The 121896-nt window shown below is 42.2% G+C and overlaps 6 protein-coding genes across 15 annotated transcripts in view; 2 read left to right on the top strand and 4 right to left on the bottom strand.

Annotated features, from left to right (window-relative positions):
• The first annotated feature begins 445 nt into the window (after positions 1–445).
• Positions 446–53130, top strand: LOC133513645 (formin-1-like). Of its 3 annotated transcripts, none has more exons than XM_061844598.1 (19): positions 446–514; positions 1074–1758; positions 1831–2658; positions 7396–7562; positions 11973–12093; positions 13388–13449; positions 14599–15269; positions 17528–17666; positions 23690–23777; positions 26992–27053; positions 27238–27326; positions 28756–28885; positions 28967–29113; positions 29191–29440; positions 35986–36078; positions 42897–42948; positions 46845–46994; positions 50245–50326; positions 50403–53130. In XM_061844598.1, the coding sequence occupies exons 2-19, from the start codon at positions 1152–1154 to the stop codon at positions 50445–50447; spliced, it is 3783 nt and encodes a 1260-aa protein (XP_061700582.1). In that variant the 5' UTR covers positions 446–514; positions 1074–1151; the 3' UTR covers positions 50448–53130. The 3 variants fall into 3 exon arrangements, with proteins under 3 accessions (XP_061700582.1, XP_061700581.1, XP_061700580.1); XM_061844597.1 differs by having other exon boundaries at positions 1074–2658; positions 29191–29250; positions 29320–29440; XM_061844596.1 differs by having other exon boundaries at positions 1074–2658.
• A 594-nt stretch (positions 53131–53724) lies between these two features.
• On the bottom strand, positions 53725–56330 carry LOC133512936 (gremlin-1-like). The gene is made up of 2 exons (XM_061843038.1): positions 55681–56330; positions 53725–55405 (listed from the first exon to the last, which is right to left on the bottom strand). The coding sequence occupies exon 2, from the start codon at positions 55402–55404 to the stop codon at positions 54850–54852; it is 555 nt and encodes a 184-aa protein (XP_061699022.1). The 5' UTR covers position 55405; positions 55681–56330; the 3' UTR covers positions 53725–54849.
• A 118-nt stretch (positions 56331–56448) lies between these two features.
• On the bottom strand, positions 56449–67332 carry LOC133512928 (rho GTPase-activating protein 11A-like). The gene is made up of 11 exons (XM_061843018.1): positions 66678–67332; positions 65883–65950; positions 65205–65301; positions 64859–65115; positions 63938–64101; positions 63710–63850; positions 60345–60515; positions 60144–60273; positions 59082–59190; positions 58352–58466; positions 56449–58256 (listed from the first exon to the last, which is right to left on the bottom strand). The coding sequence occupies exons 1-11, from the start codon at positions 66807–66809 to the stop codon at positions 56866–56868; spliced, it is 2775 nt and encodes a 924-aa protein (XP_061699002.1). The 5' UTR covers positions 66810–67332; the 3' UTR covers positions 56449–56865.
• An 898-nt stretch (positions 67333–68230) lies between these two features.
• LOC133512933 (serine protease HTRA2, mitochondrial-like) lies at positions 68231–75888 on the top strand. 2 transcript variants are annotated; one of them, XM_061843033.1, is made up of 8 exons: positions 68236–68851; positions 69846–70050; positions 73456–73650; positions 73750–73782; positions 74262–74370; positions 74452–74521; positions 74613–74708; positions 75266–75877. In XM_061843033.1, exons 1-8 carry the CDS (start codon positions 68409–68411, stop codon positions 75429–75431), a joined length of 1317 nt encoding a protein of 438 aa, XP_061699017.1. In that variant the 5' UTR covers positions 68236–68408; the 3' UTR covers positions 75432–75877. The 2 variants fall into 2 exon arrangements, with proteins under 2 accessions (XP_061699016.1, XP_061699017.1); XM_061843032.1 differs by having other exon boundaries at positions 68231–68851; positions 73456–73782; positions 75266–75888.
• A 326-nt stretch (positions 75889–76214) lies between these two features.
• Positions 76215–96946, bottom strand: hif1aa (hypoxia inducible factor 1 subunit alpha a). 2 transcript variants are annotated; one of them, XM_061843020.1, is made up of 15 exons: positions 96553–96946; positions 86150–86340; positions 84585–84736; positions 83855–83939; positions 83274–83383; positions 81401–81603; positions 81136–81242; positions 80856–81003; positions 79038–79354; positions 78747–78946; positions 78315–78434; positions 77969–78225; positions 77769–77868; positions 77388–77475; positions 76215–77303 (listed from the first exon to the last, which is right to left on the bottom strand). In XM_061843020.1, the coding sequence occupies exons 1-15, from the start codon at positions 96582–96584 to the stop codon at positions 77140–77142; spliced, it is 2274 nt and encodes a 757-aa protein (XP_061699004.1). In that variant the 5' UTR covers positions 96585–96946; the 3' UTR covers positions 76215–77139. The 2 variants fall into 2 exon arrangements, with proteins under 2 accessions (XP_061699004.1, XP_061699003.1); XM_061843019.1 differs by having other exon boundaries at positions 86150–86343; positions 96553–96945.
• Positions 96947–101947: 5001 nt separating this feature from the next.
• The window catches only part of prkcha (protein kinase C, eta, a), a 38122-nt gene continuing 18173 nt past the window's right edge, over positions 101948–121896 (bottom strand). For all 6 annotated transcript variants that reach the window (XM_061843021.1, XM_061843027.1, XM_061843024.1 and 3 more), the window contains 13 exons: positions 121130–121193; positions 120139–120292; positions 120029–120063; positions 119885–119958; positions 119514–119643; positions 119261–119397; positions 119029–119157; positions 118755–118928; positions 114807–114961; positions 112225–112363; positions 110493–110681; positions 102744–102890; positions 101948–102650 (listed from right to left, as the gene is read on the bottom strand). In XM_061843021.1, the coding sequence (XP_061699005.1) occupies positions 102501–102650; positions 102744–102890; positions 110493–110681; positions 112225–112363; positions 114807–114961; positions 118755–118928; positions 119029–119157; positions 119261–119397; positions 119514–119643; positions 119885–119958; positions 120029–120063; positions 120139–120292; positions 121130–121193 (1677 nt within the window). In that variant the 3' untranslated portion in view covers positions 101948–102500. The remainder of the gene's footprint in view (positions 102651–102743; positions 102891–110492; positions 110682–112224; positions 112364–114806; positions 114962–118754; positions 118929–119028; positions 119158–119260; positions 119398–119513; positions 119644–119884; positions 119959–120028; positions 120064–120138; positions 120293–121129; positions 121194–121896) is intronic.

Raw genomic sequence — 121896 nt, 5'->3', positions numbered from 1 at the left:
TTAACAGGTCATATACATTTAATCTATACTAGATTAAACAAATGAACCACAGAAATCATTTTAATGTATTTGTAATTTAACGTCCAAATGGACATGAACAGTTCAACACTAGATTGCCCACTAAGTGTCACTGTTTTGCTTTAGGGCTTTAGAATATTTTTATTTATTTATTTATTTTATGCGGGGCAAAGGGGTTGATCCATTCACCTATTTTATGGAGGTGTACTCCTCAACTTGTGAAAAAAAGACTGAAGGCTCGCACCATCCGAGCTGGATCCATCATCGGGAGCCATGGATCTACCTTGGCCTACCTGCCAGTCGCAGCAACATATTGTGGGCCGGCTTCATTGAAGATGAGCCAATCACATCCAAGCTGGGCAGTGCAATGTCCGCCCATTGGATACAAGTCTTGTCAATCATGGACGAGGAGCCCTGCAAAACCCCGCTCAGTCGTCCCGGCTGCCTGGCTGTAACACTGCCATGACCAAAAATATTTATCGTGCAAGTGAATCGGGTAAGTAAATATCTGTTTTGTTTTCATCAGATGTCCCGATTTAACCGTCTGCTGCAGGTGCACTTGCATATTGCGCAATTTGCTTTTCTAATGTAACCCAGGACCGCAAGTGAAGCTGATGTAAATCTCATAGAACATCGAACAGTGTTCCGATTGCGTTTCACTGTTAATATAGCTCAGTGTCTATCGACTTTGCTTTGCAGTTTTGGGAGCAGCGCCACAAATAATTTTCAGAGGATGATAATATTGTGAAGGACCACACGGGTTCTGCTTTATTGCAAGGTGACATCCATCCCATGGGATTATGATGCAAACAGTAGAGAAGCAATTTTTCGAAGTGTTAAAAGTTGTTCATTGCCGATAAAAAATTGAAAAAACGTGAATATATATATTTTTTCCACTCAGTCCAGCTGGCTGCCTACAATGAAAAAAATGTATTGAATGTACAGCTGATGATGTCATAGTCTACAAATGATTGTTCATAAACATCACCAGTATTTGTGTCTTTATGTATGATGAATGTATTTCGTCAAATGTTTGGCTGTGTACTCTCCAACAGAATCAGGATGGACCGTCGCATGAGACGTGAAGTCCATCTTGAGGTGGATCGCCTCCTGAGAGATCTTTGGTGAGGAGCATGTCGTCCGTTATGGAGGGCACACACACTGTTTTGCTTCTGTACGTGCCCATCCGTGAGCTCAGCAACATCAGCCTATATTTCCCGAAGCAGCCAGTCCCGAGACTCAAGTATAAGAGCCGCACCCCTCCTTCAGCCCAGACCGGTAATGACCATGACTGTGGAAAGGAGGATCTCCCTGTGTCCAAACAAAGAAGCCAGTCTTCCAACTCCTCCAGCAAACCCTTCGGCTACCAGCGGGCCACAAAGGCGGCTGTTGCAGAACTCTGCTTGCTGGCTTCCGAGCACCACCAATTGCTGGCAGACCTCTTATCCCTGTGCAGGGATTGTGCCAATAAAGTCAAGATGGGCGACCAGATTGGAAAAATGCAGGATTTCAACAAGGCCGACCCGGGAGGTGAGGATGACTGCAGCAAAAACTCAAGTTCGCGAGGGAGTACAGCAACAAAGAGTAGAAAGATGAAGATGAAGGGAGGCAAGAGGCTTGATAGTGCAAAGTATTCCCCACGCAGTCAGATGAAGTCGGAAATTACAAATGGAACTTCATCCTTTGATCTTCCTGCGAGAAAGAGTGCAACTGCAGTCTCAACAATGGAGGAGACTCCAGGTACATCACTACCCGTCTACGTGTCACACGGTCCTTTTGTTGACACAGTCAGTAATCCTCTCCTGCCTATAGCCGAACCCTTCCAGATCACACGAGAGGTCTGGGACTTTGTGGAGGACAACCGGACTTTCGACTCAGATGTAGATTTCTGCAATGACTTCTCAGAGTGTGACAGTGAGCAGGGTTTTGCGTCAGCCTCTTGCAGCCTGATGGACGGCCTGGCCCGAAGGGAAAGTGGGAGTAACCTTCGGCCTATAAAGAAGTTTCCAACAGAGAATGCAACAGTCAAGTCCACTCATCAGTTGCTCTGTGAAAACAGCCAGAAAGATAATGGGGTCCGGTTGGTGGCTAGAGTGCAGGACTTAGAGGGCAAAGTGCAACGTGTCAGTCCTATAAGCCCAAATGGGTCAGGGTCTTCTGATTCTTACACAGGAACTAGCACACACCCAAAGGAGTTTGGACAATTGAGAGAATCAAACAGAGACACAAGTGTTATGGTTAGTCGTGAAAAGACTGGTCCAAAGCTTGCTGAGGGCCTACAGCTCCCCCTTTCCTATACCCATGAACTCCAGAACTTAGCCAAACCTCATACGAAGAGCCCCACTTCACCATTTCTGGCTGGCATCTTCAACACATCCTTCCCTAGCTCAAAAAGTCTTCAGAGCACGTCAGCAGCCTCGTCACCGAGTCCGAAGATCCACCATCGGATTGTGCTGCTTCCAGATCATGATGTAGACCCCGAGCGAGACAGCTCCAGCAACACCGTTGAGCCCAAACCCTTCACCGAGGTCGCTCACAAGAACGGCCACAGACGAACAGCCGCACATCTGGATTTGGAGCTCAGCAAACGGCCGAGCCACTCCGGAAAGTGGAATTCTTCCGGCAACTCCACAACAACAGGTGAGCAAATTGAAATCCCCTGTAAAAACAAACACACATATTCCCCTGATGTAGCCTCGATTTTAAGGTTGACAGTGGTTGTTTAATCTTCAAAGCTCTTCACACGGCTCTTATAACTGTTCCCGCACTTTCAGTTGTTGACTGAGATTATTCTGACAGGTCCTCATCTTCACTCAGAGTTTTTACTTTGTCACTCCAGCTTTCCTCCACAAACTGTTGTAGTCTCCGTAAGTTTTCGTTCCAGCGATGATGTGTGACATCCAATACAAATTAAAAGCTATCCAACAGAGTTGTACAAAGAGCAAGCGGCCTCTGAGGATAATTTACTAGATGATCCCTTTTTAACTCTCTAGGCACTGCAGCCAAGTCGGAGATTAGAACCTCTGATCAAAGGCTTAGACGCAAACTTCGACCCGACCGAGGTTCTCATGATCAGTGTGTTAACTGAAGCATTGCCAATTTGCTGGCTTCTGATTTCACAACCTCCGACCCCGCCAAACACCAAAGGGGAAACTCACAAAGGGTCACCAGCAGGTTTGAAAAATGAACATTTTATCGGGCAGACCAATTCTATAGGTTGTTGAAAATGTAAATGATAACAAAATAGAATGATTTGCAGATCCTTTTTTTTTTTGCACATATTCACTCATTTTAAATTTGATGGCTGCAACACATTCCCAAAAAAGATGGAGCATTTTATTTTCATTGAATCAGTTCATTTCATGTCATTACATTTTCATAGTCTTTCTTCATTGTTCAAATTTGTATTCTAGCACTCAACCTACTATACCAGTAGTATTTGAATGAGTACCCCGAGTTTAAGTAAAAAAAAAATACGAAACTAAACCTATGCCGCTTTTGGAGGGTTCTAGAATATGGACGCTGACAATTTTCACCTTAAAGTTGTGTGAACTGCATATTTGAACATTTAATAAAAATGTATTAATGAGCTTTAGAGGAGACCACAGATGAAGAAATAAACTTGTCTTTAAATACTCTTAAATGGCTGAATAGTCGCCTTCCATTTAAATTACAAAACACCGCAGCTACCGACCTCTAAGACCGGTCCTGACCTCTAGGTTAGGTCAAGTTACTTAGTTACTTTCACCTAACTTGCCAGACTAATCTGCAATGGGTGTCTCTCGCTTTAGTCCTCCAACGTAATACCTTACATATTTATTATCTGACGTACGGCAGGGGACTTTCTAATCAGATTACCGCATGCGTTCCAGCAACGTCATATGAAGCCGAAAAGCGCAAGAGCTCCTTTCTCTTTGCAAGCTGTCATTCAACATAATGTGCGCTGGCTTGGGAACATTGTTCGGAAACTGAGCGCAAGGGTCAGCTGTTTTCAGGTAATGAAGTGGAATTTCCAGCACAAACTAAGACCTGGCAGAGAAATACAGCCCAATCTCTCCGTAGACCCATCTTGGTAGATCTTCATTACATCCACTTTTATTAGGCTTCTGCTCTGCTTTAAATATTCATTCACCACTAGAGTGAAGATGAATTAACCTATTTTTGAACCCAAGTTGGTGGTCTATCAGTTCCAATAAAGACACTCCTTAATATGCTTCTCATTTGCTACCAGATTTGTATTTCAAATGAATAATGATGTGCGGGAACTTTTATTAAAGTTATTCTGCCTTTCTCCCCCGGTTCTCCGATGAGCACTGCGCTTGTCTCTGAGGTCCAAATGTTCTCAAACAGAGCAATGAATCCATCTTTCACAGCAAATGTGCGGCGAAACAGCAGCGATGGTCACAAGACCAGCTCAGTGATTTATAATAAGCCATGTATTTCTTGTGGTTTATACAAAAATGGATGATCCGCCATCGTGGCTAAAAGCAGCGAAGGATAGTGGAAGTTGCCACAAGCTCTCAACATTATGGGCTGCTTGCGTGACATTGACTGATTGCGTTATGGATTTTATTGGACCAAATGGGGCATAATTGGCGAATCTGTTTGAGGGTCTTAAATGAATATGACAACTGTTTAATCTTTCCCTACCCATCAAAGGTTATTTACAATCATTCGCCTCCGATATGCTTGGTATTGTATCATAATCAGATCATTTGTTTTAATTTGTGTTTTCACTATGTCACGGGCCAAGTCATTGGAAACAGCTCTCAGTATATTAATACTATAATTGATGTGAATTATCTCGACATTCTCACAAGTCAGTTCACTTTTAGCAAGCATTCACTTCACTTTGCAGCATTCATAAAGCATCCCGTGACAACTGAGAAAGACAAATAGTGACCAGTGAGAGTGGCAAGTGGGTTTATCCATCCTCCTTGAGAATGCCACACTGTCACTCTCTGACATTCGAAGGTTCCCGAGCAACACAAACTACAGACATATTTTCTGAGAGTATGACATGGCAAGACCCGTGTGGCGCGGCAGTTGCTCATTTTCACATTTTCATTGCTTCACTGTCATTTATCAGGTTTGCACGTGGACAGCACATACTGTGATATCAAATAAACGGACTAAGTGTTCATATGGATGATTATGATGCAGTTTTAGTGTGATGCTGTTCATGTCATACTTAACTGTGTCATCTGAGAGCAACCTCCCATCTGTACTGCATGTTGCCATTTATCAACAATATGAGTCTCCCCCAGCAGCAAGGCCGATTAAATACCTATAAACTTACATTTCCTGCAGGATCAGGCAAACGAGTGCGTGCACGTGCATGATGAAGCCTAATGAATAACCCATCAAATAGTACTCATTTATTTTAAATAATCATTTTTGTTGGCCTGTTGCAAAATGGACCGACATAGTTTCCAAAGCATACAATCATTACAGTTGTTGCAGTGGTGTGTGTGGTCACTTCAGAGTCAGACTGCGGTTTTTGAGTGACGACATTGAGATTATCCCCTCTCTGACCAGATGGAGGCAGTGTAGGTAGTCTTATGCACATTGAATTGTGTTTTACATGTCATAGATATTTGTATTTTTAGTACTGTGTATATACATCTGTGAATTTTAGTTATTTGAAGTATTGTGTGGGAATATTCAATTTACAGTGGCCCAGCAGCTTTCAAACGCTCCAGAGCTGTTACTTTGGAGTGAGCTCAACAGTATTTGGACCGGTCCCAGGGTCAGCACACATTCAGCAGTTTTCACTGTGGGACCATGCAGCATTTTTCGTATGAAACGTTATTAATCTAATGCTCCATTTTTCCCCCCTTCTATCTATGTGTCAGAGGACTGCAGCCACTGCTGCTCATAATGGCTGCTTGTGGTGGATACTTTTCCATTATCCAGCAAAGGTTTGCACTTGGTCGTGTGTGTGAATGCGTACGTTTATAAGATTTGGGGGGTGAGGACTGAATTGAAGGCATTTGGCCAAGGCTCAAATTCCAGGGTTCTATTCAAAGGCGCTGCCAATCCCTTAGAAACAACCGATGGGCAACTGTGCAGTCACACTGCAGTTAACAGATTTAATTTCAATGATAAATTATACAAAAAGATGGTAAAGCTTTGGCCTTGCAGTTCTAATGTCCCGGGTTCAATCCTGGATCCACCTGTGTGGAGTTTGCATGTTCTCCCCATCCCTGCGTAGGTTTTCTCCAGGCACTCCGGTTTCCTCCCACATCCCAAAAATATGCAACATTAATCACACACTCTACATTCCCCCTAGGTGTGATTGTTAGTGCGGCTGTATGTCTCTATGTGCCCTGCGATTGGCTGGCAACCAGTTCAGGGTGTACCCCGCCTCCTGCCCGAAGACAGCTGGGATAGGCTCCAGCACCCTTGTGAGGATATGCGGCTAAGAAAATGGATGGATGGATGGATGGATGGATGGATGGATGGATGGATGGATGGATGGATGGATGGATGGATGGAAGTTGTAAGATACTCTCTTGACCGGTACGTGATCTTATTCTTGTTCAAACAAGTCTACGTGTTGTCCTATACCTACAGGAATATGAAGTCACTAATATGTTTAGGCTTTGCCTTTTCAGTCTCTCTTTTGTTTTGTCATTTTATAATCTCATTCCATGGCCACACCCATTAACTAGTCCCCTCCTTTCACTTTGTGTATGAATGACACAAGCAAAATAAGCAAAAGTAAGTATTTTCTATGATTGTGATTTGTCACTTCCAGCAGCTAACATTGCTTTGACATGTGTTGCATAGCACGCACAAGGTTGCCACTGACCTGTTGAATAAAAAACACACTACATTTAGAATGGCATTGTTGTCAACTACTTGTAGTAGACTAATCATGAATCTGGAATCAGAAAACTACATCCTCCCACTGACAGGAGAGAGGAGGCTCGCTGAATTTACACCTCACCTTTCTGGGTTTATAGGGTTGCAATTTGAATCATTTTATGATTTTACAGTAAACACGCAAGTTGACATCATACTGTTACTAATTACGATATTATATTGTACTCTATTCTAATCCAGATTATATAAGGGCAAGGTGTTCTGGTGATTGTCCCAGATCACTATAGCTTGCTGCTGGTGTGGCCAGCAAGAAGAGGGCTGACTAAGTGGAGATAAAAATAGCTCCATGCCCCGAGGCTCGCAGAAAAACAGGACTTTTCCTACATGTTTGATGCTAAAAGATTGCGAAGCCTCCTTTAAAGCCATTAGTGTTATGCACACAGAGTACACACCACAAGTGGAACTTTACTTGCTCCTCAGCTCCTCTGCATGCATAACACAATGCTAATTACGCTGGGGTTGTGTGTGTTTGTGTATTCCCTCCACTAGAGGACTCCCTCCTGCGTCATGAAGATATTTGGATGCTGGATGGCGATGACCCTCAGGAACCCGTGTCCCCTGTTCCCCGCCCCGATCACCTGGATTTCCTACGCATTACACCACCTGAGGATGACATCATTGGGAATACGCCTTATTATCCCAAACTGGAGCGCACGGTAAGGGCCCCCGAAACTTGAACAACACCCGACATTCGCTACTTTGCCACGGCAAAGTTCCCAGTCAGCCATCCAAGCACATGATCACAAATTCTTCAAATGGATTAACAGGTCACAGTTTCTAATCTGTAGACAGATCCGGAGCCAAAACTGGCTCAGATAATTCCTTGTTATAAGAAGTAATGATAAAATCATAATTTCCCTTCTTACCATTCAAATTTGGATGACCATTTCAGTAATTATAGAAGTTGTCACACATCCAGTCTTTTTCAAACCAATGCAAGCTTCTAACATAATAATTTCAAAAACACATATGACGATGTTAATGTTCTCCCCAAGATAATGATTATAAAATGGCTTTTGCAACGAGGCCTCTCCTAGTTTTTGAGACAGCATCTAACTGAGGCCTTCATTCCTGTGGCTGATGAGTTGGATTGCTCAGATGTACACGTGTGGTTTCACATGGTGTAAACGATGCACTGCTCTCCCCGGGAAAAGTACCCATAGTGGCTTCTTTTTTTTTTTTTTTTGTTCCAATTATCAGTCAACGTACTAAGCAAAGCAAATTTATTTATACAGCATATTTCATACACTGGGTTACTCAAAGTGCTTTACCTGATTGAAAGATTGCATCTAAAAACAAAAATGAAACACCTTTAAAACAAAAAAAGATAGATAGATAGATAGATAGATAGATAGATAGATAGATAGATAGATAGATAGATAGATAGATAGATAGATAGATAGATAGATAGATAGATAGATAGATAGATAGATAGATAGATAGATAGATAGATAGATAGATAGATAGATAGATAGATAGATAGATAGATAGATAGATAGATAGATAGATAGATACTAATGCAAGGCTGAACACTTCGTGAGTCACTCTTTACTTTTAGTCAAATCACAGTCCTGTCACATAGACCTTACCTGCATATTGTCTTTGCTGACATTTTGTTGTGGAGTAACAAAGTGAGAGACCAAAATAAAATACATTTTTATGATTTTCTTTATTTTTTAAGTAATTACTGCCTGCAGCTGATCTCAGGGTTTATATCAGTCCCTAAAATGTAAATATTATAACTACAACCATTTGCAATCAATGTTGTTGGTAATGCAGAGCCTCTCAGGGGATTTAGTCTTTGTGTGTGTGTGTTGTGTGTGTGTGTGTGTGTGTGTGTGTGTGTGTGCGTGTGCGTGTGTGTGCGCGTGGGTGTGCACACCCGTGTGTGTGTGTGCGTGTGTTGCATACCACTGTGATTACATAACAAAATCCCTCAGAAGCACTCATTCTATGTGAAGCGTTATTTTTCATATGAATGTATTATAATCACTAGAATGTCCCAAAAGGCACCTATAAATAATCAAAATTATTATATTATTGTACCAAATATATACACTTTTACTTTCATTCAATTTGTAAATGATGGAAAATAAATGGCATTGATGTGGAGAAACGATAATATTATGCTCTGTTAGTTTAGAAAAAAAGATGACTATAAAGTTTTGACACATTTGTACGAATACTTCACTTTCGTGAACAGAATTACAACACTCACATCAAAGCATTTGTTTGTGTTATGCACATTCTTCCATGGATGCAGATTAGTTGTTCAATCAAGCAGGCGGTGCAAGGCATTCTGAAAGCGATGACCTTTTGTTGCTAAGGGCAACGGGAGGAATGCAAGTTCTCCCTGAAACTAAGAATACTGGCAAGATTTTGAGCTGCTGGGAATCATAAGTAAACTGAAAATAATGCGTTTTATAGTGAAGTTACAACTAATGGCAGCCGGACTGAGTCCCACTTTATTGCTGAGTACTCTGAATCTGTACTTCATATGTGGCTTTTCACCACGTTCGTCAGTGTTTGCTTGCCAGCTCTCCATGTGTGCGACCACACAAGCTAAAGCTCACGTCACACTTGCCAGTTGATGCAAAGCAACTTTACTGGACCTGTTTGCTTCTCCAGCCGATCACACTCCGCCCTTCCATGTTGACTACTTTGCTACGCTGCCATTTTCTGAGCGTGAGGTAATCAGACACCTGTGGCTGGTGCTTCTGGTTTCCTCCCTGAAAGGGAGGGACATGGAGGAAGGCGTCCACAGACTGGGTAGACCAGTGAGACACTTTTTTTCCCTCCCAACCTGCAGGGTTTTTCTTTTTTCTTTTTTTTCCCCCCTCATACAACAGTCGGCGGGACTTTTACTTCATGCTAAGACAGCTAAGACAGACGTGAACCAGAAGGAAAAGCTCAGTCATGGACCACAGACTTTATGGCAACACCAAGAGACGGATAATCCACATCATCAGCACGGAACATACAGCTCACCTTGTGGGAATTGTCGGAAATGCTTTGTGAAAGTTGAACTCTGCTCTGCTCTCTCATGGAGGTTAAAACCGGACATAGATCCAGCTATAGAACAGATTGACTTGACACAGCCAACTCTTATTGACCGTTTACTACTACTACTACTACTACTACTACACACACGTCGTCGCAGTCTTTGTCCTAACCAACACTTTTTATTTATCACCTGCTTCTGTGTCACACATTATTAATTGTACCCTCTTGGAGAAGGTAAGGGGAGATTTGTCCATACAAAGACCTTTTGTGTTCTGTCAATCTTGAAGGTGGAGCAGCGTAACTCGGACACTTTGCTAAAACTGCCACATATTTGTTTTTTTTTTCCTCTCACGCTATGTCAAAGTGACATTTGAATGAGAATGGACGATTCAACTAATGTCTCTGATCCGCAAGGGACAAAGCCCACCACGTCTTTGTTCAATGTATTTAACAATCTACTCACTAGGGAGAGGTCAGCATCAGACGTGCCGACCGCTGTGCTGACCTCTTTTAAGGAACTGTCAGATGTTGAAGAATGCCAAACTCCTATCAGCCAAAATGTGCTCAAAGAGAGTGAGGACCTCTCTCATGTAGATGTAGCTGGGTCCTCTTCCAGAGAACGAGATGTTGACAAATGGGAAACTCACAAGGAGTCTGGCAGTCCAGTTAAAGAAGACCTGACACGCTCAGTGGGCCAAGATGCAGTTGATAGTGAAACTGAAAATGAAGAGGCGTGGGCGGGGCTTAAAAGCCTGTCAAAGAAGCTGGTAATTCTCAGGAAGCCCACCCCACCTGAGGATAGTGAGGATTCGATGCACCAGAGTGATGGAGATGCCACTGAGGCGGAGATCCATGTTCCAGAGTTCCGAACTCACAGGCTTAAGACATCACCTCTAGAATCATTGTTCCCTGCAGACACATCCAGCCGAAGCACTGCCTATCAGACGGTCCCTACCCTCCCAGGTTCCAGAGAGACCACCACTACTGCATTTAACCAAGTAGAAGTATCAACCACAGAAGACGCCGGGTGTAAACAGACGAAAGAGCGTGACAACTATGAAGGAATAGATTGTTCTTTGCCTGTTCCCTCCATTATCCTTGGTCGTAATACAGCAGTATCTCCAACATTACACAGATCTAGAATACATGGGCAAAACTATGAGGATCCATATTCCAGCCAAGTCGACACCCCTCCAAGCCTTAAGGAGCAGTCAGAAAATGTAGATAAAAAGAAACCAGTATTTCTGTCCTCTGGGAATCTCCAACCGAGTGGGAAAACTTCACCCCAGCATTCAGTTCCTCCAAAGACTCCAGCTCTGTCCTCATCCGTCTCACCCCAGTCCAAGGACACGACACTCTCGTCGGCCCATTCTTTTCAGATGCCAGCTCTCTTTAGTGGTCTGCGAGTGCTCAAGAAAGGTGCAGTGGGAGACGAGAGAGAGACGGTGTCCGAGATCAAACAGAGTGAGAAAGACGCTGACCTGGCTTTGCTCAGTTTAAAGAAAACGGTGAATAAAACCAAGCTCCTACCTGAGCAGAAGACATCTGCTCCAACCAAAAAACAGTATGAGCCTAAACCTCTCACGGGACATCTGAGAAACACTCAAAACCTTAACGTGGATAAGAACACTGAGGCCAAAACTGAAGGACAGGATGCTGATCCACAACCGAACAGAAATAAGGAGTCTGTGACTGGAGATGAAACGACAGGAGAGAAACCTGCACATCCAGAAATCAGGAAAACCTCGGACTTAGCATATGATACTTTTAGGAGCATTTTTGGCCCAAAATCCGTCAAAAAGGAAAAAAACGAACCTGTGGATCTGGAGGCGGTGAGAAAGAGGATCAAGAATGACAAAGAAAGTCTCCGATCTATATTCGAGAGGAGCTCCAAAACTCCCAGCAGGGAACTTAAAGCTCCCTTAGAAGCTAACGTATGTTACCACCTCTCTCCATTGTATTATTCACGCAACCACATTGTGATGACCATAAAAAAATTTATATACTGTACCACTTTTTGCGGGAATACATTAGTGTGTTTACATTTTTTGTTGACGTCACAGACGGAGTCTACGTCACCTGCAGACAGTGAGGACCGGACTCCGGGTCGTCTCCAGGCTGTGTGGCCACCTCCCAAATCCAAAGATGAGGAAGAAAAGGTCGGGCTCAAGTACACGGAGGCAGGTAAGAAGCTGATCTTTATCAACCTCGCGACCGTCCTTGACGTCTGTGAGCTGAGAGAATCCGATGGCTCCGGCACCAGGAAATGACCAAAACATGTCTGAAAATGGCATCTTTTGCCAGGAAATTGTTATACACAAGTAAACTCTTCAGTCAACTTTGACTCTAATATGAGGCATCTTCAAAAGCAATGTGCAATTTGACAGTAAAGTGAGTCAGAAATTACTGTCAGTCAATTATGTCTTATATTTGAATTGCTTAATCATTAAATATTAGTGTGGTGACAAAAAATAATGATTATATTGCTAAATTTTCAAAGTTTCTAGTGGTCGTAATACTGCATTTGCTAATATGATTATTACTGTGGTCATTATGCAACACAAATTGTAATTACATTTCCACCATATGAAATTATCCAGATTAGACTGCATGATGTTAAAAGGTTTCCTATGCAAGTATGGAAATATATTAATGTTTCCAAGGCTGTTATAGCAACTCTATTTTCTATCTGAAATTATATTAATTGGTGATAACCTCCCCTTTTGTTGACTGGGATGTTTCTGAGGAATTGCTGGAAAAACAAAAAGGCAGTAGCTGCAGAAGGCGTTAACTCAGTCACTCGCGGACGAGAATGATAAAACGAATGTGAAGAAAACAACAAAATAGGCGATTGACGCGCAAAAACAACTCCTGCCACAGAAACTGACAAATTCAAACTTTTGATTTGTACCCTTGTGGGAATTTTATGCAGCGGGGCAGTCATCGAGGGCTGACTAAGTACAGCATTGCCAGCCTGAGTGCTCGAGTCAACCGTCACTCATAAATATATCAAATATGTGTCATAATAAAAATGGATTTCATTATCATGCATGTGGTTGTTAATGATTGCTGCCAAATTGGGAAATCTATTTGGTGGAAAGCAAATTGAAAGTTGTACGATCAGAATATTAAATTCATCCTGCTTTGTTTCTGACTTATTAGGATACAAAAAAAATCTTTGACTTGACACAATGTTTTATTTCGGAAAGCGCTTTGCCACTCGCATGATTACGAACCGGTTGGTTAAGTTTCAAAGCCCGTCCTCGCGTGAAGAATGACCCAACCCTCTACAGAAGGCTATCTGTTTTGTTTTAACAAACAAGTGCACAACACTGCCGTAAAGCCAGAAATTCGACATGCCCCATGTTCAAATAGTCATTATCCCTGCAAAAGAGAAAAGACAACAACAATAACGAAAAATGTACCTGTTATGTCACCGCCATATCGTCCAGCTGAATTGTGTCCCGCCCCCTTTCAGAGCACCAGGCTGCCCTCCTGCAGCTGAAGAGGGAATGCAAGGAAGACTTGGAGCGAATGCACGTGAGTTACGTCACAGTGGCACACCACCTTCAACATTGAGTATGGCAGAAGCAGAAGGACTATGATGGAGATACACAGTTCAAAAAAATCTACATCTATGGGCAGTACAGCAGGGGAACTCTTATCAGCTGCAGTTCACGTTTGCGGACGCAGGATGGCGCCAAGTAAGCGTGGAATGTTCACTCGCAGGAGCAGAGCACTGGAATCCATCTCGATTGCACACGATATGACACAATTACAGAATTCTTAATACTTCACTGATTGACCTGCTGATAGTCAGCGTGTCCATCAGTCATTTTGAAAACGGAGCTTTGAAATGTGTTCAGTTTTTGTAATTTGTGGCCGGCAAAACTGGCCCAAGATTGTGATTTAGTGTAAAGATTAAACTAACGTAGTTGGAATGAGTGTCTGAGTTTGATGTGGGCCGCGTGGGTTCACTTCCCACTCGGTGACGGTGGGAACTGTTGTCCATGTCTATGTATGCCCTGAGATTGGCTGGTGACCAGTTCAGGGTGTACCCTGCCTCTCCCCCAAAGGTACCTGGGATAGGCTCTACCACCCTAGTGAGGATAAGCAACATGGAAAATGAAGGAAATGCATTTTATTTTAATTACACCCATCAAATTAAAGACACATGAAGAATGAGCTGTCAATCCTAAAAACTGGGCTAATGACAATTGTGTAATGTCATTGTTCCCTAATTTTGTTGCTCCATCACATAAAGTTAGACAGTTACGAATTGTTTCAGTGGAGATTTTCAAAATCTCACCTCAGGAAGGTTATCTCAGTCTTTATGATACATATCTTTAATTGAGCCTCCTTCATAGACCGATGCAGAGACTTGAGAAAAGTGTAGCACAGTCAGCCCACAACAAAGACTGGGAACGTGCCTCCTGCTGTTTCGAAGCGAAACAAGTTAATAAGGAACATATGTAAGCTTCATTGCTCAACAATTTCCTAGTTGTTTCCAATCAATACTTTGCCTTAGTTGTTTTTTTTTCTTATTGTTTGAAATGTCTCTCGAAAAGTAGGCTGCTAGATCTTGTAGGAGTAACTCCTTTTTACTCTATAGTACACAGAAAAGATGAGTCGATAACATGTTGTATACAGTCCTAAATGACTATAACGTCCTTTATTGTGCTTTTACAGTCAGATTTTGAGCTTCAGATCTTCCAACTTCGAGGCGAGCATGCTGTTTCAATATCAAAACTTGAAGATGTCATCACCAAGATTCAAAAAGACAAGAGCTACAATGTGGCGCGCGGAGAGACCCGAGACGTGGCCGTGTCGACTGCGGATGACCCGACAACCAAAACGTGCCGCACCGTGGGGATCCAGACAGACAGGGAGACCTTCATCAAGAGCCCAGAGGTCGAGGCGGGGGGTCTCGTTCAAGCGGCCAACCAGAATGCGCCCAAAAAACTTAATTTGGACTCTATCGGACTCAATCTAGGGCTTAAAACAGCTTCAGGGCCCGCCGGACCAGTTCCGCCTCCGCCACCCCTGCCAGGCCCCTCAGGACCACCGCCACCCCCTCCACCTCCGCTGCCAGGCATTATGGGAGCACCGCCGCCACCGCCACCACCTTTGCTCGCCGGGGGTTGCCCTCCGCCACCCCCGCCCCCTCCCCCTCCTGGTCTACCTGGAGCAGGCCCTCCGCCCCCTCCCCCTCCTCCAGGCTCCAACCCCCCACCACCTCCAGCCATGGGGGGGTTCAGTTTAACTCATATGTTAGAAAAGCCCCCTCGGAAGCCCGCTATTGAACCCGCCAGTCCCATGAAGCCTTTGTACTGGACCCGGATACAAATACATGACGATAAGTATGTATAACTTATTAATGTGTTTAACCACAAACTGGATGCATTTTTGCCCACATTCATGATAAAACTGTTTACATGTAAATTTGACTTGTTTGACAAATTTAAAATGGATGCCACAGACCTCATTATTAAGCAGTATAATCATGTAATTTCTCTGTTGCTAAAGAAAGCCGTGGAATTCATTTTAAAAAGATGCAAAAGTATAAAGTGTAAGGAAAGCATAAAATACTGGCAAATAGTTATTCTAAATATAGTGAAAATCATTACTACGTGTAATCAAATGCTAAATCTGTATATCTGATTCAAAAAATATAACAACAATTGAAAAACTTTACATACCAACATTTTAACTGGATTAAACATGCAAAGCCATATTACAAATACTGTATGTGGTTTTACAAAGTTGCATTTTACCAGCTCCACAAAACGCTGGTGATAATGATGTCAATATTGGTAATTCTCCAATCGTGAAACAAAAATGATAACCATATAAAGGCTTTAAGCTTCCATCGCCCCTTTTTTTAAATAGTTAAAATTCAAATGAGTGAATTAAAGTGTGTTAAACCTGGCCAAGATGGGTCCATCCGCCACAGAGAATTGTCCAACTCAGCGCCGTTCCCTTCCAGTCCATGGACTGCCTATTTAGCTGTTTGCTGTGGTTGTGGTACTGCCTAGTGTGTGCCAGTCGTTCAACTTCTGAGCTTGTTTTTCCATGTCTGGACGAGTAGGTGGGAGGTGCGTTTTGACTCGTGCACCCTTACCGGTCGTGGCACAACAGTAACAGCTATACATTTAGAGATTGGCGATGAGAAGATTTAGCTCTTGTCATCTTTGTTCCCTTAAAACAATTTCAGCTATGTCAAAATCTCATTTTTTTTCTTTATGCTGGACACAACTATTTAAATGTTCTAGCCTCCTTTGAATGAAATGGATTAATGCCATTTTCATCAACTAACACAAGAGAGCCACGGTCGCTGACCAACTGCGTTGTGTCCGAAACGTTCCAGGACTGGTGTCACGAAAGACAAATTTCAAGCCCAAACAACTCATTTTACTATTCAACTTCATTGTGGTCCACACCATCAACCGGCACGTCTACAAAGAGATTCCACGGGCTTTGCTTTGCTCAGCGCACGGGAAGAGACGAGACTTGTGGCACAGGAACTCTTGGTTGCTTCACCATGACAACGTACCTGGTCACAAGGTTCGAGGATCTGACAATTCCAGGAAGGACACCGCTTTGCTGGAGAAACTTCCCTACTCATCCCACCAAGCTCAGTGAGCTATTTTCCTCTTTCCCAATGTCATCATCATTAAAGGGGCCCGTTTTGAAGACGTGAATGACATCAAGTTGGCTGCGTCAACAGAGCTGTGGAGGATCACGAAAGAATCCTTCCAGGAATGCGTGGAGGTGCAGTAGAGTAGGCTGAGAAAGTGCCTTAGACCACAAGGGATTACAGTTCCTCAAAGGAGAAATCTTGTGCTTTGAATTGGAAATATATATTTTTCATGACACAAGTCCTGAAATTTTCCTGACACGTCTCTCATGCACAAACGCATGCTTCTTACAACTCCGCATTGTTTAAAAGGGAATGCCTTTTCAGTGCTATAAGGTGGAACGGTAAAAAGGTTTTTTTTTTTTTTTTTTTTTTAACCAGATACATCATTGACCAACGACAAATTCACAAACGTCTTAGTGAAACTTTAACTTGCCCGACCAATTCACACCATGCAAAAAAACACAATAGAGAAGAACAGCACTGCAATGTCACATTTTAAGTCATTTTTTGGACTTGAAATCCCCTTTCTTGATTTGATTACCAGGATTTAGGAGGGCGAGCGCAGACGATTGATGTGTTGGGAAGAGCAGAATGTTAAACATCCCCTTGACTTTAAACAGTTCGTGTTCTAGTTTCTGCATCTGTTTGTTTTTATTATCCATGTTACTCAGCAACTTGTGAATTCATGCTCGTCCATTCGTTGGAAATGTCCACCAGGACACAAACAAGCTTTCTTCAATGTTTGGTTTGTATTTACCACCTAAGCGCATAAACAATGGTTTTTAAGGGACAGAGTCCACCCCGGGTTCTGAGGTTTTAATCCATGTTTTTAGTCGGACAGTGACAAATGGATGGAATGCAAAAATAGCGGCAGATTCAGTAAAGATCATGTAATCTTCCGCAAATACAACACATAATTCCTTCACAGGAAGTGGACTGAACCTTCATCTTGTGAATCTTGTGTTCTGTTCTATTCAGCAACAACACATTGTGGGGATCCCTGGAGGAGCCAGACATCGATCCAAAAGAGTTTGAAGATCTGTTCTCCAAGGCCACAACTCAGCCACTGAAGAAACCTTTGTCAGACACGTATGAGAAGAAAGCCAAAACAAAAAAGGTACATTTCATTCATATGCGCTTTCCTTTTTAGTCTTACTTATTTCTGGAAATGACATTTACGAATCTGTTTCAGTGTAGCAGCCTCAAGTGTTTTTTTTTTTTTTTTTTTTTGCTTGCTCTCTTATCTTACATTGTTTAAACTTGCCCCCCGTCCTCTGTCACCTTTGGTCATAAATAAAAGATAGAAACAACACAATGTGGAAAATGGAAAAAAAAAACGGCCATCCTCCAGACTGCTGTTTGCGTTTGTTAGTTAAAGCAGTGGGCAAACACACAATTCAGGTTTATGAGTTCACCCCTTTGTTTATTCCTCGTGGTACACCGTAAAATACAGTGTTGCTTTTTCCCTATGGGATAACATTTGGAATGAAAACTTGGAAATGAACTTTATGGTGGAAGCTCCAAGGTGGAATAAAATCTGTCCCAGGGCACTTTCCACAGATAATAATAGAAAGAGGAAAAAAAAAAATTCTGGATCAAGAAGCCCATCATAAAACCTTTATTTAATGTACGGGCGTTGTTTTAAGTTAGTGCTTCTCAAATGTTTCACACCAAGTACTAACTTCAAAACATCTTCAGTAGCGCAACGTTAAAATACAGCCATACTATTTTTGGTTTTTAAAAAAGTTGTTTTGTATTATTTTAAATATCGTAACATTATGCATGGTTGAAACATTAACACTGCGCTTAAATATGGGTTGGGGGCCTCTGCTTAATCTAATGATTCAATTGAAAAGTAATGCAGATAAAAATGAAAAATGTCTGAAAGCACAGTTTTTAAAGATAAGATGCAAACGTATTGTACATAAAAGTTAAATACAACTGAACTATAAAAAATATGCCGGAGTAGAAAACACCTTAAGAGCAACTTTTTCTGACTAAATCTGCTGTTGTCGCGTTTTCCTTCTCCAACAGTAACTTCTTTTCTGCTTCCGTTGTGCTGCTTCCATGTTATCCGTGTAGCTCATTGGTGAGCTCGGCTAAACACAGCCGAGAGCTTTTTTTTTTTTTTTTTTTTTTTAAACGAACTTTAGGAAGGTCTCGTCGAAATACAATTCGTACTTTCACAGAAGCAATGCGCCTTAAGTCAAAAATGGTGGCATCAGTGGGCAGCATTCAGTGCTTATCAGAATAAAGTAAAACTATTCTATTCTTTGACTCGCTTTGATTCAAATCTGAATATCCTGATTCCAGATTTTTTTTTTGGTTTGGATTCACAAGTAAATCCCACTCACCAGTAATTGTTTGGTAGCGCTAGTTGGTAGGTAAGTAGATCGACATATTGGTGCCTTAAGATAAGAGTACATTGACTTAGTTTTTTTGAGGAACGATCTGTTACTAGGCTGTTTTTTGTCCTGAGATACGACTGTGCTTCAGACCCCCACCGCTAGATGGCGGCTGGAAAAGTAAAAATATATGGCCGCCATCAATTGACATTGGTTTCCTCGTAATAGACGATGTTATCAGTTGTTGGTAGTCATGCATAGTGCGTTACCACCAACATTTTGTAAGTTTGCAGGTTTTGTGTGGTATACAGAACTACACTCTTGAGCGCAATACATTTTCAAAATGAATGTAGGTGTTTTTGTGAGATCTGGAATAGAATAATTGTTTCCTATCATTTCAATGAATGAGATTATTGATGAGAGTAATATGAGATATGTGCGTGGTCACAGGACGAATTACACTAGTATCTCAAGGCACCACTGTACTTGTCTATTTCCACAAACATCTGATGGAATTTGAAATTGTACAATACTTGGCATTAGAAGGTCCACTGTATTTACCTTTCACCTCACCACTTAATGTTTTAAACAGCTTGTCAGATGTTGCAGTACCGAACATCTGCTGCAGCCATTGCCCCGTCAGCATGTTGGCCGCCTTGTGGTCCTGACTGTGGCCCCCGAGCAGACTGTCCCTTCTAAATCTATACACATTGCTCATTCTGATCAATTTGTGAAGACTCCGCATGAGTCCACAGGGCCACAATGTGCTTGTGTGTGCATGCACCAGTATGTGTGTGTGTGTGTGTGTGTGTGTGTGTGTGTGTGTTGTGTGTGTGTGTGTGTATGCTTGGTCTCATCCTCACATCACCCCATTCAGTCTGGTCACTATAAAGTAGCAAAAGCATTTGATCCAACAAAGACATTAACAACCAGACACTAACGCTTCCAACTGTCTCGCGGCGGGGCTGACATCAGCTTAGAAGAAGCCTAACCCGACTAGTGGAAACTTTGCTGGCACAGCAATCTAAAAGCTTTCTGTAAAAAAAAAAAAAACACATTGACTTAAAGAGGAGCCACAATGCTCATTTTCAGCTCCATATGTTTTCTCCTCCTCCAACTACAGCTTTTTGACTGGCATTTCCAAATAAAGTGTGTTTTGCGGTACTGGCCTTACACATTGCTCTTCAGTTCCTATGCTGAGAAATCTAGAAAAGCTGTTAAACTCTTCCATTTTCAAAAAAGCAACTTTCAAAAGTCTTTCAAAGGGCAGCGTCAGCATACTTTTGATATGACTCAGCTTTACTTGTCGTAAATAACGAGGCAATGAAGTGACAAGCTGACGAACAACAGGAAAAACAAGTGTTCATGTCAGGCCCACACCTTAGCATTTTCGCTCAAAGGGATGAATGTCTCATCAGAATTTGGCCACAAACCAATATGTCATCAAAATCATTTGCTGTTTGAGTCAGAAACAGGGAAAGAGTTCACGGTTTAAACATCACCTTATTTTTCACAATTCTTGCATTGATTGAATCTGTGGAAGGTTCTTGATTTTCTTAACAGGACGTCAAAATAAAGATGGTGTTGGTGCGTGAACTCCCTTCCAAACTTTTAGATCTTTTGCGTGACGATGCTCCAAGTGAATCATATTTCGGAAAACATTGAATTGTCATTTGTCAATGAAAAAAATCATTTTCCGGTACATCGAAATGTCTGATTCGGCAAATTTGTGCGAACCTTGCTTCGGTTCAATCATGCTAGACTAGAAAAGGATCCGCCCCAAATGATTCCCACAAAGTTAGAAGCAGAGAATGGCCCAGAATGGCTTGTTTCCAGAGGAACTAATTAATTTGTTAAATCATTAATGTGTGTGTGTGTGTGTGTGTGTGTGTGTGTGTGTGTGTGTGTGCGAGTATCTATGTATTTGTGTGTGTGTGTGTGTGTGCGCGTGTATCTGTGTGTGTGTGTGTGTGTGTGTGTGTGTGTGTGCGTGTATCTGTGTGTGTGTGTGTATGTGTGTGTGTGTGTGTGTGTGCATGTATCTGTGTATCTGTGTGTGTGTGTGTTGTGTGTGTGTGTGTGGTGTGTGTGTGTGTGGTGTGTGTGTGTGTGTGTGTGTGTGTGCGTGCGTGTGTGTGTGTGCGTGCGTGCGTGCGCGCAATGCATGTCCTTGGGCATTTTATGCACTTGCAAAAAGTGTTGCCAGATCAGGTTATCCCCTCAGCTGGGGGGCCTCAATACAGTCAGAGGAGTCAAGTGGGAGGGACTGGAATGTATTCGTCCATTATGCATATGATCCACTTCCCTGATCTCTTACAGCTCCACACACACACACACACCATAGGTTTAATGTTGGGGGTGTAGCTGATGACTCCATGAGTGATTTAATTTTTATCATGTGTGCCACAGAAAAAAAATCAAAGTTCTTGTTTACTCTGGAGCCTTTTTCTCTGCACCGATTAGCATATCAAAGCAGAAAAGCTGACGCGGGCGAGAGTTTTTTTTGGCCAGAGCGGACGGGGGCTGACTGTAATTGCAGGCATGTGGCTTCACTCGACTAGCATTGCACCTATAGGATTTGGAAAAGGGGCCGAGCAAACAGTTTTCAAGTCAGTACGGTTTTGACTGAACGACGACAACGGGAGAGAGTGAGAGGGAGCGAGAGCGAGGGAGCGAGAGCCAAGTCAGTCAAAAAAGCAAAAACGACAATTTCCTCCACCCTTATAAATCAAACTCGTATCAACTTTTGAGATTACGCCCCCCCCTCCCTACACAAGAGCAAAATGCTTTCGTGCAATGAGTTATGCACAGTCATGATGCGTTTATTGCTCACATGTTTGAGAGCGGACGTAAGATGAACACCAGCGGGTGAGACTAGGATTTGTTGAGTTTATCAAGATGGATATTGATGAGATAATGGTTACTGCCGCCTGGGTGGGTGATGACAGACAGATTTTCAGGCAAACGGTCACCAGTGCTGCTCGCCTGTACAAACTGAACCCGCTTGATTCCTCCCACTGTCAGTAGCGTCAGCCACCTGTTTCCATTCTCACTTTCTTTGAGCATTATATCCGCCAAGGAAGTTCTTCTCCTTTGACATCACCTTTTTGGGGCATTCTTCCAGGGGTGTTTCCATTACATTTTGGAGAGAATTTAAACATCAACATGATCAATCAACGACTCATCTCACTTCATGGTAACAGTTAAAATGCGAGTTACTTTATGCTTCCCATTCGTGCCACCTTCTATTTATTTACAATTATTTTTTGAATGATGCTTGTGATTTTTTTTTTCCTGAGAAGTCAACTCAATCTTCAATTGAAGTTCTTGAACCATAAAATGTATCATTGAAATTATAATGAGAATAAATTGTAAAATAAAATGAGTCCAATATGATCTAATATGATTTAAACTCGTGGGTTTTTTGGGGGGAGGATTGAAAACTAACTTCAACGGGAAAATAACATGGCCCTGGATGCACATATCTGTCAAATCCTTTCAATTCGGTTGTAATTCATTTGTTGTGCTCGTTTAGGATCCCACTCGGTAGCAAACAGTATGTCACAAAATGTCAGGAGCGCCCATAAAGCTGTTCGCTCATTGATTTCACATGGCGACAGAAGCCTCAGCCAGGGTCTTGTTTCTTTGGAAAAGCTCCTGAGCCTTCTCTCTTCAAATTTAATTGGCTTTCTACCAGCACCCGCCCTGCAAGATCAACAGTTCCTTTGTGTTCCACAGGAGGGAGCCGTCTGCTATTACTCTCGACCTTTCTCAGCATCAGCATCGGACTCTCACTAGCCTTATCCCCAAAGCCGAGCCTCTACGAGTGAGAGCAAACATTCAGCATCACTTGTCTTTCCTCATTAACTTAACTGTTTGGGCTAATTGGCAAGTTTCTGCGGCCACAGCGAGAGGGAACGGCTCCCGGGCCGCTTTAAGTGTGGCCCGTCCAAAGTGCTTAATTAGAGGTGTTGAGGAAAGCCTGGTCCTCGTGTCCCCAGAGTAGGAGATCCCCAGTGATCCAGGTAATGGAGCTGGAAGCAGCATGGCACCCACTAACGCCCTGTAATGCAATACCCACTTCTAAGGCTTCTGCACGCCAGCTCCCACTGGATAGCCCAGTAGCCGACAACACCATAATACCTAATGAAGAAGCCTGACACATTAACTTTTAGAGCAGGGCCTTACCTTGCCAAAACTCTCGTTGGCTTTGCGGCTAATTCACTCATAAGTAATTGTGTCCATGTGTAGGCACAAATAAAAATCCTGTGAATTTATAGTTTGTTATAAAATAGCCTGCTTCTCGCTGCCTTGCTCTTCTAGACTGTCCTTTTATGGTGCCACTGATGCCTTTGTACTTTCACTTCAACTTGATTTTTTTTTTTTTTTTTTGATGATATATCACATATGGTCTCTTGTTGCTTTTCCCATTTAGAGCTGATATCATTTTGTTACCCTATTCGCATTTCCCAGCGGCTTGCGTCACAGAAATGGGTGGTGACACTTTTTGGATCGATGCAGATGATTCCCAGGCACCCGACCAATTTATGCTCTGTCATCAACTAGTGGCAAAGGGATATTTAATGCAACCACCCGCCGCAGACCTTTTGGTTATTAATTGTTCTCTGAAACGTTGTTTTGGGTTATAGCTACATTACAGTACATCAACTACATTACTAATAAACCACCATTTTCCTGTCATCCCAAAGAAATACGAATGTTACACAAGTATCTGTGTTTCATAGCAATGCCCCGTTCTATCTAACAATAGCAAGGAATTTTGGTTTCTCGCCAGATAATCAAGCTGCTGGATGGGAAGCGCTCACAAGCTGTCGGCATCCTTATATCAAGCCTGCATCTGGAAATGAAAGACATTCAGCAAGGTAAAAAAAATAAATAAATGAAAATTTCCGCTATCAGCTTTTCTGGAATTATTTTCATCACCTGAGGCAAAGAGCTCACATTTAGATGCCGTGTTCTGAATCAGTAACAAGACTTTCCATTGAGCAATAAATTGTGAAGGGCTCCTGTTGGCATGCAGGAGAAGTATTTTTAGTGATAAAGTGGGAACTCAGCAGCGGAGAATAATTTCCTACATTTTTGACAGCTTTTAATTTGTAACTAGAGAGCCGTTTTAGTATTTGTTTCCCTTTCAAGTGGAATGTGGATGATTTTTCCAGTTTCCACGACGGGAAAGAAAATGCCTCGATTTGTCAAAATGGGAGACAGCAGCACTGGCATGAAAGCAGACATCCCAGTCGAGCTATGATCCCTTCTGCGCTGTTTATAATCAAAACGCCGTCAGCCTAATGTGAAGAACTGCACGCTTCTGTGGCTCGTTTGTGGAAAATGCAGGCATGCAAGTAAACACGTGAAATAGTGCGTTCAGGACAGCGTTCGATGGGTCCTGTCCAGGGACTGTGGCGGAGAGCGCTTGCCGCCTGCTTGTCTGAGCACGCGGCCAGCAGATCTGTTTATTGTAGCCAGTGACGGTTTCCACAAGCCTAATGGGACTGACACCCTGCTAATGATCTAAGCATGAACAAAGCCACCTTCACCAGTTAGCAGAAACCGAGCTACCACATAAAACGTCCTTACTGACTCCCTTCTCATTGTGATTTGCTTAAAAAGGAGCTTGAGCCTGTTGTATTTGTCATTCAAGTGAAGCTCAAGGTCAAATGGACAATTCGAAGATACAGTAAAAGTGCCTTCATTGGCAAACCGCGAAATGTTCAAGCAACAGATAATTTCATTAGACAACGCTCTGCTATCTTAATGCTAACACATAATGTGAAATGCTATAGATGGGGTAATGGAAATGATCATATATGTTACAATAATTATTCAACTTTAAACAGTGTATAGCACATACGGAGCAGCAATACATACAAAAAGGGCATACAACAATACTCACAGGCATACAGTACATTCTCTATAATCTATGGAAACACTGACGGTTACTTGTCTTGACCTTTGTTAGGGACCTCCTCTGTTTCTTCTTATTGTTCTTGATTACAATGCCTCTCTTCCAATATGCCTGGCATAGTGCAGCACACAACATAGTACTACACGGATGCACACAGCTCGCAACACATATGCTTGCCTGTAGAGTATACTGTAATAAAAAAAAAAGAAAAGAAAAAAGAAACAACAGTTACTTGAAAAATATGGCATGAAATTGCTGCGGGGGCACTTCTCTAACCCTCTAGTTAAGAGATGAACTAAACTACAAAAAGTCAGAGTGACTGAGGGACCTCAAGGGTCACCGTGGTTCAAGAGCAATAGGAGGGTCTCCCCTATGCAACACCTGAGCCCCCTGTACACACACACACGCACCCACACGCACACACACACACCTTCTCACCTAAGCCGATGAGTGAAAAGTGGAAGGAGAGGGTGTGAGGTGTTTGGCAAGCAAGCTTTGATCTGTTTGGCGTGGAGAGATATCCGGCTCCCCTCGGATCAGAGCCCCGCACACACCAGACCAGGCCCCCCCACCTTTGGTGTGTGATTGACGGCTGCATGGCTGAGGGACTGAATAATCCACTCTAATAAGATGTAGGAAATGGACCTCCAGTACTCCCTCTGAACCAGACATGGGGACCACGTTGACAGCTTCACTGCAAGGGCAGCAGCTGGGAACCAGAATGCAAAGCACTACCTTGTTAGCTGGGAGCAGTGCAAGATTGAAAAGAGGAGGTCTGTGTAGTGTTAATGGGGAAGCATTTGGAGCAACCTTTTCCAGTCTGTATTCAAGCCTGTGGTGTTTTTACGATAGAAAAAAAAAAAACGAAATCCCTAGTTCTCTTCCGATGACAGCCTTGACAGCAGAAAATAGACGTGATTGATTTCTACAAATAATAACAGAAATAAATATATATTACTGTAATTAGTTTTCCTAGTCACTAGCCTGCATAGCTACTTGTTATTAGCCTGAATGCAATCATTTCAACCAAATTGGTGACAGACAGAGAAAGAGACAAAAAAAAACATTTTTCTCTCATTCATTCATTCTCTCATTCATTGTCCATAGCTCTTATCCTCACAAAGGTCGCAAGCATGCCGGAACCTATCCCACCTATCTTAGGCCGCACTTTTCTCTCATGAATGTAAAATAGAGCGTGCATAGACTGTTGATAGAGCAGAAACATAATAGGACAACTCACAACAGAAACCGCGGTTATCAGATTTTAAATTGATAAGTAGAAGCTTTAATTGAGATCCTGAGTTTCTTGTGTGCGGCCCTCAGCTTTTAGCACGCAGTGGCATAGTAGTTGAATGATTCTACAAACATCGTATTTGTATGTTATATTAAAAACACGAAAAGTGAAATTATGCACCTGATTGTAAGTTCTGTACTATATACACATATCAACTCCAATATCAATATTCTGAGCCAATGTATTGAGAATGGTACGTTAATATTTGCACCATTTGTAAGCAAATGGTAAATTTGCAACAATGCCAAAATACTGAAGCGTAGTACTGGCCAGGAAATGGTCAATTGGTGATTGATTGACTTTCACACTGGGTTGAAAGTTGCTGTGCTCGGCCAACACCGACCAGACGTGTCAGATGATCCGTCAGTGAACGGAGTCATCCCCCTCGTGCCCCAACCTCCCCCGCAAAGCCATAAACCTGTGACACCTCTCAGACACAGAGCAGAAGTTATTTTCCCTTTTCATCGCTGTCACCTAATATTTACATGAAACACGTCATGAAGACGGCGCAAAACTCGTCATTGGACACGAATACAGAAAGTACACAGTACACTATGATTCAAATACATTGTAATGAAAAAATGTGTTTTGGATGTTGCCGCAGGCCTAGTTGCTACACCTCTAAATTGGGGCCAACAATTTTTTCAAACATTGGATCACCAAATCCACATTGACTGGAAGTCATATATCATCGTGTAGTTTACTACCAATAAATATTTAATTTTAAAATGCCGTTAGTAGTCAGAAAAACAAGTTTGCTCATCTTGTCGATGCACTGGCAAAGCTTAAAAGGCAGAAAACTTGCGCCAAGATTTTCTCTCATTCTCCTATTTATTAGACTCACTGTTTATAATTAATGCTGCATTTATTGTTTCAGCTGTTCTTAATGTGGATAACTCGGTGGTGGATTTGGAAACCATTGAGGCTTTATATGAAAACGTAAGTATGTTTATTTAAAGTTTTTATAAAAAGTGATTATATAACTTTTATGGCAGAACTGTTTGTATTGCTGCTAAAAAAAAAAAAGATTTTGCAAGACTTATTAGCATATGCAGACTTTTGCATGACTAGCTCAGCTGTAAAATGATGCAATTTTTTTGTTTGTTTGTTTTTCCCTTCGCAGAGGGCAAGTGCTGATGAGCTGGACAAGATCAAGAAACATTATAAGACCTCAAAAGAGGATGAAGTCAAACTGCTAGACAAACCTGAACAGTAAGCCAATTTCACAATGTTCCGACAACCCATACACAATAAAGTAGATGCAGTCAAACTATAATTGTCTGCATTTAAAACGTGGTTTCAAAAAAGTTGAACAATGCAGGGTCAGTTGTGGGTGAGGTCAAGTTTGTATTATTGAAATGCTAAATGACAATCACAGTGTAAAAGGTTATATTTAAAATAATAATCATAATACCTGTCATACTTGTGTCTAAAGAAGTTAACTGTTAATTGGAAAACCTGTGATAGTTTATCACATACTAAAAGTATGTAATCCCTCACAACCTCTAAGACAAGTGACAGTGCATTTTCAGCTATACATTCCGTTGTATTTCTTTCTATAATTATTCTCATCTCTGCCATGTTTTTCTGATCAGCCTAGACAGAGACGTGCACTTTCCCATTTCATATCATTTTATACGCACGTCAGTATTTATTGTATTGATGTTTTTTTGGCCACTATCACACGTGTCCTCTTTGTCATCATCGATGCCATTCTGTGGTGATTGAACTTTTGAGAAGCAGGCAAATCTCTTTTGGTCAACCAATGGTTCGATTGCCTTATTGTGGTCACGTGATCACAACAAGCGCAACAGTAGTACTGAATATAGTGCATCTGTGACAGCGGCCTATAGGTGAAAAAAACAGCGCATGACGTCAAACATCCCTGAACTTTATTTAACAGCAATTGACTACTGGTCCACGAGAGACCTTGCTTGGTCCGGATCAGGACCGCGGTCACCATTTATAGATATCTGGTTTGAGTATTTATTTACCAAGCAACACAACGTGTATGGCCCCAGAATGGATTAAACTCGTATGTCAAGGCACCATTGTATCTTTCTGGCAAAATAGAAACATTTGGTAATTACAGTATACGCATTACTGTACTCTGAAATGGATTTTCGTGTGCGCAAGGCTGAGTACACGGACGTGGCTTCTGCAGCTTTAAGTCGTCAGGGTTAAGTTTTTGAGGCCAGTTAATGAGGCCTGGATCCAGTGGTGCCGCTCAGCCTGGCCTTCCTATTTCCATGTTTGACCAGAGCTGTCACTATGGCCGCCTGAGTCATCCCTACTCAGTGTCAGCGGGCTCTAATCACACAGGATGTTACAGCTCCGCTCCCCTCCGACACGCCACTGTTTACATAAGTCGTCCCATGTCGGGCCCAAGCCAACTTTGATCAGTCCCCGTGTGCCGCTCCATCCTTTTCTCCCCGCCGACCCCGCGGCCCTTTCGAGACCAGCCAAGCAACACCACGCATGACTATGGCCTGCCAGGGTGCACCAGCACTGACTCAGCCAGTCCTGCGCAGGGAAGCGTGGCCTGCCAAAGACCCGGAATAGTCCTTCCTGTTAGACGTTTTGTTTAATTCTGTCATAACACATCACACCCCCAATCTCCGCCCCTCCTTGTGTTTCCCAGGTTTCTCTATGAGCTCTCCCAGATTCCCAACTTTGCAGGCCGAGCCCACTGCATCATCTTCCGGTCAATTTTCCTCGACACTATCTCCTCCATCCGCTGCAAAGTGGAAATTATAAAGAATGTATGCAAAGTAAGAGCACCGCTTCACCCAAGCGTCATCTTGCTACCTTGACTTTCTGTCATAATAGCTGCGTGTGTGTGTGTTTGTCAGGAACTGCTGGAGCGCAAAAGTGTGCGTGAAGTAATGGGTCTTGTTCTGGCCTTTGGGAATTATATGAATGGAGGGAACAGGACAAGAGGTCAAGCTGATGGCTTTACTCTTGAGATCCTCCCCAAGTTAAAGGACGTCAAGAGCAGGGTAAGAGTTTACTTGAGTAAACACTCAAAATGCTGCGTCAATTTGTAGTATTTTTACAAAAATATATTTTTTTTCAGGACAATCACATGAGTTTGGTGGATTATGTGGTTCTGTACTACCTGCGAAATATTGATCACGTGAGTTGTCTTCAGTTGAACCGATGGGAAAAACTATTCATGCATTTATTAATTGTTATATTCTTCCAGCATGCTGGTACAGACAAGAGTGTGTACCCTCTGCTGGAACCCCAAGAATTATTCCAGGCTGCACAGGTCAAATTTGAAGATCTAATGAAGGACATCAGGAAGTTGAAGAAAGATTTGACAAGTAAGTAACTTCTTCTAAGTGTAACCCTAAACCACGTCTCAAAATCAAGGACCAGGGTACAGATCCGGCCCACCGCATCATTTTATGTGGCCTGTGAACTTGCATAAACTTCCATGATTCTTGCTAATATCGATAACACGGTTACAGATTTACAGTGTTTTGGACCTTTGCAAAATGGGTCGAAGGACTGAATTACATAAGGTTTGGCAGGAAAGTACTTCTTAATGCATGAAGTCACTTAGAATAATGCTTCGAACACGCTTGCCCTTGATGTCATACAGCTGATGGATCATTTGATGGATCGCGGTTGTGGTCTGGATTGATTGTGGCCAACAAGGTAAATTATCTTTACTATTGCTCTTTACTATGTTTCATGGAAACCTAACCAAATGAATATTAAAATCAAATTTAGACCTGTGTCCCATTTTTCCATTTTGTATTATGGGATTTGAGCCCAGGGTTGGATTTATCATTAGGCAAATACATTATGGTACACCAGACCAGTTTTACGTAAAGACAATTTGATTGCCCGTCGTCGCCACGACGCGGCAAAACCCAGATGCCCACAAAGCCCGCTGTTTCGTCAGCCCCCCCTCAATGCTTAGTCACAGTTGCCAGCCCGCAAGTGTCACCATTTGTCAGGGTACAACCTCCTCAATCTGTCATAATCGTTTCAACTGCCCCCGTCCCTTCTCATGCAGTGGACTATTCCATCCTCTTTCTGCGCATGTGAAGACTTGATCAAAACTTATTGTGAGGAAAATGAAGTGGAGTTTCCCCAGTGGAGTGGAGAATAAGAGAAAGCCAGAGGAAAACAAACAGCAACGGACAGAGTTGACGAGCTGGGCAGTAGCAGTAGTACTTGTCAGTGTCAGCCAAGGGAGATGGTGTAGAGATGCAGCGGAGAGCGACACGTGATGCTTTTAAACACAAGGATGTGAGAACTACTTACTTAGAGATAAAGCAGTCAAAATGGTCAACGGCATTAAACGTTGAGTAAAGATCTAATCAATTACAGTAAAAGCATTGATGATTCACCTTTTTGATAATAATCCTCACAAAGCATTTTAAGGATTTCATCATTAAAGACCTTGTGTTGAGGTTAGGGTTAGAACAGTACACGGATGTGGACAGCCTCATGACTGGGTTTGGCTCGGGCCCCCATTAACTACGCCCCTGTTAGAGCCTAAAATTGAAAAACAATTGAAAGAAGTCACTTTTTTTGTCTGTTTGATTGCGAAATGAAAATGAAAAGAACAAATGATACACTGATTTACAGTGACACTGGATCATGTGACTTACACCAGTGTTCCATTAGTTCTTGCTTTGGTGCTAACACTACCATATTTTCCGCACTATAAGGCGCACCTCCAATGAATGGCATATTTTAAAACTTTTTCCATAAATAAGGAGCACCAGATTATAAGGCGGTTAGAGTAGACGCTACAGTAGAGGCTGGGGTTACGTTATGCATCCATTAGATGGAGCTGCACTAAAGGCTCAATATTGATGCATATATAACGTGCACCGGATTATAAGGCGCATCATCGACTTTTGAGAAAATTAAAGGGTTTTAGATGCGCCTTATAGTAGGGAAAATACAGTAATTTTTAAAATTGCAGGCATTTCTCACACAGACAGCTGCACACACAATTAAACATTGGAAACGCGTTACTTGTTAAACCCGTACATTAATTAGCTTAGGGTAATTAGCATGAATGCACATTACTGCCGTCCGCTTGTATGACACTTCCGGCACAGGTGTATTTTGGAGCTTTCCCTATTAAGTCAAAGTTAAGACATATTCCTCCATCAGCTCTCTTTGCATCACTAGTAAGCAGAGGACTAAAACATAAACAACCTTTTTCTACATCAAGCATCTGAGTAATATTTGGCTCCATAAATGTTCACACCCCTTTGTAAATGACTGGGTGTGTATTGCTGCCTAATTACTGTCTGAGCTTTAATTATTAATAGTTTTATTCTAGCCTGCGACTGGTTGTTGGACCTCTCCAGGTTGTAGTCTGCCTTTCCCCTGGAGAAGATGGATGGATGGAAAGTTTTTATTTTAAGTTATTTTGAGTTCATGTTCTTTGTATTATTAACTAGTAGAAGCTTTATATATAAAAGGTTGACTTTTGAATGCAGCACGGGGGTGCGCATGTGTGTGCGTGTGTGTGCGTGTGTGTGTGGTGTGCGTGTGTGTGTGCGTGTGTGTGTGTGTGTGTGTGTGTGCGTGTGTGCGTGTGTGTGTGTGTGTGTGTGTGTGTGTGTAGTGGCGTCAGTGTTGGAGTCAACTTTCTAGCCAGTCAGTCTTGGCTAGCCAGGGCCACGTAGAGGTTAAAGGCGGTGCCCCCTTGTGCCCCTGGTGTCTGTTGTTATTTAAATCAACCAATAATATAGCATATGAAAGCAATTAGATTTGCTCTCAGTTCTCCCCTCCGTTTTTTTTTTTAGATCGCTGTTAAAGCTCTCTTCTCTCTGACCTGGGGGAAAATACAAAGTGTTTCCTAAAGCAGCCAGACCCACCTCAAGCTGTCACTCATTTATGAGGGAAAATGGAGGGCATGAAGACAATGAATGTAACACAAGAGTGCTCGAATTTGATCTGTCGCGGCATAGTCTGGCACAGTAGTCCTCCGGGGTATCAGCATCACAGGGCCAGCCTTGGATTGTGGACTATTGGTGAGCCCCACCTACGACTCCCACCAGCTTTTATCCCTGTGGAGCCTCAGGAATAAATATTTATGCCTGGCTGTTATAAACTCGCCGAAAGAAAGCAACTGGTCTTAATTACAACGCTAACACATTGTGGACAGTCTGAAACATTCACACTGAATCCCATTTTAAGATTTGACTTTCTCAAGCAAGTCCGTGTGCCCCTCGCATGATCCTGGGGCGGCAGCAGCACCGTCTTTACCCTCCTACCCTGAGCAAAGGTCAGGAAGGAGACTTGGTGTTAGCGCATCTCCTGGTGTCGCTCACCCTCTTCCCATTTGTTGCTGACAGTTTGCATTCGTAGGAAATTGGCTCTTTGGTGGTAAACTTCAGTTTACAGTTGTGTGTTTGCAAAATTAACAACTTTAAGGTCAGACAGTCTCCACACAGTGTCGAGTCGATGTCGATGCTCTTGGTCTCGCTCCTCATCCACTGGGTCGCCCTTTTCCTTATGCAGAAACCTGATCCTCTTTTGATCACTTTCCTGTTTGGTAAGAGGCTGATGACCTCAATGTGTGCTGAAAGGAGAACAATAAGTAGATCCAACCATGCTGCGGGACTTTAAGATCACACAGAAAAATTACACTATATGTTCTGTTAATACATCCATTTTCTAAAACGCTTATCCTCAAAAGGGTCACAGGAGTGCTGGAGCCCATCCCAGCTAACTTCATCTGAAAGGCTGACTACACCCCGGACTGGTCACCAGTCAGTCACAGGGAACATATCGACACCATCACCGAGTGCAAAATGATCCCATACTGCCAGAACCAAAGTCAGGCGTGAGATGAAGGGGCAGCCCGGTGGAGCAGCTGGTTAGAACGTTGGCCTCACAGTTCTGAGATCGGGGTTCAAATCCAGGCCCTGCCAGTGCTGCGCTTGGATGTTCTCCCTGTGCTTGCGTGGGTTTTTCTCTGAGTATTCTGAGGTGACCGTGCGGTGCAGAGACACTAATCTGCTCCTGAACACGTCCAAAACAAAGGAGCTCATCAGAGAATTCAGAAAAACAAAACGGACATTCATCCCATTTTCATCGGTGGGAGCTGTTTGGAAAGGGTCAGTGATCTGGAATAAGAACACCACACAGGTGTTGTGCAAAAAAAATGGTCCAAAAAAAATCTATATTCCATTTTCTGAGAATCCTCAGGAAGAACAACATCACCCAAAGACCACTTGTGTCTTTTTACCCCTCCACCATGGAAAGCATCCTTACCACCTGTACATGTGGTTTGCCAGCTGCACAGTGGGAAAAAGGAAGGAACTGTTCCATTTTCCAAGCCGCTTATGCTCACAAGGGTTGCAGGAGTGCGAGAGCCTGTCCCAGCTAATTTCGGGCAAATAAGGACTACACCCAAAATTGGTTGCCAGTCATTTGCAGGGTACGATCGCTGAGCGGGAATCAATCCCACACTGCTCGCACCAAATCAGGAATGTGTCCCACCACACCATCAGTGAACTCAAAGCTAAAATGTCAATTTTTTTTCTTCCCACTTACTGACCCGCAGCCACACTCATCTTACTTTATTTTACGTAATAGCTTGTTGACGCTCTTCCGCAAGAGCTTTTGCAGATTGTGCGAAACATTTTTGAGTGCTACTTGAGCACTGCAGGGTATCTAACTAATGTTTATCTCTTGTGTGTGGGCTCCTGCTTGGATGCGCTTGCAAATCGGCACTTGGCTCGGGAAAGGCTCAAATTCTCTCTCGGGGGTTTGTTGATTTAACACAGCCTATAAAACACACACTAACATTCATCACCAAACTGGCTCTATAAACGACAGAGCCACACTGGCCTTTTTTCCCAATATACTAACTATCTAGATGGCGACAAAGTAGGCTGCCAATGATGCTGAGGCTACCTTTAAAGATCGGTGCCGGCTCCCATCATGACCCAGACTGTCTCTGTGACCATCACAACCAGAGACAATTGGGAAAAGGAAAATCCATGGTTGTTGTCTACTGTTAAAAGCACTGGAGTTACATGGCAGCTCTCAATTGATCTCAAGAAACTCTCGTTAACTGCATTAAACATACTTTAGAAATTGTTTGTTAAAATTTTGTCTGTAACTCATCCAGCTGAATGTGGAATCTCTGTCTTAATTGTATGTAGTTTGCTTGTAGGGTCATCTAATTTGAATTCAAATTTAATATCTCAGTCATCTTATGGTCATCCTACTGGTCACTTAAAGTTATTTGAGCCTGTTCTCATTGGCTGTTTTAGCTGCAGTGTAACAAAGGGAAAACAAATATTTACTTAACTGCGACTTCATGGATACGTTTTGCTTTTTTAATGTCAAAATTTCAAACGGCGTTTCAGTTTGTACTGCAGTGTAATATTCACTGGTCGCTAGTTCATAGTAATGGGCATTTTAATTCATGTGACCATCAGCTGATGTTGTATTCATATTTTTCTATAGAGGGAAAATGGTTAGTGGATCTGTCTCAAAGTTCTTAGGACTGGGGTTCAAATCCTGGCCCCGCCTCTATGAAGTTTGCATGTTTGCCCGGTGTCTACATGGTTTTTTTTTTTCTCCAGGTACTCTGTTTTTTTCCCACATCCCAAAAACATGCGTTAATTGGAGACTGTAAATTGTGTGATTGGTGTGATTGTAAGACAGAATGGTTCTTTGTTTCTATGTGCCCTGTGATTGGCTGGTGACCAATTTGGGGTGTACAGTACAAGAAAATACAGAAAATGTATTGTAAATCTAGCTAGCTGTCACTTTATTGTGAACTATTATATATTTATTATGTACAGAATAATATACTTTTCTGGTTTCTACATTTGATTTGGATACAAAATGTTCATGTTAAACATTAGGAAACCTCAAACCATTAAAATAGTGCCATTTGGGGGAAAAAAAAACATTAGCCTCAGGCTCAACCCGTTCCTAATTTCCAATTCTTTGTTCTGTTGATCTATAAATGAGATTAAAGTTTTTTAAAGAAATAAATGCCGTTATGAGGCATTTAGGTTTCATGAATGAATCGTGATTTTTTTTTTCTCGGTTCAAAAGTCAGAAGAGTTGTATTCCTTAAAGCTGCTGTGGTTTTGCGTCCTCCCCCCTTGCGGCATTTTCTGTCTGGACCACATTTTGAGTAGTGCAGTTTCTAAATTGTTCTCTTTGGACTTGAATGGGCCTTTTGGAATTGGGGTATTTCTGCAGAGGAAATGTGGTTTGTCGAAACAGAATATTTTGGTTGTTGTGTTTGTGTTTTTTTTTTTTTTATGTTGCCATAACTTTTGGGTCTCGTGGATTTAGGAAGTGAGTCTGATTCTGGCTCTCCTTAATTACACAGACGTTTCCTCTGTGTTTTCATGAGACAGCCAATAAATAAAAGATGAATAAAAGATGAAGAGGGAGTTTACTGAGCTGCAGGTGAAAACATCTGAAAAAGACAACGCGGCGCTTTTAATGCTCTTGTTTGTTGCATAACAATTTAGCTATTTAGTCATAAGAAAGTGGAGGTATTTATGGCAGACATTAATGACTTACAGGTTGAAACAATCTGCAAAAGTTCTCTCATCCGGAGTCGGCGGGTACCGCATCCCAGACTTTCTTTTGACAGGAAGTGGGAAAGCTATCGTTTGGAACGCGCTCAGTCACGGTTACTTCCTGCCAGCGTGTGCGAGTCACGTCATTTGGCACGACAACGCAAACCCATCAGGAAACGGCACGCACGCACATGCACAAGTCACTTCTGATGGAACCGTGCCGCAATTTTCACCTTTTGCGCATTTCTTTTTTTTGTCATCTAATGGCTCACGCCCCGCTGTGTTGCATCCCTCATCTGTTCCAAAAACATGTAATGCATCCTTCTCCTCAGCTTGCGAGCGAGACATGCAGAAGGTGTGTGCTGACTCAGCGGAGGAACACCTCCAGCCGTTCAGAGAAAAGATGGAGGGATTCGTCTCTACCGGTGAGTGAGTTGTATGTTTTATGATGACATTTTGTAAAGTATAGAAAACGTTTGAGCAGCCTTGTGGAGACTGACTGGGTCTTGGTGGATCGGGGTACCATTATCTGACGCTCTCGACCCAGACACCAGCGCTCTCCCCATCTGCCATACATACGTAGGTACATAACAGCCTGAGGTACCTACTGGTGAAATATCGTTCAAGTCTCCATGCTCATATTTTGATGAGAGTGATGCTCGTACTACATTGACAGTGCTTAAAACACTGACATGTACATCCATATTTGTAAGTAGTTGTTTGCATAGCTGATTGTTGGAATGGGGTCAGTTCCCATTCAATTTCAGTTTGGCCCTCAGTCAACTGGGACATCTCCCTGTCCTGGCTTTCTACATCTTTAATGTAGAAAATGGGGATATGCTGGGGGGTTTAAGGGCTCCAGCGGCAAAAGTGTAACGGTGGAGAAAATCAATGATCATAATAAATCTCAACCATTAATAAATATTATTTGCTGAAAGAGAGGTAAGGATAATAACGAGCTGGTAAGATTGTGTTGATTTCAATCAAAAAGCTTTGTGACATCTTTCGCACTTATGTTGCAGAAACAGAAGAGTGGCAAAATGTTGCTGGTTAAAGCATTTTAAAGCCCAAGTGTCATCCCTATAAACATTCTAAAATAGATATTGTAATGAAAAGTAGATAACATTATTCACTTCAATGTCTGTACGAAAAAATAAATGTGAGCAGAGAGAGCAAAGTTGCAGAAGTGTCATTCTACAATATCCAAGTGGTCACCATATTAGCTGCATCCTCCGTCCGTGACGTCACCCAGACATTCGCCAATGAAAACACGCGGTGCACCCTAACTATGGGAGACAAATGCGCCCCTTCTGACACGGAAGCTCTTTTCGAAAAGGAGAACACCACACAACCGAGTGAAGTTACCAGGCCAATATTACACTATTGTTTCGAGCCATATTCAGATGATATGCAATCACGGCCAAACCGCATCCCCGTCCGATCCACTTCCGCGGCGGAGATGAGCCATTGCGGCTCATCGCAGCCAGCCGGTGTGGCTTATGATGAGCCGAGCCGGCCTGCTTTAGCGGGGTGTTCACAGACGCCGCAGTACGCGATGAACTACACAGTCGAGCAGGGGCGCTTTACTGCACGCACGCGGCTGAGTGAGTCATTCTCGGCTGGGTTCTTCAGAGCCGCCCCCGTCCGCAAAGCCCGATGCGCAGCCTTCGCAGAAGTCGTGAACGCCGAACGCAGCGCCTCAGCCGGTGTGGCTGATTTTCGGCGCCGTGGTGGCATATAATGGAGCCAAGCCGTGCTGCTTTTAGGGGGATGTTCATAGCCGCCGCAGTACTCGATGAACACCGTCGAGCCGGGGCGCATTACTGCACGCACGCGGCTGAATAAGGCATGCTTGGCTGGGTTCTTCAGATTCGCCTCCGTCCGCGCAGCAGCCCAACGCGCACATCAACATATTTCGTACGCGGACTTTTTGTTACATTATGAGAGACCGATTACGTGGTCCACCCCAAAATATTATTTTTTTAGTAACTGTATCCTGTTATTTGGAACCTACGAAGCTCTCGTCCTTTGCACCCATGCAATCCATTTTTCACAACGAACCGGGTCTCTTGCAAACTTATAAAGGGTAAATCCATTCTCCCGAGTGTTCAAGCAATGTCCAGCAATGCAATGAGCCAGCATTTTGGCTAACACGAAGGAACAACGAGCTACCTTCCCAGAAGTAAAACTAATGGAAACAAACGAGATCACTTAGGGGCGCCGCTGTCCTTTACGTCACTTCCTGCTTCTTCTCGAAAACAAATCCCTCGAGAGGATTTTCATGGAGGGAGTTACAAAAAGCTGCCAAAATCATGTTTTGTGGTGAAAAAACACATGGCCCCATATTGGCTGATGTTTTTTCATTAATAACATACTAAAAATCATCCATTTCATGACAGTAGCCCTTTAAGCCACTGCAGTTGCCACGATGTGACAAAAGAACATCTGAACATAAAGTTGCTTTGCGTAAACCCCCTTTTTCAGCTCAAACTGTTGGCTAGTCTCAGAAGGCAGGGGTGGGGGGAGGCAGCATGTAAACATCTATTGTGATGATTCCGTGACTTCAAACGGCAAACCAAAACACTTGCACATCAAACAGCTGCCAAAGCTGTTAAATTCTGAGTCATCAGTGAGTGATTGGATTCGTCAACCAGGTACACGCTGAGCACGCGTGCGTGTCTTCCACACGTTGCGGGATTGGATCGTATCCACGACGCACACATTTGGACGTGCACGTGTTCAGGCAAACCCTGGTCCCGATGCTTGAGTACTGCCAAAGAGATAAAACTCCGTTGTGAAAGTTGTGTTCCTGGTGAGAGGTGACCTGTAACCCAGCCTGTGGAGAGTCTTTCAGCGGGGCCTGCAGGTGAACCCAAACGCTCCTGCGCGCCCCCTCTTAATTTTCCCCGTATGATCTCAGGCTGCTTCAACAGCGGATCCCTCGCGAATCCAGTGATCCGTGTGTTTTACACGTTGTTCTCATCTAGTCCCACTGCGTCTTCACCTCTTTGGAGCCAGTTCACAGACAGGAGTTCATGTTTAACAGCACACAATTAAAACGCCATTTCAAAACAGATTGAAAGTTAATCAAAGAACGCAATACGCTCATCCTTCAGGGCCATTATCTTTCTCTGCCTAAACACTTTCCAAAATATTACAAGTTTTCCTTAGCCCTTCCCCCAAATCTATTATGTCATGGCATTACATTAAACACCGGGTCAATTTGCTTTGTCCTCCCTCATGTTGGTCACAGCCGACTAGCAGTGATTGTTATGCAGTCTCTTTCCAGAAAATTAAGAGGATCATGGAAAACTTGATTTCCATAATTCCATTCAAAAAGTAAAACTTTGATAGATGATAGATTCAGTGCTCAGAGTGTCATTTATTTATTTTTACATAATTTGGCCTTCCAGCTCATAAAACCCACAAAATCAGGTATTCCAAAAATTACAATACTGTGACAAAATCACCATTTACATCTCAGTTTTTGGAAGGAAAAAAATGAAATTAGGATCATGTTAAATCGATCAAAAGTGGTACTTTCAGAACAATGTTAATTTTCAATACTTGGTAAGGAACCCCTTTGCTTTCATCACTGCTTCAATATGCCATGACATTGAGGCACACACCTTGCGGCCTGAGAGTTATGGGAGCCCATTTTTTCTTGACGCTTCCTGTCAGTTGTTCTTTGTTTTGGGGTCTCCGCTCATTTTCCTCTTGATAACACCCCGTAGATTCTCAGTGGGGTTTAGATCTGTCGACCCAGGCAGTCAAGCACTGTGACGGCATAGGAATCAAACCAGGTTTAGGTGCGTCTGGTGTTATGGACAGGGGCTAGGTCCTGCTGGAAGATGAAATTTGCGTCTCCTGATTGCTCCTTAGCGCAAGGAATCATGAAGTCCCCTCAGGCACTTCTTGAAATTAAGAAAGCAGTTTAGCAACACCTGCACTGGAAATGACCCTCCCTGATCATGACTTGACTGTGGATCGTTCACACTGGACTTCAAGCTGCTTGGGTTCTGTTCTTCACCCATCTTCGTCCCTTCCAAACCTTCTGACCTTGATTCCCGAATGAAAGCCACATTTAACTTTCATTGGAAAAGAGGACCTCAAACCACTGGTCAACAGTCCAGTCCTTCTTTGCCTTAGCCCAGTTGAGACGCTTCCTACGTTGGCTCAGGCTCACAAGTGGCTAGACCCAGGAAACCCGACCCTTGTGGCTCATCTCCCAGATGTGTCTGAATGTGGTGATTTTTGAATCAGAAGACAATGGGCAGCCTTGCTGGAATCCGACCCTCACTGAATATGAGTCTTTTTTCCAATGCTGACCAAACTTTGACTCTGATCATACAGGGACCAAACAGCCCATAACAAGCTCCCATGCCCCCTTGAGGACTCTGCCACAGGTATAGAGCTGGTCCACTGTTGACCACGGCCAGGACGAAGCCCCACCTCCAGGCTTGGTTCCAAAGGGTAGCCCCAGTGACCCGTATCTGGGCAAGGGAAAATGTGACTGAATCATTTTACTCATCACAGGGAGTCTTTTAGCCGTTCTATGTCTGGTCCCTCACCTAGGAACTTTTTGCCATGGCTGACTCTGGCACAGGCTAAAAGCCCCAGACAGCTTAGCTCCTGAGATCACGGGGACCCACAAAACCCTCCACCATGTTAAGGTGACAGCTCAGAGAGGGGATGTTGAAAGATTCGGGGCTCAAAATACTGTGTCTTCGCCCCTGGCCATAGGGTGAGCAGTTGCCCATTTGCATGAGACAGGACCACACTGAGTTCAACAGGGGTGTTAGATGAGACTGATAAGTGTCATTCTTGATTCTTGTGGTCTTATTGAGAAAACGTTTTAAAACCTCATTCTGAAATTGTGGGAGAAATTGCACAATATTGTATGTGCTCTTTCAAAATGCATCTCTGTTCTGTATTCATGTGTTGTGATCATTCACAATCTTCCTTTCCAAAAAGTTGTGGTGTTACTTTAATGATCCCCATTTTGATTCCCTTTGAATCGGAGCCCTTTGAAACCTCTGGGGATATTTGGACGGACATATATCCCGTGTTGAATACCAGTCATGGCTAATTGAAAACAAGTTGCCGCTTTTAAGCTTATCTTGCTGGCTCTGTGGGGAGGTATAAATCTCCTCATAGCCCTTAGCCATGTTTTCAGTGAGTCACAACCCAACAATCACTGAACGTTTTTAAACGAGTCATTTACATAACATTTGTGTGCGCGTTAGCGGGGTTGGGGGGTCGGGGGTGGGGGGTCAGCCTAATCCATGTCCAGTAAAGGTAATTGAGACAAGAAAGGATGCCCCCAGGGTCCTTAGCATCCCTCTTCAAATACTCCCCACCCTTTTCTTTGTTACGTTAGCACCAGGTAGCTGCACTTTGGCAAACCGTGTCAGGGTTTTAAAGCACAAATTTATTGTCCCTCTGAGCACGCACGTCTCATAACTTTCTAGTTAGCGACTACTGGTTTCATGTTTACGCATAGGTCGCACTGAAAGAGACACTTCACACATGCACTCGCTCTCTCTCGGCTCCAGTGCCACCTCTTCACAGTTGCAGCACTGGGGTACCTCAGGCGCCAGGCTGACCCCCACTGAGTTTAACACCATTGGTCATGCACCCCCCGCCTCCTCCTTCCAACCCCTCCCTTCATTAGGACTACCTCAGCACAGTGGCCCACTTACATACATGTAAAAAAAGGAATAAAATGGAAGGGATGGATGGTCGGTGTGTGAAGCTTACCTTTCCCTTTTCCCAAAAGAGTCCCATGCATGCCAGCCTTTGTACAATTTTTGGGGAGACGTCTCCCTCTTAAATCTCCAAGGAAGAAAGGTCCCCCGTTATTGTAAAAGGGATGAATCTGGAAAATGCAATAAATCTGAGATCACAGGCACTCTTTGGCCCTCGATAAGTTCTTGCACCTCAGCCTAGCTCGCCGCACACATCTGCCTTGCATTTAGACACGGCAAATTAAATGGCAAGTCCACAGGAGCCTCTCTGTTCAAACTTGATTGAGCGCACATACGCCACCACGGCTCCACGCCCTAACACCCGCCGTCACGTGCTCACACTCCCGTGAGTTAGCCATATCTAGGTTTACAATGGGATGTCGTGGGGTTTCTTTCTGCTCATTCTTCTTCTTCTTCTTCTAATGTTGTCACTTAACTAATTACAGGTTGTACAATGTATGGGCGGGGATCTTTTTTTTTAAGTGGCTGTCAGTGGAAATATATGATTCGGCGCAATTCCACAGGGTTAGGCAATTGTTCGATTTTCTTGATGAATTCAAGTTTTTCAGGAAGATTTTTTTATTATTATTACAGCTTCTGTATTTCAAAGTGTGTCCTCAATGCCTTGCATCACTTACACTAACAGCATGGTTGCAGATAAAGATTCATCTTCCAAAAGTAGAGTCAGTGTCAAGTCAAGTCAAACTTGGCAGTTTGGTTCTGATACTTAGCAACTTTTACAATAAATATTTTAATTTTTTATATTTATATTTTGAAAACATCATCTTGCCTCACCTGGACAACTGTACATCAGAAAAGTGCATCATTAACTGGGAGCGGTTGTGTGACTTCCATGCTGTTTGATGATTCTTTTTATTTCATTCAAATGTTCAACATTTGACACATTAAGCAATTAAGTGTTGTCTTTTCCCAAGAGGACATACTTATTTCATTCTTGTCTGTCAATTAAAAAGAATATGTCACCATCAGGCGACACGGTGGCGCAGCTATAAAGAGTTGGCCTCACATTTCTGAGGACCCGGGTTCAATCTCCGCCACGCCTGTGTGGAGTTTGCATGTTCTCCCCGTGCCTGCGTGGGTTTTCTTCGGCACTCCGGTTTCTTCCCACATCCCAAAAACATGCATTAATTGGACACTCTAAATTGTCCCTCGCCGTTATTGTGAGTGCAACTGTTTGTTTCCATGTGCCCTGCGATTGCTTGGCAATCAGTTCAGGGTGTACCCTTCCTCCTGCCCGTTGAGAGCTAGGATAGGCTCCAGCACTCTCGCTACCCTTGTGAGGATTAGCGGCTCACAAGACAGATGGATGTCACTATCCTGAATGAAAATTATTACTATGAAAACAACAAAATCTGATTTTCGCAAAGACAAAAATGTGATTTTATTTGAAAGCCTACTCGTCCAGTACTGCCAAAAGAATCTGCTTCATAGATTTATGAAAGTCTTAAACCAATATTTTCTCACTGTTTATACAGCAAAAGCAGAGCATTCTGCTGAAGAGGATCGCTTCAACGCTGCCCAAAAAAGGTAGGAGACCAACACTGTCACTCAGGAAACTAGATTAAACTTGAATTTTAGTTAAGAGTCTTGAGAGATACAAAGGCAGGTATTCAACACTGTTTAGTAAGTGAACAGTTTTAACAACTATACCTGCAATGTAATATTATAAATCCTCACATTATTTCTAACTTCATCATTTCCTCAATGCTTGTGCTAAACTTCTTGACATCCATCCCTTTTCCGAACCACTTGGGTCGTGGGTGTGCTGGTGCATATCTCAACTGACTTCGGGCGGGAGGTGGGGCACACTCTCAACTGGTCGCCAGCCAATCACAGGGGACCTACAAACAACCATTCATACTCAGTTGCAAACCAAAGCATCCGGTGAAAACCCACGCAGGCATGGCAAGAACATGCAAACTCCACCCAGGCGGGGCCAGATTTGAACCCGGTACCTCAGAACTATAAGGCAGATATAAGCTGTTGCCTCTTCTTGATATTCAGCTTTTAAAAAAAATGGTGGAGAGACACATGACAAGTCATATACTTTATTTAAGGCCTTTATTTCTCCACTCTTTTGTTTTTTAGCCTTGTTTCATCAGTGGTTTGTATGGGTTCTGATTTACTACTGTCAGACCCACTTAACACCAAGCTCCTGTTCAGTAGCATCAGGTTTTAGAGTATTTCACAGCAATAAATGCCGGGGGAGTGGATGACAAAGCCGACTTGGTATTGTTTTTGTGTCTTGGTGCGCCTCTGCTCATTTAAAATGTAAGTAGAAAGGGAAAGTTCGTTTCAGACACAGGATCCCTTGTTTGAAGTTCTTTGGTTTTTTTCAAGCCAAGAGGACTACGGCAGGGCTATCAGTTTGGATACTCACCACCACTCCCCCGACTATTAAAGGAGCTTCTTGACATCATCACAAGAAGGATGGTGTTGAACTGGACGGGCATTATTGATCAAAAGGGGCCTGCGACTAACTTCCCTTTTGCTTTAAATGAAGTTTTCCTTTAATTTCATCTTGAGAGGGGGGCTGGCTGCTTGGCGCTACGTCGCGTGAGCACAAAGTGAGATGTGGAAGGCAGGGTGGGGGTTTCCTCTCAGGTTCCCATAGAGCCACCTCATAAAAGTGACACACTGTTGATGAATATGGGCGTCAGTGGGCTCACTGGGCCCTGGGTGGGCTTTCACATCTGTGCTGGATGAGGGACGGTCGCGCAAAGACAAGCACGGCAGCAGCACCGCTAACATTGTGGCATGGCGTTAATAAAGTAAATAGACAAGCAATCCTTGGTGCTTGCTACCCGATACCTCAGTCCCACCGGGAGATTGGGAGCTGGGACGCCAACAAGTACGGATAAAGAGGCTCGCCACACCAACTATTACTGCTGACATCTTTATTTATTGGAGACATAACTAAAGTGCACGTTTTTTGGTGTCATTTTTCTGTGGAACTGTCTATCGTCCATCCATCTCTTTTCTACAGTAGCTGTCATCATTAGAATCTGAGGTGAGCTGGAGTCTATCCCGGCTGACTTTGGGGTGCACAATGGTGAGGTTACCAGCATAGATCTACTTCTTTAGGCTCTTTCGTTTCTGTGAAATTTAGAAATTAGTCACATCGGCGCAATCTAAGGCCACGTTTACACGATGTTCACGGTGACCACGCTGCGCCGTAGGATCAGGTTACGGTCTACCATGGATTTCACTACGTCGAATTCTGGCGGGCTCACTCACATTCTGTCTCGGCTTTCCCGAGATGAAACGTGGCTTTGGAAAATGTTTGCCAGAGTCTGCTGAAGCCCCCCTGGTGGGTCCGGCTCCAGTGTTCCCCCCAGTAAATATGGCCGCTCAAAAAAAAACAATTGATAAGATTAGTTTTCTGTCAACGGCTAACTCACTTATCCCTCGCTTGTACCAAAACAAAGCAAAAGAGTTTGTTATTCACATACACACCACACACTGCACTCACGTTGCCACGGCAATCACAGCCTTTCATGCTTTCCTATCCCGTCCACCCACGTCCTCTCGCAGTTATCCTCTTTTGTTCACGGTGTCCTAAAATGAGGCAACTGCAAATGTTTCTTAAACAACTCCAAAATTCTACTTTCTTGATGTCATTTCAGAAGGGTTTTTTTTTTCTAATTATTTGAACCACTATTAAATTACTAGTAGAAACACTCTTAAGATGTGCCGCTCTGTGCGACTACTCCGGCTTCCCTGTATATACCAAAAACATGCTATTGTTTCAGCTTCAAAGTAGGCAAATGCCTTCATTGAATGAAGTGGTCATTCCTTCTCGTTATAGTTTTATATATCACATTATCATTTATGTTTTTTTGTTTTTTTTTAGTTAATCAGCTCCATGCTCCGCGTGTTTTGCTTTGCAATCTATCAACACGAAGCATTTGTAGTGCTATTCTGTGTTTACGATCTTCACGGTTTCCGCACCCTCAGATACGACAGTTGACTTCTCTCATCTTTTTATTAGGGAACCGAAGGAATGTCGGCCCGCCTGGCCAGATATTTCTCGATTCTTATGGATTCGTAATGCGTCTTTTTTTTTTTTTAATGCAGCTGACAGTGAAGAATGCTGCTCCGCACGGCAACATCATCATCTGTGTGAAGAGCGGTACAGTTACATGTGTGAAGTGTAGCGGGCTTGCCAAGTTCCGCTTGACTTTGTTTATATTTTTTTTTATGCCTACGCACATGTGCTCGTGTTTTTCCATCTGTTTTGAGTGAAGTTTTGTCTATCTGCTTGTTGCATGAGCTCCTGAGAGTACAAGGAGACGGAACCGCTGCTTGATTTGTGCACGCATTGACACCGTGACCAGGGTCAGCAGCGGACCTGACCGACTCAGGCCGTCCTGCCAGAGATCGCCTGTTGCAACCCGCCTCGCTGGAACGACTTGTTGGCTCGTTGGCTGAGTCTAAACAAAGCGTTTCTTCTGTCTGTCCCGGATGATCATCAGTACTTTTTTTTTTTTTTGGGAGGATCCCAACAAAATGACGCGAGGCAAAGGGAATGAGAAGCAGGCTCACGCAGAAGTCGGTTTTCTTCCACCAGCTGGGCAACATATTGCAGCGTTTCGCTCATGTCTTGGATTAGCATCGCAAGGGCACCTTGCATCCGAAGGTCAGAATCTGTGTGGATGTCCGTGTGGGACAAGGCAGCATCATTGGAATCGTGACCACTCAAACAGGCCCAGGTAGAACGTCTTTCATGTTTGAGTTGGAGAAGCAGTCCGATCTCCTGCCTGTATGTGCTCCTGGGAGTCCTGCCAGGATTTTTAGATTTGCTTACAATTGGCTTTAGACCGAGGGGCGGCCCTACAACAGGCCATCCCGGAAAAATGATTCTCGAGCGGGTTGCGTGCACTCACGCGTGCTTGTTCTCGTCTTTATTTGTCTGCCAGTAAATATGTTTGTGTGGTCCTCTGTGAAAATCTGCGTGTAGCTGCAGTAGCCCATTTTTGAGGATCTTGCTCTCCTGCAGCCTTTGGGGTCACTGTGCTAATGGAGCCACCGCTACTGGCTCTCCGCTGCCGCCCAGCAGCCTGCAACCTCAGTTTCCAGCTTCTCGCCTCCCTGGCGGTCATTTCACCTCTGATTTTTTTTTTTTCCATCCTTTGCAAAGAAATTTAACTTCAGCACCAACAACCACTATGATGACTTGCAACAACTCGTGTTATCAATTCCGCAATGCACGCTCTTCCACTTGTAAGTGAAGCACCTCTGAACAATTTATAAAATTGCCATTATGGAGAGTCGACCACAAACAGCCAAATGAACTATTTGGCGTAGGCAGTAAAGGTTTGGCGTGTCTTCTATGGAACCAATGTTATAACAATCATCCTTTGATCAGGTTTCCAAAATTATGTTTTATTTTTACATGTTCAATCCTCTGTTTACTCCGAAAGGTTCCAGGACATGGTGAGCTACTTTGGGATAAAGCCAAAGTCAGGAGATAAAGAAGTGGCCCCAAGTCACATTTTTATGCTCTGGTACGAGTTCTGCAATGACTTCAAGAACGCTTGGGTACGCCAAAGCAAGAACATCTCCAAGGAGAGGTGAGCTGCTCCATTCCGCAATCACCACAGAGGCGGTTTTATTCAAACATGCCGTATGTAACTATTTTGAGTTTCCAAAGTCATAATGAGAAATGGGCGGCACAGTGGAGCAGCTGGTAAAGTGTTGGCCTCACAGTTCTGATGACCCGGGTTCAATCCCAGCCCCGCCTGTGTGGAGTTTGCATGTTCTCCCCGTGCCTGTGTGGGTTTTCTCTGGGCACTCCAGTTTCCTCCCACATCCCAAAATCATGCAACCTTAATTGGGCACTCCAAATTGACCCTAGGTGTGATTGTGAGTGTGGCTGTTTGTCTCGATATGCCCTGCGATTGGCTGGCAACCAGTTCAAGGTGTACCCTGCCTCCTGCCCGTTGACAGCTGGGATAGGCTCCAGCACTCCCTGCGACCCTTGTTAGGATGAGCAGCAAAGCAAATGGATGGATGGATAATAAGAAATAACGAATATAAAAAATGACAGCCAAAAAAAATGTTTATCTAGCAATGGTCGTAGCACAGCGCCTTGTCTATTGCGTTTATGTATCAGAAAATAATCATCCAATAATTACTTTGCAAACAAACACGATAATAATTTCCGAGAACAATCTCTACCTCTTTCTGAGAAATGCGGTGCGGCCTGGTACTCACATAAAGATTTTTCAAATCCTAAAAGATTATTTTGCTGTTATAGACCTCACACTTGCGGGGAAAAAAAATGTTTTGTAAACAACTGACAGTAATTGAGTGAGCAATGTTTATTATTGTGCTTGTACTTTAAAGTGCGTAAATCTGCACTGCATCATACTGAGACTGTTTTGAGACTTGACTTGTTTTGAATAGTTACGGTGGCGAGGAAGTGCAAAACAACAAAAAGCCACAACATTGACATTCAGAAAACAAACTAACAAAATACGAAACAAATTAACAAAAGCCAAAACAAATTACAAATGACACAAACTAAAAAAAGGGACGTACCCCATTGCAGCATGAGTTATTAGGATTCCCACGTGGTTTCCTGGCAGGACATGACTTGCTCCAACATTACTGGCTGTGGGGCATGCACCGCTGCACTATGATTGGCTGTTGTATCTCGGTCAAACACGCCCCCTTCTGCTTCCAGATGCTAAAAGACAGACGTGACTTATTAAGTAGGGCTGCATTAATACAAATGCAGTGAACGCTAAAACCTGCCGCACATTGCGCAACGTGATCGAACCTGACTGGAGTGGACCGGCGCATAAAAATTAAGAATTGCTGACGTACCCCCACAAATGAGCAATTTGCACAGCCAACCATGTTGAAGAAGGCCAGTCATTGTCAATCTGTGATATGGTACCTTCCCTTTCCATTTTCTGTCACTTCAGCTTTTGTTCATTTATATCGTGTCTTGTTCATTTTTCCAACTTCAACAAATTGAAGTTCCCATCCTCATAACGGCCATCGGTTTTGTCACATTAGGACAGTTGCATGACAACTTCTAGGCGTCGTGTAAAATTAGTGCTAAATTTGGGCGGGTGATGTGTGGACGCTGGGATGTAATTGGAGACGAGAGGCAGGCCATCAAAGAGGAGGCAAATGTAAGCGCCAAATTTATGACGTTGCCTCTGACCTGAGGCGTCTTTTTTTTTTTTTTTTTTTTGGGGGGGCGGGCATTCCGCCAACTCTCCTTGCCCGACTGTCTTTACTACGGAGCGGACGCAGGCCGCTGGCCGTTAAAGGCCGGGCATTATGGGAGAATTGATCAACGCTGTAATGAAGCTGGACAAGGAGTCCAAAGGGCAAAAGCGCTGCACGTGCGGAAAAGACAGCGGGAGTGCAACAGTTTTTTCTACGTACATTGTTTCTCCATATGCTGAATTTGTTTTTAAATTAATTACCAAACAGGCATTTGGCATTATTTCTCTCTAAGGTGACGGAATTGTCCATAATCACAGACCCGTGCGCAGGACTTTAATAATAGAGTTCAAGTTTACTGAGGTAACAAGTCTCTCATTACTCACTGCTTTTGTGCAATGAAGTTTATTTTAAATACTTTTGGCGCGCTCATAAAAGCCAAGTGTTTTTTAAAAGCTGTGTCATTATCTCATCAACCCAGCAATCCGAAGGTCTTTAACTCGGCACGTGCTGGGGATGAGCGGGCGGTGTGTCTATGAATAAAAGTGTTAAATGTCGCTGAAATTACTTAACAGGTACATCAAATATTGAGACTCAAGTTTGAATGGGATTCCTTTGAATGTTGAATTGAAACGGTCTGTGTGAGGATCTGTACGATAAGCTATGTGTACTGTAATTTCCGGCCTACAGAGCGCACCTGGTTATAAGCCTCACCCAGTATATTTGTAAAGGAAATACTATTTGGAATATACAATACATACGCCACAGCTGTGTAAAAGCCGCAAGTGCCCACATTGAAACCCACATTTAAACACGGGATATTTACAAAGAAAGACGATACACAGAGAGTTTAACGTTAGTGCCGCCGTGCTAACGCTAGTGCCGCCACGCTAACAGGGCCGGACGGTAAGGGTCACTTCTTTGGCACATATATTCCACAGTCTCAACTTTACCTTTTCCGCTTGAGTGCCCCCTTGCGGCCGTTAGAAAAAATGCACAAATCAGCCGCATCACAACGTAGAGCGCAGGGTTTAAAGCGTGTGAAAAAAGTCGCGGCTTATAGGCCGGAAATTACGGTAATTATTAGAACAGCAAGGGTAAAGAGAATTGAAAATGTGAATATAATGTGAAATCCACAAAGACAAATGCCCCAAAAAGTGGGGCATATCCATCCATTCTCAACAGCACTTATCCCATTCTGGGCCACGGGGCGCCGGAGGTTTTCCCAGCTGACTTCAGGCGAAAGGCGGACTACACCCTGAATTGGTCGCCTGTCAGTCGCGGGGCACACAAATACATTATATGCAATACAATTATTTAATGAAATAGCAATCATATCCACAGATGGTACCGCTTGCTAATTATACACTGTGGCATTTTAAGCATGGCTAGCTAGCTAACTACGCTGTTTTGTTACAAATGGACCATGTAGTTATAACTAAGTACCCCCTAAGTGTGTCAAATAGTTGCTGATCCAGAAGAAAGCGCTCAAGTTCTTCTTTGGTGAGGAAGGGACGATGAATGACACATCCCTCTGTAACTGTCACAAATGGAACATGCTTATCTATGATTATTATGATTATGTGCAGCCTGAAATATGGATATGTGCATCTAAATGATGTTCATGATGTCTTCCTCCAGGTTGAAGGAAGCTCAAGAGAACATCAAGAAGATCACAGACGAGAAGCGAGTGGAAACCAAGAAGATCAACGCCAACAGTCTAGTAAGGCATCCGTTCTTATTTTGCGCACGCGCATCTAAAAGTTGTGTTGCGTTTATCCTGCGTCTGCGTTCCACAGAAAGAGAGGCTGCGGCAAAAGGAGTCAAGCGTGCCGTCGAGTTGAGTGACCCAAATCCAAACAACGGGCCGCGAACCTTTTGCGTACACGAAGAATCCGCTGCGAGTGATGAGAGTCCTCAAGGCCGAAGGTGGCCCTCATTCAACCAGCACGGCGTGACCTCTGAATGACCGGCTTGCCAAAGGTCACGGCGGGTCACTTCAGGGCTCTGTTGCCACAACAATCTTGTCGTCCCTCGAGAAAAAATCTTGCTCCTCGTGTGTGCTGACAATCACTTAAAGCTTGACTGGACTGACCTGATGCCCGAAAAACTTCCCAGCATCCTTTGCTGTGGCGACCTGATTTTCATGTACTCATTTTTGAAGTCGTTGTGGAGTCGCAGGGGGCTGCGCTCTCCCAGCATTATGAAGAACACCTTTCTTTTGCATTATATGCTTCCTGCCACTCACACCCATACGACGGGTATCCAACTTAGCTTTTAAATTAATATTCAAAGCTGCTAATATTTCCCTTGCACATTCCGTCACACTTTTTAAGCACTTTTCTGCTTGCAAGAGCTGGCTGCCCCCCAAGAATTTAGTATAGTTGTATTATTCCTGCATGCTCATTTGCCATGCAAGAATTTTTAATTTGATGAAGGGTTCTGGGGTTGGAGGCTGCATACACCAGGTGTGAAAAGTATTCAAATCCCCTTGAATTTCACTTGGTTACATTGCAGCCCATTAAAAAAATTATTTAAGTTCATTTTCCCCCTGATTAGTGTATAGAGAGCACCCAATATTATCTGAAAAAACACACTGGTTGAAATTTTTGCAGGTTTATTAAAAAAGAAAAACTGAATTATCGCACAGCTATAAGTATTCAGATCATTTCCTCAGTATTGAGTAGAAGCTCCTTTTAGAGATAACGCAGCCATGAGTCTTTTTGGGAATGACGCAACACATTTTTCACACCTGGATTTGGGGATCTTCTGCCATTCCCCCTTGCAGATGTTCTCCACTCCTGTCAAGTTGGGTCGTGAATGTTGGACAGCTGGTATTTTCCGGTCTCTCCAGAGATGCTCAATTGGGTTTAAGTCAGGGCTCTGCCTGGGCCATTAAGGAACAATCACAGAAGGTAAGGTAAGGTAGACCATTATTTCAGCTGTGTGCTTAGGTTCATTGTCTTTCGCCTTAGTCTGAGATCCCGAACACTTTGGAGATGTTTTTCATACAGAATATCCCTGTACTTGATCACATTCATTTTTCCTTCGATTGCAACCAGTCATCTTGTCCCTGCACCCACCTTGCTTCTCTGCTGGGACTAAATTTGGAAAAGTGATGAGCAGTGCCTGATTCTCACTACACGTATCACTTAGAACTAAGCCCAACACTTTCCGTCTTGGTCTAATCAGACCAGAGAATCTTGTTTCTGATGATCTTGGAGTCCTTCAGGTGTTTTTTTAGCAAACTCCCATCCGGCTTTCATGTTTCTTGCACTGAGGAGAGGCTTCCATCAAACCACTCGGCCATAACGCTCCGACTGGTGGAGGGCTGCAGTGGTGGTTGACTCTCTAGATCAAGAACTTTCTCTGATCTCCAGACTGCATCTCTGGAGCATGTCACAGTCGTCTTTGGGATCTTCTTTACGTCACACCAACACTCTTCTTGCTTAATCGCTCAGTTTGACCGAACGACCAGCTCCAATGAAGGGTTCTGGTCATCCCAAATGTGTTTCATTTCAGGATTACCGAGGCCACTCTCCTGCTTCGGAACCTTAAGTGCAGCAGATTTTTTTTTCTTGTGACCTTGGCCAGAATTCTCTCTCTGAGCTCTTCAGGCAATTCCTTTGACTTCATGATTCCCATTTGGTCTGATATGCACTGTGAGCCGTAAGGTCTTACATAGGTATGTGTCTTTCCTAATCAAGTCCAATGAGTACGATCTAGCACAGCTAGACTCCAATGAAGGTGTCGAACCTTCTTGAGGATGAGCGGAAGAAACGGATAGCACCTGAGTTAAATATATAAACGTCACAGCAAAGGGTCTGAAAACTTGTCTGTAAGATATTTTAGTTTTTCTATTTAATACAGCTGCAAAAAATGTCAACAACTCATTTTTTCCTGTTAATTTAGGAAATGTGTGTACAACAATGAGGGGAAAATGAACTTAAATGATTTTAGCAAATGGCCACAACATAACAATGAGAGAACATTGTTCGGGGCTGTGAAAACTTTCCGTACGTGCCGTATATGCACTCCTGTGCTCCTCATTCGAGAAAAGTCTATTTATGTAAGAGAGAATTTATTTTATGTACAGAGACATCGACACGTTCATTTGGAGGGTGCAGTTTTATGACTCAGGATTTAATCGGGTGAGACGCTGGACAATAAGTGTATTTTATCGTGCATTTGTAGGGTTGTGACTTTGACAGTACAGGGTTCTGATTATTTAGGCCCAAAGCCGTCCTTGTCATATTACCTCTCAAAGGAACCTGGATGATCAGAGTTCTTGTAAAGATGCAAGCCCGCGGATCTTTTTACCCTCCATCTGTGCCATTTGTTTTGTATGAAAATCAAACTGTTGCAAAACTGGAAGAACAGAAGAAGGTGAGCTGCTTGATGGGTTTTACTGGATGCGTAAACAAACACTGGATGCGAACCCGAATGCACCAGTGTCATTTTATGGAATTGTTTTAAATTTCAACAATAAATTCTGGATGCCGACACAACAGGAGGATTATCTTGACTCTGTACTGACCGCTAAGCCATCGAGAACGTGATATTAACGTAAGAAACCGGTTGTGATGAAGAATTTAGTCATTTGATAACAGAGTAAGAATGAGGTCACCCAATCTGGATTCATGTTTTTTTTTTAAAGACATGAACATTTCATGGAAGGTTCCTAACATAAACGATTTAGTGTTGTAAACATGTGGAACTTGTTAGGTTATTGGAAGTTGCTTTCAGACATCTTTGTTTTGAGGAATGCAAGTCTATCAAAATGGAAACTGTTACTTTATTTGCTACGCCACCCATTTATGAGCTCTACAACTTGGCAAATCCAATGAATTCCAAGTTAACAGTTGTAGAAAATGTGCCTTTCTAATGATAATAATATATGTTCACCGAGATGTTCATCATATTTTTAGTACCGGTATTATTGTAGTTCCACTCTTATCTTACATGGTGATCATTTTTAAAAAGACAATTGCATATATGAATTTCTAAATTATTTTTAAAAGCTCTGTTGGCCGTTTAAAAGTGTAAATCATTCTTAATTTTTGTTCAAAATAATTCAGTGCACACAATATTGGATAATCCATTTATTTTCTATTTTTAGGGATAACTTAATGAGTACCGTTACACCAAACATCCTTTACATGTAACAGCTACATATTTAATCTTCATTGGGCACAAACCACAAATATATGTTGTCTTGTACGTATCCAACTAACCAAAAAAGAAAAAAATGAAATTTTCACATTAAGGTTAACTTAAAAAGATTCGTGAACTGTCAAAATAAAATAGAAGTTAAAAAAAACATTTTCCATTTACAAATGCTCCGTTTCACTCTCCCAACTCCACACAGTGGAAACATAAAAGACAAACTTAATGTTTGAGTGTTTTCTTAAATAAGGCAAAGTGAGGAAGTTGTGCATAAAACATGCGGACTAACGTGCAGTGAATTTCCTCCATTATCAGACGTCTCAAAACTGTGCAGGTAAAAAATATCCTTTGCAATTATACATTCCATATTTGTTGTGTGAAAGGAGACGAGAGAAGAACTGATGGAAATTTCTCCAAATTGGAGATAAAAGCACAGTGGCTTCTCTCTTCACTCAACAAAAGAAAAGTAAGAGGATGTGAAGAAATATGAACTGCAGTGAAGGTCAAAAATAACATGTACCTCTCACACACACTGAACACTTCTCACTCACACAAAAAAACAAGGCACACATCAAATAACCTTTTGCGTTCACCTTAAACTCTTACATGCACTAAAATGTTTTAGAACCCCCAGGCCCCGGAAAAAATTGTGCGCACCAAATAATCTCTAACACTCACCAAAAAAAAAAAAAAAATTGTTGGAAAGAACTCACACATCAAAAAATTAACACTCATACAACCTTTTAATACCACCCCCACCCTCTGAAAAAAAAACAAAAAAAAACATCTCATGCTCCAAAAACTGACACTAAGACATTCACCCAAAATTAACGCACCTCTCACACAAGCCCCAAAATGTTGCAAACTTACCCAAAAAGATAACCCTCACAATCTCCCACACCTGCCAGAAACCCCCCCCCTCCGAAAAAAAAAAAAAAAAAGCATCATTCACGTCAAAAAGTTTTGTTTTTTTTCGTGGAGGGTTTGTGCGTGTGATAGGTAAATGTTTTTTTTTTTTTTTTTTTCGCACCTCAGACGCCTGTCTTATGGTTCTGCTTGACTGGAGTGCAGTGCAGGCCTCTAGTCCAAGTCTATGGAGATACAGCGGCACTGTTTTACGCGCTGGATGCGTTTCTTCTTGGTGGGAGGCTGCAGATCGGGACAGTTCAAGGTGAAAGTCATGGTGGTAAAGCGCTTGGGTTTGCAGAAGGAGCACGACTGGAAGGCGCCCTCCTCCCTGCGGATGTGCCTGGGGATGTAGAAGGAGTTGCACTGGCCATAGCAGAAGCGGTTGATGATGGTGCGGCTCACGCAGCCCTCCTCGTGGATGGTCTGCTTGAGGGGCTGCGTCTTGCACCAGTCCCGTTTCAAATACTGACGCTCGGTCACGTGTAAAGCCTCCTGGCTGGACTCCAGAACCTCGTCGGCCGGGGAGGACGAAGCCTGCCTCTGGCGGGGGCCGGAGCCGGAGCCCGGCTGCGGGGGTCGACGCTGCCGCTCCGACTCGTTGGGGCTGCTCTTGTCGGGATGAGGGATGGCGCCCTGGGAGCCTCGGTTCCTTTTGAACTCCCCGGGGGAGGACAGCACGCCGAGGATCAACAGCACGCTGCAGAACATGCGCGTCGACTTGGACATCCTGAACAAGAGACAAGTATCAAACACCCACGCGTGGACAAGTGTCGCGCAAAGTTTTTACGCAGCGTCGAGGCGGGACGAAAGAAACCCCACTGAAAATTCTTCTTTGGAGTTTGCGACTGAATTACACTAATCTACAGTACTTAATGGGAGAGTCACGTGTCCTGGAAATCAATTGGAATTTATGAAATTTGTTGCACAGTGGATACAAACCACATCATCTCAGATTAAACAGTGATAGATGATAAAACAGGTAGACAAAATACATTTACGGACCTGCAATCCTGATGTTCGAATCCCGTCACTTCTCAATAGCACCTTCCGTGGGCAGGCACCCACGATCACTGCCGACTGTAAACTGCGGGGACCGTGGCAAAGTGAGAGACCAAGTCCTCCATAGACCTGAGGGGGCTGGGGGGCACGTACGGGCTTTCATAGAAATTGCTCCAGCGCCGTACTGTCTCCCCTTTAAATGTTTGCCAGCTGAGACTTGAACAACACTTCCCTCCACATTATTGGCTAAGAAAGATACGGACAAACTCTTATCCGCCCCTTAAACGCTCCAATGCGTCACATGGACCAAAGAGGGCAGGACAATTGAATGCATCAAGGAGGCTGAGGGCCGAGGAAGAGAAGACGCTTGAACGTAACCCTTGGGACTAAGGAAAGCAGCACTTCTAAACGCATCACAGGGACACGGAGGGGAGTAAAAACCAAACGCATCACAAGGTCCAAGGAAACTGACACCTGAATACGTCACGGGAAGACATTTGCTTCACTGGGAGTAAACTAAACCACATAATGTTCAAGTTCAAAATGCATACGCTGTGTTCTCGTGAGGATAAGCGTCAAAGAAAATGGATGGACAGTTCCACTTATACATTAAGTTTTCTTAAAGATGAATTTGTCATGAAAATGGCTTTAGAGGCGACAAAATACAAATGTAAAAATGTAGAAATCAAATTTGCAGCTCTGTGCAGGAAACTGAAACGGCTCTCCAACACCATCCAGTGGCTGATCAGAATATTGCAGTGTACAATATGACCACAGTGATCATTTATTTTATTTTCAAGAATTACGTTTATTTGTCATCATGGGTGTTTCACTTGGCGCTGTATTTTTGTACTCCCATCAATACTGCTTGGAAATTTTTTCCCCCCCATTAAATGGTGGACTTGTTCTGCCTTATAACAAAAGCAACAAAAAAATAATATAACAAAGGAACAGCTGTCAAATGCAAAGATTAAAGTAAAATGAGCTAAATATTTTCCAGATTTCCAGCAACCAAAAGTTTTCAACGCTCTACAATTTAAAACCTACTGGAAAGAATCGTAAGGAAGGGGCACATTCCCCCCAAAGGCCTTATGATGGACAAGCAGCACATTTCGAAGCAAATAAATTAAATCCCAAATCCTTTCGGCTCAAATAAACGGTCATTTATGATGGCAAAAGAAGCGTCGGCTAAAAGTCAACAGGTTTGGTGGCTGGCAACAGTTGCGGTCGGTTCAGAGGGTTTCTGGGAGAACCTCGGTAATGTCGTACTTCGCTCTCTGCAAGCCGCTGCAAAAACATCCCCTGAGCGCCTGCTGCATCTGAGATGGCAGAGTCCACGTTGAGCCTGGTTTGGACCTTGTTGGTCACGTCACCAAGAGCGTAAGCCTTGCCTTTAGCGGCCAAGGAGTTTGGCTTTTTGGGTGGGAGGGGGGGTGGTTTCTTAACCAGCCAAGAATCTCCCTCGGGCGGCCAAGGCCGCAGGGACAGGCCGCTCTCCAGGCTGACGGCTTTCACGGCTTTGATTCCCCGAGCGTGGCCCGTGTCCAGATTTCGAGCGGGTAGCCTGCTATCTCCGACGAGCGAGTTAATTCTGCGGACCGCCTGCCTCACAGGGGTGCGCTGGAACTTCAGCGGCGACTTCACGTGTTTGGCCTTGGTGCCCTTGGGAGACTTGAGGGTGAGTTTGTTGAAATGCTGAATGTGGTCCGCCACACGGGGGTGGTGGCGTTCCGGATTGTGTGATGCTTGGGGTTCAATTTGGGTATCAGTTTCCAGAGAAGACCCACCCTCGCAATGCACTTCATTTCTGCCAGTTGTGCTGAGTTCATCTGCCAACTCAAGACGGGGTGTGTAGGGAGTGGACCGCAGTCCTGGCGAGACACCGAGTCTAAAGTGTGCTGGACTCTGCACGTCCAGCGCTTCAATCAGCCTACTACAGTGGACCTGCTCGGCTGAGTCGTCACTTTCACTCATCGGCGAGTTATTGCGGCCAACAGCGGCAGTGCAAAATGAATCCTGAGCAGCTCTCACCACTGGACTACAAGTCCTGGAAGAATCTGAAACTACCCTATCAATATGGAGAGGTGATACGGCTTCTACGTCAAAGGTAATATTTAGCTCATGACTTGGGAACTTGGACATGCTTCTGTCCTCAGTTAGACGCGCAACCGTGAGGGTCTTTGGCAGAGGGAGCAGAACACTGTCTGACGGTTCTGCTTCCGGCGTCTCTTGTGTTAGAGTCCCCAAACCTGTGAGGGCGTTCTCCGCCTTTGACGCAGATGTTACTGTTTGGCTCGAGGCTTTGGAACTGGAGGACTCGCTTTCCAGGCTATCCGCACTGGAAGTGCAACACAACTTTTTAGGCAGGCCAGACCCAGTTGGGGGTTTGGACACGACAATGGCGGGCTCAGATACGCAATGGTTCTTCAGACGCACGCTCATGGGTGTATCAGGGAAGGGCCCCCTGCTAAAGAGCTGTGCTCCTCCTGGGGTCTCTCCGCTCCATGAGGTGTGGTGGGCACCTGGCTCACACTGGGGGGTCAGCAAGTTGTCTTCAGACTTGCTTATAAAATTGGAACCTATCAAGTTGGGATAATAAGTATTATTAGTCAAGCAAAAGCTCAAAGCATTAAAAATAACAATGTAGACAAAACAAGCATCTCCAAGTACTCACTGTTGGATTGAGCAATTCTGGGCAGAAGCGATGGACTGAACCGGGTCTCTTTGGTAAAACAAAAACTGGTGGTGCTCTCCTGGGTGGCAAGTCGCCAACCTATGGACTCAGATCCCTACACCAGCAACCAGCACGGAAGGAGAAATGAAAGAGGAAATAGTCAGAGGATTTTCAGCATTAGTAATAAAAGTGTTAAATGAACCCACAGATGCGACCCAGATTACAACATTCGTTGTTAAATTGATGGATTTGTGGTTAGTTCTTCAGAAGATGAGCAAAATAACTCGGAAGAAATGCCATTACCTTCTGTGGTCAGCAACCTTTATTTAAGTCATAAGTTTGATTACATTTGTTAATCATTATCTGCGCAGCTAACATACCAACATTATTACACTGTGTATACATGATTTATACTTAGAATGTGTGGGATAATAGTGCTGTTCATCATATAATAAAAGTGCCTGGAGACTGGGCATCAAAAATATAGTTTAGCTTCGGACCCTACCCAAAACCCCAATTGAAAAATCTGAGGAAAAACAGCAGTACAATTTTAACAATGTACAATTACACATGCACTTGTCACGTTTAAAATTATTAAATGTAAACTCCGTCACCATAAAATTCAACAGTAGACCCTATGTGCAAATATAACATGATTTCCTTAAAATTCTTGCAGGACACGATGACACCAATGTTCATTGGTCGACTTCTATCAGGCAAACGCACTTACGGCAGCTTTGTGGTTCCTCCCCAAGCTGAAACGCTGACGAAGAGACTTGTGGGGTGCTTCTTTTTTGGCGACTTTGGGAGAAAAGCAGCCTGCTCTTCCAGATTCAACTCTTGAACAAAAGGATAGAAATCAATACAATGATTCATGAGATAAGCCAACATAGGAACATTTCTCTCTGTAGGGTGCAATGGCTCACCACTATTTCATTAACATAGGCATTATGACCTCTTGGAGGGGTGATCAAGGATTCTGGTTTCACAAAGATTATGATAACATGCCAATATATTGTATTGTTTAAATAAGTTACTTAGCTATATGAGGGGCAATAGACTAAAGAGAAGTTCTAAACAAAAAAATAATTATGGAAGTACCAGTGTAATAAAAGATCAAATACATTGAAACATTCTAATTCAATCAACCGAATGGACCACTTTTGGGCATTTGACTTGATTTGGAGTTCAACCAAACATGACTGGAAAAGTACCTCAAAATTGACTCAAAAATAACAATTACACATAAATGACAAACATATATAAAGAAATGAAGCCCACCCAATAATGTCATGTTGACCAATGTCTATAAAATTATATTTCCAGTACATGTTCTGTTCACTGCCTTATACATACATGCATATAACGCCACTAGGTGTCAGTATAGCTCAGCAAAATTCTTGTTCAACATTATGAGTCTGTCAGACACTTTTAAATAGTGCATAATTTTACTTCGTAATTGGGACAAAACGATTGAAAAAGAAGAAGAAGACAGTATTACATTGAAAGTAATACCTTGTTTTGGTTGTACGACAATTTGGAATAGTTACATGTTCCCCACAACAAAGAGGTTGTTAGTAAGGGTTTTATGCAGTACACATTTGATGTTACTTCCTATGGGACCAGCCATCAGTGTCTTGAAATTGAGGTTGGAAGTTCCACTGTACAAGTATTAAATAGTTTTCATTCAAAAGGATTGTGACCTTGTAATGCATGTCATTGGTTTGTGTGGATCTCCCCAATCATGCGGCCTAGGTGTGCACAATGAGACGTGAAGGCTAGCTGAGAGTACCTGCTGACAACATGTCTGCTGCTCAGTCGTCTGCTCTTCCTCTTCGCTGAGGTGTCCGACTGCCTTTGAGACTTCCCAGCAGAGGAAAGACCACTTTGGGGGGAATCCAACACCCCTGACGCACTGGAAGCTTCATACAGAATAGAAGGAAAACATTTGAAAGAAACCACACCATAGCCTTATGAGAGAAATCCAAAATACCTGAGCCAGGGGTGGACGTGCCGCTGAACAAGGAACTAGGATGCAATTCAATCTCGGGATTCTTCTTGGCAGATCTACGTTTCTTGTTTGAGAATCCAAAAGGACCGGAATCTAGAGGCAGTTTTCGCTTGGAGGATGGAGTCACAATCACAGGAGTGGCAGAAGAAAAGACTAATAAAACAAAAGAACAGAAAAAAAAAAAAAAAGCTCAACAGACACTTCAGATAAACAGAGGCGAATACAAAGCCTTCTGTTTTATACTAAAAGTGGGACTGTCATCCCTATAAACACTCTAAAATAGATATTGTAATGACAAAATACATATAACAGTATTCACTTCAATGTCTATACGAAAAAATGCAATTGAGTGTCCCTCGACATCCAAGTGATCGCCATATTAGTCACGCCCTCTCTCCTTGACATCATCGTCACTTCCGCCGTTGAAAATGCGCAGTGCCTGCTACTATGGAAGCCAAACAACAGAGATATTCGGATTTTTCCGACGCCCCTTCTGACACCGAAGCTCTTTTCGAAAAGGACAACACCACACAACCCAGTGAACTTACCGGGGCAATATTACACTATTGTTTTGAGCCCTCAGGGCAATATTACACTATTGTTTCGAGCCATATTCAGATGATATCCGATCACGGCCAAACCGCATCCCGTCCGATCCACTTCCACGGCAGAGATGAACCATCGTGGCTCATCGCAGCCGGCCGGTGTGGCTTATGACAGAGCCGAGTGGTGCTGCTATAGGGGGGTGTTCACAGTCGAGCCGGGGCGCTTTATGCGCGCACGCGACTGAGTAACGCATTCTCGGCTGGGTTCTTCAGAGCCACCCCCGTCGCAAAGCCCGACGCACAGCCTTCGCAGAAGCTGTGACCGCCGAACGCTGCCCTCAGCCGGTGTGGCTGAGTTTCGGAGCCAGTGGTGGCATACAAGGAGGAGGTGGAGCCGAGCTATGCTGCTTTTAGGGGTATGTTCAAAGTCGCCGCAGTACATGATGAACACTATCGAGACGAGGCTGAGTGAGACATTGTTGGCTGTGCGACGCGCACATCGACACATTTCATTCGCGGATCTTTTGTTACGTTATGAGAGAGACCGATTACGTGGTTCGCCCCAAACTATTATTTTTTTATTACCTGTATGCGCACGTCGACACATTCCATACGCGGATCTTTTGTTACGTTATGAGAGAGACCGATTACGTGGTCCGCCCCAAACTATGATTTTTTTTTTAGTAGCTGTAGACACACCAACCTGTTATTAGGAACCCACGAAGCCCTCGTTCTCTGCACCTGTGCAATCCATTTTTCACAATGAACCGGGTCTCTTTCAAACTTATGAAGGGTAATTCCATTCTCTTGAGTGTTCAAGCAATGTCCAGCAATCCAATAAGCTGGCATTTTGGCTAACACGTAGGAACAACGAGCTACCTTCCTGGAGGTAAAACTAATGGAAACAAACGAGTCCACTAGGCGGCGCCGCTGTCCTTTACGTCACTTCCTGCTTCTTCTAGAAAACAAATCCCTGAGAGGCTTTTCATGGCGGGAGTTACAAAAAGCTGTATATGTCAAAATCATGTTTTGTGGTGAAAAAAACACATTGGACCATATTGGCTGTGGGTTTAATTAATAATATACCAAAAAAATCATCCGTTTGTCGACACTTGACCTTTAATTAATGACAGGTATGGGATTAAATGTCCTTGAATGAAGATGAGGAAAATTTGCGATCAATTAACCATTTGACATTTCTCAGGGCTCTGAATCGATCGCAACAGATTAGATGTAATGAAAATTACATGACCAGAATGAGTGAAAATATACAATATACCTATTTGACAGTTATTTTCTTAATTAGATTCAATTAGATCGCGACTCTCTCGGAATAAGCTGAAGTTCTATTGCCATGCCATTGTCCAGAATGAATTAAATGCCAGTGTTTAATTTCAGTTAAAAAAAGGATGCGCTTTTAAAATTTGTAGGAAAAAAAAAAAACAGTACAAAATACCTGACATCAGGACCATAAATGAGAACAATACAATTTTGTGCAAAAAGCTGATAAAAAGTAAACCTCAATAAAAATGCATGATTTTTAGTATGTTATTAATGGGGGAAAAAAAAGGCAGCCGGAATGGACCCATCCGTTTTTTCACCACAAAACATGATTTTGACATATATGGCTTTTTGTCACTCCCGCCATGAAAATCCTATCGAGGGATTTGTTTTCGAGAAGAAGCAGGAAGTGACGTTAGTAGCAGACACACACTCAAGCGGTCTCGTATGTTTCTACTAGTTTTACCTGGTTGAAGGTAGCTCTTTGTTCCTTCATGTTAGCCAAAATACCGGCTCGTTGAATTGTTCAAACACTCGAGAGGATGGTTTCATTCTTTACACTTTTCAAAAAGACCCACTTTGTCGTGAAAAATGGATTGCACAGATGCAAAGGACAAGAGATTCCTAGTTTCCAAATGACAGGTGTGTATACAGCTAATAAAAAAAAAAATCAGTTTATTGTAATCCTCTCAGAATGTAACAAAAGATCTGCGCACGTAAATCAGGGGTGCTAAATGTGTCAACGTACCCGTTGGCGTCGAGCACGGCTTCGAATGAGGGGGACGGCTTCAGCCGGGCTGGTTCATACATACTGTCTGGGAGTCTGTTGTTAGTTAGAAGTGATCCGCATATCATCTAAATATGGCTCGACAAGATAGGGTAATATTGCCCTGGTCACTTCACTTGATTGTGAGATGTTCTCTTTGAAAAGATCTTCCGTGTCCCACAGTACGGGGGCGGACGAGGGGGCGCCGAAGTGTGGACGAGCCCGGTTTCGGCTGGGCTGGCTCATACATACTGTCTCTGAGTCTGCTGTTAGTTAGAAGTGAGCCGCATATCATCTAAATATGGCTCGAAACGATGGGGTACAATTGCCCCAGTCACTTAACTCGAATGTGAGACGTTCTCTTCTTTGAAAATAGCTTCCGTGTCCCATAGTAGGTGGCACAGCGTGTTTTCAATGGCAAATGACCCGGTGTGACGTAATGAACAGAGAATGAAGGCAATATTGCTACCATCTATTTTAGAATGTTTATAGGCATGACACTTGACATTTAAGTAACAGTGGAGACGATTGTCTTAATCCATTGGACATCGTGAACAAGGTAGAATTGACTACCACCTCATGCACAAGTTTGGTATATAGAAATCTGTACCAGTACGAGGTACCCCAGGATCTATTCCTTTTTTAATAATGACAAGTGGTTAATTGATCAGAAATTGTACTACACAATGAATCGCAAATAAATGTCACTTTACAAAATTAATCATTACACTCAATCCCCCAAAATCACGTTTTACCTCCGAGACTGTGCCTGTTTCTCCACCACCTCCCTGAGTTTTGGTCGAAATCCTGAAGCTCATTGAATGCAGGCGATAAAACTGCTGGCTCACAGTGCATCATGGCTGAAACCTTCTCTTCAAGGAATGGTGGAAGTGCACCTGCATCGCACAGATGAAGGAAACTGTTTTAATGCGAAACCGGACTGAGGCCAAGAAGAGCAACAAGTGGTGTGTGTGGAGTGGTACCAAAGTTGTGAGCATGCTCAATAAAGCAGTGAACAACAGCCGTCTGCAGCCTGATGCGTTTTTCTGTGTTGGGGTTCATCTTCTCTGTACCTTCTCCGCAGTGGAGGAGACTGGGAGCCAAGATTACAGACAAGTTAGCGCTGTCCATTTTATTCTCTGCACTCCTGGAATCAAATCAAGACAGCAGGGATTAACACAATGAGGGGAGAAAACATTGGCTCAGGCATTATGCGTGGTCCCAATTAACTAGTAATTAATGACGTTTGTTGAAATAACACCAAGTGTTGTAAAAGGAACTCAAGACACTTGTGTAATGAGGAGAATCAATGTAGACCACGTCAGTATTCCTGCATCACTTTTAGGTGGACTTCCTGCCGGTCACTGATAGAACAGAAGTATATTTGCCTGACTTCGGTCCAAGCAGAGTGGGTTCAGTTCCCACTCAGTGATGCCATGAATGTGAGTGGAATGTGAGTGTGTCTATATATGCCCTCCGACTGACAGGTAGCCAATGTGAAGTGTAGACCCCTTTCACCCTTAGCCTGATGGAATAGGCTCAAGCACCCTTGTACCCTGAACAAGATATGCGGTGTTGAGAAAAGATGGATGGCCAGACCTTATCGTAACTCTGACTTCTTATTTATCTATAGTATTCTAAACAAAGCATTTCATTCTCATGGCACCAATGAAGAAATTCTTAAAAGTATTCTTCTATCACGTGACCATGAAATACATCTATTTTTATTTTATTCTTTTTGAATCTGATTTACATTAAAAATATTACATTCTGTGCAGATTTATGTGTTTAATCTGCCATGACTCACATCCAAATTGTGCCACAAAACGAATTTTTTCACTTGAACCAAATGCTATATAGTGCATTACTGTAAAAGGGATCAAAAAAAAAAAGGATGCAAGCACCTCTTCGAGATATTTTGGAGGAAGTCAAAGAAATGGGCCAAGACACTGAGGCTCCTGTCAGGCAGAACGCAAGAGAGCAGCATTGTGGCGGAGGTGCGGTCCTCCTTGGTGGGAAGCTGCTGGGCCTTGAGGAAGGCCTCCTGCAGCTCGGTGGGTAACACAGGTTCTGGCAGGTCCCTGAAGAACTGCTTCACCAGGCCGGCCACATCACAGGGAAGCGCGGCAGACAGGCACTCCTCACCTGAATCCACTTTAGTCTGGAAACACAAAACAAAGCCCCATTGTCTGAAAGCCCTTTCAAGGGGTTAAGGTCGCCCAGTGAGGTCCAAGTCACCCAATCACTTACCCGAAGGTCTCTCAATCGGACAACAGAGCCCGATTTTCTGAACAGGCCCTCTGTGTCGGCATTCGCCTGCAGCTTCTTGCATGCGTCCACCAGAAAGCTAGGAGACCACAAATATAGAGAATTCAGCGAAATTGATATCCAGGGTACCTTACCAGGTTGCAAGTATTCAATACTGTACAGTGGACGGACCAAAAAATTAATTCACTGCTACTGACGGCCATGGAAGTTAACCATTTCAACTAGGAGGGTCAATCTTTAAAAAAAACTTGACAGACACAATGGAAAAGGAACAGGAAGGTCTTTCCAGCACACTATTGTTATATAGTGGCATTTTAAAGATACAACAGGAATTGATGAGTAAAAATGGCATCCTCAGTTTACAACAGAGTTCTGTTCCTACAACACCAATATAATTCGATTTCTTTATTTCACTTAACCTACACTAACACAGTAGTAAAGTTATTCACATGAAATATTTTGGTTCTATGGCATTAGCTATAATTACACATATACTATCTCCTTTTCTCCTATTCAACTTTTTTTTTTAAATCCAGGAAAGGCACTTGAGAACAAATTCTCATTTCAATGCTGACCTTGAAGCACAGAACAGTTAAAAAAAAACCAACAGTTAAAAAAAACAAAAACACAAATGCATGAAAAACAAACTGTTACTCTTACCTTGGCACTTTCCCACGTGTCATGTTACAATATGGTAAACTCCCCAATGGTACTCCAAAGACCTTTGTCTACCGGCAACAATTGATACAGAGATTAGAACTTGAGTCTGCATTTTATCCTTGAAATTCTCAAAAAAAAAAAATGTAGACAATAAATATATTTATTCTACATTACATTTATATTGTAAAAATATTTAGCAGCGATATAAAAGAGCTGTATCAAACACTTGACTTTTACACTTCAGTGACACTGTACGTATTAACAGTCTTTTTTTTTATTGTGGTTCTACTTTGCAGTGGTACTCATTGATAACTGGGGTTTATAATATAATTTCAGAGATTTTTCCATCTTTAGTCATGTTATTGTATTAAAATCTTGTCCAGGTCCCCAGTAATGGTGATTCTTTGCTTTCCACGTGTATTTGGAGCTAACCCAAATGGGGAAGTATAACATCAGTTGAAACAGGATCAAGTCTCGTGGTCATGAATCTTGTGACTCCCAAGAGTCAATTAAAAAAAAAAAAAAAAGAACAAAGCTTGTTTTAGAATCTCTCCAGTCTGTGTTTTAAATGCACCTTTGTGTGCCCTGTTTGAGCTGGCTTGTTTAAAATAAAAAGTATACTGTATGCAATCGCAGAACAACCAAACAAAGCTTCTGAAGTGATCCTGACAGATGTGTCTCAACAGTTCTTTCAAACACATGCAATATTGGCTTACAGGGGGAACGAAGTGACTGGAAAAATAATCAACAGAAAAAATATACAATACATTGCCAATATCGTATTTTCTAACTCACCGAGTTGGTTGTTGCTGTTGACTTACAACTGGCTGCTTTGTTTTTGTTCCAGTTCTTTGTCTTGATCCCATACGTTGTCTGGAGATGTTGCACAGCCACTAGTCGAACCAAACTTCTCTCGTCCACCATCATTTTAGCTTCCTATCGTGCTTTAGTTACACACTAAATAGGCCGTTCACCTTCTCCCAAAAACGAGGAAACTCCTTCGCGTTCTGTATCTTGTCTTACTAAACAAACGGTCGCTAAGTCATCTTTGCGTGTAATTAAATAACACAAAATTGTACAAAGACTTTTTACGAACAAGAGCAACTTAAAAAATAAGATGCTTCCAAAGAGCAAAATACTTTTTTTTCCAACTAATCGACGAGTTTACGTGAGAAGATAGCAAGCGGCTAGCAAGTCGGTACCTAGCTAATTAGCCACCCACAGAGAAACATTTACGTCACAAAGACAAACTATTTTCAATATTATTCCATTTAGAACCCCAATGTAGAATCGTACCGATTTAATTAGTTGGCTTACTGACTACATTGCCCTGTAGACATTTTTCTAACATGGGTAGAAAGTGTCTCCCGTTGCCGCAACGCATTCGAACTGCAGCGCTGCGTTCACTCTGCGCTCTGATTGGCTGGCAAACATTTGAATGGCATTTACTGGTGTGTTTGCTTTAAAGTCAAGGGCAGCATTCACAGGCGGGTCGATATATCTTTCCCCAATCTTTCGAACACCGGCAGACCACGAATTTATTTTACACTAACTTCTTTGTAATATTAAAAATCAACGTTGAAATATGTAATACAGGACAGTACATTCATTGATTCAACGGACTACCAAAGCATTTTTATCCAATTATGGCAAAAGTGAGAACATATTCGCATTTGCCAACCTGGCTGCTGACAGTAAAGTGAAACGAAATTTTGTACTTATCTTTAAACATTTGCTTTTAGAACTTTCAGCTACTTTTGAAAACTGTCTGAAACATTAAAAAGCACGGTTTTCCATCTACATAAAAGAAAACGTTTTCTCTATTACAGAGATAAACACTTGAAAAATGGCACAGTGTAGGTTACATTTTGAAAAACCCTGTAAAGTTATTTCTGTGATTTATGTGTAAATACAAGAAACATGTTTGAAGTGTTGAAATTGGAGCAAAGAATCACGGCAATTTAAACTGTGGAGCTATCGTGCGAAGCCCTATAAATCATCATCACATTAATAGCTGCAGGGTCTTAGTAATAATAAGTTGGGACAATTTTTACCACTACAGCATGTAGTTAGCTGGCATGCTAGGATTTACAACCAACCCAGAAATGTGCATCTTCTCTGAACTGTTGTGTTATTTGGTTTTACAGTACACGGCGCAACGGGGAAACAATCTGCAAAGCCCACAAGCAGCTCATAGCTGTTTGCAATCTGCTGGCGGGCTCGGTAAACGGTGTTGGGGATGACCAATATGTTATTGCTTGAAGTGTAATACAGTACAAAAGTAAAACATACCGTACACGTGACATTTATTATTTCAGTCCAGTGGGTGGCAGCAACGAATCTTAAAGCTTGTTTATGAACCTACATGGAAAGGTGAAGAAGAAAAAAAACCAACAGTCACACTTCCGGCTTGAAGTTATTTGAGTAGGTCTTCGTTTTATGACTCCCGTGAACGTAAACCTTAACGGTAATAACTGTTATTTCGGTACAAACCACACTTATTTGCCCCATATAAAGTGATGCGTTATGGCAGTCACCGCGGCTGCTGTCAGTCGCCATGTCCGCCTCGCGGTGTTAACACACACTTGGAGAAATAATGCAGCGACAACATGCAGCCGCCGGAAAGTGTCAACGGTCCTCACATCCGACCTCGGTGTCTCTGGCGAGAACACACAAGTGGACCGCAGAGCTCCAGCGTCCCACAAAGGAAGGGAAGACGAGCACAGCTACCGCCGCTTGCTGAAGTCGTTAGTATCCGTGGGTTTGGGACTGTGCGGTGCCGCTGCCCTTCTGGACCGCCGAGAGGCCGGCGGTGACCTCAAATCACACGGGTTACTTGGACGCATCTTACCGACAGCCGAGTGCGCGTCGCCCTTTAAACCGGGCACTCCTCGATATAAATACAATTTCATCGCAGATGTCGTCGAAAAGTCTACCCCGGCGGTTGTCTACATTGAAATCGTGGGCAGGTGAGTTCAAAAGAACAGGTGGGCCAAGCGTCACAAATCTCGATTTCCAGAGATGGGTAGTACATAGACGCCCACCGTGTACTCCACTTGTCGAGTTTTCTCACCTAACATTTGGGATTGAATTGTGGTTGTCAGAGTAGTCTTCATACGTCCACGGCAAGTTTTGTGGGTAATCATAGGGAGTCGTGACATTGCCGCTAGTGTTTACATTACAGGAAAAACAACAGCTTTAACATGCTGCGTTGTTTTGTCACAGCACAAACATGGATATTTCACCGCACTTCTAAGTTGACAAAACCTTCAGGGTTTTTTTTCTGTTTTGACTGTGCATGTGGCAACATTAGCACAATTTTATACTCAAGTACCTGGAAAGCTTACATATTGTTCTCTTTCTCTCGACCCCTACCCCTCTCTCACTAACACTTGAGTAACACTTATTCATTTAGTCATTTGTGGACAAAGCAAGTAACCAACACCACCAAACCAAATTAGCAGAATACTATATACTCTATACTGAAGTAAATAATAAAGATCTTGTCTCCGTTTTTCTCCAGAAATGACTGACTGTAAAATGTGGGCCCCTTGAGTTCAACACAAATCTATTATTCTGTTATATTGCATGAATACAAACGGGCGGATGATGTAGAGTTCCAGTTTACCTTCTGTCATCTTGCGGAGGAGCATTTCATTGTTCTGACTGTAACTGGACGTCCCTGGCATAGATGCATTCACAATGACAAATTAACAAATTAATTCTGTCCATTTTCTTCACGGCATATCCTCACTAGGGTCGTGAGCGTGCTGGAGCCTGTCAAAATTATTTGTAGTACCAGTAAATAAATGGAAAGTCTTACAGCACTCTAATGCGCTGTGGTTACACACTCACACACACACACACACACCTATGCAGTATTCATAAAATGTGATCACTGAAATTTGTGTGTGGATCTTTGAAAAATGTCTATTTTTTTGTGTGTATTATTTTTTTATACAGACATCCATTTTCCGGAAGGGAAGTGGCGGTATCCAATGGCTCAGGATTTATTATCAGCAGCGACGGGCTCATCGTGACCAACGCTCACGTGGTGGCCAACAAGCGAGGGGTCCGCGTCAAGCTCACCAATGGCGATATGTACAACGCTACCGTGCAAAATGTCGATCCGGTGGCGGACATCGCAACCATCAAAATCTCTGCAAAGGTGAACAAAATAGAGGTGTCAATAGTTCAAAAGACCTGTTATACGCAGTCATGGGACAGTCTTATGTTTCCGAAGTGCCTGGTTCAAATGGGTTTGTAACATTAAGCTTGTATCTACAGTAAGTCATAATGCATTGTAGTTTATCACTTCTTCTTCTTCTTTTCATTTCGGCTTGTCCCGTTAGGGGTCGCCACAGCGTGTCATCTTTTGCCATCTTAGCCTATCTCCTGCATCTTCCTCTCTAACCCCAACTGCCCTCATGTCTTCCCTCACCACATCCATCAACCTTCTCTTTGGTCTTCCTCTCGCTCTTTTGCCTGGTGCCTCCATCCTCAGCACCCTTCTACCAATATACTCACTCTCTCACCTCTGAACATGTCCAAACCATCGAAGTCTGCTCTCTCGAATCTTGTCTCCAAAACATCCAGCTTTGGCCGTCCCTCGAATGAGCTCATTTCTAATCCTATCCAACCTGGTCACTCCGAGCGAGAACCTCAACATCTTCATTTCTGCCACCTCCAGTTCAGCTTCCTGTTGTTTCTTCAGTGCCACCGTCTGTAATCCGTACATCATGGCCGGCCTCACCACTGTTTTGTAAACTTGCCCTTCATCCTAGCAGACACTCTTCTGTCACATAACACACCAGACACCTTTCGCCAGCTGTTCCAACCTGCTTGGACCCGTTTCTTCACTTCCTGACCACACTCTCCATTGCTCTGTATTGTTGAACCCAAGTATTTGAAGTCGTCCACCCTCGCTATCTCTTCTCCCTGTAGCCTCACTCTTCCCCCTCTACTTTTCTCATTCACGCACATATATTCTGTTTTACTTCGGCTAATCTTCATTCCTCTCCTTTCCAGTGCATGTCTCCATCTTTCCAATTGTTCCTCTGGATGCTCCCTGCTTTCACTGCATATGACAATATCATCTGCGAACATCATGGTCCAAGGGGATTCCAGTCTAACCTCATCTGTCAGCCTATCCATTACCACTGCAAACAGGAAGGGGCTCAGAGCTGATCCCTGATGCAGTCCCACCTCCACCTTAAATTCCTCTGTCACACCTAAGGCACACCTCACCATTGTTCTGCTGCCATCATACAGACATGTCCTGTACTATTTTAACATACTTCTCTGCCACACCAGACTTACGCATGCAGTACCACAGTTCCTCTCTTGGTACTCTGTCATAGGCTTTCTCTAGATCCACAAAGACACAATGTAGCTCCTTCTGACCTTCTCTGTACTTTTCCACGAGCATCCTCAAGGCAAATAATGCATCTGTGGTACTCTTTCTAGGCATGAAACCATACTGTTGCTCGCAGATACTTACTTCTGTCCTGAGTCGAGCCTCCACTACTCTTTCCCATAACTTCATTGTGTGGCTCATCAACTTTATTCCTCTATAGTTCCCACAGCTCTGAACATCCCCTTTGTTCTTAAAAATGGGAACTAGAACACTTTTCCTCCATTCTTCAGGCATCTTTTCGCCCGCTAGTATTCTGTTGAATAAGTTGGTCAAAAACTCCACAGCCATCTCTCCAAATTGCTTCCATACCTCTACCGGTATGTCATCAGGACCAACTGCCTTTCCATTTTTCATCCTTTGTAGTGCCTTTCTGACTTCCCCCTTAGTAATCATTTCCACTTCCTGGTCCTTCACTCTTGCCTCTTCAACTCTTCCTTCTCTCTCATTTTCTTCATTCATCAACTTCTCAAAGTATTCTTTCCATCTATTTAGTACACTACCGGCACCAGTCAACACATTTCCATCTCTATCCTTAATCACCCTTACCTGCTGCACATCCTTCCCATCTCTATCCCTCTGTCTGGCCAACCTGTAGAGATCCTTTTCTCCTTCTTTCGTGTCCAACCTGGTGTACATGTCTTCATATGCCTCTTGTTTAGCCTTTGCCACCTCTACCTTTGCCCTACGTCGCATCTCGATGTACTCCTTTCGCCTCTCCTCAGTCCTCTCAGTATCCCACTTCTTCTTCGCTAATCTCTTTCCTTGTATGACTCCCTGTATTTTGGGGTTCCACCACCAAGTCTCCTTCTCCCCTTTCCTACCAGATGACACACCAAGTACTCTCCTGCCTGTCTCTGATCACCTTGGCTGTCGTCGTCCAGTCTTCCGGGAGCTTCGGTTGTCCATCGAGAGCCTGTCTCACCTCTTTCCGGAAGGCCGCACAACATTCTTCCTTTCTCAGCTTCCACCACATGGTTCTCTGCTCTACCTTTGTCTTCTTAATCTTCCTACCCACCACCAGAATCATCCTACATACTACCATCCTATGCTGTCGAGCTACACTCTCCCCTACCACTACTTTACAGTCAGTAACCTCCTTCAGATTACATCGTCTGCACAAAATATAATCTACCTGCGTGGTTCTACCTCCGCTCTTGTAGGTCACTATATGTTCCTCCCTCTTCTGGAAATAAGTGTTCACTACAGCCATCTCCATCCTTTTTGCAAAGTCCACCACCATCTGCCCTTCAAAGTTCCTTTCATGGATGCCGTACTTACCCATCACTTCTTCATCGCCCCTGTTTCCTTTACCAATATGTCCATTACAATCTGCACCAATCACAACTCTCTCGCTGTCTGGGATGCTCAGAACTACTTCATCTAGTTCCTTCCAGAATTTCTCTTTCAACTCTAGGTCACATCCTACCTGTGGTGCATAGCCGCTAACCACATTATACATAACACCCTCAATTTCAAATTTTAGTCTCATCACTCGATCTGATACTCTTTTCACCTCCAAGACATTCTTAGCCAGCTCTTCCTTTAAAATAACCCCTACTCCGTTTCTCTTCCCATCTACTCCGTGGTAGAATAATTTAAACCCTGCTCCCAAACTTCTAGCCTTATTACCTTTCCACCTGCTCTCTTGGATGCACAGAATATCAACCTTTCTCCTAATCATCATGTCAACCAACTCCTGTGCTTTTCCTGCCATAGTCCCAACATTCAAAGTCCCTACACTCCGTTGTAGGCTCTGTGCATTCCTCTTTTTCTTCTGACGCTGGATCCGGTTTCCTCCTCTTCTTTGTCTTCGACCCACAGTAGCTGAATTTCCACCGACGCCCTGCAGGTTAGCAGTGCCGGGGGCGGGCGTTGTTAACCCGGGCCACGACCGATCCGGTATGGGATTCTTTAGATGAACGCTCATATTTGTTTGGCACAGTTTTTACGCCGGATGCCCTTCCTGACGCAACCCTCTGCATTTATCCGGGCTTGGGACCGGCCTACAGATTGCACTGGTTTGTGCCCCCATAGGGCTGCATTCATTGTAGTTTATCACAATTTGTGTTATTTGTTTATTCCATTTTCATTTGGGAATGGAAAAACAAAACAAAAAGTAGCATAGGTGTGATCTCCTGCAATCGCCCTGACCCGCAGAATCCTCTCCCCACCCTCCCACTGGGCCGTTCGTCTGATGTCCGTCAAGGGGAGTTTGTGGTGGCCATGGGAAGCCCGTTTGCGTTACGGAACACCATCACGTCCGGGATCATCAGCTCGGCGCAGCGGGGCAGTAAGGAACTTGGCTTGTCCAACCCCAACATGGAATACATCCAGACAGATGCGGCAATCGACGTGAGTGTCGGCTACACTGACCGTGTGTATCGTAGAGTACCTGCGTATTTGCCTTTTACTTCCAATGTTGTATCTTGTGACATTTGTGTGATTTTGCAGTTTGGCAATTCCGGAGGACCACTCATCAATCTGGTGAGTCGGTGCTGCTATCTAAAATCAGGTGTGGGCAAAGTATGACTTGGGGGTCGTATACAGAATATGTTATCATTTTCATGAAAACGTTTTTTTTTTTTTCTTCAAAAAGTAGATGCTCAAAATGTATATTTCATGTAGTAAATAAGTACTTTATATATACAAAATCATAAAAAAGTCAATTGAACAATTGTACATGTAAATAAAAGGGAATTATATATTCAAATGTTTTAATAAAAAAACTGTATTGGGTAAAAATATACATACCGTATTAATCTCATCATAAATATATTTTCCTACATCAATCAATGACATGGCCCAACTTTTTGTTTTAAAAATCAAATGTGGCCTTTGAGAATAAATGTTTGCTCACATCTCATCTCCGTGAATCCCAACAATAGGCCGTCAGATGAATATTTTTCTTTTCCAGCATTATTGTTAGCTACGTTATTCTCATGTTAATATTCATATGTTATCAGGATGGTGAAGTCATCGGGATAAACACAATGAAAGTCACTCCAGGGATCTCATTTGCTATCCCGTCCGATCGCCTGCAACTTTTCCTTGATCAGGCTGCCAAAAGAAAAAGTACAAAAGTTTTTTTTTTTCCCTCATGCCTTGACAGCATTATCACACGGACTTACCCTGTTGTTGCAATTTCAATCGAAGGTTCCTGGTTTGGCGAATCCGAGACAAAGCGGCGGTACATTGGTGTCATGATGCTAACACTTACGCCGAGGTCAGCATTTTAAGCGCGGAGAGGGAAAAGTCCAATCCGTTTAACCAGTTACCTGAAACTGTTTTTCTGTTGTTCTGTCCTGGTGCCTTAGCATCATTGCCGAGTTGAAGCTGAGGGATCCATCTTTCCCAGATGTGACTCATGGAATTCTGATCCACCGAGTTATAATGGGCTCCCCAGCGCATAGGTAAGCATTAATAAGCCACAATGGATCAAATTCAGTGGCAGGCCAAGCATTTGGTACTTTTGGGCCTTCAGGGGGAACTTAGCTGACTAAAGCCACCTCTTCATAACACCACTATAATGTAGTAGTAATAGAAACAGTCAGTACTATACAGAAACATGGACTGGCCAGCAGGGCTAAATGCTATGCAGTCAGCCACATGCTGCAAACGCAGGAGTGACACACAAAAAAGATGTACATAAATCAACAGTAAAAACAAACGAAAAAAAAAATGCTGCAATCACAGAAAACAAAAAAATGCATACACACAAAAATCCAAAACCAACAAAAAAATGGTGCACGTTCCTGCTACATCTCGGGCAGACCAGACCAATTACCGTAATGGTAAGGGTTAGATATTAGCCTAATAAAGGTCGATGCTTCTGATAGTGTTTAGGGCAGCAGAGAAGGCCTTATTGACACAAGTATTCAATCAAACGTTTCCTCACCTGTCACTTTTACAAATAACAAGCTTGTATCAAATTATGGTAACATTTACTCATTACTCACATCTTTGTCAGAGCCGGCCTGCTGCCTGGAGATGTTGTGGTGGAAATCAACAGAGTGAAAGTAAACACCTCAGAGGAGCTCTACACGGCCGTCCGTAACAGTGATAAGATTACTATGGTTGTGCAGAGAGAAGAGCAGCAGCTTCAACTGCAAATGACTCCTGAATACACAGAGTGACAAGCAACTCAATCGTATACATACAGGAGTAAAACTGTGAAATTAAGTCACCATGCCGATAGGGAATTACAATGGACATGTTAAGGAACGTTGACTTTTTCCATTACCGTACTATGTTATTAATGTACAGTGTATTTGTATCAGGGGTGCTTGCTCCCCTACCATGACATACATTTTGTAAGCAAACATTTTTGAAAATGTTCATCCATTCTTAATTTTCCCTAATTGTAACATCACTATAATGTGAAAGTCAAAAGACAGTGCTGCACTATTGTTGGACTCGGGTTAGTAGCGTCTGCTGACGGCATTATCAACAACGGCTTCTGATGACATGGTTTGCCGACGAGAAGACTAAATCCGTACATTGGCAAGTGTACTTTGGTAATGCGGTGATTCAACTACTGCCTCAACCAGTGGAAATAAAATGAATGCCTTTTGTATTCACTCTGCACTCACTTGCCTTGAGTCCAAGATGCCACACCATAGCTCCATCCTTAGTCATTGTTTCAAAAGCTGTGCACACCCCTGCAGCCGAGACTGGTGTCAGGGATTAATTCTTGAGGTAGTTTACCCAACAATGGAGAGACATGGAAACATTTTAAGTTGTGGGGAAAAAAAAATTCATACATTATCTCCTTTAAATGTTTTCAGAGTCAGGGCTTTTCTTATCAGTACTTATTTATGAAACCTAGTTGTTGGAGCTACTGAAATGTTCTTAAATCTCATGCATTCCCCAATATTTCTTGTTGGACATTTCCTGACAAATAAGTTTATGACACATGGAACAATTATAAGAGCCATTTAATGTTAAAGCGCCACAAGAAGCATGGTATGATTGGTTACTTGATCACAGTTACAGACTACAATTAACTGAGCAATGGACAAATCGATGTTATGATCACATTAGTAGAATGCAGCCTGTTTAAATCCCTCCAATTACTATTTTAAATTTCAAACTTAAACCATCCAGGTTGTGGTTGATGCAGAAAAAGCAATGTCAAGCAAACCAAACCAGGTTACTTACATCCTTTTGACAGAGCTGAACAAGAGAAGCCATACTGAGTGAATTTTGCTGGTATACAGTACATACAATAACACGCATACAGTAAAGTCATAAAGTGACTGATGTACTGGATTGCTACACAATTACATGTATACAAAGACAAGAATAAATGGACCCAACATTCGAACCACTGGAGGTTTAAACAACGTTCATATTTGTGGACTACAGATGTTAAGACATACAAGCATGGGAGCAAATAACTTCAAATCCAATCAAAACTACTTTAAAAAGGCTTAATATATATTGCTGGTAATAGTTTTCTTTTTAAGAAAATATAAATTGTGCGACTGAAGCTTACAATACGCTGCTGGCAGTTGCGCCAGGTTCTTGGTGACCTGGTGGAAAAGGTCATCTGAGAGGCGCCGTGTGCTGAGTGACTCAGAGGAGGAGAAAAAGAGAAACGAGGGAAGAAAGGGGAGGGAGAGGGGAGAAGAAAAAAAAATAAACTGGAAACTCGTGCTACCGGAATCCCTCGTAGTGACCCAGATGCTGCTATGGCGTTTGCCACAGTGGAATGCTATGGACTTCATATGATGTGCGCAAACAGCAGCCAAACTGGAATTGGACGTATTTAGATAAATAAGAGCGGGGGGCAGGAAAATGAGTAGGAGAAACTGTAGTGTCCAGTGAAGCACCAAAGCGGACTCAGTTGGCGTGGTCCAATGCACGCAGGAGCTCCTCCCCCTGCAGAAGACATTGGCGGCCCTGCAGAGGGGCGTTGACCTCACAGTCGTAGCGGGTGAGCTGCGGCAGGTTCAAGAGGGATCTGGTGGCCTCGGATGTGCTGCCCAAGAGGCAAGTTGCCAAATCTAAGACAACGACGACGCTCATAATCAATGCTCCGAAACAAAAGTCATCAATGGAGCAAACAACAAAAGGTCTCCTCAATTTACCTGAAGGCAGCAGAAGTACAGTTTGGATTGTGGCCAACTCAGCCTTTAGTTTCTTCCCTTTTTCCACATTTTCCATGGACAAATTGTCCTGGAAAAACAAATTGTTCCTCTGTCAAACTCAGATCTGGCCCTCATGTCATGTCATAGTCACATCGCAGTGAGTTGTAACAGTTAATATTCCACCGATTCCCTACTCCTTAATCAAGACTGCGTTCTGTTGCATTTCTGTAAAATTAGACAAGGCTATGGCCTGACTAATGAAGGTCCTCCTCTCACATTGTTCCTTAGCACCAAGATGGTGCAAAGGCAATGTTTTTAATGATAGACATGGGTTTGGCCGACTATAACAAGCTTGACAAAACTCCTCTAACTTGTGATTACCTGGCCATCACTTTCTTGCATGTCATCCAGTTTTCTCTTGCGGTGTGCATTTTGAGCTGATAGGGTGCGGAGGGACAGTTCCTTGTCCAATTGTGACGTTCTACAGCACAAACATGATATGATGACACTGACAGGTCACTATGGGGGGGAAAAAGGTGGGAGGAGTAAACAGCGTCATGGGTGTATTGTGAAAACTCTACCTCTTAATGAAGACAGGGGAAGAAGGGGGAGCAGAAACTGGCTCGGGTGGTGCCGGGGAGGTGGTGCCACCACTTGGCGTATTGACGGGCAGGCGGAGATAGTTATAGAGATCCTGCGTGGCGTGGACAGGCGAGTTCTGGAGGGATTTGACAGATCCGCAGGACAGCGGCTGTTCAGGACTCACACTGCGCAGCTGGAAGTCGTCATCCATGGGGATGTAGGGAGCCAACATCTCCAGGTCCAAGTCCTCCATTGTCTTATGAGGAAAGGAACATCCGATTATTGTATGCACGTAGTTTTTCAAGATTAACCATGAATTTCATCAGTTATACCCGTCAACAATACCTGTGTAGTAAAGGGGGTCTTGTGTTGTGTATCAATGGCAAAAAGCTTCTCCACCAAGTCTAGTTTGAAGTCAGAGATGTCCGGCTCCATGGTTAAGCAAAAATCCGGAGGCGGAGGAACCTATTAAATGGGAATCGAGTTTTCTTTTACTGGAGAAAGCAATTGGAAATGCCTCACCTAGATTTTTCATGCAATCAATTCTCCCTACTGTCTAAATACCAGTTCAATTAGAATCAAAACGTTACAAATGTGAATATCTCAGATACTGGGGGGGGAGGGGGTAGAGAAAAACAAGTATATTACGCAAGATTTGTTCCAAAACAGATTTCTTTGTGAACAGGGTCGTTTGAGAAGGGGGGTTCCATGGTAACTCCATATGCTGGTGTTTACAACAATAAAACGATTTAAATGATTTAAATTAGTTAGCCTCACCTCTGCTGCGCTGTGGCTTGTTGTTGACGCGGCTGTGGATCCAGCATAGTTTTCACTTTCCCCATTCACGGCGGCGACATCAACACTGATGGGCTCACTGGGCGGCAGAGGGGAAAGAGGCAATGCCAGCTTTTCACTGGTGGCGGGAAGCATCACGTCATTGTAGAGAGGCACGTCTTTCAGGAGCTGAATGTCAGAATCTGTGTCAGACGATAGAGCGGAGTTAAGAGAGCTGAAGCACTCCAACATTAACAGACTTCAGGAATTTCAAGATTGCATGAGGTCACAAACCAGGGGAGCTAAAGTCCAAGGAGATGATTGTGTCTCCAGCTGCTGGAGCCAGCAGAGTAAGGGCCTCTGGCTCTTCTTTTAGCTGCTCATACAAGCTGGTCACTGGCTTCGGCTCAGGCGTTTGTGTAAACAGCTTGATGACATCCAGCTCTGTGGCCTTCTCCTCCTCTTTGTCATTCTTTTTCAGCAGAGTTGGTGACTTCTCCACTGAGCAACTCTCTACAACAACTTTTTCATCTTCCTGTTGCTCCTCTTTTACAGGCTTCACATCTTCCGTCTGCTCCAGAGACAAGATCAGTTTCTCCTCCTGGATGCCGCTGTAGGATAAGGGGTATGCAGTGAACCCAGAGCCGGAATACACTCCCCACAAATTCGTCTATTTAGAGTCTAAAACTGACCTATTTATGTTTTTGAGCAACTTCTATAATGTCTCAAGACACACAAAGATGGAACCAAACCCCTGGCTAATGGACCTTTCTGACCTGTCAGTCACTCGTACAATAATAGCCAATCAGATAGTCGCATTGTCTTAACACGCCCCTGCCACCATGTTGTCCCACAAGCAATACTGGTTGTCAGTAGCGTGCGCTTGGAAAAGTGAATGTTATGAAGAAAATGGTCCTCAGATGCGCTTGGGGAATGTGCAATTCTGATGAAAGATATCCTGCTAGGTTACAAGGGGCACGGTTGATTCATTTTCCAAAGCCTAGTTGAGGAAGTGTCTCCAATGGATTAAGGCTTGCGGAAGAGAGCGAGTACAACTAAGTGTGGACAATATCAACAAACACAAGGCTGTATGTTCGAAGGTAAGTGAGGGAGAAGGATCTTCTCTGAGTTTGATTTCATTATTATCAGTGCTTTATACATTGGAGAACAACTTTCAATTTGTTGGTGTATCACTGGCTGCTGAATGAAGTGCGTAATGTTTTATGCCCAAGAGTTGGGTTAGTGATACGTAAATGCGCGATGTCATGCAAGAGAAATGTCTAGTTGCCTATTTGTATCGCATCAAACTTTTAAGACAGAGCACTGGGTTCCATTACGAGCCAAGTCAAATGAATACACCCACTCACTTATGAAGACTACAATGATATACTTGTGATCTTTCCAAGTAAAAAGTACTCACCCTGCTTAACATCCAGAGTACGATTCCACTATTTTATCCTGTTGGATTTCAATATGAAGTTTGTGAGGTGTCAAACGTTTTTGCATCAATCGGAAACATTTTGCTGTAACTCTGACATTGCGTCCTGCTCCGTCCAAAATCTTAATTTCGTGTACATATCCTTGCGTGAAATAGTTGAGACCTCTCAGTAGAAATCTCTTGGACAAGTTTGACGCATTAGGCAAAAACATACCCCGATATTGGGGTGTATATATAATATTGGGAATACACGACAGGGAATCGACTTCAAACATGTTGTGTTCAATCGCCATTTTGTAAGCTTGTAGGACATGGCTAAAGGGGCGGAGCTTAAGATCGCCATCGGAAGAACATTCTGTATTTTGGATTGATTTATCTCGACAGAGAGAAGCTTTATATGTTGCGTAGAAGCAATATTTAGTCTGGGTGTCATATCCACACTTTTCTTTTTGCTATTTGGGGGGGAGTTGGGGTGGTATTTGCAGCAGGGCTCAGCCCTTATCCCCTGCGATTAGCATGGCTTTACTATACTTAAAAAAAACTGTAGGAGTGTCCGTTCTTTATCCCCCCCAAAGAAAAAAAAAACTTTAGGAATGTCTTCTTTATTTTCAACATCACTGGACATCACTGCAAGAAATTAAGGAATTCTTGGGACTTTCAAAGCATTTTAGTACCTGAGAACAAAGTTGACACAGACCACACATTGTGGCTGAGAGTTCTTGTTATTGTAGATGACAGTTGCTTGTGTATCCACCCACACAAACCCTCCTCTCTTGGCCAGCATCCGGTATTGGCCTGTACAAACCTGGCCTTTTGCAAATACTAAAACAAATACACAAAAAAAAAGCATGTTTATGGTACGCCACTTGCCAAAACGCTGCAGTTGTAGTTCATTTTAATCATTATTCAGAGTCCAGGGATATTTTAGGTTACAGTCTTAGCAGTGATTCTTACAGTTGTGATGAGTCTTGGTGAGGTGGTCCGAGTCGAGAGCATGGTAGTACTCGTACACAGAACGATCCAAAAGATCCTCTGGATCATATCCCAAAAGCTCAGTGATTCTGTAGGAGCACAATATATGATCACCATCCATTGTCCCAAGTGGGAAGTCATACATCAAGATTTTGTAGTAGCCACAGTGAGCACTAGGTGGCTGTATGAATACATAGAAGGTGAGAGGCAAAGAGAAGGATTATAAAGCCCAATCATGTGCTCTCACCTCTCATCACAATATGTGAATTTCATATCCATTGTGTGGCGACTGAGAAACGTCTTGGCATCCAGAGGGACCTCAATGTTGGAAGGGTGTGGAATAGGATCACAGATCAGCACCAGATAAGGAACCCGTGGCTCCTTGTGGTCCTCGGAGGTCTGCTTGTTGAGGCCACCGTGTAAGCGCACATGGCCAGCGCAGTGGAGCACCTATACGTGTTACAGTTTAACAATGTATTACATGTTTTTTAACAACACTACATCCCGTCATCCAGCATATTTAAAATGGAACTTTTGTTCCTCCATGGTGGCGACAGTATTTGTTCATAGTATTAGAATGCTGTGGTGCAACAATAAATGTATCTGTTTTGTCATGATTCAGTACACACTAAATGACAATAAGTCATTTTATATTAACTGTATAAACCTGTGACAATGAGAAGTTATGCTTAGCTACTACTGCACGTTACACTTTTGTTTAGCGCAATTACACTATGGATCTTCTCTCGCATATTCATTCTGACTAAGGAAGGGTGCGTTGGGAAATTCACGCTCTCTCTGTGACTTTACTCTGAGTCCTCAGTCCTAAGTGTAGCAGACCAGCACCAGAGAATATTTCAAAATTCACCCCGAGCATCTGAGACAGAAGCTAAGACGCATTTGCAACATGGCTCATGCCATGGACCACAGATGTCAAACTCAAGGCCCTGGGTCCAAATCCGGCCCGCACATGATATTGTGTGGCTTGTGAAGCTAATCATCTGTCAACTTCCACGATTCTTGTGAAAATATGTATAAAAAATTTCCAATTGTCATATCATAAAGGATAACATTGAGATATAAGCATTTTTGTGTTCCCAAACATTAACATTTAACAAAATTTGTTCGACACCCCTGCCATAGACCCTTCTGAAATGGAAAAACCATTTGGAACTACTTTGGTTGTAATGTTAAGTATGTGGCAAATGGCAAGTGTGTCTGTAGTAAACAAAATTCAACGTTGGAGAAAATACAACAAGCATGACATCACATTTACACACACATCAACGTCAACTCAAGGAGGAAATAAACGCCATCCAAAAACAGAGTACAAACTTTATCCCACATATTTGGACAACGTAATTCAAAGAGGACCAAAAAAAAATTTACAAAACGATTGCTACTTTTATTTCGGTCAACTTGCATGACTTTCCCAACTTGTGGACAAAGCTATGTTTCCTAACATGCTGCATGGAAACTTGAGCCCTGTTATAAGAAATCACAAAGCTTGTTCCTATGACCTCAGACATCGGGATCTCGGGAGCTACGCAGTTAGATATCTTCATTACGGCGCTATATTAGTGCGGAAGGTAAGCTTAAAAGTAACGCTCTTCAGAAGATGTGGAGGTTAATGCGACCAAATGTACAGGTACAGCTCAATAAATCAGAATACTTTTCAGAGGGCAAATTCCATCTACAGTACAAGTCGCATTTGTCTTTGTAATACGAAGGGGTAAATAAAAAGATAGTATTGAAGAAAAAAAATCTGAAATAGGTATCATGCTTTGCAGTATGAAGATAATCAGACTTAAGTTGTGTTTTGGCTATGGAACTGTCATGATGTAAATCTGTTATCCGAACTCAGTAATATGATGGTCCGGTTGTTTTGCAAGGGCTTGATTGAGAATAGCCCCCTAATAGCCTATCAGATGTCAAAATCTGTGTACAGTACATAGACAATTATCGGCTGTTTTGGATTTAAATAATGTTCACTGACTAATTGCCACTTTGCTTTGCATTTGGTTTGGAGTTACTAGCGACAAAGACATCAGCCAACATGCAATTGATCTCCATACCAAGGTTCCAGCCCAATTATTATTATGAAATCATCCTTCCATTACCTTCCATGTAGCAGACTTGACATTGACAGTGCGGCCCCGGCTAGTGAGCGTGCACTTCATTCGAAGGAAGAAGCTGCGCTCTGTGTTTGGTTCCTTTGCCTTTTTGGTGCCTGAAAATACATCATAAAGAAGTGAGCCAATTCAAAAGAAGGACATTTTGACATTTCTTTTCTCCAGGTAAATAGAATTTAAAAGTGCTTGTATTGTAATTCACCCACTCTCCCCCATGTAGGATGCTTTCCTCACTCAGAAAATGCAACATAAATCTCACCAAAATAGGTAATGAAGCGCTTATATTAAATTTCTATACCACCTATCCTGTACATGGTTGTGAGGCGCTGGACCCCATCCCATGTGACCGCAGACAAGTATATAATAGAAAATGCAAGCTAAAATGTTTTGAGATTGTTTGATTCCAACTGAATATAACGGTGATGGTGGGGGTGGAGTGTAAATGTGTAACTGTTAAAACACAGCAACAGAGCAATAAACTTATGATAAAGCATAGTCTTCACGTATACCAAGGGAAAGGCCTCATTCCCTTTGACCTTGTGAAGTGCGAAAAGAAAATTGCTTCCTACCTGTTCTGTGGACCAGCATCTCTCTCAGCTCCTCCTGGTCACAGGGGTGCGTGAAGTCAAACACGCTATGTCCAGTCAAGTCAAACTGCAGAAGTTAAGACAAAGAAATTGTAAGACATTTTATACATGGCAGGATCCTATGAAATGTAAATTTGGGAACCTCTAACTTTCTTTAGCGCGAAGAATCAATGAAAAGGCCCGGGGACCAGATCCAGCCCAACACATGAGTTTATGTGGCCCACGAAGGCAAATTATCTGTCAATTACCATGAATCTTGTGAAAATATGAACCTAAATTTCAAATTGTCATATCAAATGATAACATTGCGATATAAGCATTTTTGTGTTACCAAACATGAACAATGGTTGAAAAGCTCATTACCCATGATACGGACTTTTTTTTTTTAAAGTAACTTTATTGGCTGTCAGATATTTATAGCTCTACATCAAAAGATATGCAAGAAGGCTAAAAATAAACTCGCTTTTGTATTCAAATATACTGGGCATGATGGCTACGCAGAGTATACGTCTTCTGCAGACCCAATCAATGACATCATGGACCGGATCGGTGAATCATGACACTGAATCCCATCAACCAATCAGCATAAAATACACATTATCGGCCAAAACCGACATCACCTATTAAATCGGTAAAAAGTCCAATTAACACATGACTCAGACTGCTTCCTCTTCGCTTCACTTACTACTGACTTTTTCCAATTTAAACTTACCTGTGCCAGGCCAAGGCATTTGTTAACATTCTCAGAGAGATAAATCATATCGCCATCTTCTGACAACACCATGAGAAAGCCCTCCAGAGCTTTTAAATAGGAGCTGGTCAACTGTGTGTCCAAGTCGCTTTCTTCCTCTGCTTTGAGCTCATCTGGGGGTTGGGGGGGGGGGGAGAGAGAGAGAGAGAAGAGAGAGAGAGAGAGAGAGAGAGAGAGAGAGAGAGAGAGAGAGAGAGAGAGAGAGAGAGAGCAAGAGAGAGAGAAAGGAAACAGTGAAATTAAAGCACCACCTGTGATTTCATCATGCTTCAATGTGCATGATGTTCACATGTACCCTATATGACAGTTTAAACTATGAAATGGGTAACTAATCATTTTGTCTTAACCTGGCTCAGTTGCTAATTTGACAATCATTACGAAGGCCTTAATTTCCTCTCACATGGCAGAGCAGAGTATTTATCTACATCTGAATCCAGAAGTTGGCATACACTGTGCAAAAACACAATTTCATTTTTTTGTCGCAATAGAAAATTACATTACATCACATTATTGTGGCATTAACAAAATTATCTAACTTTGGTGAGCCTGACAGACTAGAAACAGGAGAGGCCTAGTCTGATTTGACTGCAGACAGTAAAAGAAAATAATAAAAATGTGCTTTTGCACAATGGATGTATACTTCTGGTTTCAACTGAATTGATTCATTAAACAGATATGGAACTCACGTTCTGAAGAGTATTTTCCTACCACATTTTTATTTTAAAAATTCTGTTATAATGTTTGTGTATTTTTTTTATTTGTTTGGATAATGAATTGTGGGTTTTTGATAGCTGTAAGCTAATGTTTTTTTTGTATTTATGTATGTATAAATTGTACCGCAAAATATATAAAATTAACAAATAAATACAATCACATATATATTTAGTTCAAGACTGTATAAACTGTACATAGGCTTGTCTCAATGAAGTCCGTATGAATTGGTTTTTACTCTGTTTGGAGACATATCCCAGACGTCATTTTGGTGAAAGCTATATTTTGGTCTTCCGGATCCCGGAGTTGCCGGACGTCTGTGCCAATGAAATAAATTAAGTCAGCTACCCTCATTTATTTATTGCATCAGTCATTGCTCAAAGACATGAAAAAAGCATTTGGGAAGATGATGTTCATAATTTATTTTGTCTTTGTAAACTATTATTTAAAGGCTTCTTATCTGGAAGGGGTTGGGGGTCGCTGTGAGGACATACCTTGATGTACACAGCTGGCATCGTCATTTAAAAAAGTTACTCAATTTACTTGTTGAATATTTTTTTTAATTTGAGTACTCTTACATTTAAGTAATATTTGCTTACTTTTTACTTTTACTTAAGTCATATTATTCTAAAGTACCAGCACTCTTATTTGTGTACAATATTTGACTACTCTACCTACCTCTGATGACATGGAATATAAGGTCAAATACCAACTTGAATGATGTTGTGTTTGGTAACACAAACGACAAAAAAAAAAATACATTCTGAAAATTATTGCTTTTGGACATATGAGGTTTCCACCTAACATTAACTGACCAGGGCCAAGCAATTTCCTCATGCGTAGGTAGCTGATGGTGAGCCTCATGACGGACGCCTTGTCTAAGCTGGAGCTGACACTGTGAGGCAGCGGCAGCTGTTCGGCGAGTTCGTAAAACACTTCCGACTCCTTCCCGCGCCGACATCTCGCCGCATCCCTTGACTTCTCCTTCCTCCGCTCCGAGCTCACCCTGCTGGAGACAGATTGGGGTAAGCCATCGATCCATCCCATCCATTTTCTGAGCCACGTATCCTCACGAGGGTCGCGGGAGTGCTGGAGCCTATCCCAGCTATCATCGGGCAAGAGGCGGGGTACACTCTGAACTGGTTGCCAGTCAATCGCAGGACACATAGAGACAGACGGACAACAGTCGCACGAACAATCACACCTATGGGCGATTTAGAGTCTCCAATTAATAGATGTTTTGGGGATGTGGGAAAAAACTGGAGTGCCTGTTGAAAACCCACAGAGGCACGAGCAGAACATGCAAACTCCACACAGACGGGGCCAGGATTCGAATTCCAGTCCTCAGAACTGTCAGGCCAACAATCTAATTGCACCACTGTGCCGCTGGGGGTAAGTCATTACAGCCAAATAATGGCTGTACAGGACAGAATTGCACTCCAAGAAATTCTATCCCTTTAACATGGCAGCTGGAGTCTCAGAAAAAAAAATCTTCTGGGCAACCAATTCGTAGGGTTGGGCATCGTTTGACTTTGATTCCGTTTCCTCATATGTATATATTCACGATTCCAATTCTTTTTGGGGGCCTAGGTCAAAAAGGTTTCCATGGTTTGAATAAGGGGTTGTGCAAATTTCAAAAATTAATCAATAGAAACAAATGTTCTGTTAACCTACCCAACTGATGAGGGACAAGGGTTAGTGTTTGTGATACTGTGAGACAATATTTATGTGAATTTTGTCCCAACTGATTGCGATGTAAATAACTTTGCAAGTTTGACCTTTTGTGCAGTTTAACTTAATCTTAAGCTTTTAATGCAACTGTGTCTCCTTTCTTTCCAGTATGGTAAAATAATTAAAATCTCATGTTTGTGTCTGTCACCAGCTCTAACGCTGGTGTGAAGACTAAAATGGACACTAAAAATAATCAGTGCAAGAGTGCAACCCACCATTTATCTTTTGGCTGGCTCACTGTTTGCATTGACATACTTTATTGTTTCACACTCACCCAATTGAAAGATCTGGGTGGTGTAGGCTGAGTCTTGGAATGTGAGACTTCTACACGTCGCATAAGCCTGCATCGCACAATATAATTCCATTCAAGGTGCACTGAGGCGACTTTTGTTGGGCAAGAGCACATCTTTGTGCACATTCTTCTTTGCTTGCTGTTCTTCTTTGGGGTCATCAGACTGTAGGCATCGGAACTAGGAAGCTAAATTTTTAAATTTAGATGTTTCTGGGAGAATCAGATTGTTGGTTTTGATTTGAATCAATTCTTGATTCTCAATGCCCAACCTCAAACATCAGGATCATAGTCAAACTCATTCTCATACTTGATTGGCCTGCTATTGAGTGTGCCCTCTCGCTGTGTTGGTGCACAAGTGTGTAATACATATTATATTGACGGTTTGAGTACAGCACACCCCTGACCCCAGTAGGCATAAGCAGTTCATAAAATGGATGGGTTTAATTTAAAAGCTACAAAAAGAGCAACAAATTTGTACTATTGCCCAGACCATAAACTAATCAAATCTTTTTGCAATTAGGTAACTATTCCAACTTTGCAGTTAGATGGTAATGCAGAAAAACTGGCCAAGGAAATAAGAAGTATTAATATTTATAATAATATATTAATTAAAGAAACATAATAAATACATATTAATTATGATATAAGCCATTTGTTTCGCAAAGTACTAGTCTTTCAATTTGAAAATCAAATGCAACTCATGGTCACTATGTAACTTGAAATGCTTTAACAAAAAATTAAAATAAGTCTTGACCATCTTACAAAATTTTGTTTTTATAGATTCAAATAACTGGCTTAATTTAATTGAAATCCATACTTTTCTACACAATCCAGGGTGCTATGAATTATGGAGAAAAATAAGCCAAACGCCAAAAATCTAAGTCGCCATAATTTTGGGCTTCTTATTCATTCTGACAAGTCAAAGCAGAGAACAGCTAAAAATAGTCCTGCATGATGGAACATTAAGGACATCAGGGGCGTGCGAACAGAGCCCAACCTAAAATTTAAAATGCACTGCATAGAGTATAATGCTTTGATAACATCCAAAACATCTACACCAAAAGCAGCTAATAATGACTTTTTCAAAATGGAAAACAGGAATGTTATTTGGCTAAATTATGGGTAGCGCCTTCGGAACTCCACCAGGTAAATAATTCACCAGTATGAGTGGAGTCATTTCCCATATTGTTGAGCAGTTGATTTCCCAAACGCCCTCAGCAATCAATACCATTGGCAAATATTTATGCAATGCTATATCAGTGAGGCTCATATGGTGCACTCATAACGTGACATTTTTGGCCACTTCTGCACTTTCGATTTTATGGTCTGTGTAGATTGGATTTTAGTGTTCCTTCCTCCATTTTTCACTCCATTTCTAAACAAAGATTCATTGTTAAACACAATTACATTTAATTTAAAAAGCTATGCACTACTGAAATCTTTAGCTATCTAGCAAAAATTTGAGGTTATTCAGTGGTGCAAAATAAAACTAAACCACTTTCTTTTGGCAGATGGATTTTAAGTTCCAGTTTCGTCATGCTAAAGCCAAGAAACACTGGCAAGTCTTCAAACAGCAACAAAATATTAGCTGCAACACAAGCAGTTGTGTGGAAAGTGGCAAAAACAAAACTCATGGTTTTTCTTGACTTGAAAGTATATAACCCAGCTCCTGATTAGCTTCAGCAAGAGAAATTAGCTGTCCTATTAAGTTACGACTATGTAATTCATATAGAAATAAAACGTGCTTCATAAGTGGCTCCGTCATCAAGCCACACCAGACGTAAGCATATGGCACAACACTTCAGTTGTTTGGAAACCTTCAATTGATAAAAGATGCCTGGAGCCTATCTTAATGCATTCGAATGCAATGCAGAGAACTTTTAGTGCAATGCCAGCCAGAGATGATCCGATTTTGAGGCCAGATCTAACTAAAGGCAACAGCTATATACTACCATAAGTATTTTGAGACTAAAAGAGACCTTCTGTTGCTGCAAGAGGTTGCCACTGGCTCTAGCCAGTTAGCCGCTAACTGCATATAATTATTTGATTCTGAATATTTGAAATGACAACTTTTATTATACTCTGGTCATTAAAGTCAATCGAGTGTATTTCTACTTTAATGTAGTCTTAATGATCCTAACACGCAACAGTTTTACTCTGGAAAGAACTCGAGTCAATTCAAATTTTATGGGAAAATATGTTTGAAAATACAAAAGGAATCTGAGTTCGACTCCTATCACAGAAAACATTTGACCCGAGAGCTAAAATGTGAGAGCTGAAAATGACCACTAAAATTATCTGTATTCCTCAGATTGGCAGGCTTCATCTTTTCCAAAACAAATCAAGACAGAGGATTGTTTTCCAAAGTATAGTCTGCCATACAATTAATGATTTCTGTTGATGATTATTGTAAACTGCAAGATGCGCTAGGGAGTTCATTTGCCTTTTGTCTTACTAATCTAAGAAACAAAAATGCAGCCCGCCCTACTTATTTTAATGATGACACACACACTGCTTTCCCTTTATATCAAATAGCCCAGGAAAACAACAGTCCCTAGCAGATAAGAACGTTTTCCCCGGCAAGGGGCCAATATTATATAACAGTACTCATAATACATGGGGAGTCATGCTTGACCAGCAATGCTTTGCAGTTCAACACTATAAAACAACATATATGATCTATCTTCTCATGTTATCCTTGTATCATTTTCAACTGCAGTGCAAATAAATACTCCAACTCAATGAACATTATGTATATTAGTAAGAGATGTGAACCAGTGGACAGGAGATTAATGGTTAAATAAACCAGTGCAAAATGAAAATCTCTGCTGCCAGTTGGTGCATTTCTGGGGCATTTTGTTTCAAGGGACTGACACACATTTCTCTGAAGAAGTCAACATCACTTAGTATTGTGTAATTTGAAAGTAAAAATTGTCTAATACATTAAATACACGATTCAGTGTGCAGAAGCACCACAACTAGAAGCTCTGTGAGAAAACCAGAAGAGGGCTAAAAATGGCAGACCAATGACCCCTTCACTGACAGGAAACGAGACACAAAACACAACCAGTGATGACTGACTTCATTATCTAATTTTCTACAATAAAAACGAACACTGTACTGAAAAGACAACTATCATTGTGGTCAAGAGCACTGTTGACAATAATAATAATTAAAAAAAAAAAATTAATACATAGCCAACCCTAATTGGAGCCTGGGGAAAAAGAAAACCCAAAGAGGACTGACTCTAGGAAAGGGGGGGAAATGTGTAGATAGTGCCAGTACTCCCTCCCTCAACAGGGTATCAACATTCCTCTCACTTAGTCTTCTGTTGGAATGCCTGCATGAGTTCCACTAGTGCTCCTATTTATTTATTTTGGGGCCCTCAACTAAAAAATGAAAATCAAACTAAAACAACAAAAACGGGGCTTCCTACCAAAATAACACCATATATTGGCTCCAGCTATCAAGAATTCTACCTATTACCCCACTCCAAAAAATGTATTTTGCATCTATATATCTATAACAATACAAAAATGTGTCCATGAGGTACATTTTTTTATTTTCGTCCACTTGGGATCCCCATCTTCTCATACACATTGTAGCATCTGTGACTCTGAATGAGTTTTTCTTTAAAAGTCTAAGCCTGGCCTGGTGAGTGACGTGGGTGTCAGCAAATGAGAGTATAGTTGGCTGTTAACTCGGGTTAATCAATCTGCGTGTTGAGTGCCTTGGCGTCAGTTGTAGCCACAGCAACTCATGTATTACGCATTTCCTTCTTTTTTGACCATTTGATCAATAAAGCAAATCGAAGTCCACTGTCAGCTGCATCTATCCTTGACCAACTGCAGGAAAATTACAATGGGTTCTATCGAGGGGTGGGTAAAAATATCAATTCATCAATATAGTGCAATGTTCCCCTCCCTAATTCAATATTGATTCAGGAAATTCTCTGAATCAATTTACTTCCTGACCAGTAAGAGGTACTTTGTGTGTGATTCACGTTATATGGACAGAAACTGCACTTGACCAAACAACAACAAAATGGCGACTAAGGCAAGCAGCAGCAGAAGCTGTTGTGTGATTCAAGCCGCTATTACTTTCTCATCTGGCATTTTGGGCCAGTTTGGATTCCCCCGTAAACAGACAAAAAAATTAAACTCTAACCATGGTACAGAATACCAATAGAAAAACATGTAAGAAGTCACGGTCCTGAAAATGTACATAAAATTGAAATCAGCAGAAAGAGGGGCTCTTACATGTGATGGTTGGATCTCTACATACCTGTCAGTTTTCATGTCATTTCTAACACGTGGGAATCAGAGTCAAATGATATGCATACTAAACCTCGGCACAGAAGCCACTCTGGAAGAAATGAGTAAACACATTGACAGAAGAAATAAATAGATGACTGAGGTTTAACAAAGAAAGTACCGGCAACTGTCACAATGGCACACAAATGCTACGTAATTAGGTCGTGTATTACTTAAAACCGTGCAAATAATACTAACTAACATTTATATATACAGTAAGTCAAGAACAATTGTTTAAGCACTTTATTTTTTTCAATACACAGGTGTCATCATTTTTGTTACTTATGTACTCCATGTGCACAAATAAGTTATTGTGGATTTTGTAATTGCAATTTCCGCGAGGAAAATTATTTACCTTATATTATTATTTGACCTTTTCAGTCTTTATATGAAACTGTCATGTATTTATTTTACTTTTCTGCTCAATATGCACACGTGTGAAATTCTCATTTTCAGATTATTTCATTGCTTAAAAAATGTGTCATTTGCTATGGATAGATTTCCATTTACGCCATCTTGTGTCTCATAGAGGTCAGAGAACACAGGTGATAGGTGAATCGTGAAGTTTTTTTCTATCATTAATTTATCCGATTGGTCTAAGCACTGTGGTAACGTCATTGGAAACCTTTTCATTACATTACTGGATCAATATTGGAACATTCAAATTAATATCAAATCGAACTCCAACCTAATGAATTGATATCTAAACGTTATCCTTAACAATACTCACCTCTAGTTCTAACTAGAGGTGTTTTATTTAGAGTGCTCAGTTCTATGAGGCACATAAGGAAGGCCACAACTGGAGTCTTCCTGTTTGCAGTCTTCTACACCAACTAGGATCTCGTTCCAACTGTTCCAACCCTCCTCTGCTTCCTTTCCTTTTTCGCTCTTCTTCTGTACGTTGTTCTTGTGTATACTGTTGCTCTTTGTCCTTCTGGTTGCGATTCAATTATAACAGCACAATCGTTAATCCTTTCCCTTCGAAGGACATGCCCAATCCAGTTCAATCTTCTTCTGAGGATCTCGTCGCTTAATGATCCTGGTGATCATTTCAAGCCTCATGTTCCATGCTCTCTCAGGGCACCAAAAACTTCAGGATTGTTGCGAGTTGTTCTGATGACTTGGAAACAATTTGTTTTTCCTTCCGCTTTTGCTACTCTCCAGCCTCCACACCCGTACAGGAGTACGAGAACACACTGGTGTCTCGAATAGCTTGAGTTTTGTGTTTCTGACGATGCTCGACATTGGGCATAAACTCAATGTCATTGGCTATATTAAATAGTAAACATTAGATTTAAAGCCCCCAAGTCCCCACCAACCCACCCCCGTCCCCGTCCCCCAGCTGCAGTGCATGTTTCAGCCATATGAGATTCTGCAATTGTTTTCACAGAGGTACAGAAGTGCAACTACGTGGTTGCCAAGAAAGAGAATGAAAGGTTTGTTCAAAAGAAAGGAATTGCATCATCAGTGGTTGGGAACTGGTATGAGTTTGTGGTGACAGACATGGAACATGCAACAGCTTGCTGCAAAATTTATCTCGGGCCCATTGCAGAAAAAGACAGCAGCACAGCAAACTTATTGCAGCAGTTAAAAACAAAAACAAAAAAAGACATCCAGACGAGTGGGAAAAATGCCAAGCTTTACAAGGGGGTAAGAAATAAATGTTCTTCTATGAGATGGCAGTAAGTACATACAGCAATTTATGTAGGCATTTGTGACATTTTTGTTTGTTGGTGTGCTGTGAGATTTTTTAATTAAGTATGTGCCTTGGCTCCTTAAATGTTGGAAATCACTGCTCTGCTACGATCATGCATTCAACAGACCAGTAGCAGGTTTACGCACAACCACTACCGCTAGCACTAGTTTGCGAGGCTCCATAATGTCTTGTTGCCTGGTTGAGAGCTGTATCATATTAAAAGTACGTAAACATACCTCAAGCAAGCCTTACACGAACATACTCTCCTGTCCTGATCATCGTGTTGTCATTCCCGCGGTTAGATGTATATCCGGTCGCATTTGAGTTGAAAAAAAAAAAAAAAAAAAAAAGCCCAATCATCATAAAGAACACAATGCGGTGGTATCGGCATACAAGATTTTATTGCAGTAGTCTGACACAGTACAATCGTGAAAGAGGAAATTTCTTTTGTCTCGTTTGTGGATCCAATCAAGCGGCAAATGATGACATTAAAACCTATCAGCATTAAATGCTGATTATGGGCTGATAAAATTGGTGTAAAGTCTACAAAAATCAGCTTATTGTGTTGGAGTTATTTATCCAAGGATGTGGTCTCATCACACCATGCAACAATATACTTTACTTTAAATGTACTCTTGAGAGTTTTAGACAAGAGTACAAGTACTGCACTACAGCAAATAAATGTTATATTTGGGGTTTTTTTCTTCATATATTTAGGGATACAGGCGGCACCGTTTATCTTTTAAAACAAAGCCTAACAAAAGTTTTAAGTTTGAGTCTTGGAGTTAATTATTCATTTTGCATTAAATTTGCTAAGCTGCAACCGTTTCTCAAAGTATTTTAGTCACATAAATTTTGCACTTTATTTTTAAAATTTTAAACGGGGGGTACTTTTTTTTTCTTCATTGGCTTTGTCTGTGTGGAGATGGGATGTTTTCCCTGTGGTCATGTGCGTTTTCTCGGGGTACTCTGGTTTCCTCCCACATCCCAAAAACATGCATGGTAAATTCACTGAAGATGCCAAATTGCCCGTAGGTATGAATGTGAGTGTGAATGGATGTTCGTTTAGATGTGGCCTGCAATTGACTGGTGACTAGTTCAGGGTGTGCCGTGCCTCTCGACTGAAGACAGCTGGGATAAGCTCCGGCATGCCCGTGACCCTGGTGAGGATAAGTGCTACGGAAAATGAATGAATGACGCAGCCCTACTCTCAGGCTATGTATAAGTAGTAAAAAGAAAAAAAATGTATTGTACAGGTTAAAGTGCCAAGTACATCTATACACACCCAAACTATGAATATGTCCCTAATAAAACACTGTCCTGTTTTTTTCTGGTTGGGATACAAGCATCTTCCGCCAAGAACTGATTGACCAGTTCATAAAACTCTCCAAAGCCTTGAAGTACTTTAAAAAATACAAGTCAACTCCATCGATGAAAAAAAAAAATCCTTATACTACATGTGTTTCTTTTGTTAACATGAAGGAACTATACTCTAATACCCAAGCTCAACTTCCACCGCAACACAAATTTGGCAACTGCCTCTGACGTCAATCCTTGGTGATTAAGGGATGAGGCAGAAATAATACCGCAAAGTAGCATTGTAACTTAACTTCCGTCCAACCTAGGCACAACTATTATAGAGCAAGTAACATACTAACTGTCAAAAAGACCACACAAATCTGTTCAAATCTCAGGTTTTTGTTATATAATGGGAAAAAAAACATGAGCCAGGGAATCTAAAAAATGAAATAACATAAGCACACCCTCAGAAAATGGGAGACGTCATACCAATCACATCCAAACTCATGTAGAATGGGGTCAGCACACACCTGTCACAGCTCGAGTTTCAAGTGTGCACAAATGGGCAAACCACAGCTAAAACAATATTTTTTTTCTCCACCTGCCCCCTAAAAATCTTTTTCTTCCCACAATTAAATTCTTTAAGTCCTACGTCACTTTAATGGCTGCATTTCTTTAAATGATTGATCTTGAGCTCATTTCTTGATAAAACAAACACCTGGCATTTGAACAGCCATGAGTAGACTTGCAGTCACCTTCGCTATCAAAATACACACTACTTGTATTATCAGACACGTAATTCGATCTGTACAAGGTACAATGTGCCAAATTTCAATTCAATTCAACAGGGACTGGGCTATAGTAAAATAACTTCACTGGAATGTTTCTTTAAAGGGACAAAATAAAGAACAGTAAGCATCTATGCACAGATGAAGTCAGACGTGAATATACAGTACACTGTGCAAAAACATTTCATTTTTTTGTCTCACTGTCTGAAGTCAAACCAGACTAAACTTCTCCTGTTACAGGTCAGTCAAGATGATCAAAATTTGGACAAAAAATTAAATGTGTATTTTTGCAAAGTGTGTGTAAACGTCTAGCTTTAACTCTTAGTGAATGGTGAACACAAACATTTCCAGACATCTATTACAACACTTGAGCTCTTACTCCTTTATTGGTTCTTATTCATGTTTGGACAAACATTTACAAGAATAACTACAAAGCGCCAAATGAAAAATAAAATGTTATCATCGACGTTTTTAGCTCTGTTTAAACAATTTTACTGTTGACTGTAAATACTTGCTACGTTGCCCCTTCATTACATTGCGGTGTCACTCCTGCCAACATATTTTTACACTTAGCGGCTGACAGTAATGACCTAGACTGAGCGACCTTATGATGTTGCCAGACTACAACTTATACATTTTTAACAAGAACCATATCGGACCAATGCTCGCAAGAGATAAGGGTCATCAATCGCTACATCAAACCTAAACAGCAGCTATTACCAAGATAGAGACGTGTCAAGAAAACTAGCCAGTCTTACCAGACACACAAAAAAAAAAAAACTTTTAAAGAGTTTCCCGATTGATTACATTTAAGTGTCTTCTCAGCGATGGGATTAACTTTGAGAAACAAAGTCATCGAGACCAACAAAGGAGCTTCAGAAGCTCGCTCAGTAAACATTAGGTGGAGAGCTCGCGACGCTTGCTAGCCAAGTTAGCCATTAGCTAACAAAAACATTACGTCGTCGTCGTCGTAAACGCAGTATCAGGAGGATAAAACCTTGGGTATTCAGTCTATACCGTCGAACTAATTCTATTGTTAAAAACACCAGGCATGTTTTAGGACAAATTGCCTCATGGGCTTAGCTAGTGTCAACGTTACCTTTTCTTTTCAGGTACAATTCCTGTGTCCATTTCAGGACCGAAGGACCCAGAGTAGTTGTGTCGCTGGTCCGTATCAAGTTGCCCCCTTCACCGTCGACCGATAATGCCAAAAACCAGCAAATAAATTGTCGCTGATATAGGCTCGTTGCTCCTGGAGTCCTTTTCGTATGAGTCGCCGGCGTGCGTATTTCGCAAGGAAACAAGTCTTGTCTACGCTTAAAGGCAGGCCATTCGTCCACACTTGGCAGCGTTGCCACGCTGGAAAGCTGCAACTAACCAGCTCCGCTCAGCTCAGGCACCAACTCTCGCTCTCCGCGACGCCACGGGGACGCGCAATCACGTGCTCAAAGCCGCGTGCGCGCGCCCACCCTATTCCAGGCCGTCGTTCAAGCACACTGTGAAATGTTGCTTCATCAAGACTTGATGGGGGGGGGCTCGCCACGGAATGCGGATCGCATCTATACCCCGAGAGAAAACGGGGGAAAAAAACACGGGTCATTACATTTTCCCAACACAAATACTGTACCGAAACATGCATTTATTATAACTGTAACTGTACTTTAAACAGCAAATAACAAGTGAACACCCCATAAAAAGGCATTTTCCTTTGCCTTCCCTACGGATGAGTAACTTGCATATCAAATGTAACTGATACGTTTTAAATCTTTTATGTGTGTGTGTGGGGGGGGGGGCGTGATTCCTTGTAATTTTTTGTTTCAGCAGGCATATTTTAAATTGAAGCAATTATGCTCTGAACTTGGGTTCCTCAACTTTCACGCAACCTTGTTGCTGAAACGTTTTATGCCATTCTAGAGAAAACTGGGAAAAAGTGACTCAGCAGAAATGCCGTCAACAAGCTAACTGAAGACCGAAGGTAAGTGAATCAAAGAGCGATTGAGCCACCATTTTTTCTGTGGCTTCGACCTTAGTGGAGTGTGCCACTCAAACCAATCCAACACTGTTACACATTTAAACAGAAAAATACAAAATGAAGTTTTTCATTTTCATACTGCTGTATTTAATCTTGACCAGTGTCACAGTAAACCCTGCTAGTATGTGTGCTTGCACAAAAACTGATTTGCAACTGTTTAGCACAGGTGGTGGATCAGCTGGTAAAGCGTTGGACTCACAGCTCTGAGGTCCCAGGTTCAATCCCGGCCCCGCCTGTGTGGAGTTTGCATGTTCTCCCTGTGCCTGCATGGGTTTTCTCCGGGTACTCCGATCTCCTCCCACATCCCCAAAAGATGCAACATTAATTGGACACTCTAAATTGCTCCAAGGTGTGATTGTGAGTGCGTCTGTTTGTCTCGATGTTCCCTGCGAGTGGCTGGCAACCAGTTCAGGGTGTACCCCGACTCCTGCCCGGTGATAGCTGGGATAGGCTCCAGCACTCCCCGCGACCCTCGTGAGGATAAGCAGCAAGGAAAATGGATTGATGGATGTTTAGAGCACGGCTGTCAAACTCATTTTTACTACTGGCCACATTGTAGTTACGTTTTCCCTCAGAGGGCCATTATGACTGTGAAACCATAAAAATCTTTAACGTGCCACTGACATTCCTATATACATTGTAAAATGGATGTGAAAATTACATCCAATATTATTCACTTTAATGTCAATACGAAAAAATAAATATGAGCGAAGAACGTGTCATTCATGCGCAAAGATGCGGAAGTCTCGCTCGACATCCAAGTGGCAGCCATATTGCCTGCTACGTCATTTACAGCTGTCACACTGGACAGTCGCCGTTGACAAGACACTGTGCCACCTGCTATGGGAGACGAACAACAGATTTTCAGATTTTTCCGACGCCCCTTCTGACACGGAAGCTCTTTTCAAAGATGAGAATATCTCACAATTGAGTGAAGTGACTGGTGCAATATTACCCTATCGTTTCGAGCCATATTTAGATGATATGCGGATGACTTCCTACTAATAACAGACTACCCGACAGTATGTAGCGGGCTCAGCCGTGAGCAACAACAAAGCTGCGGCTGGCCGCAAGCGATCACTCGCTGAAAGAAGGATTACGTCCCCCACCCCAACTATTTTTTTAATAGCTCTATACACACCTACATGTCATTTGAAACCCACGAAGGTCTCTTCCTTTGTACCTGTGCAATCCATTTTTCACGACGAACCGGGTCTTTTGGAAAAGTGTGGAGTGTGAATCCATCCTCCCAAGTGTTCGAGCAATATCCAGCAATACAACGAGACGGCATTTTGGCTAACACGCAAGAAAAAAAACAGCTACATTTACGCCGGTAAAACGGGTACAAACACGAAACCGCCAGTGTGGGCTTCGTGGAAAAATGTCACTTCCTGCTTCTTCTCCAAAACGAATGCTTCGAGAGGATTTTCATGGCGGGAGAGTCAAAAATCCATATACGACAACATCATGACGTGTGATGAAAAAAAAATGGACGGGTCCATTCCGGCTGCCTTTTTTTTCATTAAAAACATTAAAAATCATGCTTTAGGTGTCAGAAGCCCTTTAATCGCCTCATCATATTTACACATGAAATTTATGAACTAGTTTTGGAATCAGAAATCAAGGGGGGCCGGATCTGGCCTCCGGGCCTTGAGTTTGACACCTGTGGTTTAAGTATGTATTCAAATAAAACTTTATAAAATGATTCATACAACAACTTTGACAGCTGAGTATCTGTACCTGGGTTGCACAAACTGCAAAATATAATCTCATAAAATCAAAATACAGTATATTTCATTTTTCAAAGACATTGGTGCCTAAATTGTAATCCGGTTAAAGGGTGACCCACAATTGTGTACTACACACCACACCATGTTGTTTGTGTGACTTCTTCCGTGTTTAATTTGTTGACAGAAAATCAGAAATGATTTCAGACGTGCACATTAAATTGATAACCCTTTGCCTTACTCACAACACCACAAATAGTTTTCAGTGTGGAAACTTGGTGACCTCGGTCCAAACCCACACATTTGACTGCTAAATGCTTTGTTGTCAACAAGGAAAAGGAAGAGCACCGCCCTAGCTCCCCTTTAACCTTGGTATCCCCTCCAAACAGTGAGAAAATACTTCAGCAGATTTCCCTCACTGTACTCCAGACACAGTAGTTAGGGTACAATATTTACTATTACATGTTTTGAACACAGAACTGTAAAGACTACCCAGTGGCTGCCTGCCTGCCTGCCTGCATAATGAAAGGAACTAACATTGGTATGCCTGTAAATGAGCACCACACAACCACTTTACCCATTAAAAGTTGCCTGACCTCACTGTGAGCATGTCCTATTAAGCTTTTACTACTCGTCCAGTTCTTTAAAATTAGCAACAAACAGCACAGTTCAATTTAGCTCTTTCTTGGGTTTAAAATAGTTTTCCCGTTTTTATTATTTCATCCTTTCCTCTTGCCTATTGTATTTAAAATGTGAGTTTGACTATTTGTTGTTCTCCTGTGTTTAGGATGGTATGGTTCTCGTACAAGTTTGATAATTATTTTTACAAATAAATTTGATTAAATGGTAAACATTGATGGAACATATTCTGAATTTTCAAGTCACAGTTTTGTTTTGTTTTTTATACAATGGTGAAAAAGAAGGAGCTTTGCATTCAGGTAAAGTGTGGAATGGTCCAATGCCTTGCAATTCCATGTTTTTCCTGTGCTTTTTTTAGGTTTTATCCCACATTCTAAAAGCATACGTTAGGTACGTTAGGTTAAGTGAAGACTAAAAATTGTCCTCACGTGTGAACGTGAGTATGAATAGTTGTTTGTCAATGTGACCTATGGTCAGGGGGAGTCCAATCCAGACTGCACCCAGCCTCTCGCCTAAAGTCAGCTTGGATCGGCTCCAGGAATGACCCAAAGGAGAGTCGGCAATACAGATGCCGACTTCTAATCAGAACAAGTACAGTAGATGCTTTGAGAACATAATTTCAGGCCTCTGGATGTTTTAAAGATATTGAGGATTGACAACAAAAGCATACCATACCTCAAAATACACATTAAATTTGTTGGAAAATTGTGAATGTGCAATCCCCACATCCTCCATTTACCATTGACGTAAGGAGTCCAGCCAACAGCAAAATGATGATTGCAAAGGAATACGGAAGTCCCCCCCGGTGTCTGCTTTTTGAGGCAATGTGTGGACTTTGCCGATTCAATCAAGGAGCACTCAGACACTGCTGGCAGCCATCGGTTTGTCTCAGTAATGAAATTGGAGACAAGGCTCTTAAATTTGTACTCCCATTTCTACATTACCTGAGGAAAGCTGCCAAATCGGGCTATAATAATGGCTAAACAAAAAAAAGCACACCATTCTATCTAGCGTATCATTGCCTCCCCCCCATTATAAACAAAAAACAATGCCCTGAATATTAGTAGGTTGTCAATGAATCCTTCTGATTAAAACTTCAAAACTGATTTTAGGGAGATTCTCAGAAACCAAATGAGAGATGCAGCTTAGTTGTTACAAAAAGTGTAAAATGCATCACTATTGCTGCCAGCCTGGGTGAGTGAAATAAGGTCAAGTCTCAAAGGTCATCACTTCAGATACAGTTGAACCTCAGTGTTAATGGGTATTTCTTTATTACATTGGAGGCGTTGCAACATGTGCTTGCTCGTGAGTAATTTCACTTGCAAAAACCGGGTAATGCTGTTGGACAAAAGCGTACAATCCCCACATGGCAGGGGGCTGAAGAGATAAACAGATGCAGGCTTCCCCTTTCCAGCCAACAGGAAGTACACTTGTGCTCTTAAAGGGAGGTGCACTTCATATCGGGGCCAGCCTGATCATGGGACAGCAGCAAGCATTGTTTAAGATTCTTCCCTTGAACAACAAAGACTCCTGTTCTTTTTTGTTGAAAAGATTGTTGTTTAAATATTGCCTAGAACAGAGCTCATGCTTTCAACTGCCACACAAAAGCATCATTCACTCTTCTTTTTCTTCCTATTTTGGCCAGACGTAACGGTAATGACGGCAGTGTGGTTTCCTGTTTATTCTTCCCTAGTTCCTACTGAACATACTACAGTACATGATTAGCCTGCTGCTTTAGGTCAGGACTGCACAGAAAGGTTCAAATGTTTTATCTAGGTCAGATGCCACCATAATTCTGTTCATAATTGTCAGATTTACAAATTAGGCAAAAGTGCCCCTAATGAGCTCCCAGACCCTGAGTAGTTGCCAAGTACTTTTTTTTTTTAGGTTTGAGGAAGAAAACAGAGAAAGTGACAGACAGAAGGAGCAAAGGAACAAATTATACAAAATAATCCCTGATGAGTTGGCAAGTGCGCCTTGCATGCATCACTCCTGTGACCCAACGAGTGTGTTGAAATTTTAAAAAGTTCAGCGATTGCGGTCCATGAATTACCAGCACTTTTACCACAAATGAAATCTTGCATCATCCTCAACCTGTTTGATAGAATTTTGATGGGGGTAGGGGAAATGGATCCCGTTCAGTAACTGACGGTCTCGGTCTCACTTTAAAGACATGCTGGACTTTAAGCTCCAAAGTTTAATGCAGGATTTTACTTTTATTTACCTACTAGGAGTGGTTTGGTGGGTATTCTCCCCCCCTCTCTCCCCCACCCCAAAGTTGTGTGTGTCACAGGAAAGAAAAGATTCCACACACTCACTCATTTTGTCATTCTGGGAATCGCTGGCTGAATGGTAAAAATGGACTGGATGCCCAATTTGCTGAAGCACAACACTTAAGTACCAAGTCAACCATAATGAGAGCAACAGTGGAAAAAGAACACGTTAAAAAAAAAAAAAAGTAAGTCCATCACGCCACAATGTAGTCTCAATAAAATGCTACTTTAGAGCGTGTCCATGTCTGGCCAACCCCACTCCATTTTAGACTCTCATGTCTGTGGGGAATGTAACACTTTCATACTGTACAACCAAAAACTGTTCAAATCCAAAGATTGCAAGCACACGCCGATTCGTAGATCACCGCGGAGGCTCCTAGTTCTCCAGCATCTCGGGTGAAGTATATGAAAAGTCTTCAAACTCATCCTGATTGATGGTGGAGATGTGAGGGTCATCAATGGGCGTGAGGGTGGGCTCTTCCCTGGTAAAGTCCGGGTCAAAGTTGTTGACGTCCTCGGGCATTTTCTGAGAAAGGATAACAGGTATAGGTCAGGATGAGATGAGCGCAAACACTGCATCTGTTTGGTACTCATGAGGGAGGATGTTTATGTGGCTTACTATCTTGGGCTTGAAAGGGGGCTCTAAAGCTCTACGATTCAGCATTTCCCAGTCAATGTTTTTGAAAAAGGGATGGCTGGTCACAGCAATTTCTCCGCCCTCTGATGCCACACAACCGATGCGCCGGAGTGGGTTTTTGGTCAGTAACTGTGGAGACACAAATTTAGATGAGATCAATAAACATAGGACCGCTCACAAAAGGATTCTATTAAGAGTATGTTACAAAGACAACGGAACGTGGGGTTGAAATCTAGCCAAGAAACAACAATTTCATTTTGAAAATGAATTCAATGAGAGTATCTCGTCTAATTCGGCTGGCCAAGGCTACCATTTTTAGTAATGCCCAAATTGGAGCCCATCCAAAATGACATTTGAGAACGTGAGCCCTCACAAAACCCCACCCTCTTTTGTTATTTGGCACAACCCACAATGCACTCGCTGACGTTCTACTATTTTCAACTGTTGGGCGACCGTTCCAGCTTCCTGGTGTTGTACACAAAGAACCACTCTAGCTGTAAATCACAGTTCCAGGTCTGACAGTTGCTCAGGGGTGTGGCCAGGAATTGAAGACAACTTTGTTTTGACTTGCCTTCAGCAAGAAAGCAAACAAGCAAATGTATTTTGGAGAGCGCTCTGTCTTGGCTCGAGATAACGTGCATATCTCAAGGCTGGCAATGACATTCAGACTAAGCCAACAAAACTAATGAGGGTTTGACTCCGCACTGACAGTCCCCAGATAAACCTCAAGTCACTAGAAAGAATAATAAGACTTCCCAAATCAGTCAGTTTAAGTGCCTTACAATATAGAGCCCCTCTGTACTTACATGTAACTGCATTCCAATATGAAACAAAACGAAAACCTAAATTGGAAAATATATTGTTTTAATGAATCAAAAAAAAAAAAAAAAAAACAATACTATTGTTTTAATGAATCAATGCAGCCCTATGGGGGCACAAACCAGTGCAATCTGTAGGCCGGTCCCGAGCCCGGATAAATGCAGAGGGTTGCGTCAGGAAGGGCATCCGGCGTAAAAACTGTGCCAAACAAATATGAGCGTTCATCTAAAGAATCCCATACCGGATCGGTCGTGGCCCGGGTTAACAACGCCCGCCCCCGGCACTGCTAACCTGCAGGGCGTCGGTGGAAATTCAGCTACTGTGGGTCGAAGACAAAGAAGAGGAGGAAACCGGATCCAGCGTCAGAAGAAAAAGAGGAATGCATAGAGCCTACAACTGAGTGTAGGGACTTTGAATGTTGGGACTATGACGGGAAAAGCACAGGAGTTGGTTGACATGATGATTAAGAGAAAGGTTGATATTCTGTGCATCCAAGAGAGCAGGTGGAAAGGTAGTAAGGCTAGAAGTTTGGGAGCAGGGTTTAAATTATTCTACCACACCACGGAGTAGATGGGAAGAGAAATGGAGTAGGGGTTATTTTAAAGGAAGAGCTGGCTAAGAATGTCTTGGAGGTGAAAAGAGTATCAGATCGAGTGATGAGACTAAAATTTGAAATTGAGGGTGTTATGTATAATGTGGTTAGCGGCTATGCACCACAGGTAGGTTGTGACCGAGAGTTGAAAGAGAAATTCTGGAAGGAACTAGATGAAGTAGTTCTGAGCATCCCAGACAGCGAGAGAGTTGTGATTGGTGCAGATTGTAATGGACATATTGGTAAAGGAAACAGGGGCGATGAAGAAGTGATGGGTAAGTACGGCATCCATGAAAGGAACTTTGAAGGGCAGATGGTGGTGGACTTTGCAAAAAGGATGGAGATGGCTGTAGTGAACACTTATTTCCAGAAGAGGGAGGAACATATAGTGACCTACAAGAGCGGAGGTAGAACCACGCAGGTAGATTATATTTTGTGCAGACGATGTAATCTGAAGGAGGTTACTGACTGTAAAGTAGTGGTAGGGGAGAGTGTAGCTCGACAGCATAGGATGGTAGTATGTAGGATGATTCTGGTGGTGGGTAGGAAGATTAAGAAGACAAAGGTAGAGCAGAGAACCATGTGGTGGAAGCTGAGAAAGGAAGAATGTTGTGCGGCCTTCCGGAAAGAAGTGAGACAGGCTCTCGATGGACAACCGAAGCTCCCGGAAGACTGGACGACGACAGCCAAGGTGATCAGAGAGACAGGCAGGAGAGTACTTGGTGTGTCATCTGGTACGAAAGGGGAGAAGGAGACTTGGTGGTGGAACCCCAAAATACAGGGAGTCATACAAGGAAAGAGATTAGCGAAGAAGAAGTGGGATACTGAGAGGACTGAGGAGAGGCGAAAGGAGTACATCGAGATGCGACGTAGGGCAAAGGTAGAGGTGGCAAAGGCTAAACAAGAGGCATATGAAGACATGTACACCAGGTTGGACACGAAAGAAGGAGAAAAGGATCTCTACAGGTTGGCCAGACAGAGGGATAGAGATGGGAAGGATGTGCAGCAGGTCAGGGTGATTAAGGATAGAGATAGAAATGTGTTGACTGGTGCCGGTAGTGTACTAAATAGATGGAAAGAATACTTTGAGAAGTTGATGAATGGAGGAGGGTATAGGTTTGGGATGGACAGTTTCTACTTCAAAATAATGGCAAACAGTGAAAACCACACGACGCTGAATATATTAGACAGAATGAACATTGGAGGAAAATGAGGGTCTCCTCGTATTTACCCCTCAGCATATAGCCACAGTTAGGAGAGTTTTTATTGAAGAGGAAAGTGAGGGCAGAATGAAAATTGACTCCTGCAGCAGAGGACCATAATAATGCATGCACCCAAAGTGACAGGATATGCACACATGAGCATGAATGACATTTACAGTATTTTTGTAATTTCTTTCCATGTATGCTGAAATGCTACGATGTTGCAGGGATGACAATTCTGCTCAACCAATGAGGTCACCCTGCACCTAATGTTGCAACCAGACGCATTATAGATACATGTGTCAGACTAAAGATTTAAAAATACGAAACACTCATAAAATCTTCATTTTACTTTCAGTATAAATGAACGTAAAAAATGAAGAGGAGAAACGATCCAGTTAGTCTTATCACAAAAGCACCGTAAGTAATCATAAAAAAATGTGTTTAATTAAAAAACACACCAGTGTTAAGAGCACAAATGTGATGACAAACCCCTGGTTACATAAAAAATCCCATTGATTACTTACCAGATGTGCAATCATTGTTGCCAAACACTCCATAGTAGCTTTACTACAGAGAAACAAAAGCCAATGTAATTGCTGCTTCCAAATTTGATCCCACCCTGAATAAATCATGTTTTGATTTTAGAAGTCATGAAAATTATCTAAATTACATCATCGTTGTCATCATTAAAATAACTTATTTCAGTTTAGTTTATTTGAAAATCCAATCTTGTAAATGTTGGCTTAACAGTGGATCCCTGCATAGGGTCCAGCACTCACAAATTCACCTATTTGTAGATATTTTTTTTCAAAAGCTTTTTTTCCCCCAAATTTTTACCCTTTCTTGAAGAGGGGAAAAAAATCCAGAAAATGCTTACTGGCCGCAAGCCCCTCTTATTCAATATTTTTGGGGGTTAAGAAAAATATACATTTTTCAATACAATAACTTTTATTACAGTGAATACAGAAAGTATTCAGACCCTCTTAAGTTTTTCGCTCCATGTGAAATTGCAACAAGCTCCTAAAATCATTGAAGTATGTTTTTTTTCCTCATTAATGTACGCACCCCAAAATGATTGTGGAGGAGGGGGGGTACAGAGTCATTATAATTTTGCAGATTTAATGCCGCCCTACGAGGAGTACAAGTGAGTGCAAACTGCAGGCTGGTCCCAAGCTCGGAGAAATGCAGAGGACTGCGTCAGGAAAGGCATCCGTATTAAAACCTTGCCCCCAAAAATCTTAGCTTTCATCTGAAGAATTTCATAACGGATTGGTCCCAGCCCGGGTTAACAACATCTGACCTCAGCACCGTTTGCCTCCAGGGCGTTGGTGAAAATTCAGCTACTGTGGGTCGAAGAAAAAAGGGAGGTGGAAAGCAGGTTCTTTGGCAGAAAGAGTAAAGGAAAGCACAGAGCCTATAATTCAATGTGCGGACTTTTAATGTTTGGACGATGACAGGAAAATGTCGGGAGTTGGTTGACATAATGATTAAGAGAGAGTTTCTTTCGGCTTGTCCCTTTCGGGGTCGCCACAGCGTGTCATCTCAGATGAACGCACATACGTTTGGCACAATTTTTACACCGGATGCCCTTCCTGACGCAACCCTTCTCAGGGAGTGACATAAAGATTAAGAGAATGGTTGATATATCGTGTGTCCCGGAGACCAGGTGGACATGCAGTGAGGCTAGAAGTTTAGGGACGGGGTTTGAATCCTTTTACCATGGTGTATTTGGAAACACAAATGAAGTAGGGGTTATTTGAAAGAAAGAGGTCCTAGTAGGTGCTGGAGGTGAAAACTATCAGATTGAGTGATGAGACTGAAACTTGAAATTGAGGGTGTTTTGTAAAATGTGATTAGCGGATATGCCCCACGTGCATGATTTGACCTGTAGGTGAAAATCAAATTCTGGAAGGAGCTCGACAAAGTAGTTCTGACCATCCCAGACAGAGAATGAGTCGTGATTAGTACACAGTGTAATGGAAATGTTGGTGAAGGAAAAAGAGGTGATGAATAAGTGATGGGTAAGTATGGCATCCAGGAAAGGAACTTGGAGGGAGAGATGGTGATAGACTGTGCAAAAAAGATAGAAATGGCCGTAGTGAACAGTTTTTTCCAAAAGAGGCAGGAACATAGGGTGACCTACAAGAGCAGAGGTAGGAGTACACGGGCGGATTACATCTTGTGCAGACGATGTAATCTAAAGGTGGTTACTGACTGTAGTGGTAGGGGCCGTGTTGTTAGACAATATTTGATGGTGGTGTGTATTATGACTCTTTTGGTGGGGATGATGATTGAGAAGACAAAGGTAGAGCAGAGAGGCATGTGGTGGAAGCTGAGGAAGGAAGAGTGTTGTGTGGATTTTGAGGAAAAGCTAAGATAGGCTCTCGGTGGGCAGGAGGATCTTCAAGAAGACTGGACCACTACAGCCAAAGTGATTAGAGAGACATGCAAGAAAGTACAAGTATTTTCTGGCAAGAAAGGAGAAGAGACTTGGTAGGCTAAACAAAAGGCTTATGATGATGGGTATGTCAGGTTTGACACTAAACAAGGAGAAAGAGATTTATACAGGTTGACCAGAAATAGGGATTGAGATGGGACAGACGTGCAGCAGTGATGAGGTGGTAGGGCCAGCCACCATGAAGAGATTAGAGAGTGTGACACTGAAAAGACGGGAAGTAGAGCTGAATGTGTATGAATTGAATAGGTTGAGGTTTGCTCTAGAAGGGACCAGGCTCGATAAAATTAGAAATAAGCCCATCAGAAGGACAGCCAAGGTTAGTTGTTTTGGAGACAAAGTTATAGAGAGCACAATTTGATGGTTTGGACACATCCAGAGGAGACACAGTGAGTATAATTGTCAAAGCAAGTTGATGATGGAGTTGTCAGGCAAGAAAGCTAGTGGAAGACCAAAGAGATGATTAATGGGATGTAGGGAAGGAAGATATGAGGGCAGTTAGTGTTAGAGAGGAGGATGCAGGAGAAGGATAACACAGTGTGGTGACCCCTAACAGGACAAGCCAAAAGCAAAAGAAGTAGTTTATATTTTTGAAGATTTATTAAAAAGGAACAACTGAAATCACACATAGCCATAAGTATTCAGACCCTTTGCTGTGGCATATATTTAACTCGGCTGTTGTCCATTTCTTCAGATGATCCTTGAGATGGTTCTGGACTGGACTGCAGTCCAGCTGTGTTTGATTATACTGACTTGACTTGAATCGGAAAGCCACACACCTTACAGCTCAGAGTGCATGTCAGTGCAAATGAAATCATAAGTTCAAAGGAACTGCCCGAAGAGCTCAGAGACAGAATTGTGACACGGCAGACATGTGGCCGAGGTTACAAACAATTTCTTGTGCACTTAAGGTTCCTTAAAAGCATAGTGGCCTCCTTGATCCTTACATGGAAGCAATTTAGGATGACCAGAACCTTTCCCAGAGATAGCTGTTGGCCAACCTGGGCAATTCTGGTGGAAGAGCCTTGGTGAGAGGTATAGAAGAACCCAAATGTCACTGTGGCTGAGCTACAGAGATGCAGTCGGGAGATAGGAGAAACTTGTACAAAGTCAACTAAGGTTCACCTTCCAACAAGGCAATGACTCTAAGCACACAGCTAAAATAACAAAGGAGTGGCTTCAGAACAACTCAGTGACTGTTCTTGAATGGCCCAGACAGAACTGTGACTTAAAACCTAATTGAGTATCCCATGAGAGATGAAAGTGGGTTTCCAACATTCACCATCCAGCCTGACAGAACTGGAGAGGATCTGCAAGGCGGAATGGTAGAGGATCCCCAAATTGAGGGATAAAAAACTTGCTGCATCATTCCCCAAAAACACTGATGGTTGGATTAGGTCAAAAGGGTGCCTCTACTAAATACTGAGCAAAGGCTCTGAATACGTCTGGCTGTGTGATATTTCAGTTTTTCATTTTTAATACAAGTGCAAAACTTAAAACGAAACTTCTGTCAATATGAGGTCATGTATGTACATGAACGAAGGAGGAAAACAACAAATGACTTTAGAAAAGGGCTGCAATATAACAAAAAGTGGAAAATTTAAGGGGGGTTTCAATAATTTCCATGCCCACTGCAGATAGCACCGGGAAAAAAAAACGTTTACAAAGTGCTTTGATCATTTCAAATACATCAACAACAGAGAAGTACGGAGCAATGCAAGAACCGAATAAACCCAAACGAGGTAAAGATGTGGATGTAATGTGGAATGAAAAAAGTGTGAGGTAAATAACACACACAGACATACTGTCCAAAATATAAAATGAAGTCCAATTAAAAGTAATGATTAAAAAAATGATCAATAATTGCAGTGGCTGTCAGTTATTTGCAGATATTAACTTTGCGGTCGGGGAGGATCCCTTTCCTTTGCAAAGAGCAGGAGTCCACTATACTTCTTATAGATACAATACAACAAAGATAACAGTTTGATCCTGCTCATGGGACCAAAGAGAACCTTGCGGTGGATCGACTGTCATTATAAATAGAGCAAAACTTTCAAAATCTACTTAAACTTACAGGACTTTTTATGTAACATGTGACACAAATGAGCTTGGTGCAGCGTTTTGCCAAGCATGTTGGAGTAACATCATGAGAAAGGGAGGCAGAGAGGCCAATGAAAGTAGGGGGTGCCCACGTTGTTGTATTTATAGCCGATTAGCTGAGACCGGGCAGTAGACCATGCCTTAATATAGTTATGTAAGAGTTGGTCCAAACAGCTGGCTGACAGAGCTCTTTTAAGCCTTCCCGCTGCTCTGCAGTCACAATGTCAGTCAGTCTAAAGGGCGACACAAAATAACCAAGCAAAGCCGAACAATACCCATTTCAAATGTTGGTCTGCAGAGCTACTCAGGAATGTGGCACATTGATCATTTTGTTAATGATCACAGCTTAATGTCTTTTCCTGTGCAATGCGGGAAAGAAACCAAGTGAGAAATTGATTTTCTCCATCATTACTAGAACGTGGAAAAACTTCAGACTCCAACAGATGCAATCAGAGGAGATTAAATGCCTGCCAAGGATAGAAAGTGACTCACATCCGGATTTAAGTCAAGTCCATTTTTAAGAAAACAAACGGGAAATAAATAAGTGCATGAAGACTCACAGCTTTGAGGATGTTCACTGACTCGACACTGAGCCAAGGGGCATAAGAAATCTCTTCTTTGAGGATAGCCTCAAACAGGTCATCTTCATTTTCGGCTTCAAAGGGCGCGTGGCCCTGCAGCATCTCATAGAGCAGCACTCCGAGTGCCCACCAGTCAACAGAGGCCCCATACACCATCTCCTGAAGGATCTGTGGGGGGGGAATGCCACAACATTGATGATCACAGCTAAGGAATCCTTACAGGAAATGCACGAGATGTGAAGTGATGTTTTGTTTATTCCTGTAAGGAGCAAAAGTTGAATGGATGGCTCCATTGATTTTTTTGCCCAAATTACCGGAGGTGGCAAATCCACTGATTCATGTTTGATGAAGTAAACATAAAAACAAACTGAAATGTAAAGCAAAGCAAATTTATTTGTATAGCGCATTTCATACACGAGGTAACTCAGTTTCCTTTACATGATTAAAGGTATTTGAAAACAAAGAGATAAAACATTTAAAATGCCACAAAAACAATAAAAATGACAAACAAAATATTTTAAAAAAGACAATTCAAACCACATACAGTGCAAGTAATATGATCAAAAAGTGGATATATTCTAAAAAGCATGAGAAAAAAGGAAGAGTTTTCAACCTGGATTTAAAAACATTCATTGACCTCACCTCTGTTGGCAACTTATTCCATCTGTGTGCAGCATAATAGCTAAATGCTGCTTCACCGTGGTTGCTTTGGACTCTGTGCTCCACTATTTGACCTGAGTGAGTCGATCCCAGAGCGCTACTGAGTTTGTATTCCGTAAGCATTTCTTTCACGTATTCAGGACCTAAATCATTTCACGATTTATAGACCAGTAGCAGAACTTTAAAATATATTCTAAAGCTGACTGGAAGCCAGTACAATGACTTTAGGATTGGAGTTAATGTATATGCTCTGATTGCTTTGTTTTGGTCAGAACGCGAGCTGCAGCATCCTAAATGAGCTAATACTGTTTAATACTCTTTTTTTGGGATTCCAGTCAGAAGACCATTACAGTAGTCAAGTCTACTTGAGGTAAAAGCATGGCTGAGCTTTTCCTGGTCTGCTTGACTACCTTAATATGACAAATTACTATTTGTTAGTGCATTTATAAGAACAGCATTAAGAGTCTTAAGAGTGAGTAGATTTGGGTAATTTGTGGGGAACAATAGTTGGAATAGACTTGTGAACTCACAATCCTAGAAGCTCAGTCACAAGGCTGCCAAAGTGTTTAGAATGTTCTGGAAGTTATTCGAGGCATAACCAAACACTCATAATCAGCAAACAATGTATTGTGGCTCAACAACATGGCGGCCTCCATATCTTCAAAAGCATTTCTTTGAAAGACGATTCATAACAGTTCATTACATCTGACCATTTGTTCATGTCAGATGTAACAAGCATTTTTTCATGGTCAAGGGAATGTTTAAAAAAAAAAAAAACGCTCACTTTCAATGGTAATAGGTATCATCTCTCATTATGAAGTCCAAATGTGCTAGGATTAAGGAAAATACGAATAAGGGCATATAAAATCCAAGATTTAGAATTTGACCTCAAGGTTTACTGGCTTCCAATTAGTCACGGGGTGTCTGTGCTGGGAAACGAGAGCAGGAGGAGGGCTTTGCATGTGACCATATGAACTCACAAGTGTTACAAGAAGCTGTCAGCTATATGTGCCTATCAGTCTTTTAAAAAGTTCGATAAGTCTGAACTGACCTCAGGGGCAATGTAATCAGGGGTGCCACAGAAAGTTCTCGCTCCAACACCTTCAGATATGCCTTCTTTGCACATGCCAAAGTCTGCGAGTTTACAGTGGCCGTCCTTGTCAAGCAGAACATTATCAAGCTTTAGATCCCTGAAAGGCAAGGCAAACAAATTGAAGATTAAAATTGACAGGATTTGCTTTGTCAGATCTTTCCCATTAAATCTTAAAACAATGTGCTGTATAGACAAGTTTCATATACAGAATGTGAATTTTGCTGCATGTAACATCCTGCCATGTACACTTCCACGGAATTGAACAATTGAATAATATATTCTGAGTGTCAGCATTTATCATTTTTTCAGATTAAAAAAGTCACATAGCAATCAGAACTGGAGCTCAAATCTATGATCAGGCAATCTGACTTTAGAGAGATGAATTCTTAATCTCCCTTTGAGTTCATTTTGTCATACAACACACACACACACACGCACACACACACACACACACACACACACACACACACACACACACACACACACACCACACACACACACACACACACACACACACTCTCTGGAGATGAGAAGACTCCTCAGAGTTTATATACATACCGTATACTGTATTACTACAGACTGAGCAAATGCATAGAATTCACTGATCATAATTTAATACAGTACTGTATATTATACGCTTCTTCACTATACAAATCAAAAGTGACGGTCCTGTGAGATGTGAGAAAGGAATTTAGATAGCATTTCCATTAACTAAGATAACGCTGTATTTTGATTGGCACAGTAAGTGTTATTTAAATATTTTCTCGAGATATTATATAAAAAAAAAAAATAAAAAATTGTTCCAGCGGTGAGACGGTGATCAACTGGTTAGCACATCTGCTTCACAGTTCTGAGGACCCGGGTTCAAATCCGGCCTCGCCTCTGTGGAGGTTGCATATTCTCCCCGTGCCTGGGTGGATTTTCTCCATGTACGCCTGTTTCCTCCCACATCTCAAGAATATGCATGTTGGGTTAATTGACAAATCTAAATTGCTCATTGGTGTGAATGCGAAGGAATGGTTGTTTGTTTATATGTGCCCTACAATTGGCTGGTGACCAGTTCAGGGTGTACACTGCCTCTTGGATGAATATAGCAGAGATAGGTTCCACCACGCTCGTGACCCAAATGAGGATAAGCGGTATGCATTGAATGAATTGCTACAGAAATGGACTGCAACTTTCAGAGAGATGTTACAAATATAGTACGTAGAACAGGATGTGTTATGATGCAGTATATTAACAACAATGCTCTGCTCTCTGTAGGATGCATAGCAGTTTGACACCAGTTAATGGAAGATTTAGAACCTTTGATGTGCACTATTAAACACTTGCCAGGAAAAACATGATGTGCTAATTGCATTGACCTACATAAATAAATGCAACAGCCAGTTTTTCTGCCAGACCCAGCAAGGTAATCAAAAGCAACCCAATAAATTGTTAGAGGGTTGACTGTAAATTAATGAAAACACCAGCAGTCTCCAGAAGTGGCTTGGCGAGATTAATGAGTATTTTGGGTGTGTGGCACTCATCATCATCTGTCATCAAACCAAGTGAACTTTCAAGTTTGTATGAAACTAGACCTAGCCGCTGATGCTCACATGGGTCGCGGGCGTGCTGGAGCCAATCCCAGCTATCCTTTGGCAGGAGGAGAGTTACACCCTGGACTGGTTGCCAGCCAAAAGCAAGGCACATAAACAACCATTCGCACTGACATTCACATCTACGGGGAATTTTAGAGTCTTCAATTAACCTACCATGCATGTTTTTGCAATGTGGGAGGAAACCCGAGTGCTTGGAGCTGTAGCATGCAACCTGTGTGTGTCTTCTGCAGGCAACAGTCATGCTTTAACATGCTGCACTGATGCCTGATTAAAAAAAGGACACATGCCTCTGCTAAATATAACTCAAGGTTTTCTGAGCACATGATGCCCTTTATCATCATAGATTGCCATGAAGCCCTGTATTTTAGACAGATATCGTGATTATTGTAAATATACATAAGTCCATAAAAGAACACTCGTGTGCCTGATGTATTGTCACGTAATGTGGATTTTTATGACATTTACGTGATCTGTATGACCACAATACGTTCACTGAGAAATCTCCAGTGTTTGACAGTGATTAAGTGTTAAACATGAAATGTAGGGTGAGTATGGAAAACAAAATTTTAGGAGGAAGTTGAAACCAAACTATGGCCCAAACAGTAACATGCATGAATAGGCAGAAAAGTAGGGTTTTTATCTCATAATTAGTGCTCACAAATATATTTTATGAGCACAAAATACAATGTTGTAAGAGTCTAAATACTGTAGACAGAACTGATGCAAAAGAAGACAAGGCATGTATTATACAAACTGCAAAAGAGTGAATAAGGGTATTTATTTTGGTTCCATTCTATCACAGAATAAGTGTGGATTCCCTGCAGCTGTGATTTTTAGCACTGAATCACTACTAAGTTTTATTTAGCTGTATTATGAGGGGTGGGGGAGTTGTTATTGTATGTGTGTGCGTGCGTGTGTGCATCCGCATGTCAGTCATACCGATAGATGATGCCTTTGCCATGCAGGAACATGAGGGCTGAGGTGATCTCTGCTGTGTAGAAACATGCCCGGGGCTCATCGAATCTTCTGGACTTCTGAATGTGGAACATCAGATCCCCGCCATTTACAAACTCCATCACGAAGAAGAGGCGGTCCTGTCAGAATTGGGAGATATCACATCTATTTGAGCACATACTGTATATGTATAGTGTAAATATACACACAATGGGCCCGGAGAAGGGCTCATCTTATCAGCTTGCTCTCATGACTCGTCATGAGGCCAAGCTCACTTCAAGGACATAGTGACAGCTCATGTACTTCTCAGCGCTGTAATGGATTGCTAGAGAACTAAATGTGGTTTGAGGTTAGTGGGGTGAAAAAAATACAGATCAAATACATAAATCTTTTATTCTCATTACAGCCTGCGGTTGGTACATAATGTAAAAATAAGAGGCAAGGGAAGAAGAGTCGGCTGAAGATGTGATGCACGGGACTGCGTGTAAAGCTTCATCAATTGATCAGACAGGCAGCAAATTTTAGAGGTCAGATTTTTTCTTTTTACATTTAAGAATGCTGAGGACCAAACTCAAAAGTGTGTTCAGTACTGCAATGTGTTAACGACAGCCTGTGTTGTACTTGTTTACAGTACATGATTATGTACAGTTTGATAGTTAAAGTAAGTCACAGACTCCCATAACATGATCACAATACCAGATTCACATATCAAACAATATAGTTTGGAATTTTTTTTAAGCCCGGTTATCGTGATGGCCAAGGTCTTTTTAGTTATACAATACTGTAAATGTTGTTTTTTGATGTACTGCAGCGATTCTGTGTGCTAGATACTAGTCCTGCATGTGCTCCGTGTAGTTGCAAGCGAAATAGTCACTGCCCAAGTTTAATTCACTCGTTAACTTCACATTTAATCTTAACTACATTTTATCCATCCACTTTCTTAGCCCGTTATCCTTCTAAGGCTTGTGGGAACACTGGAGCCTATCCCAGCTAATTTCGGGCTGAAGTCAGACTACACCCTGAAGTGGCGGCCAGTCAGTCGCAGGGCTTATCGACACCGTCACGGAGTAGGAACTGAACCCACGCTGCCTGCACCAAAGTCAGGTGAGTGTACCACTACACCATAAGCGACAGAACTGATTGACAAATATATTTTTTTTACTTAAATTTTATGAGCAGTACATTTGAATGGAATAATTATTTAAGTATTACTTTTTTTGGGAGACTTTGCTAATGTTGTAGTGGCTAAACCATAATAAGTTCTGAGGACCAGGGTTTAAAGTCAGCTTTTTGTCATTGGGGAATGTGTCTCATTTCAACTGACTCAAACCAAACCTGCTGACCAACTAAACAAGTAAAACGATTGAACCAATAGAGAAAGCAATTCATACCACCATTTTACATCAACACAAAGATTATTGCAAATGGTCACTTAAAAAAAAAAAAAGATCTCTCATTCTTCTTCTTCTTCTTAAAAAAAAAGTAATTAAAAGATTTAAAAACTAGCACACATTGTATCATGATCATCATTATAAGGTGTATTGCTGCAGTATCAAATTGGGTCATCTTTAGCCTGAGCTGTTCAGTGAATGTTACGTGCCTTGATCTGCTCAAAATTCGGGGGGAAAAAAGGAGGCGGCCAATGTTACTTTCTACCACAATTTCCTGTCATGTTTTTTTTTTTTTTATCAGAGTGTACTTGAACACACAGTTAGTGTACTTTCCGGTCTTGGTTTAAAACACTCACACACACACGGTGAATGGTTCGAGGGAGGAGAGCTACTCTTAATACGTATGTTAATGCTGTTCTATTCAAAACCTGGGTGAAATAGGTCAATGGAGGCTCTACATAGAAAGAAGATTAAGATTGTCTTGCCTCCGGCTAGGAAAAGAGCCAAGTATTACCTCACACCCAGTTAGACAGGTTGAAAACTGCTGCCACCTGTTGAACTATTCATGTAATGCAATACACCGTAGTCGCCCGTGGAAATAAAAATAGTTTCTGCTCTAAAACACACAAAAGGCTCTATAGTGCTCAACGAGAGTAAAAGTCATTTGAGAAGTGTAATTTCTAGCCAGTCATTCATTAGTATGTATGAATTTTTGCTCTTTTGCAGTGTTCAAAGAATATGCAATGAAAAATAACTTTTTTGAATTCCATTAGCAATTAATGGGACATAAAGGTGAAAGTATTTTGTAGCGTTTTGGATGCCATGCAAAATTTTCATTCTGAAAATAAAACGCGAAGTTCATTAACATCATCTGTTGGATGTACTAATTTATGTTGGGAATTTCTATAACGTACTGTAATTATATTGATAATAAACAGGTAACAATATTATACACAACTAAGGAAAAATCTAATACAATAAGTAATACAATGTAATACCGTAAAATATATATGCCTGTGAAGACCTCAGCCCAAATTTTGCAGGCTGGAAATATTTTAAACAGTGTTACACACACACACACACACACACACACACACACCACACACACACACACCACACACACACACACAAAACTCAAAGCACCCGCACAAGTTTTACCTGGTATCATTAAATTTCTCAGTGGGGTTCAGTATGGGGAAGTCTGCAGATTTGACCATCATTGATCCCCTCCAATAGGATGCGTAAGCCACAAAGTTTCATAGTAAGGAGGTTGGCTGTTCACAGAGTGCTGTGTCAAAGCATATCAATAGAAGGAAAAATGTGCTTGTAGAAGATGCACTAGAACAAAAGACACCAGTCTACTTCAGCGAAATATCAAACAAAGAAGGTTGAAAATTTAGCAGAGATCCAGAAAGAGTGGAATGAGGCGGGAGTCACGGTCTCACAGTCCGTGGAGATGGGCTACAACAGTTTGGATCCTCGGGTCAAGCCACTTGTGAGCCTGAGCCAATGTAAGAAGTGTCTCAACTGGACCAAGGAGGAGAAGAGGGACTCCAATGTTGGCCAGTGGTCTGAGGTCCTCTTTTCCAATGAAAGCAAAGTGTGTCTTTCATTCGGGAATCAAGGTCCAAGGCTTTGGAGGGAGACTGGTGTAGAACAGAACCCAAGCTGCTTGAGGTCCAGTGTGCAATAAAATAAAAACAGTCAGTTATGATTTGGGGTGCAATGTCCAGTGCAGGTGTTGGTAAACTCTGCTTTCTTAAATCCAAGGTCACCCAAACACTCTACCAGAATGTTTTAGAGGACTTCATGATTTCTTCTGTTGGGTTTAGAGATGCAAATTTCATCTTCCAGCAGGACCTGGCCCCTGCATATAAGACTAGAAGCATCAAAACCTGGTTTGAGTCCCACGGCGTCACAGTGCTTGACTGGCCAGTCGATCTAATTGAGAAATTAGACTCCACTGAGAATCAATGGGATATTAGCAAGAGGAAGTTGAGGGTCACCAAACCCAAAAATAAATAAGAACTCCCAACCAAGTATTGAAGATTAACATATGGTTTTGAAAGTAACACAATTTGAGTGAATTAATGAGCCCAATTTTTTTTTCGGGTTTTATGAGGTAAAAGCCCATGTTAAGTAAAAATAAACATATTTGAAATTGTTCAAATTGTGGGCCCTGAATCTATGATCGTTGAAAGTTTAACTTTTTGAATGGAATTATGTAAATAAATGATCCAGGATATTCTTTTTGTGGGGGGAAAGAGTCTGTATGCTATGTTGCAGTCAGTGCATGATGCATTTAGTACACTATTGTGAAAGAGACATTTTAAAAAAACAGCAATATTTATTTGTAAAGATTGAATCCACCTAAACTAAAATACGTTACTGTATAATGTCTTCAACAAAAGCATGTTTAAATCTTCCATAACTACTGTGTACTTTACTCTGAAACTACTGTGTTTACACTGAAATACAATGCAAAGATTTCCATCAGCAGCAAGTGGATAGAGGCACGTGTGTATCTTGCATCTCCACTGACCAGAGTCTGGAAGCAGCAATACAGCTGTGTGAGGTACGGGTGACAGCTGGCCAGCGACAGCACCCTCTTTTCAGTCATGGTACACTCTACATCATCGTCCTGCAGGATGATGTCCTTTTTCAGAACCTTGACAGCAAAAACCCGATCTTTGTTGTTAAGTCTCGCAAGCATCACCTGCAGATAGGACACAGGGCAATGTTTGCTTTCACCTGAAAGGCCATCAAGGCATTATTGTACAGCATGTTTCTGGTCACCACTCTCATGTCTTTCCCACCTTGCCGAAGCTACCCTTGCCAAGCACTTGAAGAAATGTGAAATCTGAGATCCCATATTGAGGCATCTCTGGCTGACTTTTCACACTCTTCCTCCTTTCAGAGGGCATCTTTGTCGTACTTGAACCAAACTGTCAAAGCAAAGAGAAAAGACAAGCTCGCCCGTTGTAATTACATCCACGATAAAGGACAATTGGTGTTAACGAAATGATCAGTTTGGAAAAATGCTCATACTCTTTGGAGTTTTTTTTCGGAGAGTTCTGCAGCGAGTATGCCCATCTCTGCCAGCTTGTTGGCCAGTTCAACAGAGTTCACGCCACAGTTCTGCGCAACGTTGCCTTCGCATCGGATGTGAACATTTAGCTTACAGACTGGAGAAACAAATCACAGAGCAAAAAATTATAGTATACATAGCAGAATGTTGGGTTTATTTTTCCACTTCATTATTCAAGACATTTGCCTAAATCCTGGTTTTTGCGTTTCTTACTTTTGCAGTGCAGGCCCTGCCGGACAAATCCCCACAGCAGTGATCCGCAGTGGTTACAGAAAGTGGGTGACTTGTAGTTGTGCATGGTGAACTGGTGAGGTACGTTAATGCTGAAGCCGGGGCTTGGACTCTGTAAAAGAGACACACACATTGATGTTTAAAAGTTGCATTAACACACAATTTTACCCATTTAAACGTAATATCCCAACGTGTAAACCAGAGGTAATAAGGTAAATTTTGATGATAAAATATAGCACAGAGGCAAGATGAAAAAAAGGGGGTTCAAATTAGATTTATGGACCTTCTTAACGCATTGATACGTCTGTCAAGAGAATGTGGAATGGACTATGTTCAAACGAGAGTGATGGTACCTCTGATCGCTTCATGAGTGGGCACACAGTGACAACTTGTTGGTGGCAGCGCTTGTGAACGACACATGTACAAACTAGAGGGGAAAAAGCTCAAAATCAATTGCAAAGCTCAATGGGGAGAATAAGAATACAACATAAGGTCACCTTGGCACTGGTAGCCCTGCTTTCCAAAAACACCCCTGTAACAAAGACAAACCCATTAAGGTTCAAATCGATGCAGGCATCGGTGGCTTATGCGTGACTAATTTCCTCACCAGATGAACTCTTTGCAGTGACAACAGAAGGTGGGCTGACGAAGGAACGTGGACATGAACTTGTGACCGTTGACCTGGTGGACTTTCCGTCTCACGGCACCCTGACGCTTCCTGGTAAACTCCTTGTGGTTTTTCTCTGGTGCGATGGCCTCATCTGTAAATAAGAAGCACAAAATCAATTGGCAAACCCGGAAATGTCACATCACCGCATGAGCTAAAAATTAATGTGCATCTCAATTGCAAATGATGCCGTTTACTCCTTAAAAAAATACTTGCAAACTAGTCATGCAACACGAAAACATCCATTGTTCAATTTTCACGCATGCCTGACTGTTGTTATTTTTATTATTACACATGGGCATTCTAAAGCAGTGATTACCAACCTCTGTGCTGTGAGAGATGATCACTAAATTATTCCATTACACTCAATTGGTCTCCAAATGTTCATTATTTACTGTATCTGATGTACCTTTGCTCATCTACAAATTCCAGCAACATACAGTGATGCACTTTCTACTAGATGGCAGAAGGTACTGATACAATTAACCTGTGTATGAATCTGTTTCCAGTTTGACAGCAGAATAACAGTCAAACAGACCCAGATGTCAAACTAAATCAATCAATGATTATGTTGAGAGAAGATTATTATTACTTCAGAGTGTAGAATTTGTGGCATTTTTGTTTGCTGGTGTGCTGAGACTTTTCTAATGTATTATACTGGTTGAATAGAGGTTATAAAGAATAGAGGATAGCTGCTGAATAGACCGTACAAATGAACAATCTGGATTATTTTTGGTTTGAAACAAAAACATTTATTGTACACCTGCATATAGATAGCAAATTGTTTCAATGTGTGAGTTCTATTCAGTACTTGAGCACCTACCTATTATTTAGGAAATGCAAACAGGGCAATTACATATTGTCAAAGGAGTCAGTCAAAGCATAATTTTCTTGTTTGAGGTAACAACCGAATGCAAACGAGTGACCTCACCGTCAATGAAGGAACCATTAAGCTTAATAAGGATGTAAATGCTGCCTTCAGGTTCCAAGTCCATCTGCAAACAGACATAAAAACACACATTTTGTATGTGAATAGCAGTTTTGAAAACACATTATCTTTGCATTCATGTATAGTATAAAAAGTATTAAATGTGAAATAAATGAAATTTGAGTGATGTATAAGCTTTGTTTTTTTTAGGACAAAAACTAATTGTAATAACTATGAAGGTTACGCTTTCTTAGTCATGTGACATCACATAATAAGAAAGCGTAACTGGATTGGCTGTGTGTTTGGTTCTGACCTGAAGTTACCCTGCCTGGTGGCACAGAAGGTGAATTTCAGAGAGTGAAATGTAGCTGGTTGAATTGTTAACATTGAAAAGTTACACTGAAATACAACTATAAAAAATATGATCACTTTACATTTCAAATTCAAATTTCGATTTCTGTGGCATTTCAAATTCAAATCCTGGTTTCACATATTTACTTCCATAAATAACTGAGTTAAAGGTGAGTGTGATAAATGCACAGAGTCGATTCACTGTCACTGAGTTTAAACACATACTAGTTCTCGTAAGCAGATAATGTGATTGGAATTTAAACACCTTGACCGAAAAAGCAGAGCAGGTCAGGCAAGTTGTTTTGGGTGTGGAGGCCTGCTGCTCAGCTGTGAGGGACATCTCACTCTCACTTATGTGCACAGTGTATCGCGAGGAATATATGCCAAGATATTAGGCCAGAGGTTTTTATGATTTTACA

This window comes from Syngnathoides biaculeatus, chromosome 15, assembly GCF_019802595.1.
Source record: "Syngnathoides biaculeatus isolate LvHL_M chromosome 15, ASM1980259v1, whole genome shotgun sequence".
Classification (NCBI taxonomy): domain Eukaryota; kingdom Metazoa; phylum Chordata; class Actinopteri; order Syngnathiformes; family Syngnathidae; genus Syngnathoides; species Syngnathoides biaculeatus.
The sequence above is the reverse complement of the archived record's forward strand: the minus strand, read 5'-3'. Positions and strand labels throughout refer to the sequence as shown.

What these genes read in the sequence shown, in the direction of transcription:
- LOC133513645 (XM_061844596.1), top strand. Translation starts at nt 1,152, where the DNA reads ATGTCGTCCGTTATGGAGGGCACACACACTGTTTTGCTTCTGTACGTG. An exon ending in AAGACTTGGAGCGAATGCAC is followed by an intron (nt 13,450 to 14,598) that starts GTGAGTTACGTC and finishes GTGCTTTTACAG; the next exon opens with TCAGATTTTGAGCTTCAGAT. An exon ending in ATACAAATACATGACGATAA is followed by an intron (nt 15,270 to 17,527) that starts GTATGTATAACT and finishes TGTTCTATTCAG; the next exon opens with CAACAACACATTGTGGGGAT.
- LOC133512936 (XM_061843038.1), bottom strand. Translation starts at nt 55,404, where the DNA reads ATGTCCAAGTCGACGCGCATGTTCTGCAGCGTGCTGTTGATCCTCGGC.
- LOC133512928 (XM_061843018.1), bottom strand. Translation starts at nt 66,809, where the DNA reads ATGATGGTGGACGAGAGAAGTTTGGTTCGACTAGTGGCTGTGCAACAT. An exon ending in ACACGTGGGAAAGTGCCAAG is followed by an intron (nt 65,302 to 65,882) that starts GTAAGAGTAACA and finishes GTGGTCTCCTAG; the next exon opens with CTTTCTGGTGGACGCATGCA. An exon ending in CACGTCCACCCCTGGCTCAG is followed by an intron (nt 60,274 to 60,344) that starts GTATTTTGGATT and finishes TTCTGTATGAAG; the next exon opens with CTTCCAGTGCGTCAGGGGTG.
- LOC133512933 (XM_061843032.1), top strand. Translation starts at nt 68,409, where the DNA reads ATGGCAGTCACCGCGGCTGCTGTCAGTCGCCATGTCCGCCTCGCGGTG. An exon ending in CCATCAAAATCTCTGCAAAG is followed by an intron (nt 70,051 to 73,455) that starts GTGAACAAAATA and finishes CCTGACCCGCAG; the next exon opens with AATCCTCTCCCCACCCTCCC. An exon ending in GAGGACCACTCATCAATCTG is followed by an intron (nt 73,783 to 74,261) that starts GTGAGTCGGTGC and finishes ATATGTTATCAG; the next exon opens with GATGGTGAAGTCATCGGGAT.
- hif1aa (XM_061843019.1), bottom strand. Translation starts at nt 96,584, where the DNA reads ATGGACACAGGAATTGTACCTGAAAAGAAAAG. An exon ending in CTTGGACTTTAGCTCCCCTG is followed by an intron (nt 78,947 to 79,037) that starts GTTTGTGACCTC and finishes CGTCTGACACAG; the next exon opens with ATTCTGACATTCAGCTCCTG. An exon ending in TGTACTTCTGCTGCCTTCAG is followed by an intron (nt 77,304 to 77,387) that starts GTAAATTGAGGA and finishes TCGTTGTCTTAG; the next exon opens with ATTTGGCAACTTGCCTCTTG.